The sequence below is a fragment of the Abrus precatorius genome, unplaced genomic scaffold (genome assembly GCF_003935025.1).
Source record: "Abrus precatorius isolate BTA unplaced genomic scaffold, Abrus_2018 Scaffold7, whole genome shotgun sequence".
NCBI lineage: Eukaryota > Viridiplantae > Streptophyta > Magnoliopsida > Fabales > Fabaceae > Abrus > Abrus precatorius.
Genome location: NW_020874417.1, coordinates 19,952,832 through 20,097,010, shown reverse-complemented (window position 1 = coordinate 20,097,010; position 144,179 = coordinate 19,952,832). Strand labels below are relative to the sequence as shown.

Below are 144,179 nucleotides of genomic sequence, written 5' to 3'. Positions count from 1 at the left end.
ACTATGAATATTCATAGTAGTTACTATGAATATTCATAGTTGTCACTCCAGAGCATGCAGAATTGAAGGTGCTGCGCGTAGTTACTATCAAAATTCATAGTAACAACTCCAGAGAGTCCAAAATGTCCCAGTGTTGCGCGTGATTACTATGAATATTCATAGTAATCACTCCAGAGAGGCAAAACCCAACTGATGTTGCGCGTGTTTACTATGAAAGAATGAGAGTAACTACTTTGGAGGGCGCCAGCTTTATTATAAATAGATTTTTACCAAATTAGGGTAGGGAGTTCTTACACTTTTTGTACCTTTTCTCTTTTTTACTAAATTTAGGACACTTGGAGAGCCTAGGGTGGCCTTAGGTGACAGCCAAGGGTCCAACCTAGGGTTTGATTTCCATTTTCTCCTTACTTCTCTTTGATTTTTGTATTGATGTTATTGATTTCTCTTTACTTTCATTTTGCAATTGTGAGACCCATCCTCATGAAGGGTTAATTTTCTTGTAATCTCTAGTGAGTTCATATGAATTCTTGAATTCTTGTTTTTTGAATGTTAATGCAAATCTTTTTCTTCCATGAATTTCTTCCTCCCAAACTCCTGAATTGAATTAATGGTTGAATGAGGGGAGCATTGCGTAATGAACCCTAATTCGTTTTAAGGAAATTCTAAATTTGAATTGCTTAATTCTTGTTTAATTCCAAGATTGCGTAATCAAGGAATGAGAGATTGGAGTTCATTGGATTGCTTAGTTCATATAAAAACATAAGGTCGATTTTCGCTTGTTAAATCAACCTAATTCTGGGAGGAGAGGAAGAGTATTAAATCTTGAGAGGAATAGGGATAGAGTTTATATGAATGAACTAGGGGTTACTACATTTTATCGATTGAACTTTGCAATTTAATTTTTTACTTAAGTTGATTGAACTCGAAATCACAAAACTCCTCTTTTTTACTTGCTTTCTAAATACATTGCACACTACATGTTTGATATTTGGTCACTTGTCCAATGATTCATTGGAGACGACCTAGGCTTGCATCCTAGACTACATAAATGTTTCTGCATATTTTGATGAAGGTTCACGACAAATCTTTTTGCAAATGAGAAAATATTTCATTCATCACGTATTGTGCCAAATTGATGAAGAAAGTAAAAGAAAAATGCAGAAGTAGGAGAAAATTCCTCCTGATACCATGTTAAACCATGAATAATGAGAGAAGAGGTTCTTGGATATTGAACATTTGGAAGAATGAATATGATTTATGTATCAAACTATACAAATCATAAGTATATATACAATGGAAATAACAATTAACTAATCAAATATATTGCTTTCTAAATAACTCTAATATATACACAATGTTTAATAGTAGCCAAACACATAGCATTTTAATATGGCCAAGTAACCCAAAAATGACAATCACTTCTATGAGACCTTAGTGAATCATTGCAAATTAAGGAGTGAAACCAACTGCCTTGTCTCATCACTGATAAATCCATATTTTACTAGTATTTTAGTTCAATTTCCTTGAATGAGTGAAACCAACTACCTTGTCTCAACACATTATTTTACTATGTAAAGATGCTGGTGTTGATTTTGGCAATTTTCAAGAAAGGATAAGAGCAGCTCTTTCCATCATAGTGGCAATGATCAAGGAGATCTATGTCACCACACCAGTCACAACAACTCCTCCAATCCCAACCTAATTAAAGAAGGATTCTTCTATGAGAATCAAAGCTCAGTTGCACAAATTGGTTGAAAGGAAAGACTCCTTAGCTAAAAGGCATAATTCTCTCCATGAAAGCCATAAAGTTAGAGTACTGCATTTGGAAAGCATAATGTTGAACATTGGAAAAAAGATGGGCATGACTACAAATCAAATGTATGAAACTCAAGTAGCAAATGCTCAATGCCTCAGAGAAATCACTTTTAATAATCTTCCTCTCTCTAGAAAAAGCTTTAATGCACTAAAGGAAGAAGAAGATGATGAAGATGAGGAGGATTCAGAAGAGGAAACATCAGATTCTTGATGGAGGCCTTCTTTGATTGTGCCTAGTTAGCCTAAATGAACCTCCCTTTATACTTGGATATCCTAATTCACCCCTTTGAGTTTATTAGCCTTTCCTTGAATAACCTTACTATAAGCCATTTTGAAAAAATCATGATACCTTTCTAAACAGAAATAGGCAAATTGAATTTAATAAAGGATGAGTTTAAAACTAAGTTTGGGGTGACATCTAATTTTACATTACTTGAGGACAAGCACATTTCTAAATTTGGGGTAGGAAGAATAGTTTTAAAAAGAATATATATAAAAAGCAAAGTTATGCTAAAATGAAAAAAATGAAAAGATTCAGCAAAGTGTTGCAAAGAAAGAATAAATAATGAAAGAAATAAGGAGAAATTCGTAAGTGAAAAACAGAAAAGAAATTGTTGAATTGTTCTGCATAATTGATGCAGTAATTCTAATATGAAGTAGCTATGTATTTTTTGCATAATTGGAAGTAAAAAGATGATGCAATTCCATTCTAAGTTTTGAACTCATCCACTCAGATTGCATCTTTTCTGTTTGGAACCAAATACATTGTTTCCTTAATTGTTGAACACCTACCTAAACCTCAGCCTCATTATTATTTGTAAAAGTCCTCTTAATGTGTGATTAACTATACATAGGCAGTGGAGATTGATAATATAGGCAAGCATATGGTAAAATGTTGTAAAATTGATGATTTTGAGGGTAAACACTTACTTTAAACACTGTTAAGTGAGAGGGAAACACTTTCTGTGAGCTATGATGATATCTTTCAATTCTTGTTATGCATGAAGCTTTGTTGATTTATTTGACTCAAATAAATAAGATTTTGTAGCAAAAGAATTACTTAAGTGTGACTGTTATAATTATTGAATGGTGACCATAGATAATGCCGAGTCGCTATCAAAACAACTAAGTTTCGCTAAGAATTTTGCAGTATAGAGCTTAGCTTAACCTAAGTCGATTCACATAAACACATCAAGTTAAATTCAATTTTAGTTTTTTTTTTTTAAAAAGAATGAAAGTAAGGTTTTGGGGGTTTGAAAATGGCGAATTAATTAAATTAAATTATGAACAAATTAAACTTGAGTAAAAACAAATTAAGAAACATCAATCCACAAAATACTAAATGCATGTAACTTTGATTATCACAGTATCTAAATATTTTAATCCGAGTTTGAACGTTTACCCAATTTAATTATTTAATTCAATCAAATAAAAAATTGAACTAGATCACGAATTAAATCAAATTATCATTTAACCTAACCTGAATTAATTATCAAATTAGAATATCAATCAAATCCTAATTTGAATTCTAACCACAGAAAATTTAATCACAGACGCAATACACAAATCTAAGATTAGAGAGAAAAAGAATAAACCCAGAGCAATTTGGCTCAGAACTCAAACTGAATTTATAGCATTTGGATTCCACAGATTGAAAGGGAAGTTTAGCCGTCCATTGAAGCACTTAACCCATGCAAGAATGAGAGAATTCGAGAGAAAGTAAAAACAAGGATTCTTATGTCGATCAAATCTCCAAAACTTAAAGTGTCTAATCGCACACCCTAATTTAGAACCTTATTAGTCTATTTATAGGTTTTGATTAAAGAAAATTAAGTGAACAAAATTTGGGCCTCAATAATATCTAAAAGCCCAAATATAATTATTAAATAATAAGGGTTCAAATGCAATCCCACAACGATATACAACAAATCTGCCTCAACTTAAAACAATCATAAAAATTGAACACAACTCCAATTCCAATGATCCATATATGCATTTTGAAGTCCTGGATGGGTAGAATCCAAAGCAACTAGAATCAACCAAAAATCGTAGACAAAGTTATGGCCAAAAGAGTAATTATAGGTCAAAATAACTGAGAATACAAAATTAAAACATTTATTTGTAACAAGCCCAATTTATTCAAATAACTAGAAAATGATAAAAACTCTAAAAATAAAGCATATTAAAATTGTTTATAAATCAAAATTGTAATGACCTCTTTTTATAAGGAACCGAGAACATTATTTCTATACCACTTACTTATTTGAGATAAATAAATAATGAAGAATATAAGTATAAAATTCACTTTTCATTCAAAATAAACAGAATTTCTTATGACATAATATTACATTTAATTCATAATACTCAAAATACACAGAAGTCTTACTACATCACTCCCTCTATATGAGGTCTCAAAATATAAGGAAAAAGGACTTTAATGCAAAATTACTCGACTTCAACTTCTAACATTTCTTCACTGGCTCTTCAGCCTATGAAGTAGATGCAACACCTGCTACATCTTCTCACATACCATCATATGAGCATCGCAGTACACATGCACACAACATAGCAAGAAATGCAAGGGTGAACTTACAAAAATAAAATAAAATCACACATATATATATATATATAGAGAGAGAGAGCAAAATATTACTCACAACAATAGCCCCATGCATTTCCAACCCATCTAATGCATAACATGAAAATGGTTTCCAATTGGTTTCATAGCCTAAGTAATTCAAAAGGAACCAAGTTAGTCTGAGAGAGACCCATTCTATTATCTGGATTCAGACAACACAACACAACATGCTCTATCATTGCATGTCTACCCACCTAAACGTGTAACTCGACTTTATAATGATGCAAGACATTTATCTCAGCATGATGTAGCACGGCTAAAATCATTTCAACAGCTCAGCTAAGACAAGTTTATAATCAATCAGCCAAATCTCAGTGTTATTAAATCAGTTATCAGCAATTACAGCATAGAAAAACAACTTTTAAGTATTAAATCCTTTATATCTCAGCTTTTATCAAAGAGATGTAACAAAACTAACTCAAACCTTTCTTTAATAGCATATCAAACCGCTCAAAACATAGTTCATAGGCTAAAGTAAGCTTCCCTTACCTTAGAACGATGATTCACACTAGATCTACCGAATATTACTTGTTTTAATGCAAGATTCATCAAAGATTCGGCTATAAAATAGAGTCTCTCCTAAGAACACCATGAACTTCTATGAGAAAGACAAAGAGAAAAGAAAAGAACAGTGAAAATAACTTTAAACTTAGAGAAACTTACTTCAAATCCCTTAGAATGGATGTAGAATCACAGATCTGGAGAGAAATCTAAGTTTAGGAGGGTTTAGTATAAGAGAAAATGGTGGTATATGACCTTGGAACCTTTGAGAAGTGTGAAGAAGTGGAAAATTTGTGCAAGGACCCCTATTTATAGAAAAAAAAAATTTTGGCACTGTTCATGCTAGAGTTATTGTTCACACCCCTTACTGTTCATGCTAGAGTTACTGTTCACGCGTTTTATACTGTTCACTGCCACTGTTTATTTAAAAAAAAAATAATAATTTCAAACTCCATCTAAATCTATTTTAATACTAAATAATCCTTCAATTAACATTTAACAAGTACAAAATATTATAGATTATTCAATAATAAATTACAGGCCTGACAAAAATAAAACTATAAATGTAAACCAAAAATATGTTATATCAAATGGATGAATGATTTGTTGGAAAGATAATCAGAATACAATGAGATGGAATGAAAATAGAAAACTCTAGAAAATATAAAAATTAGTTTTGTTAAAAGCTTTTTCAAGTTTGATTTCAATAAATGGATAAATCTAGCCCTTTCATATGTTTTGGTTTGCTTGAGGACAAGAAAAAATTCAAGTATGGGGTGGTGATAAATTCATATTTTACTAGTATTTTAGTTTAATTTCTAAGATATTTTTTTTATGGAAAAGCTGAATGAGAAAGTTGAAAATCCCATAAAAATGCTAAAATGTTAAATTTCTTTTAAATAGTCTAGTTAGTTTAGATTTTATGCGTTTCTTGTAAAAATAACTAATTAGAATAATTTTTGTAGGAAATTTAAGCTGAGAGTCATAAGGCTAACGATTCAAGAAGAGAAAATAGGAGAAAGTGGCAAATTTGGACATAAAGAGTGAAGAATCCAAGGTTGGATGTTGGACGTAAGAATGATGGACGTGTTCACTATTTCTATATAAAGTGAACACTACAAAGCCTTTATCCAAAGTAAGAATGAAAGTGTTCACTATTTATGTATAAAGCAAACACTACAGAGCCTTTATCTATAGGCAAGCTTACGCGTGAACAATTTCTGCACATAGAGTAACTACGTGCGAGCCTATTTGAGGGAATGAAGCTACGTGTGACTTCAATCTGCACCAAGAGTAACCACACGCATCCAAATAGGCCATGCATTATGACTATTTCTAAAAATAGTGAACACTATAGAGAAGCGTGACATGAGTAAAGTTTGTGCGTGATCCTTTATGCATGTATAGTGAACACACAAGCCAATCTTGGAAAAACACTTTTGTTTGACCACTTTCTTCAGATAAAGTGATTACTTCAACCTTGAAAGTGCACAAGAAGCCTTCTCCATGATTACTTTTTGTAGAAATAGTAACCATGATAAAAAGGAAAAAAAAAACTATAAATATGAATTTAGCTTAGATCTAAGGAATCTTTTGTCATTTTTTCTATTATTTTTCCATTTTTACTTCTTAGGAGTGTGTGTGTGAGAGAGAGAGAGAGAGAGAGAAACTGGGGGTGACATCCAAGCTTCAATTCTTGAGGAATTAGATTGGGGATTGGATTTGAAAATGAATTTATGTTATTCTTCTTTTTCTTTCTTTCCTTCACTTTTAATATTGTTCTAAACTCTTTTTTTAGGGATTTATGATCCAAATTTGAGATTTTGATTTGATTTGGATCTGAACCATAAGTTTTTGGTTGGATTGAGCAATTAATTCTGCTGTTAATGCATTTGTTGAATGAACAATTAAATTAATTGAACTTAGAGAACTTTTATCAATAGAAATTGAACTAGTTTCTCATATCTGAGTTAATTGCCAAGGTTAGTGATATCTTACAAATAAGTACTTATAATCTTGTAATCCTATGATTCCTAATTCTTAATGCAATGTTTAATTGAATTACACTTAAGGAATTAGGGTGATTAAGTTAAACATTAGGATCATTGAGTCAAGAGATTGACCTTTGGTTAAAACTAAGTGAAATTGATTATCAACCAACCAGAACACTTAAGAGTTTAGAACTTGATTGAATTGTCATTGAGAATTTGGTGAAGTAATTCCCTAACTATATTCTGTTGATTTCATTCCAATATAAAATTTATGGCTTTGTTCCAGTTAAGGCCTAAATTTAGGCCACTTAATTTACTCTAATCAGAACCTATAAATAGGCTAATGAGGTTATAAATTAATGGTTAGTTAGTGTTGAGCAATTTCATTTTTGAATTTTCAGATTTAGCTCTAAAACTTCTTTTAGAATCCTTGTTTTTCTCCTTTTCTCAAACTCTCATCTCCTTCTCATCCACGCAATGTTTAGTGCTTCAATGGAGGGCTAAATCTCTCATTCAATCCATGGAATCCAGATGATGTAAAATCAATTTAAGTTTTGTACCAATTGCTCCAAGTTTGTTCTCCTCTACTTTAATCTCAGACTTGCAATTCATGATCATGATTAACTTTTCTGTGAGTTAGAATTCAAATTAAGATTTGATTGATATTTTCATTTGATAATTAATTATTAATTAGATTGGATGATAATCTCATTTAATTCATAATCTGGTTCAATTACATTATTTGATTGAATTAATAATTATATTAAATAATTGTTTAAACTCATATTAAAATCTTAAGATACTGCTCAACCTCTACATCACTTGGCATCTCTTTATTTTTCTGACTGTCTGGTAGCTCCTTCCTACTCCTTAATATGATGACACTCATATTATTAGGGTTAATCTCTAGTTCAGGAGACAGTTGTCTAGACCCTTGAGACTTGAACTGGTTCACAGTGGTGGGTAATTGACCAATTTATGTCTATAAAACTTAGATGGAAGAATTCACATTTTGTTGGAACTGCAAATTGCTCTTGCCCATTTGTTTGACCAAATCCTCCGATAAAGAATCATAATTCTGCTATTGCTACCTTAATAAAGGTGGTTTGTAGCTATTACTTGCTTGGTCAGTTGGTTATTGTTGTTGCTCAGGGGTGCTATATCATACTTGGATTATAATTGAACGCAAGGTTATGAGATTAGTACTTGAATCTATATTGCTGTTGTTGTCTCTGAGCCTACTAAAAATTTGAAGTTTTGTATTGCTCTTGTCTTCCACTAAAAATATCCTTAAACAGAAGCTTGTTGGTTGCTATCTTGTAGCAAAGGACAATAGTCTGAGATGTGCTCTATGGAGGAACAAATTTGACAGTTTTTGCCATTCCACTTTGTGGAGCAGCTTGTTGTGCAATAGCTAGCTACCTCATAAATGTAGTGAGCTCCTTAATTATGCTCTCAATTATGCTAGAATCACCTGCCATTTGGTTGGGCTGATGCACATTGTGCAATTTTCTCACTAGTGTGATGGCTCTTCTATTAAATTGCTGAGAGTTCTTTGTCATGTTATCAATCAGTGTTCTAGCTGTAATTTGTCTCTTGTCTATAAGAGCTTCACTGCTTCCTGCATCAAGCATACTCCTCTTCATTATAGTAAGGTCTTCAAAGAAATATTGGATGAGCAACTAGTCACTAATCTGGTAGTGTGGACAGGTTGCACATAACTTGAATCTCTCTCAACACTCATATAGACTCTATTAATTGAATTGCCTTATGCCTTTAATCTCCTTTCTGATCGTTACTGCTCTGGATGTAGGGAAGAATTTTTAAGGGAAAATCTTCTTAAGGTCTATCTAGCAGGTGAATGATCCTGGCTGTAAGTAGTAAAGTCAGTCCTTTGCTGCACCATCCAAGGAGAATGGAAACACCTTCAACTTGATGTGATCTTCAAGTACTCCTTGAGGTCTTATTGTTGAGCAGACTATATGGAACTCTTTTAGATGGTTATGAGGATCCTCACCTACACTTTCATTAAACTTTGGCAACAAATGAATTAGACCATATTTTAACTCAAAGGGAGCATTTATATCAGGATACTGGATGCCTAAAGGTTGGAATATAACATCTGATGCAGCTAATTCCTTAAGAGTTCTTCCATGCACAACAATATTATCACTATCACTAGCATTATGCGCACTACATTCCAATATATTTAATCTATTCCAAGCTTTCATGCACAACAATATTATCACTATCACTAGCACTATGCGCACTACATTCCAATCTATTTAATATATTCCAAGTTCTTTCTATTTCAAGATCAAATGCATGCAATTGGCCAAGATTAGTTATAATCATGCAATGAAGGGCAAAATAGCCAAATTTAACACAAATATTCTATATATGAAAAATATGATCATAAATTGGAAAAGCACATCAAATGAATTTTTAAAAAATCAAACCACCATGGTTCATCTAATGACTATTTCTTATTTTTGAAAAAATTTTTACAATTTTTAAAACTATTGAAAATTTAAAAAAATTGAAAAAGTGGTCTAAACAATGGAGTTTTGCAATTTTTTGACTTGCTAACAAAATTTAGGAACAAATGGAGTTAGTTTAAAATTTTTTACCAAAATACCCTCAAGTAGTAGTAGGGAGGATTTTGAGAATGGACAAATTGCAGAATTCTTCACTCAAGAGGCTCCAAAAGGCTTCCAAAGTGGCGTGCCCTTTCTTGCCGTAACCAAGAATAGGAAACTCCAAATTTGCACCTCCGAACTCGCGAATCCTAATTCCACTTCTCCTTAAATCTATGCAACAAATCTGTAGCAAAACCTATTAATCTAAATATTTTTTTTTCTAAACACACAAAATCGCATGACAGAAAATTGAAAAATCACAAAATAAAGAACCACACAAAACACAAAACAAATGAAAAAACAACAATTATGTAGAATTAACAAATACTTAAAACACAATTAATGACTCTTAAAACGAATTCAAAACTAACAACATGTCCCCAGTAACGATGCCAATTTGATAGACAAATATTGAGTCGCTACCAAAATAACTAAGTTCCTTTAAAAATTTTGAAGTATAAAACTCAACCTAGGTTGATTCACACAGTCACATATTCAATTAATTTCAATTCTAGGTTCTTAAGTAATGTGAGTAATAACTTAAGGGTTTGTGAATTTTGAATTAATTAAATTAAAATTAATACGTAATTGACTTGATGAAAAATAAATTATGAATTATCAATCCACAAATTCACAAATGCATGTAATTCTAATTATCACAATATCTCTAAGTCTTAATCCAAATTTGAATAATTACCTAATTCAATCAAATAACCTAATTGAACAAGAATATGAATTAAATTAAATTATTATTTAACCTAACCCGAATTTAATTATCAAATTAAAATATCAATTGAATTGCAAATCTAAGAAGAGGAGAACAAACTCAAAGTAATTGTGTACAAAACTCAAACTGAATTTATATCATCTGGATTTTACGGATTAAGGAGGAGGTTCATCCTTCCATTTAAGCACTTACTTAAGCGTGAATGAGAAGATGAGAGAAATCAAGAAAAGAAAAAATAAGGATTATGATAAAGAGCCAAATCTAAATATTCAAAATATAAAATTGCACACCTAATTCACAGCCTCATTAGTCTATTTATAAGTTTTGCTTAAGTTAAAATAAATGGCCAAAATTTGGGTCTTAATTGTATCTGAAAGCCCAAATACAAATATTTAATAACAAAGGTCCAAATGTAATTTCGTATACAAAATTTAGCACACCTGCATCAAATTGAAAAACTCAGAGAAAATTAAAAAAAATTCTGAATCTTACAATCCATATATGCATTTTCAAGTTCTGGATGTATAGAATCAAATGCAAGTAGAATAAGCCAAAAATGATATCTGTAGAAAAAGTTATGGTCAAAAGAGTAGTCAGATGTCAGAATAGCCAAAAATACAAAATTAAAGCATTTATGTATAAAAAGCCCAATTTATTTGAATTACTAGGAAATGGTAAAAACTCTAAAAATAAAGCCTATGAAAAGTGTTTAGGAATAAAAAAACTATAAATATGAACATAAAATATGTGACACCTCCCCTTCCGCTTTTTAGTCTTATTGTAACACCACGAATTTAGTAATAATATTTTGAGTGTTAAATATAAGTATGGATAATGTTAATTGGGAGTGTGCATTAATTTGTGTGGTGATGTCGATGTGTGTATGTATAGATATGTATATAAATATATGCAAGTGTTAAATGGGATTGGCTGGAGTTGATTGGAAAATATAGGGTGAGGGTGAACTGCAGAGGCGTTCTCGCTGTAGCGAGAAGGCAACAGAAAATGGTGCATTCTGTGTTGCAATCTCGCTATAGCGAGATTCTGTGGAAACCAGGGTGTAGAATCATCTGAGATTTTTGTTGTAGCGAGAAGAGGTCTCGCTGTAGCGAGAAAGTCGTGACACGTTGGGTATTTAAGGGGTTTAGAGTTAAGGAAAATGCATTCCCACTCTCCCTTTTGTTCTCTTGCTCGACTCTCTCAATCCCTAGCCTTTTTCACCGATTGAATTGCCTTCGAAATAGTTTGTGCCCTAGATTGAAGGTTGAAATCATGTTTGGAACGTTTGGAGGTAAGTATTGTGAGTTAGGGTTTTTGGTTTTCACTCTTTCTTCATTCTTCTTGATTTTTCATGGATTATTCCATGTACTTAGGGCAAAAATCTATGTAGGGAGCATTTCTACCATTGATTTAATGGTGGGTCTTCATTCCAAGGTAAGGGGAAGTTGATCCTAAACCTTAACTTCTCTTGGATACTTTGAATTGAAAAAACCTTACTCATTTTCATAACTATCTGAATGAAACCTGTAGTAAAGGCTCTAAACAAAACTATCCTGGGGAAATATTACGATTTTACTGAGTAAATATTGTTTAAGAGTAGTTAAGATTGTTATTTGATGTTTTTGGAATAATGGACAAATTATTAATAAAGGATTATGCTAAACCTTAGGATAGACGACTTTATTATCATTGAGAAAATGTGTATGTTGAATTGTACGATTAGGCTGAGCTCGGAGGTGTCTGACCTCCAGCACATTGTATTGACCTGTGTGACCTGTGGACTTGTTTGAGGATTTCTATTTTAAATGTACGTTGTTGATGATTAAGGTATGTGGAAATTGGTTGAATTGGATTGTTAATGAAAAAGTGTATGTTATTCTTAAATGAAGATATAGTTTGATGTATGAAATAAAATGATGTGATATGATGGGGAATTGTGAGAAAAGTGATTGTAATACGAGAGTTAGAAAGGTTAATGGATGTGATTATAATACAAGCATTGTGGCACATCTAAAAGGTGTATTTATAATACATGTGTTATAATACACCAAGTTATGTGGTCAAGACTCACGTGTTATGACACGTTTGCATGCAAAAAAGGTGTGGAAAATAATTAGAAATATTGGTGGTGAGTTTAGATAGCTACAAAGATACACTAGAGGTATAGAGTTCAGAGAAGATTTGAAAAATCTTGGGAAATGAGGGTGGTGAATGCTTAGTATGAATGAGTGCACGATGAATTGCTAAAAGTGAAAGCATTCACAAGCCACACACTTATTTCCTGACGAGACTCTTGACTATACCTTTACTAAAAGGGGCCGGGGGAGCACATGTGTATCTGTGTTGCGGCAGCTAACCAGTGGCTATCTAAGCTATGAAGTCCTCAAGGGATCCCAAGGACATTAAATAGGAAAGTGAAATTGATGTGAAAGTGTGATGTATGTGAAGTAGTATAGAAATTGTATGATTATAATATATGCATTGTAACATATCAGTTGATGTTATTATGATATATGTGTTGTAATACACCGACGGGTGTGATTAGGACACATGTATTGTGACATATTGATTAACGTGCTATAATACATGTACTATAACGTACAGATTAGTAGAAAGATGCATGTTATAAAGGTTTGCAAATTTGATTGATTGTTTGTCTTACGTGCACTCCCTTGTGATAGTGAATTGCATGATTTGAATATCATTGTCAATTTAACCCATGTTAGGAAATATTTTCAGTATCATATATGTACATAAACATATAGTTATTTTGCCTATGTTAAACAAGAGATTTAGTAGGGTGGAAAATACTCACCCTTACTAATATTTTCAGGTAATGAAAGTGAAAAGATAAAGATGTTTGGTCCATCCTAGAATCATAATCCAAGGGTATTGGAAGAAAAACTACTCTGTAGGGACTGAGATAATATGAAAAAATTGTATTACTTTATTTAATTGTATTTTGTGTTGACCAAATTTTTGTAAATGATTTTAACGGCTGATTTTAGAATTTGTAATATTTGGGCCAATTTCATTGTAACGAATGTTTTGAAAATGTCTTTAGTAGAAATTCTAAATTTATATGTATTCAATATGAACCAAATAAATTGCTAGGTGTAAATTTAAGTTATATTTATTACCTTAAAGTTTCAAAATTATTCTCTTGGAAGTTTTAACTCCTTTTGAAATTTTATGAAACTTTCGTAAGAAGAAAATGTAAATTTTGTCTTTATTCTATTATTAAATCCATGAATAGGAACAAAATTATTTTCCATTCACTACAAAAATTTATTTATTTGAAAGAAGAAAATGAGGATGTTACACTTATCACTTTCCTATTTCTCTATCCTTTTGCTTAAATCTTAGGGAACGTGTGCAAAACTCATCTCCTGCTATTGAACCTCCTTGGAATTTACTCCTAGGTTTTAAAGGATGCCTCCCCCTTTTTTTTTTTTTTGTGATAGAGGTCGTTGGGTCCACCTTTGATTTTGGTCTTGCAACATGGCCATTTCTCTCCCCTTTTGCTTAGCTTAAGGAACATATGTAAAACTTATTTCCTGCTACTAAACCTCCTTGGAAGTGACTCCTAGATCTCAAAGGAAAGCTCCATTTTTCTTTTTATATGCTTGGTGTCTTTTGGCCCAATTTCTAGTTTTGGTCTTGCCATTTTCCCATTTCTCTACCCTTTTACTTAGCATTTAAGGAATGTGTGCAAAATTCATCTACCACTACCAAACCTCTTTGAAATTGACTCTTGGGTCTCAAAGGAAGGCTCCTCTTCCATTTTTTTCTCTACTAGGGGTTGTTAGGTTGACCTCCAGTTTTGGTCTTGCCACTTTCTCATTTCCTCCCATTTTGCTTAGTACTAAAGAATATAAGCAAAATTCATCTCCCGTTGCTAAACATTCTTAGAATTGACTCTTGGGTCTCAAAGGAAGGCTCCCCTTCCCTTTTTACTCTGCTAGGGGTCATTGGGTCGACCTTTGGTTTTGGTCTTGCCACTTTCTCATTTTTTCCCTCTTTACTTAACGCTTAAGGAACGTGTGTAAAACTCATTTCTCATGTCTAAATCTCCTTAGAATTTACTCATGGGTCTCAAAGGAAGGTTCTCTTTCCATTTTTTCTCCACCAAGAGCCGTTGGGTCGACCTTTGATTTTAGTCTTGCAACTTTCTCATTTCTCCCCTCCTCTCGTTTTGCTTAGCGCTTAAGGATTGTGTGCAAAACTTATCTTCCATCGTCGAACTCCTTAAAAGTGACTATTTCTTAAGAATATGCAGATAAAGGTGAGATTGTTTTATCTAAGCATCAACTTTGTTGAGCATATAAATCATGAGTATGGTTATTGCTTTATTTTGTATGGCTATAAAGCCAACTTGTTGCTTTGAAGTAATAATACATTCCTACAACATATTAATTTTAGTGTAATACTTTTTGTGTTCAACAATTAATATTAGAGCCAAGCATAGAATCTAAATAAGTGTGAGAGAAACAATTGTGAATGTGTGAAAAGAAACCACATATTTCTTTCAAAGAGAGTGTGACAAAGAATGGAAAAATGTAGTAATAGCAAATATATGTTGTCACGACCCCAAGGGCAAGGTCATAACATAATCCACTAAATCTCCGCAATACACAGTAATCACTCTTAATTGGATGCTCATGAACAATCATCAAAAGAACTCAACATGCATTAGTTGAAAAATAATCCTTAAACCATGTAAGTATTACAAAAATATGACTTAGTTGTCATTACAAATATTGATTACAGCAAAAGATTAATACATGAGAAAATCCTAATGTATCCTAATGCCTAATCCTCCGCTCCTCCATCAGCTACTCCGGTCAGCCTGGGAAGCCGAAGCCTCACCTGCCTGATCTGCTCACGTACCAAGTACGGTTATCGCAGCACAACATCACAACAACAACAATTGCAAGGGTGAGCTTACAAAAAGAAATAGCTTATCAATTAAAATAATAGCGACAAATCAACAAGAAACAGCAATTACAGCCCATGCAGCCCAGCCCAACTCATGCTCATGCAGAAATGAGAAACAATGTCCATCTGGCCTTTAACAGCACATTCAGCAGGTCCAGAGGAACTGTGCCGGTCCGGGAGCGACCCATTCCGGTATCTGGATCCAGATAGTACAGCTCAGCTTTCTAAAGCCACATGACTACCCACCTAGCATGTGACACAGCGCCTATCATGACAGCCCTATTCAGCTCTAGAATGATGTAACAATTAGCATATTAATAATTTCAGCAATAATCATATAACAGCTCAGCTATTTTCAGCAAATTCTCAGCAAGTACAGCACTATTAACTCAGCAAATAGCCCAGCAAATTACTACACGTCATATTTAGCACATTGGGTCATCCTTCCTAAGGTTTTTCACAGCATACAGCCACAATACTCTATCATTCGGCTATCAAATTACTCCTTCTAGGGTTCAACAGCAATCAATCACATCAACACAACAATTTCATTCCAAAAACACAGTTCTAACTTTCTCTCAACACCTCTCATCACTCCCAAATCATCAAAATGACCTAGGGCAAGCTCCCCTTACCTCAATCCGGTGTTTTTCGAGGTGTTCCTGGTTATTCAAGCTTAGAATCTGCAAGAACTTCCCTTCAAACACAGCCAAGCTCAGAAAATTGAATGAGGATTGGAGAAATTCGAGAAATCCCAAAAAGGAAACCATAGAACTTACCCAAAATGGCTCCAATCACTCCCATCGGCCTAGAATTGCGCAAGAGGTTGGGGTTTTCTAGTGATTTGGGGCGAAAATCAACCAAAAAGGTGAAGTGAAGAAGAGAGGGGTCGAGGGTTTCAGAAAAATACCCTCGCGCAGCTCTCCAAGAATCCTTAAATACAGTATGAAACGCGACGCTCTCGCTACAGCCACAAATTTTCGCTGCGGCGACGCGCCCTCTCACCACAACGAAAAACTCAGAAGAAACTGCACTCTGGTTTCTGCAGAATCTCGCTACAATGAGACCCTCTTGCTACAGCGAGACTGCACCCAGAAATGCAGCCCAGACTGTCGCTCTCTCACTACAGCGAGAAGGCGACAGTTGCATGCCTTTCTCCCTGGGACCTCTCGCTACAGCGAGAATCCCCTCGCTGCAGTATATACATCCACATCAGCTCAACACATAGCACATTCAATTATAACTCAACAATCAATGCAATAAGACAAGGTAAATACATTCAAGTCATATCATTTCCAACACATTCAAACCAAGGCATTACATATGCAGCCTATCATCTCCAAATTTGATGGCTACTATTACCATTGGGCAAAATCAATGGAAAAACTTTCTTCGTTCCAAAGAGTATTTGAATCTTGTTGAGAATGAGATCTTGATAGTAGTAGATTGACTAGTGTCTACAAAGGCAAAACTTAAACTGATGGAGGAACAAAAGTTCAAGAAAAAAAATTATCTTTATCAAGCTATTGATCATAAAATTATAGACACAATCCTTAATGATGACATGTCCAAAAACTTTTGGGTCAATGAAGTAGAAATTTCAAGGTTCTATTAGGGTCAAGAAAGCGCAATTGTAGGCCTACAAAAAGATTTTGAAGTTCTAAGGATGAAGGAATGGGAGATGGTTAATTCTTATTTTACTTATACTTTAGCTATTGCTAAAAGTATGAAGGCTAATGGTGAAAGTATGTGTGAGAATGTCATCACTACAAAAATCTTGAGGTCTATGATTTCTATGTTTAATTATGTTATGTGTTGATTGAGGTATCTAACAATTTAGAAATCATGACAATTGATGAGTTATAGAGCAGTCTTCTTGTTCGTAAGCAAAGAATAATATTGACACAGAGAAGAAAAACAAGTGTTGAAGATTACTAATGAGGATAAAGGAGGAAAAGGAAGAGGGATATAGTTTTTTAGAGGTTCTCGAAGCTGAATAAGAGGAAGCATTTCTTAAATGAAGCTGAATTTGAGTGTTTTAAGTGTCACAAGTTAGGACATTATCAATATGAATGTCTTGATTGGCAAAAAAAAATAAAAATGTAAAGTATGCTGAGGTAGAGGTTGAAGTGGAAAAATAAGATGACCTCTTATTAATGACCTATGCTGATCTTAAACAAGATAAAAAGGAAGATGAATGGTTTCTTGACTCACTATGTAACAACCATACGAGTAGAAACAAGGAGTGATTTTTAGAGATAGATGAGAGCTTTAGGCATAAGTTTGGTAATGCCACTAGAATGGTTGTGATGGGTAAAACAATATTTTGGTTGAATATTAGAGTTACACAAATAATTTCAAATGTTTACTATAATCCTAAACTCAAGAACAACCTATTGAGCATATGCAACTTCAAGAAAAAAGGCGTAGCTATTTTGATTTAGAATGGGAAGTGTAAAGTTTATCATCCCAAAAAAGAAAGCTGATTATAGAGACAAAAATTAGTGAAAACATAATATTTTTCTTGGTAACTACTTTGGTACTTAAAATGATTATCATCTGAGAAGAAAACTGATTATATAGACAAAAATGAGTGAAAACATAATGTTTTCTTGGTAACTACTTTGGTACCAAAAATGATTCTCATCTTTGGCACTATTGATTTGGTCATTTAAGCTATAATGGCTTGAGGACACTTTTCTCTAAGAAGATAGTGAAAAGGTTACCCTCTAGCACAACTGCAAAGGATTTATATGCATATTGCTTAGTTGTAAAGCAACATCAAAGTTCTATGCCAAAAAAAAAATTATAGAAAGCATAAAACAAGCTTCAATTTAAACACACAAATATATATATGGACCTATCAAACTAGCTTCAAACAATAAAAAGAGGTATATTTAAGTTTTATTGATGATTTTTTTCATTCAACTTAGATTTACTTCTTAAATGAAAATCCAGAAGCATTTTCTATGTTTAAAAGTTTCAAAGTCTATGTTGAAAAGAAGTTCGTGCATGTATTACTTGCTTGTGGACAAATGAGTTTGGAGAATTTTGCAGAACTCAAGACATAGGTAGACATTTGACTGCAACTTACACTTCTTAGGAAAATGAAGTCATTGAGAAGAAAAACCAAATGATAATGAATATAATGTCTTATGATTAGTTGAAGTTCTATTTCTTAGGAATATGCAAATAAATGTTAGGCCATTTTATCTAATCACTCATGTTGTTAAGCATGTAAATTTTGAATGTAGTTATTGTGTTCAACAAAATATTCATTAATAGTATCCACTAAGGGTTATACACATTCTCCGTGAAGGCAATTGATACACTAAATTTCTAGTAGATTTCAGTGTTACTTGTAACACCTTAATTTTTATTGCATGTATTTCTTATAATAGAAAAGTTTGGTGTAGCATTTCTCGCTCAAGCGAGATAATTCTAATTCAAGCAAAGTTAAGGCGGTAGAATGGGGAACTTTTTTATGTTACGCTCAGGCAAACCTGTCGTGCTCAGGCGAGATTATAAGCAAATGTGTAGAAAATTTTGTCTGATTATCTCGCTCAAGCGAGAATGGTCTAGCTTAAGCGAGAAAAGTCATCGCTCAAGCGAGAACCTAGAAGTAAAAAAAGGTATTTAAGTAACTTTCATGTTTTTAAGACTTAGATTGCATGGCAAGTTATAACAACCTCATTTTTTAGATAGTGTTTAGTTATGGATTATTAATTGAGGATAGATAATGTTGGAGGGTGTTAAAAGGATTTTAAGTGTTTAAGAAGAGTTTCGACGCAGGGGAATCTTGCTCAAGTGATACATGCCTTGCTTAGGCGAGATTGAACGCCCAGGACGATCCCTTTCTGAAGCAATCTCGCTCAAGCGAGATCAACCTCGTTCAAGCGAGAATAGACCAAGTCGCCTCAACCGTCACCTCACTCAGGCTAAATGGAGCTCACTCAAGCAAGAAAGGCCTCAGTCAATTGAGAATATCAGTAAATGTGTAAGGAAACCATTGTCTGCACAGCTCGTCCAGGCGAGATGTGTCTTGCCCAGGCGAGGTACTCCTTGCTTATGCAAGAATTTCTCGCTCAAGCGAGAGCGTGCGAACTAAGGGTTATCTAAGAAATTTCTGGAGTAGGATATTTCATTTCTTTTAAACCTCATTTTGTTTTCTCGATTTTCTCTGAATTCCTACTCCCTTTTCTCAGAAAAATCTCCTCTAAACTCTGATTATTAGCCGAATCCAAGATTGGACACTTAATCTAAGCAACTCTAAGTAAGTTTTCTTGAGTTTAAATTTAGATTTTCCATTCAATTCTGTGCAAGTTCTATTTTTAAAGGTTATCTCGTGTTGTTTAGGGAGAACTTTCGTTTTAAATGATCCTCTTCATCAAACTCCCTCTAGATCTTCATATCATGGTAAGGAGGGTTCTATCCCATCATTAAGATGTAGCAAATATCCGAATTTTTGAAACCTTGATAATGTTCCTTATTGTTGTGAATAAATATATATATATATATTAGAATAAAGTTTAGGGGTTATGATAATTTAATGATGTATATTTCTCTGACTTTAGGTGATTTTAGGCTTATGTGTATTTAATAACTGTGGAATGATATATAAAACAATTGGTTGTAATACCCGAATTGGGCTGAGTCCAGAGGTATTCGGCCTCTAGCAAATTGTTTGACTAATGACTTTACTACACGTATGCATGGCATGTTAGTATAATTATTGATCTTGTTCTGGAAGTAAGTATGTTGAGAACGAGTTAAAAGAAAGAATATTACGTATGAAGAATATGTGTACTATGTGTTATTCTGAAATGTTGAATAGAATTGAATCTGAAAGTATTAAGCTTTGGTGAGACAACATAATTATGAGATCTGTGTTTATAATAGTAAGCTATAGCCAATTCATTAATGTGATTATAATACAGGCATTGTAATACATCGATGGGTGTACTCACAATATATGTATCATAATACATTGAATTATATGGTTATAATACATGTATTGTAACATGCTGATCTTGAATGGTGTATGGACCTAATGAGAAAGGAATTAGGGTGAATATCCGCAGCGATACACTAGAAGTATGGAATATGGAGCCAATTATGGAAGTCTAGGAGAAATGTAGGGTGGTGGATGACATTTGCTTGAGTGTACACATTTATGAATTTGAATACATTATTTGGCCACACACTTGTTTCCTAACTAACACTCCTTACTATACTTTTGTTAAGGGGTCATATAAATGTGTACGTTGTATCCATATGCATGGATTAACCGCAGCTATTCACATATTGTATAAGACCTCATGAAATGCTCGAGGCAACTATGAAATGTGATCACATAGTATGAGAAATTGTTGAACTAATAATGAAGTGAATTGAATATGTTATTAATATGTATAAGAGTGATGATGTGATTGCCTCGTAATTAATGACATGGTGTTTTATTTGAGTTCAATATAAGTGTTATCATAGAAATTGATGTATTCATCCTTGATACAAAGATGTAAATAAGTTTACATATGTATTAAAATATATTTGTTGTTTATGTTTTAATGATGAGGAAGGAACTTATCCTTACAAAATATTTCAGGTAACAGGAATGACGATTAGGGTCAAACTCTCAGCATTTGGGCATAGATCAGAACTGCTCTTTAAGAAGAAAAAAAATTTGCTTATTTTGGTCATATAATGATGTATTCTAAATCAAATATGTATTTGGGTTAATAGTCTGTAACAAAGTATACTTTTAAATACAACGTAAATTTAAATAATTTAGTTACTATTATGAAAGGGCAGTTAAATTTTGATTATTTCATTGTTTAAATTCATTGCGAATATATTCGATCATGAAAAGTTTCAATTTCAAAATATTTATACTACTTATTTTAATAAAAAATTAATTTATTCCGTTGGTTTGCAACAAATTATTATTTATTTTTAGAATTTAAAAAGCAGGGTGTTACACAAGTCACCAATTCTCATCTCACTCTCTATTCTCTCACTCCTTTCCATAGCTAAAATACTTTGAGAACTCCAAATTTATCCCAAATTCGAGCTTGGATATTTTTTCCACATGATTTTCAGTAAGTTTATTGAGACTTTTCTTCCAATCTCATTTCTATTTCATCATTTTCTTCCTTCTCAAAAGTTACTCCACTTCATGATACTTAGGAAGAACTTGGTCCTATGGGCAATATTTTCCACAAAACTTTTTACGAATCATTTACTTGAGATAAAGAGAATTCTATCCTATCAATAAAGCTATACCTTTATGATAAGTGTGAATATATATATATATATATATATATATTGATGAATCCATATTTTTACTGATATTTTAGCATAATTCTAAGTCATTTGATAAGGAAAATATATGAAGAAAGTAGAAAAACTTAGAAAAAGAGAATGATTTGAAGTTTTCTTTCAATTTGTAGTTATCTTAGCAATTGTGGAATTTTTGCTTAGGAATTAAGTTTTTAATCTTGTTTTTGAAGGAATAATTCGAGCAAGGTTCATGTAAATGGAGGCTTGATGATAAGGAAGAGGAAAGTAGCAAGTCTGGACTCCAAAACACAAGAACAAGGAAATGCAAACTAGGCGTGATCACTATTGTCAGTGAAAGTGATCACTCCAGAGTTCAAAGAAGAAGTGAAGCCTGGGCGTTACCACTTTTGCCAAGAAAAGTGAGAGTTCCAGTGAAGCCTCAGACTCAGCATGTTGGGCGTTATCACTTTTATCAATAAAAGTGAGCGTTCCAAAGAGGCAAAATATTAGGAAAGCTCTGCGTAACCACTATTGTCATCGAAAGCGATCATTCCAGAGAGCCTTCAACTTGGTGAGTTGTGGGTAGTCACTTTTATTCATAAGAGTGATCACGCGCAACTACTTGAGGTCTGCGGTGACACTTTTATCAGTAAGAGTGATAGTTCTAGAGAGCTCTCACATCAGCAAAGTTGCGCATAGCCACTTTTTCTCATAAAAGTGTTAACGCGCAACCAACTAACCTTCTGCGTAACTACTATTTTTGATAAAAGTGATAACGCGCAAATCTGGGAATTTCTATAAATACCAGATGCGTCCATATTTTCAAGGAGATCAGTTTTATTTTCCGTTTCTCTGTTAGATTGTCGTTGAGAGAGATTGAGAGAGAAGATTGGGGTCAAGTCTTGAAGCTTCCACAAAGAGGAATCAGATTAGAGCTTCTGGCCATGGCTTTTTAGAGTTTTTCTTCTTCTTCTTCTTCTTTCTCTTTCTCTTCTCGCATGTTTGAGTAGTTTTCTTGTAGTTAGGGGTTTATAGAACTCGAATTGATGTATTGATTTGACTCTTGCTTCTGAATTTTGAGTTCTTGGATTAATTGAATTGTGAATTCTGCTTTTCTTGCAATCTATGAATGGAAATTTGTATGATTCATCAAAGAGGAACAATTACCAATGGAAGTTGGATTTGATTCTCCGATCTGAGTTAGCAATTAGAATTTGGGGATTTCTTAGGGATAAGGAGACCTAATTCTGCAATCTTAAGGTTCTAAGTCTTAATGCAACTTAAAATTGAACTTCACCTAAGGGATTAGGGTGGTTTAGTTGCTTGTTAGGGTCAATGAGTTAAGGGATTAACCTTTGGCTATTGATATGCGAAACTGATTGTCAATTAACCAAGTTCTTGAATTTTCAGAAGCATAATTGAATTAATATTGACATTCTTGTGAAGTAAATTCCTAACTACCTTTCAATCCATTTCTAATCTCACATTGCATTCATTGATCTATTTTTCTGCACATTCTTCTTTACTTTTAATTGCTTTGGTTTATTGCTTTTGTATGTTACAACTCTTCTCCCAAATTCGTATGGCTCAAATGGTTATAATTTTATGAATTGATACATGAAATCTAAATTCTCTGTGGAGACGATATCCTGTTCTTAAAAATTACTCATTACTTGCTGCAATACTAGTGCACTTGCTAGTGTTTAGATTGCAAACAACAAGTTTTTGGTGCCGTTGCCGGGGAATTTTTGTATTTCAATATCATTAGTAGCAGAAGAGTAGCTAGATTGAACATTTATTTTTGCTGTTGTTCTGCTTTCAAGTTTTTCTGCATAATTTCTCTGCATCTTGTGTGGATTTTTGCATAAGTTCTGGTGTCTTTCGCATAAAGTTTTTGCATTCTTTTGCATTTTCTGCATAATCTCGTTTTTCATGTTTCTGCATAATTGTAAACTTCATTCTGCATAATTTCTATGTTTTCTGCATTCATGAATTTCTGATTCTGATAGAATTAACACTGTATTTTCTGCATAATTTTGTTTTTCATTCTTCTGCATAATTTTAATTTTTGTTCTGCATAAATTTCTGTGTTTTCTACATATTCTATTTTGTAGCTTTTCTGTTTTCTTTTGTATTTTTCTGCATAATCTTGTTTTTTATTTTTCTGCATAATTTTCTATATTTGTTGCATGTTATGTTTTGTAATTTTCTGCATAATTTCATATTTCATTTTTCCTAGTTACAAATTTGATTAGACTTTTGTTTTCTTTCTTTTTGTATGCAAGGAAAAACCAGAAAAATAAGTTGCTCTATTGTTTGATGGCAACCAGCATGTATCAGAATTTTTATCAAAGCCAAGTTGCAAGAACATAAGCTTATGAACCAGATACTCTTAATGCTTTGATTAATAATTTTCAAGCTAGAGTTGCCCAAACTAACCCCTTGGTGTGTGATTTTTACAGTGAAAATGATTTGAATGAAACATATGATGTGGCTGCACCAGAATTTCAAGAAGAAATCAATTTTGGAGGATAGAATCTTTTTTTTCTAATATAAATAGAATTTTATAGAATATATATATAACAAATATAAATATTTATATATATATATATATATATATATATATAAAGAATCAAAATGAATATTAAAAAAAATAATAAGAATTTTGTTGTTCAAATTTATTTAACTTTAAATTAATATGGAAGAAAATAGGAGAAATCTTTTATATCTTTCGAGATCTACCCTACAATATGGGGCCAAAAAGCCAAAATAAATGATTTTAGTCCTTATAAGTTATAAAAAAAATGAATTCCCCCTTTCACGCTCATGTCACGGCGAGATACTGCAGAAGAAAAAACCGCAAAATCCGATCCAATTTATCGTAATCGATTAGTTAACATGTTGGTTAACCGTATTCTGAAACACGAAAAAAATTCATTGGCTTATCAAATTATCTATCGAGCTATGAAAAAGATTATTCCTCATGAATATCAATATCAAACTAACATGAGTCAGGCATATTATGATTGGAATCAACAAATGTCAGCTGCAACAACACCTTTCTCAAGTCCTCATTCTTCACAACCTTATTTTCAAATATCATATTCTCAACCTCAAGGAGGACTGCAGCCTTCACAGACTTTTCCAAAAAGAATGAATGAACTTGAAGAAACTTTGCTCCAATTCATGAAATTTACTCAGTCAAGTTTTAAGAATCAAGATACATCCATGAAGAAGATGGAGAAGCACATAGGACAAATTTCAGAGCAATTGTTAAATAGGAATGATAAAAAATTACCTAACAATACCATTGTAAATCCAATAGAGCAAAGCCAAGTTGTCTGTACAAGGAGTGAAGTGGAAGTTTCAAGTCCTAAAGCTGCTGAGAAAGAGGAGGCATTAGATAAATCTGAAGAAAAAAAGATTCAAGATAAGCAACAAGAGGATTGCAAGGAAGAGCAGTTAACAATTTTAAAGAAAGAAGAACCAAAGGATAGCAGCAAGACACAACAGAAAAGAACCAAAAACCTGTTTTTTGAAGATGCAACTAAGCCAATAGATGAAGCTAACCACAAAAAGCTTTGATTTCTTCAAGGAGTGCAAAATTTAAAGCAAGAAAAACAGAAGGATGATTCTGTTATAAGAGAAGTCCATGCTGCAGTGGCATATCGAACTGATAAAGAGGAGGGAAAGAAGCTTATTGAATTTATTAAGCTGCTGGAAGTTCCTCCACTGTTATTTCATCTAGGTTCTGAATTAAATGAAGAGCTGCAAGTTGGTGAGAAAAAGGGGAAACGGTTCAAGATAGACCAAGAGCCATTATCATCAAAATCATCTCTTAGAATCAAAGATCAATCGGCGTCAAGCTAGTGACATTAAAAGAGCGCTTGTGAGAAGCAACTCACATTTCTAACCCATTTTAAGCGTTCTGTAATATTTTTAGAATTCTACATATTAATGTTTTGCAATTTTCTATTTTTCTGAAACATTCTGCAAAAATACTGTTAAGTCTATTTTCTAAGGTGCATTTGGATACTTAAATTGAGATTCAATGTTTAGAGTGTGTATTGAAAGGATTAGAGTGTGAGAAGTGAGTTAATTGAGGGTTTAGAAACAATTGACTAATGAAAGGAGTCACTTTATTGCAGGAAAGAAGCTACACAGAGAAGGCATTTTGAGGATCTCTGCTGGAACAATCACTTTTACTGATAAAAGTGATCACGAAGAGACAGATGGGAAAATTAGCTCTCTGGATCGCTTCCTTTTATTGGCAAAAGTGACTACGCACAGGTAAGTAAACTTCCAATATTTCTGCGTTAATCCTTTTATTGAAAAAAGTTGTCACTATACTGCGCGTTATCACTTTGCCCAGCAATAGTGATAACGCGCCCCTTACTCTGAAAAATACACTCTCTAGAACATTCACTCTTATGAATAATAGTGATAACGCTGGGACTTTTAATAACATAAAGGTCACTTTTACTCTCAAAAGTAGCCACATGCTCAAGCGTGCCTATAAATACTGCTAAGGGTGAATACGCACATACGCTTTTAAACCTAAAATTCCTTCCCTCTCTGAGAGCTCTCTAACCCTCAATCTCTGCATTGCGCTTTAGAAGATTTTTCTTCCCTGTTCCATATTTGAGCATCATTTCTACATCTCCAACCAAGGTACATTTCCTTTATTTCTGAAATCTGTGATTGGGGTTTTGTATGTGTTTAAATATTTTGGGGAAACTGTTGAAAAAGGATAACCAAGAATGTTTTGAGCCATTTAAATCAATCTGGGGAATAGAAAATACTGAGATTAGGTTTTGCTGTAATTTGAGTTTCCTGAGAAGATTTAATTCTGCATTGCACTTTTCACATTAACAAACTTCTGCAGAAATTGACTTGACCTAAAAAGACTTTAATAACAATGTTTTGATTGAAAGATATTGAATTTGAAAGTCTGAAATTATCTATTGTGCTGTGTCCTGCATGTATTATTTTGGAAAATGTCGAGATTAGTGTTGGTAAACTATTTTGATATTATTTGCTTCAAGAATGGAATGGACAATACTCTGAATTGGTCTTTCCCTGTCAACTATGACATTTCTGCTAGGATAATTGAAATTGCATTGCACGCTATATGTACCACATTTCTGCAGCAATTTAGTTGACTTAAATAGAATTGTGTGAATTGGTTGAGTAGAAATTTCTGAATACGACTATTTGAAATTACCTGCTATTATGGAATCACTTCTACATTATTCTGAAAATTACAATAAGTGAGTTGCAGCAATATTTTTGAAAAATTGGGTGAGACCTGGATGATTCCTCTGCATTAACCTGATATGTTTTGAGAGTGCCTACTCTGAACTTATATATGAGGATTTAACATGCTTTGACTGTGAATGCTTAAGTTTGTGTAATTGTATGTCGGTAGTTATATGTTGATTTATCTTGACAATAGACTGCATGTTATATTGTTAGAAGAATTAAATTCTGTTTGATTGAATTTTCTTCAGTACAGAAATCTATACTATCACAGTTGGATATTACAATATTAAAATGTCCAATTGCTTCTTCATTTACAAAAACTGAAAAATGGCCAGAACCTCTATGAATACACCAGTTGGCTCCTCCAGGAAGAACCAGGCTGGATCTGCTAGCAACACTCCAAGAAGAAGATCTAGCAGAAACATCCAAGCTGGATCAACCAAAAATACTCCAATAACAAAGAAGGCCAAAAAAGATGGTGCTTCAGCCTCCTCACCCACTGAAACATATGACCCAAGGTTTAGGAGCTTAGCTCATGAAATTTTTTTTCAGAGCCAATATCCTGAGAAGGAAAATTGTCCCAGATAGAGCCTTTCAGATAGTTGGGGATAATTATCTAGAATTCACAGAAGAAATTTAAAAGAGGAGCTGGGAATTCTTCTGTTTAGTAGCTGGCCAAGGATGGAGGGAAATAACCCAGGAATTCTATGCAAATACCCACCTCTTGGGAGCTAAAAAATGCATTGTTACCAAATAGCTGCTGCCATTTACCAAAGTGTGGAGCACTTTCATTCTGAACTCCTTTATGCTAGTCAAACACAGTTCAACATTGGCTGTGAAAAGGGCAAAACTTCTTTTTGCCATTATCAATGACATGTACATTGATGTGGGAGAGGTCCTCAGTGAATGTATCCTAAATATTTTGAAAACAAAGAGAGATTCACTAGCTTTTCCTTTATTAATAACTTTACTTTGTGAGGATGCAGGGATAGAGTTTTGAGACTATTAAGAGAGGATCAGATTTGTTCCCCCTATCTCTTTATCCATGGTGAAAGAGATCTATACCACCACCTCTTGCACCTCAGCAGCCCCCATCTTCTCTCAATTCAAGAAAGACAAGCCAATGAAGATGAAGGACACATTATCATTGATGGTTGAAAAGAAGAACCAGCTGGCTAAGAGGCAGACTGAACTTCATAACAATGTTAAAGCTGGAATCATGTTGCCAGAGTGTGTTTTGCTGAACCTTAGTCATAAAATGGGAATGACCAAGGATGAGATGTACCATACACCAGATTTGGCAGAAAATACTCAGTACTTACGCTCTTCAGTTTTCAAAGACCTGCCAATTTACAAAACTCATTTCCCACAACTAGTTGAAGTGGAGGAGGAGGCAGAAGAAGAAGAGGAAGATGAAGAATTAGAAGAAGACGACACCTCAGATGAAGATGAAGTAGATGAATAGCTTAGAACTTTTAAATTTCTGTCATTTAGAATTTGTGTAGATAGTTGTAGTTAAATATAAGACCTTTGGGGATGTAATTACAATTTGGTACATTTTGGTTTAATTTTCACGTTTCTGTTTTGAATATCTGCTAGTTTTCCAATTAATTGCCTTTTTACTTACTAATTGATAAATTTTTGGTGTTTTGTGCAGAAGTTGTCACTTTCACACAACACTCACACACAATGGATGATGACACTTGCACAAGCTGCCATGAAAGGGAGGTTTTATTCTCTACCTCTTGTTCATGTGTTAGCTTCACATTACACTGAAATTATTTATGGAAAACACCAAAATATTAGAATAAGATATTAAACTGCTGGTTGTGAATCAAATGAAGCTAATTGATAATTTTGTTAATTCAGTTTGAAATTGTTCTTTTTAAGTTGTTTTTTCCATTCTCAAAATGAAATTACACTTGTATTTTCAAAATGAGGCAATCTTGCCACTAGGTGCATATAATTCTGAAAAGTGAAATGTGAGTTTATTGATTAACATGTCACTTACAAATCCCTAGTGAGACTTGAGCTACATTCTTCTTTTCATATGTGATTGATCATATTTTGTTGCATTCTCTAGAACTTGCCTTATTCTTGGTTGAATATGCAATTTACAGTTTGTACATATATGATGGAGGTCATGTTTGATTATACCTAGTCAGCCTAAATGCGTTCCTTTATGATTGAATGTCTTAGTTCACCCTTTTGAACTTAATATCCCTTTTCTTGAAATTACCTCATTATAAGCCTTGCTGAAAAACCAATTTTTACCATTCAATTAATCAGAGGCATAATGAGTTTAATCAAGAATGAGTTTTAAAACTAAGTTTAGGGTGGCATCCAGATTTTAATTGCTTCAGGACAAGCAATGTTCTAAGTTTGGGGTGGGAAATAGCATGCTATCTAAGTTTGAGTTCAACAAGCCAGAAAGAAAGTACAAAAGTGCTGCAGCAAAATGAAAAATTTATGAAGCAAGGCTGTGAAAAGAACAAAAATATGAGTTCAAAAGAAAAGAAGTGCAGCAAAGTGCTGTAGAAAAAGAAAAAGAATATCAACGAAAAGAAGATAGTGATTGAAAGCAAGAAAAGAGATGAAAATTCTGCTACAAGAAAAATTTTGTTTGTTGCATAAGTGAGAGAATTAAGGAGGAATAATGCAGATCCAGGCTAGTTTTAAAACAAATCACTCAAAATGTCTCTGATCTTTTGAAATTGCATGTATTGTTTTCCATTTTCTTTAATACCTACCTTAACCTTAGCCTTAGCCTTGTTATAACCTAAAAAAGTCCTCTAGATGTGTGATTACATGTATTAGGCAGATGAGATTGAGAATATGGGCAAGCATATGGTAGAGTGCAGTGAAATTGATGATTTAGAGTGAAAACAGCACCCAAACACTGTTGAGTGATGAGAGAAACACTTCTAAGTGAGCTGTGATCATGTTGATTAATTGTACTCACATGAATTTTGATGAAATATATGAACTTAAGTAGCAATTCTTACTCAATGATGATTATGCAGTAGGAATATCATGATGAGTATTTGGATGAATAACTTGATTGAAAATTTTGCAGAAAACACAGAATTGGAAATTGGAAAATCTGAGAAAAACAGTTTGTTAATTGAATTTGAAAATGAAGGAACTTACCCTTGGTTTAGTTTGATTTGCTTGAGGACAAGCAAAAATTTATATATATATATATATACTCCTTACTTCTATGAGTATTTATATGCTTCTACCTTAGAGATCTAAGCTTTAAAATATATTTTTTGAATTGATAAATTGGATGATTTATGTTTTATTAATCATTGAATGAATGGCTTATGAGTGATTAAAAATATGTGATTTGAGCTAAGTCTAGAGGTATCCGACCTTTGGCGTGACTTGTTTAATATATGATAAAGAATAAATGATGAAAAATATATTATCAGCAAATATGATGATGAAAGAAATTATTCTAGATAGTTATAGAGATACACTAAGAGTATGGAATGAAACCAATTTTGAAAATTTAGGGGAAATACAAGGTGGTGAATGTTATTTGTGGTTACGTGTTATATATGAGAGTAAAAAGCATCATAGGCTACACACTTATTTCCTGATTAATACTCTAGACTGTACTTTTGTTAAGGAGCCCGATATTGCATGCATTGTATCTGTGTGCATGGACTAATATGTGACTATTCACCTACATGTGTAAGATCTTATAGAATACAAGAGGTAATGATTGACTGTGATCATAGTACATGAGAAAGTGCATATATAAGAGTATTTTACATTGATTTACATATTAATTGTGCAATTTAGTATAAAAAGGCCACAATTAGGTTTTTGGTGCATTTTGAGCCCAAATTGTTTGAAAAATAGAGCTTCGCTATAATTAGCATGCCTAGACCCTAGTAACAAGCACGGCCATACAAGGCCATAAGTACAATTGTACTTACTTGCAGCAAGCCCAGCTATGAGGAGATTTTAGGGTTTTCAAACCCTATTAAAAGGAACCTCAGAGCAGCGATTAGGATATACTGTTATCATCTTGTTTACATATTGTTTTGACTTTGTTTTCACCTCATCCCTTCCAAGCCTCCAAGTCATCTATTTCATCACATTCTTTGTGGAGCTTGGAGCTTTGAGTAATCGTACTTGAAGACCGAGAACTCATCTCATCCCCAATCCTTGGTGACATTCTAGTTTTCTATTTCCTTTTTTGACAATGAATTTATTTATGATTGTTTTAGTTCTTTTCTTTATCATGAGTAACTAAGCCTATAGCTAAGGCTATGTGAATTCTTGTTCATGAATTTATAGGGTTTTGATGTTTGAATCTAAGTTTAATTTTTGTCCATGATTAGTGTTTATCCTCTTGTGCATAATTGTATGTTGTGAATTGATCACTCATAACATAACCATAATTAATTATATTGTTAAGTGACCGTACCTCGATTAGTTAATGGATCTCCAGGATAAAACGAGACAAATGATTAGATGGAACAAACTAATCTTTTTCTTCCAATCGTTATTAAATTAATAAGTTCATAGGTATTTTATGCTTTTTTAAATTGATATCTTACATAACCATTGTGGATGTTAATTTAGAGAAAATAATATAAATATTGTATAAATGATTGGTAATCACAAGGAAATCAAATTTAGAGTTAAACAAAAGAATACATAAAGAATTGAATGAGTAAACTCATATTGTCTAGGTTTCTCTCCTATAAGTTCAACTAAGAAGTGTGTTACACTATTTGCTCTTAATTTCATTGTTAATTGATTTAATTTTTAATCCTTACTTTTATTTTTGCATCCTTTAAGTTTAAACAATTGAATTAAAGAATTCTTAGTAATTGAAATCAATTTTTATGGGATGATATTTTAAAACTTATTTTAGAACATTTTATTACTTTTTAACATGTATACTTGCCTCCGAACAATTACCCTACTAGTGGTAGGATCCACTATACCCTTAGTTTGTACATATATAGAGGAACAGTTAAAACACCAATTGTAATAAATTATGTGTATACTTTTCATGACCATGACCATATGGGAAGACTAATCAACTTTACCCGAGAGCAAATGAGATTATTATGATGAAGACCTTACACTGAAAAAAATAAAGGATTGGTTTGATGAAAAATGATCTAGACTAGGATCATATTCTTAAGATTTTGGTGTGGAAATAATCTATTCATTAGGGCTTGATGTATTTTGACTTTGTAATTATTTAACTTAAGTTCTAATGTATTTTGGGTTTGACTTTTAAATACTAAACTCATATAAATATGTACTACTAAATATGTAAATCAATTATTATTGTTCAAATTTCATATTTTAGTTACGTTACAATGGAAAACGTTTAAGATCCATCGTTTGAGTATTATTAACTTTTATGGATTAAATGACGAAAAATGAAAGTTTTGAAATTTTATTATGTTTTCTCGTAGCCACTCCAGCTTGTTTCTCTTAATGTTTTCCCACCAAATATATTCGCGCTGTTGTTAGCGGATAGATGTGGTGTTTATTTGTTCAAGCCTTAGTTTTTTCCATCTTTCCTGTAAAGAAAAATTAACATTTTATTATTACGTAATAACTATTATATAAAAACTAATATAAAAAAATTAGAAACAATACTTTTAAAAATATAAAACACATTCAAGATTAGTAGAAAAATGACATTAATTATAATTATTTAAATCATTTGAATTAAAATGAAAAAATAAATCTTAAAGAATGTATCTTATTTCGTTTCATCAAGTACCTTTTGCTTTAACTTAATTTGAAAGTTAGAAAAAGAAATCATCTCATTAATTTCAATATTTTATCATTTCATTTGACTTTTTAAAAATGAAATATAGTTTTTATTCTAACGATTTTGTCATAAAATATTCAAATAATATAAAAAATTTATTTGAATAATAATTATTAAAAAATTTATCATGGATATTTATTAATTATAATAATAGTTATCTTTATGATAATCAAGAGACTTTTTTTATAATAATTTTAAATTTTCATTAAAATATTTTACAATTTTTATAAATCTTATAAAGACGTGAGTTGTTACTAACTATATTTATAATAAATAAAAATATTTTATATACTTGCATATTATTATTATTATTATTAGTGTAAAGGATAAATTTAGAAGAAAAATGATTTACGTTGTGTTTGGTAGAGCAAACAAAATAATGGAAAAAGGAGAAAAAAAAAGTTTAAACATTTCGTTACAGAAGTTTTTTTTCCTTCTTCTTTCATTTTACTTTTACTTTAGCCAAACAAATTAAAAATACATTTTCACTTCTTTTTATTTCCTTTAATCAAATATTCTTTCTTATTTCATTTAACCTTTTCACTTTTTTCCTTTATATTCAAACAGAACAATAAAAATATTTATGTAGAGAGATTTTTAATAATATAAATTTAATAATATTTTTGTGTGTGGTACGATTTTACTTCTCTTGGACAATTTTATTGATAATTTTTCGTTTATTTTGTTTGTTAAGTAAAACTTTTGCTCACCAATTTAATTATGTTGGAAAAGATTGTAATGTTAAAAACATAAAAACATATTCAAATCTGTATATTTGGTTAGTGGAATAATATTATATATAGCTCACTTCATTAATCTTTTTAAAATTCTAACATTTCATGTTGTAATACTGGTTTCCACGTGTTCTTAAATACTCATCCCAATCCAATAATAATATTATTCAACTGAAATTAGTTGTCATTTGAAACCTTTACGGGTGTCAGCACTACAAACCTCAAATTAGAATTTGTGGGATAAAAAAACATTCATTTGCAAAGAAATTTGTTTAAATTTTAAATTTCCCTCCCAAGTAAAATGAAAAAAATTAGGTTCTGCATATTTTTGTCTTATTCTGACGATTTTGATTTAATTCAGAAAAAGCGATGCCAGAATCGAGCGCGATTCATGGCGGAACTGGTGCACTCGTAGGTCCTACTCCTTCATGTGACAAAACAACTTACCCTTCATTTCACTTCCATACCATACCATGTGTCTTAGGTGGTCTCATCCATACAATACAAATAATAAAACATTTGCCATATTAACGATCCACAGCTGTAGCTGTGAAGATTTTTCAAAAATGTTCTTTAGCGCCGAGGGAAGTGGACCCACTCCATTCCCTATACTTTGACTTGTACCAAAGTTGTCTTGTTTATTTCTATTAATAACGTCATTTTCAATCTCACTTGTCTCTTAGGACCCCAAAAAATAAAAGGACGAAAGCGGCACATGCCAGCACAGCATCATCAGCGTCAAAATTTTAACTAATTACTGTTCCTTTGGAGTAGTGTACGGTGGTGAATATCTTCCAATAAATATCCCAATCGCATTCCCATTTCCCAGTCCCATAGTTTTTATTATAAGCAGAGAAAAAGGTTTGATTAGAAAGGGGAAAAAAGAGTGTTATGGCATCGACCTTTCGTTGGGTCATGTGGGAGTTGTCAAACCGATCGTGGGCGATGCGGTGGCCGGAGACATTGGCGTCGTACATAACGCCGAGGTGGTCCCCAGGCAGGTTGATAAGGTGGTCGGGGTTGATGGGCCTCTCCATAGTGGACGAGTTGGTGTGGGGAGTGGTGACGGCGTTCGAGTCCGTGGCTCTTGTCTCCATGCTCTGCTTCTTCTTCTTGTTCTGTGGCTGTACCATCGGATTCATCCAAATTCAAGTGTGTGCCTTGTCACACTGATGCGCGTGGATCTTCCTTCCAACTTTTTCCTTTGCTTCTTTATCGCTTAGAAGTCCAACTTCGCCCTCGATGTATTTACTTTATTTTTATTTTTATTTTGTGATGGTAATTTTGCCTAATGTTGTCGGAAAAGTAGAAAAGGGAAAGAGTTAAAAATGTTGGTGCTATTGTAGGCTGAGTTTTTTCAAAGTTTTAGAGTATGATTGATTTCTCAAAAGAGTTTCTTAATCTCTAGCTTTCTGGATTCTTCGATGTTATACTACGATGCATTTGGCGTGGCCTCTGAATTGAGCATGTTTAAGCTTTCTTTGTAGAGGGAAAATAAAGGAGTAAAGAAAAAGGTGTTTGAACTTTTTCCAATCCTCAAAAATCCGATTTCAGTTCTCAACTTTTCTGTGGGTAACGGTAGGAAAATTAATTTACCACTCATGTGAAATATAATTGTTATTATTTATATGTGATTTAATAAATTAAAGTTAATAGATCTTTTGGTTTTTATGTAAAGAAAAGTTAATTATGAGAAGTTATTTAGAAGTTAATGTCCACTTTTTAAAAAGTTTTTATTTTTACCACTTTCATAATAATGTGACCATTTTCTTATAAATGGTTACGACTTTTCAATTTAACCTGAAAGATTGATAATATATATATATATATATATATATATATATATATATATATATATAAAAGTTTAGTCTTTGTGAATTAATGATTTCAATTTTTATTATCATTACTAAAGTGAAATTGAAAAAGAATTAGGAAAGAGATAGATTGAGATTTAGTGAAAAAGTTTTCTCAAGCAAAATGCTAATAGATTTAAGTATTTGTTTATATTATTTTATTTATTTATGAGAATCATAGATTTCAAGATCCTTTATTAGTTTTCTATTATGTATCAAAAGTTTGAAAATTGAAATTTACATGTGGTATCAAAGATGGGTTGTGAAATTTGAGATTCTCTATGAATGATTATTACTTTTCTTAACTAGCTTAAATATTAAATTGACTGATAGAATCATATTAAAATGATGATTGAATAACATGGAGATTTAAGTATGTATATACTTAATCTATTAAATATGATCGTTTAAAGAGCCTTTATTTGTTTGTGGTTGAGGTATTCTTTGGAATTAAAAGTATGAAAGATTTGTTAATCACCAAAAGTGGTCAAATCTTTATGTTTATTTAATTCCAAATCATATGATAATATTTCAATTACATATTATTTTGATGCTAAAAATATGATAATTTATGGGTAAATTGAAGTTCATTGTTATAAGGCATTAATTGATCGTCCAAAGGTTGATTAGTTGTCTTATAATCATGAACATAATTGTTGACAGTTTATATGTGTTGTTAGTTTTATTTATATATCCAAAGATAGTAAATTTTTCTAATTAATGCGTATGTTTCTGCTAAATAAAGTTATATTTCGTTAGCATCATTATGTTTATTATTGTATGTTGATGTATCGCCGAAAAGAGAACATCAATGTATTGAATGTTTAATTAATTTATTATCTAAATCTGTATTCATGGTGCCTTGTCACACAATGGTATTGCTAGGCAATTTTTCATCATTTCTATATAACAATTGTTCTGAAATTTGTCCTATGTGCTTCTCCATCTTTTTCATAGATTCATCTTGATTCTTAAAACTTGACTTAGTAAATTCCATGAATTGGAGCAAAGTTTCTTTAAGTTCATTCATTCTTTTTGGAAAAGTCTGTGAAGGCTGCAGTCCTCCTTGAGGTTGAGAATATGATATTTGAAAATAAGGTTGTGAAGATTGAGGACTAGAAAATGGTGTTGTTGTAGCAAGCGTTTCTTGATTCCAATCATAATATGGCTGACTCATGTTAGCTTGATGTTGATATATATGATGAAAGGTAGATTCAGGTCTTTAAAAATTTTCTCCATTATTGATTTCTTCTTGAAAGTCTGGTACATCCACATCATAGGTTTCATTCACATAGTTTTGATTGTAAAAATTACAAACCAAGGGGTTAGTTCAGACAACTCTAGCTCGAAAATTAGTAATTAAAGCTTCAAAAGCATCTGCTTCATAAGCTCATGTTCTTGCAACTTGGCTTTGATGGAAATTCTTATACATGCTGGTTGTTGTCAAACAATAGAGCAACTTATTTTTCTAGTTTTTCCTTGCATAAAAAAAAAAGAAAGAAAACAAAAGTCAAATCAAATTTGTACTAGGAAAAATGAAATATGAAATTATGCAGAAGGTTACAAAACATAACATGCAACAATATAGAAAATTATGCAGAATGAAATTTACAATTATGCAGAAAAATGAAAAACAAGATTATGAAGAAAAATGTAAAAGAATACAGAAAAACTACAAAACAGAATATGTAGAAAACACAAAAATTTATGCAGAACAAAAATTAAAATTATGTAGAAGAATGAAAAACAAAATTATGTAGAAAATGCAAAAGAATACAAAAAATTTATGCAGAAAAATTAGACAATATGCAAAAAAATTTGGAAGTAAAACAATAAAAAGGAATGCTCAATCTAGTTATTTTCTTATTACTAATGATATTGAAAACAAATATTCTCCAGCAACGGCGCTAAAAACTTGTCACACTTCTAAGGAGAAGTTGATTTAACTAGCAAGTGTACTAGTGTTGATATAGTAAGTTATAAAAAATGATAGAACTGTGTTAGAGTCTCAAGTATCGATCTTAGGGAATAAAAGTATTCAATTACCACTTCACAAAGCCACAATTAGTTGAGCTTAACAAATTTTAAAGAGTGTTTGGAATTAAAATTGACAAATATTGAAATCAAAAGAAAAATAGAACAATGAACAAGCAAATGTGAGAAAATAGAGGTAGAGACCATAGCTAGGGAGTTGCTTCACCAAAACTCCAATGTTGAATCAATAAAGTTCTGAACTAACAAGTAATTGGAAAGAATGACAATCAGTTTCATATTATATTATTCAGAGGTTAATTCCTTAACTCAGTGAACCTAACATTCAATTAAATCACTCTAATTCCTTAGATCTGGTTCAATTCAATGTTGCTTTAAGTGTGAGAAACCAGAGGATTGCAAGATCAAGTTCTCTTATCCCTAAGAAAGCTATAATCTTGGTGATTGGTTCAGATCTGAAGAACAAATTCAATTTCTATTGACATGAGTTCCTCTGAAATTAGTTAATCAAATTTGCATTCAATTACTACGTAGAACGCAGAATCAACCACTCAATCCATTCCAAAACTTGAAATCTAGATCCAGAATCAATTCAACATGTTCATTTTGGATCTACAATCCCTAATTATGAAGAAATTACACAGACATTGCAGCAGAGAAAGAAAAAGAAAGAGAAGAAGAGGAAGAACGCAGAAGAAGCATCTTCAACCGATCTTCAATCTGATTCCTCTAGGTTGAAGCTTGGTGTTCGTCCCCAATCTCTCTCTCAGACTCTCTCCACACCCAGGAACTAAGTGAAAATGAAAAATGAACAAAAGATCCAAAAATATGAGCATTTATGCAATTTATAATTTTTCCCGACTCTGGGTGTTGTCACTTTGCTTCATAAGAGTGGCCACGCAGAGGCTCAAGTAGTTTCTGGAAGACTAGAACATTCACTTTCGTTGATAAGAGTAGCAACGCAGGAGGTCAAGGAGTACGCAAGATCACTTTCGAGAGCAAGAGTGACCACGCATAACTTGCCTTGATACACTCTTCTCTAGAACATCCACTTTTGCCAGCAAGAGTAATCACGTAGAACCTTGCTGAGATTGAAGTCCTCTGGAACGCTCACTTTCGCCAGCAATAGTGATAATGCCAGTGTGTTCTTCTGAGAGACTCTCTGGAACACTCACTTTCGCTAGTAAGAGTGACCATGCCCAGACTATATTTCTCATTTATGCTCTGGAACGATCACTTTCACTAACAAAAGTGATCACGCCCAGCTTTCATTCCATTAATCTTGTTCTTTGAGTCCAAAATTGCCACTTTTCCTCAATCCTTCCATTGAGCTTCCATCTTCATGCACTTAGCTCAGATTTTCCTACAAAAACATGATAAAATTCTTAAATTCTACACAGAAAATTCACAAATTCTAAAACAACTATGTATTTAAAGAAAATCTGCAATCACTATATTTGTATGAGTTTTTCTACTTTTCCTAACATATTTTCCTTATTAAATGTGTTAAAACTATAGTAAAATACTAGTAAAAATATGGATTCATCAAGTACTTACCCTTACATTTATTTTTCAGGTGACCAAGACGATCAACACCGAGCTCAATGAAAGGTGGATGAAACTACTATAGGACATAGGAATTTATTTTGAAAATTTATGTATTAATTGAGTCTTGTAGCAATTACTGATTCAAGTTATAATTCACCCTTCTTTTGAAATACTTTGTTGAACTATGCTTCAAAAATCATTGAATGAAAATTTTATTATTCTCGTTTTTACGAAATTCATTTATTTTAAAAATTAAATTCAAGGTATTACAAATGGAATGTGCATGAATTGCACAGTATGTTAGTTAGGAGGAAACAAGACTAAAGAATCAGGGAATTCATTCCATTAACCTTGTAAGCCAAGGAGCTAGTAAGATCTATAAGCCAAAAGCTAAGAAATTTAAGAAGAGAGGACCTACTAAAGCTAAACAGGTCACTGATGATGAAAAAAAAGGAAGAAAGAAAGATAAATATCACTTTTGTGGTAATGAGGGACATTATGAGAAAGATTGTCTGAAATGCAAGACATGGTTTGAAAAGAAAGGTACATTTAACCTTTTCGTATGTTCTGAACTAAATTTTGCTAAAGTTCCTTCTAATACTTGGTGGCTTAATTCTGGTGCTACAACTTATATTTCCAATATGATGCAAGGATTCCTTATGATCTAAACCATAAATCCAAATGAGAACTTTCTATTCATGGGAAACCGAATGAAGATCCCAATTGAAGGCATAGGGATTATCATCTTATATTAGATACCGGACGTCATTTAGATCTAATACAAACTCTTTATGTATCTTCAATTTCTCATAACTTAATTTTGGTTTCAAAACTTGATGTTAATAGGTTTGCTTTTACGTTTGGACATAGTTGTTTCAGTTTATTTAAACATAATTCCGTTATTAGTTCTGAAATTCTTATGGATGGTTTATATAAATTGAAACTTGATATTGATTTCTCTAAATCTCTATTTTCTGTTTACCATAATATTGGAAATAAATGTAGCATAATAAATGAAAATTCTGCTTACTTGTGGCATAAATGTTTAGGACATATATCCAAAGAAAGAATAGAAAGATTAGTAAAGGATGAAATTCTTTCGAATTTAGATTTTACTGATTTGAATGTATGTGTGGATTGTATTAAAGGAAAACAAACAAAACACACAAAGAAAAGAGCCACAAGAAGCACACAGCTTCTTGAAATTATACACACCAATATTTGTGGACCTTTTGATATTAATTCCTTCAATAATGAAAAGTACTTTATCACCTTCATTGATGATTTTTCACGTTATGGTTATATCTATTTGTTGCATGATAAGTCTCAAGCTGTAAATGCTTTAGAGATTTATATTGAAGAAGTAGAAAGACAATTAGATAGAAAGGTGAAAATTATTAGGTCTGATCAAGGTGGTGAGTTTTATGGAATATATGATGAAAATGGACAACATCCAGGTCTATTTGCTAAATTTCTTGAGAAATGTGGTATTTGTGCTCAATACACAATGCCAGGTACGCCACAACAAAATGGTGTAGCAGAAAGGCGTAATAGAACATTAATGGATATGGTTAGGAGTATGTTAAGCAATTCGTCTTTACCCAAGTCATTGTGGACGCATGCTTTAAAAATTGCTATGTATTGAATAGGGTTCCTAGTAAGGTGGTTCCAAAGACACCTTTTGAACTGTGGACAGGTAGGAAATCTAGTTTAAGACATCTTCATATTTGGGGATGTCAGGCAGAAGTAAGAGTTTATAATCCACAAGAAAAGAAATTGGATACAAGAACAATCAGTGGGTATTTCATTGGTTATCCAAAAAAATCTAAAGGGTATAGATTTATTGTCCTACCTATAGTACTAGAATTGTTTAAACTAGGAATGCTCTGTTTATTGAAGATGGTGAGACCAGTGGGAGTAAAGCTTCACAAAATGTGGAGATTAAAGAAGTTAGAGTACAAGTTCCTATAACTCATACTTCTATTATTGTTCCTAATATTGTTGAATCGCATAACAATCAAGAATAACAAATTAATGATCCTGAGGTTAACAATGAACCTACAGTAGAATAACCACAAGAAATAGTATTAAGAAGATCTCAAAGCGAAAGAAGGCCTGCTATTTCGAATGATTATGTGGTATATCTATAAGAATCAGAAAATGATTTAGGAATTGGTAATGATCCAGTTTCATTTTTAGAAGCCATTAATTATGATAATTCTGATAAATGGTTAAATGCTATGAAAGATGAGCTTAAATCTATGGAACATTATGATGTATGGGATCTTGTCGAGTTGTTAGAAAGGTGTAAGAGAGTTGGTTGTAAGTGGGTTTGTAAGACCAAACGTGACCTTCAAGGTAATATTGAACGTTATCAGGCCTGACTTGTTACCAAAGGATTTACTCAAAAAGATGGCATTGACTATAAAGAGACCTTTCACTGGTCTCTAAGAAAGACTCTCAAAATTATTATAGCATTGGTGGCTCATTATGATTTAGAGTTGCCTCAAATGGATGTGAAAACTGTCTTTCTAAATGAAAATTTATATGAAAAAGTTTATATGGACCAACCAATGGGGTTCATAGAAGAAGGAAAGGAACACATGGTGTGTAAACTTAACAAATCAATGTACGGACTTAAGCAAGCTTCCCGACAATAGTATTTTAAGTTTAATGATACTATTACTTTCTTTGAATTTAAGGAAAACACTGTTGATTGGTGTATATATATCTAAAGGTTAGTGGGAGTAAGTTTGTCTTTTTAATCCTGTATGTTGACAATATCTTGCTTGCAACTAATGATTTTGGTCTTTTAAGTGAGACGAAAAAGTTTCTCTCTGATAATTTTGATATGAAAGATATGAGTGAGGAAACTTATGTGATTGGGATAGAAATATTCCGTAATAGATCATAAGGATTATTGGGTTTGTCTCAGAAAGCATATACCAATAAAGTATTAAAGAGATTTAGAGTCGAAAATGCTCAATATCTCCAATTCCAATTTAGAAAGGAGATAAGTTCAGCCGTATGCAATGTCCAAAGAATGATTTAGAACGAAAACAAATGGAAATGATCCCATATGCATGTGTTGTTAGGAGTTTAATGTATGCTCAAACATGTACGAAGCCAGATATCAGCTTTGCAGTTGGTATGTTGGGGAGATACCAGAGTAATCCAGGATTAGATCATTGAAAAGCTGCAAAGAAAGTCTTAAGATATTTGCAAGGAATGAAAGATTTCATGCTTATGTATAAAAAATCTAATCATCTTGAGGTGATAGGATATTCAGATTCAGATTTTGCCGGCTGTATGGATACAAGAAAGTCTACGTTTAGTTATCTATATTTTTTAGCTGGAGGAGCGATATCATGGAAGAGTGTGAAGCAATCAATTATTGCTACATCCACTATGGAAGTTGAATTTGTGGCATGCTTTGAGACCATACTTTGTCGACAATATTGCAAAGCCGCTGAAAATTTATTATGATAATTCTGCTGCTGTCTTCTTTTTTTAAAAATGATAAGTATTTGAAAGGTGCCAAACATATGGAGTTAAAATACTTTGTTGTTAAAGAAGAAGTTTAGAAACGTAGTGTCAATAGAATATATCTGCAAGAATCACATGATTACTAATCCCTTAATGAAAGGGTTATCCCCTAAAGTATTTATGAATCATGTTAAGAGTATGGGTATTATGTCAATTGATGAATGTTGAATCATACTGTTATGACATTATTATTTTGAATGTTTGACACTTTGAGCTCATTATTATTTAAGTTTCTGAATTTTCTGTTTTCTATATGTGTGCGTGCAAATAATGATATAGAAAATAGATTTTGTCTTTGATATAAATAGCATGTTTGAACCCATTATGTTAATCCCATTATGAATTTCTTATTATGAAGTCATATTAAAGAGAAAGACTAACATAGTGGTACATGGAAGGAAATATATTAATTAAAAAAATATATGACAGCCATGACTCTTGATGGTTCCGTATCATTAATTATGAATAATGATAGAACCAATGTATGGAAGGCCTATTAATGCACATTATGATTGGTATTATTAAATCATTAAGTAACACATGAGTCAAGTGGGAGAATGTTAGAAAAATTAATTTGTGACTCATGTGAAATATAATTGTTATTATTTGTATGTGATTTAATAAATTAAAGTTAATGGGCCCTTTGGTTTTTATTTAAAGAAAAGTTAATTATGAGAAATTATTTAGAAGTTAATGCCCACTTTCTAAAAGGTCTCCACTTTCACCACTTTCATAGGAATGTGACCATTTTCTCATAACGGTTATGACTTTTCAATTTAACCAACTTGATGGAAGATTGGTAATATATATACAGGGGGTTTTATCTCTGCCAATTGACGATTCAATTTCTATTACCATCACTAAAGTAAAATTGAGAAAGAATTAGGAAAGAGATAGATTGAGATCGATGGAAAAGTTTCCTCAAGCAAAACTCTAATGGATTCAGGTATTTGCTTCCAATATTTTATTTATTTATGAGAATCATGGATTTCAAGATGAAATTTACAGGTAATACTAAGTTTGACGTGAGCAATAGATTTTGGGAAGCTGGAATTCCACCTGACTCTGTTTTATTTTTTTAACCTAGTTTTTTAAAGAAATTATTATGTACTAAAATTAATTATTAAAAAGGATGAAATAGTGTCTTATCATAAATATTTACTATAATTATCACTTGTATCAATAATATGCGTATAGGGAGTATGTTGCCGATATATGTGTTGGAAACGTAAGAGACGCTGATACGATAAACTTCTACCATATTTGTGTTTCTTAAGAAAAATAAATTAAAGTAAAATAATGATTTTTTTAGTTTTAATTAAAATCAACAAACTAAGTTATTTAAAAGGAAACAAAATTAAATTATTAGAGAAAGAGAAAAAAAATTATTGTATTTTTCATATATATATATATATATATATCTTATTTACTTCATTACATATGTAAGATTACTTTAATGAGAAATGTTAATAAGAATATGTTGTTAATTAAAAATTTTATATAAAACAATATCTTGATTAGAGTATTTTTGTGCAACACATTATTTTACCAATCATTCCTTACCAGCAACTAAATCTAACATTATTTGTGAAAGATGAAACATAAGATGTTTATGCAAATTATAAATCAGTATAAATTTGTTCTTATAAAACCTAGTACAAAGTCTAAAGATAATTACGATAAACATTGCAATTGGACTATTTACAACTTTTGAGTCCAAACCATATAGAAATGGGCCTAATCATGACACTAGGCGCGGTCTATCAAGGCACAACACATGCATTTGCTGGAATGACGTCATTTAAGTTTGCTAGCACAATCCCATCCCATTCCCAAGTCTGTGTCATTTTGACAAAATGTTGGCGGAAAACATGGGAACCGTAGGACACAGATCCCTCTACGAGTAAGTGTCCATCTTTATCCGGCACTTCAATCTAAATCGTTGATTTCATCATATTTTAAAAGTTTATACAAATAAAGTAAAATAAATACAAGTCATTACATAAATCAAACTAATCAAAATCAAAAAGTTGAACCCCTGATAGTGTACCTTGATTTCGAAGACAAGAAAACTTTCGAACTAGTAACTAAGGAAAAATTAAGATGTAATTCATTCTGCTTTATTTCTCTAATTCTAAGTATTTATACATGCTAACAGAAGATAAATGAAAAGGGTAATAGAAAAAGATAACAAAAAAGATAAATAAGAAATAAAAGATAAAGCAAGTGTAATGTGCTGATAATAGAATATCATAAATATAATATTTTAGATATATAGGTTTCTTTTGGGTCTAGGTATTTGGGTTGGCACATTGATTTGTTCAGAGTTCAAATTGTTTCTAGTTTGTGTGGGATTGGATGTTTGGTTTTTTTTTTGTTAAATAAATTTAGATTTATTTAAATGAATTTCAAGATGACAACAAACAAATTTATAAAATTCACTTATGTGAGTTAAATTCGCTTAAGCAACTTTTGCATAATCACTCCAGGAAATTTAACCTCTTTAAAAAAAAACATCTTCTTTTGTTGTTGCTTTTATCTCTATGATTCTTATCATAACTTTTGAGGTAATCTTATTATTGCGTATGTGTGTGCTTCTAATGGTTGTAGTCATACATCCATCTTGACTCATAAAAGTTGTTTGGGAGGTTGGAGAAACGAGTAGGAGAACATTGGAAGAAATCAATCGTGAAATACCCTGATATTAAAGTTGTGTTTATTGATTGGAAAAATGGGTGAGGTCTGTTCTATGCTCCATGCACATCAACGATGAAGATTTTCAATAAATTCTTGAACCCAAAAGTGATAGGTGGTGCTATAGGTGTAGCAGATCTTGACAAAAGCACAAGACTTTATGGAAAAAACACTTACGTGTAGTGATGAAATTTGGATTCTGTGAGTGGTTGGACAAATGGGTAAAATATTAGAGTAAACCATGAAATAACAATGGAGTTGTGTTTATTGAGTGTTGTGTTCTACAACTCAAAGTTTGAGACATATAAGGAACTTTGGAGTAGTACCATGATTGAATGCTGAGATTGAGAAGAAAAGGATGACTCGCTTAAGTGAATTAAAATAGTTTAACCAAAGGACTGGACGTCTAGTTTGCGAGAGAATCCAAATCCCATAGCAGCCGACCTTTAAAATGTTATAGCATATAGTGGGATAATTGTTATTTAAAAATTTGTAATATGTATATACAATATGTTATGTACACAAAATTTTAGTATAAATGCTTAAGATATTTTAAAAATTAGTCACATAATCATCATTTCAAGGATGATTATTAAAAGTGCAAAACATTACAACATGAGTGTTATTAAAAAAATGTTTTCATAGGATAAAGTTAAAGTTTAAAAGTTATTCATCCCTACCCCTAATCTAATCAGATTATGTCTCTAATAGAAAATTCTCCTCTTCATTGTCAATCTTTGCATTGCTACTTCTGTAGATGTGTTCTTCCTCTTCGTCTTCAATTTATCCCTCTACTTCCATTTCTTGTTCTTCATCTTGCATAATAATATCCTTTCGCTTTCTAGAGCTAGAGGTAGTAGCTTTCTTCTTCAATATTATTTATTATCTGGTGTAAGCAACGAACTCATCATCCTGATAAATCTTGTTTGTTTTTTAGTTAGTTTTCTAGGTTCTTTTTAATAGAAAAGTGTAGTTTAGTTTGGAAGATAAAAACCTCATAAAAAAATATAATTATTCAATAAATTTAATTTTTATTTTTAGTAACTCAAATTATTTGGATTTAATAAATTTCTTATGTAAATTTTGTCGTTAAATTAGTTTTGCAGGAGATTCTAAGAAAAAACACTTGAGTTAGAAGCATTAACACGTCAATGAGGTTGAATGTAGCCACTTTCAATGCAGAAAGTAAACATTTCAAAGGCCTAGAAGTCAATTAAGGCTGAGCGTAATCACTTTTAGCAATAAAAGTAAGCATTTCTGAGACTTTGGGAGTGAAATATGACGAGCATAGTCACCTTTATTTGTTAAAGTGAGCATTGCAGAGGACTTTTGAGAAAGTATATGATGCATGTAAGCACTATTTGTGTTGAAAGAGAGTGTTGCAAAACTTGAATTGTAGAGACACCCTGTGCGTAAGCACTATTTTTGCTGAAAGTGAAGGTTCTAGAGTTGAAAATGAAGAGAAGACTCTGTGCTTGAACACTTTTGCTACCAAAAGTAAAAGTTCCAGAAGCTATTATGAAGAGAAGAGCCTATACGTTAACACTTTCAACACCAAAAGTGATTATGCCAAAAGCACAAGAAACTTATAAATAGTTTGAAACTCATATTCTTTTCCACACTCTTAGAGAGTTAGAGAGAGATTTTGGGGCGAATTTCATGGGTCAATTCTAGAGAAATTAGGTTTGGAACTTGGATTCATGGAATTCTTCCTTACCTTCTTTTCTACTCTTTCTTTTTCTTATTTTTTTAGAATCATGTTCTTAATTTGTTTTGTTAGGGCGATGAATCCTATTTTGAAATTGTGAATTTATTGTGGATTTGAGTTCTTCTAAGTTCTAGGTTCTTGATTGTATTGAACATTCATTTCTTTCTTTAATGTAATTCTTGAATTAGTTATTCAATTGAATTGAACTTAGAGATTTTACATCAACGAAAGTTTAGTAAATATCTCATATTTGAATTGAATGTCAATATTTATGATTTCATAGGAATAAGCATTCATTATCTTGTGGTCTATTGATTTCTCATTCTTAATGCAATATTTGATTGATTTATGCATAAGAAATTAGGATAATTGATTAGATATTAGGATCATTGAGTCAAGGAATTGAACTTTGATTAACCTAGTAAAATTAATCATTAATTAATTAAGGAACTTAGGAATTCAAATCATATTTAGTTTTGCAATTGACAAATAGGTAAAATTAACCCTAACCTCGTTTAATTAGTAGTCTCATTTCTCAAACCTTCATTTATTTGCTATTTTATTCTATTTTACTACATTTTATGTTCTTGTTCTCAATATTCAAACCTCTACAAATTTTGATTAGCCGAAATAGCTTTTAATCTTGCGAATTAGTAATTGATTGTTTCAATCCCGAGAACGATACTTGGAACTCACAATTATGTATTTGTTAGATTTTTAGTTAGTTTTTTAGGATTTTTTTAATAAAAAAGTGTAGTTTGGAAGATTAAAATCTCATAAAAAATTATAACTTTTCAAATAGTTCAATTTTGTTTTTAGTTAACTCAATTTGTTTGGATTTAATAGAGTTCTTATACAAATTCTGTTGTTGAATAGTTTTGCAAGAAATTATAAAGAAGAACACATGAATTAGAAGCTTAAAGAGGTCGAATGGATTGAGTGTAACCATTTTCAGGGTAAAAAGTAAGCATTCTAAAGACCTGAGGAAGTGAAGTATGTGAGCGTAAGCACTTTCAACACAAAATTGAGCATTTTGAAGGCTTTTAAGAGGGTATATACTAGCACTTTTTGTGCTAAAAGTGAATGTTACAAAGCTTAAAAGGGAGGAATAACCTATGTGTAAACGCCTTTAGGGCCAAAAGTGTTCACTCCAGAAGCTTTAGATAGGGAATCATGTTGCACGTTAACACTTTCACTATTGAAAGTGTTCACTCCAAAAGCTATCACTTGCAGAACACCTTGTGCATAAACCACCTTCAAGACCAAGATTGAACACTTTAGAGGCATAGAACATAATTGTCCTTGGGTGTAAACACTTTTAACATTAAAAGTGTTCACTTCATAAACTGTTAGCCTACGTAAACACTTTTAGTGTCAAAAGTGGTTATGCTAGAAATGCGGGAAAGTTATAAATAGCCTTAAACTCAAATTTTTGAGGAGCTTCTCTCATTTTCTTTTCTTTTTCACACTCTTAGAGAGTGGGTGTCACAACCTTTTTTTTGGAAAAGATCCATGACATACTAATACAATTTACCCATGTGTAAAATTTCTACATTTTTAGAAAGATCCAAGACTTATTCCACAAAAATCACCAAAAAGTAAAAGGGAACTTCGAGGCATCATTATATACATATATATATATATATATATATACACACACACACACATACATAATTGTTCTTTAATAAAATTTACACAGGAGTTACTCGTTGTGGAGTTCAAAACACAACTTATAATTAAAATTACATTTCTTAGAAAATTGTAGCTAAATATCCTAGATTCACACTAAAACCTAGACTTCACAAAAACAAAGCTACAGATATTAAAATCTTCAGTTCAGACCAATCCCCAGCCAGACCATCCAACAAAGAAAGTGGACACTTCACCTGTCACTTTTACTCATGTACCACAGGACGGTCATTCCAGCACACATGTCAACATAAATAGAATGCAAGGGTGAGCTTATACAACAAACAATCATAATCATAAAATAATAGAAATTTAATTTATGTATATATAACTAAATGCATCAAAATGCTTATTTCATGTTAAGCAAAACAATATAGTCCTTAAACTCATTTTATGCTCAGCAAAACAACACAGCAATAGCCAATTAATGCAGCATGTTCGGTCCATTCCTAGACCATCCAATACATTAGTATATTTTCTGGTTTTGAAGCGACCCATTCTGGTATCTGGATCCAGATAAAGCACAACTTAGCTCCTATCATTGCATGTCTAACTATCTAAACATGTAACTTGTCTCTTATCATTACACATCTAACTATCTAAACATATAATTTAGCTCTTATCATTATGTGTCTAACCACCTAAACACGTAACTTGGTTCTAAAATGATGCAAATACATGTAAGGTAACACAACAATATGTTAGGCATTTCAACACATCATTTCATAACACTTATGAACTAGTCTTAGCAATGTAGCCATATATATTTTCACAACAAAATCAAGTAGCTTGTAGTATTAATTAAGTATTTTGGCACATATTAAACATTTTTAGCACATATGTCACATCTTCTTAGCATATTATGTTCAACCACAATATTCCAAACAATCATCTCAAGCACAGATCATTTCCTACCATTTAGAGAATAACAGAGGTTCCACTCAAGCAAATATACTTTGGCTTTTACCCTAAGCTCTGTTCATATGTTAATCATTCTTAACTGAAGTAAGATTATGAACAATATCATAATACCCAAGTGGGTAATAAAGACTTTCTAAGGTAAGATCCCCATACCTGTAATGGGTTTCAAAGATCGTACTTCTCGTGAGTCCCGCAAAGATGGATTCAACGTTTGAATATGGAATATGACTAGAAAGATTTAGATCTACTTATAATGACATGGTAGAAAACTCTTGAGAAAGAGAAAACAAGGTTCAAGAAGTAAAGACAGAGAACTGAGCTTCAGAAACTCACCTAGATCTTAATGAGATAGAGTCTTAGCAAGATTGAGTCTCGAGAGCTACCCATTTTTCCTGCAACTCCTTGCCTAAGCTAGCTGCTCTTGCTTGATCAAGATCCCTTCCCACCTGGGCGAGAGGACATTAGAGAAGGTCTTGTCTTATCTTGCTTGAGCAAGATTGATCTCGTTGGAGCGAGGTACACCTCGCTTGAGCGAGAAATCCTGCACCCAAAAGTCTCTATTTTCCCAAGAATAAGGCAAAATAATGAAGGTTTTACAACAAGAAGGACTTTGTTATACTCTAACATCGAAACACATATTTAAGACACTTAATATTCCATCAAAACCCTCGCTACTAGTCTTATTCAACAAACAATCAAACAACACTACAACACACAACTTTCATCCAGTAACTGCATAGCTCACCCATTTACATTCCACCATATAAAATTTCATATAGTCCAAGTATATGCAACATGACTTAATAGGAATAATAAATTTATAAATATGCTAGCCTAACAATGAGAGAGAAAGAGAGGATTAAGAGTGAATTTTAAGGCTCAATTCTAGAGGAATCAAGCCAAGGGCTTAGATTTATGAAGATTTTTTATACCTTTTCTTCTACTCTTTCTTTCTCTCATTTTTTTACATTCCTTTTCTGATTTCTTTTTGTTAGAGATTGATGGATCATATTTTGAAATTGTAAATTGATTATGAATTTAAGTTCTAGGTTCTTGATTATTAATTCTTTCTTTAGTGCAATTCTTGGATTAGCTATTCAATTGAATTAAACCTAGAAATCTTACATCAATGGAAGTTGAATGAACATCTCAAAGCTAGATTGAATGTCAATTTAAGTGATATCTTTTGAATAAGCATTCATTATCTTGTGATCTCTTAATTTCTCATGTTTAATGTAATGTTTGATTGATTCACACCATAGGATTTAGGGTAATTGATTAGATATTAGGATCAATGAGTCAAGAAACTAAACTTTAATTAACCTAGTGAAATTGATCATCATCAATCAAGGAACTTAGGAATTCGTATTGAAATTAGTTTTGTAGTTGATGAATATGTGAAATCAACTCTAACTTCATTTGATTAGTAACTTTCTTTGTGAAATCCTTCACTCTGTTTACTATTACCTTCTATTTTACTGCACTTTTATTTTCTTGTCTCAAACATTCAAACCTTAGCTTAAATAGTTTTTAATCTTATAAATTGGTACTTGATTGTTTCAATCCCTATAAACAGTACTCAAAACTCACAATTCTGTATTTTATTACTTGCTACAAGTACTTAGTACACTTGTAGATGGATTTCTATGCAACAAACACATTTCTAATAGCTTTAGCAACAACTCCCTACGTTAAATTATCATTGTAGCGACCCTTCTAGTACTAATTCTCTGATACCAACTTTTATAATATGGTAACTCAGAAAATACCAAAATTTGGTATAACTTTTTTATATATATACAAATATAGGTAAAGGTTCCCTTTCTGAGAGAGAGTTAACATGCATATGGTTTCCACATTTCATCATTCGATAGATAATTATCATTCCACATCTCAGTCTTAGTAACATAGTAGAATAAGATTAGTCACAGTTTCATAATCTAAAAATAGTTCAATGCATTAAAATATTAGTTGATTAGTCTAGTGAATAGTCATAGTACTTAATCATAATTCAGGATAGGTTGACATTATCCAAATATGATAACATAATATAATAAGACCAAGCTTCCAAAGAGCAATTCTCCTAATACTTAAACAAATAAAAAGAATATCAGTCATAAGGAGAGTAATTCTCAATAGGATCAGACTCCTTAGAAGAAGTAGGGGAAGCAGAACTAGAAGCAGCAGCAGTAATAGAGTCTCCACCATTCTTCTCTATCCATCTAGCAATGCAAGAAGGTGAATGAGTAGTAGCAGAGGGTAGTAAGGTAGATGGGTAAGCAGGGTGCATAGAAGGAAAAGGCATAGGAGTGGGAACTGGCTAAGAAATAGGAGTACGAGGATCAATTGACTTAGGCGTCAAGGTAGCAGACAAAGCAAGGTAGGGTAAATGAGTGTCATTAGGAGGAACAAAAATACTATCTTTAAAGGGGTATCAGCAACAAACTGGTGATCCATGAACCTCCACTCTCTTATCCATGAATCACGCAAGCTAATCCGTGGAAGATACTCTGCTGAGCCATGGAGTCGAATACCCGCATGTCCTCGTCAGAAGGAAGGATTTGCACCTTCACTTGGTTCATGTCCATCTATATGGATAAAAGAAAAAGCGATACAATACAACACAATTCAAAGGGGTGAGTTCTCCATACACAAACAACAATCAATTTGTCATACCCCAAGAAAGGCGGCATCACAAACACAAATAATTCCAACAATCATCATTAATCATCATCAAATACTTAGTAATATAGTAGAGCAATAAGCAATATTCATATTCATTATCAATTTTATAATCAATCAATCATTCCTAGGGGTAATGCATATGATGCATGAATGAAAGTTTCAACCTCACCCCAATATCGTCTCTCATGTTTCAATAATATGCAATGATGTATGGGGATCCCATCACTCTATGATTGGCGACTTGTCCAGCTTTTAGATTGGCACAGTATAATAGAATAGAAATAACATTTAGCTTTAGTAGAACACCACTGGTGTTTGGCTTAAGATGGGTCTCTTTGGGAATGGACCTCAACGGCCATAGAGTGTGTGGTCCTTGTCAGGTTTGGCTAAGGTTTGCAGTGGCTCACAACCCGGCCACAGGGGCGCATCATTGTTGCAACTTAGGTCGATTGTTCCCCTTTTTGCCACCCCCAATAGGTCTACTCGAGACCAAACCTACAACACCTCCAAGTTGTGCCACGGTAATGCCTTTAAGTCGTTCAAAGAAATAGTATGATGCATGAAATAGTTTTTTTTTTCTTCCAGTTTTCTTTGATAGTTTTCTCATTTCATGTAGCCACTTTGAGGCTAAGGCACAGTAGAATAGAAGCCATAACAGGGCTTAATAGCATGGATAGATTTCATGAGTTTCATGTAGCAGCATAGATAGATTCCATGAGTTTCATTTAGTAGTATGGATAGGTTCCATGAGTTTCATTTAGTAGCATGGATAGATTTCATGAGTTTCATGTTGTAGCATGGAATCTTTCCATGAGTTTCATGTTGTAGCATGGATAGATTCCATGAGTTTCATTGTTTGATATTCAAAGACGTTTTAGTGTAGCATTTAGTAGTCTAGATCATAGTTTAGTCAAATCATTCAATTCATCATTCCTTCAAGTAGTCCATCTTTTCATTATTCTTATCCTTCTTCTCGGTTCACTCTATTCCTTTTGTATTACAAGTCTAATTCTTTTACTGTAGTCCCACCTCATTACTCAAACCATATAATTCTACTATCTAAAGTTCATCCTAATCACGCTATTCCTTTGTTTTTTTAACCTTTGGCTCCTTCTAAACCATTAAGTAATCGAATTGGATCCCAAATTTACTTAATTGTCTCCTCTTGGTTTTTCACTCTCCATTAAGAGATTTCAATCATACTTAGACTTCTTCTAAACCATCAAATAATTGAATTAATTCACAAGCACACAAGGTTATTACCTCTCAATTTTTCACTCTCCATTAGAGAATTTCAATCAAACTTAGACTTCTTCTAAACCATAAATTAATTCACAAGTACACAAGGTTCCTTCCTCTCGGTTTTTCTCTCTTTTCTTCATAGAACATATGCTGATTTTTTTTTATTACCTCATACTAAATTATTCACAATATAGCTAGATCAAAGAATTTTCATCAAGTCCATTCATAGTCATAGTCCATTTTCATTCAAATAGGCCTAAGGGTGCTAGATCATCAAGTTCATAGAGTTTTAGAATCAAATTAGCTGCACATTAGTATAGATCATCAAACTTTTCATAGTAGAATGTGAATAATGCATGTGATTCTAGCTAGATAGTAGTTTCATGGCACATCCATAGCAAACAGCAAGTAACGTAGATTTTTCAGCCATGCATCACATTATGTTTCCTCATAGTTTTCTAGTAGCAAAAATCAAGAATGAATAATGTTCTAGTTCACATCATTCACACTTTTCCAGCACTTTACCCACAAGTAAATTCAAAATTTCCACAACACCATAGCATAGTAAAATCAAGGCATGCACTTATTTTCATACAAGGTCAATCATCCAAGTTGGCAAGCAACAAACAACCATTCAAACAAGCATAGTCCAGCATGGATTCAATCAATCAACCAAGGATAAAACTCTTTCACTTTCATTTAGCTTCCTGTCACAAAACAAGACATGCAAGATGAAATTCGGATTTGTAATGGCCTTAAAATAGTTAAAAACCGAGATACTCCAAGCAAAATTAGTACACCTCTTTATGTAATTCCTTCTCATAGTTTACACAAACCTTTTCCAAGTGATTCAAGGCATCAAAATATGAAAACATTAGCCTTTTTACGTAAAGATCAAATATGTCCAGCACTATAGTTCATTTTTCACTACAATCCATAACATGTAAGATAGAAAAACCAACATGCAAGTACATTGCTTCATCATCCAAGTGCAGAATTTTATTTCAAGAAGAGTTCAAGCTTAGAAAGAGTAAAACCAAAGCACACATGAGGGTTTTTAGCACTCAAACACTTAGCTTTCATCATCCAAGGGGATGGATTCAAATCAAAAGGAAACAAACTTGAGGGATAGAAAATCCGAGACATGCAAGGTAAAAACTTAACATGTAAACACATTATTTTATCATTCAAGAGCAGAATTTTTTATTGGAAATGAAGATCAATGTTAGAAGAGGGAAAACTGAAACATACAAGGTTTGAAATTAACATGCAAAGAAAGAAACTTGACATGCAAGCTCACGGTTTCATAGTTACAAAGGTAGATTATCAATTAAACACAAAAATCAGTTGTACAAAGGCTAATCCATGATATGCACAAGGAAAAATCAACATGCAAGAATCAAAAACTCAAGCTTTCCAAGAGATCATTCCATTCAAAGCAAAATCGAGCATTAAGGAGCAAGAAAAGTGAAGTACAAAAGGAAAAATTGACATGCAAAGGATAACTTCACCTTATCAAGAGTTATTGAAAAGAAAAACACAAACTTTTCAAAGGTTTTCACAAAGTATTGCCAAGGGAAAGCAAATAAGAGACAAGTAAGTGAGAACTCCCCCTTGCCTTGGATGAAGACGTGAAAATGAAGAAGGAAAGGGCTGGAACACTTTGATCTCCAAGGAAACTTGGCTGAACTGAGAAAACATCACCAAGAAGGCTTGAGTTCTTCCTCAAAAGCACACCTTTGCAACACGAAACTTGAAGGAGAGATGGAGGAATATGTTGGTGAAGAAAGGGTGAAGGGTTTACAAGGTTTAGATGAAAGGATGATGGAGTTTTAAGGCTGGAACCTCTCAGTTTCTTTGAGAGAAGTTGAGAGAATGAGAAATTTTGAGAGAATGGAAGGTTTAGAGGTTTTCAAAGTGTTTAGAAAGCAAATGAGAGAGAGGGGTCTTGGTTCTTAGGAGTAAAAGTGAAGAAATGTCCTAAGAGTTTCAATTTATATGAGGACCAAGTGCCAAATGCCAAAGTAATTAGCCTTTCATGGTTTTTCGCTTTTTGGACAATCTTTGAAAGTTCCAAAAATTACACACGGTCCAAATGAGATGAAAAGGAAGTGAAAAAGGTAAAAGTCTTACCAAGAAAGGTTAATCACAGTTTTCAAATTGGAATAGTAACTTTGGAAAGACTTGCAAGAAATTGCACGCATGTTTTTGGTAAGCAAAATGAAGGAATTGGATAGATTTGTGGATTGCATGCACACGATTTTGGAGATACAAGTTCCAAGATTTGCACAAAAATCCAAAAAGTAGATTTTGTGGCATACTTGCATGGCTTATGGTCGATTGGCAATAATTCTGACAAGACTAGGTGACATGGTGCAAACTTATAGAAATGCAATCGATTGGAGTAATCATGGTGTTGGCTATTTTGAAGACAAGAAAAGAATGTCTGATTAATGATAATGCTTGCAAATCGGAAGACAAGAATTTCTTGCATGAAAATCTAGTGGCCAATACTAGATTTGGAAATATTTAAAGTAATGATTATTAAATTTTGTGTAATGATTACGGTTGCTAAGTAATGATTACAAAATCTTTTGAAAAGACTAGGAAATCTCTTACAATGATTACAAAAATTTTTTGAAGGGATTATAAAATTTTTTGAAATGATTACAAAATCTTTTGCAATAATTATAAAATCTTTTGAAATAAATATAAAATCTTTTGAAATGATTATAGAATATTTTGCAATGATTATAAAATTTATGTAATGATTACAAAATCTTTTTACAATGATTATAAAATCTTTTGAAGTGATTATAAAATCTCACGTTTTTTGAGACAGATAATTATGATTTTTTAATAATTTAAATAAGACAAAATTTGGCTTTTTTAACAAGATTCTCAAGGGTATTTTGGGCAATCATAGCTAAAAATAATCAGAGAAATTTTGGATGATATCGAAGTCAAGTGAACTGCATGTAGTTACTCTAAAATGCAGAACTTAAAGGTCTAAGTTGATACTTTTCTTAGAGAATAAAATAGAGAATTCAGCATCTAGCTAATTATTCCGACATTAGCAAACTATAAATGGCAAACAAATGAGATCTAAGAGTCACTAGCTAAGTTGACAAAATTTGAAGCGTTACAATCATCATCAAAGATCAACTCAACTTCTCAACTTTAGCAAGTTTTGTATTTTCTCCACCCATTTCTCCAATCAACCACTCATTGCAATCATTGTAACACCCTCAATTTTATTGCCTTTTGTTCTTGGAAAAATGGAATTTTGGTATATGGATTCTCGCTCAAGAGACAAAGTTTTCTAAATTAAACATTTTGGGGCGTTCTCGCTCAAGCGAAAGAGGATAATATCACCCCAACTATCCTCTCACTCAAGTGAGGAATTGCAAGAAAATGGACAATTCTTTGAACCCATTCTCACTCAGGTGAGAACCCCTCTTGCTTAGGCAAGAATATTTAAAAAATTGGGTAAAACTATTGTTTGATTTTCTTGTCCAGATAAGAGTCGACCTCGTGTAACATCCTAAATCTTTTAAACTTTAAAAGTTGCTTATTTCATTTATACAACTCAGGATCCTGTATAAATATTTTATATATGAAAAATATTGTCAGTATAAATAGATAAAATACCTATTTGTAATTAATATCGTTTACAAGATTTAACAATACATAAATTATTAAATAAATAACAGTAAGCATAAATTATAATTACTCGAAATAAATTTTTACAACATTGGTACAAAACCTGCAGTAATACATGTTTCCTATAATAATTTACAAACTGTTTGGTAAAACAAGTAGGACTCAAAATAATATGTACATGACCAAAATTAATACATCTCAAAGACAATTTAAGTCGCAGAGCAACCCCAAAATAAAGATCGCCTGGATTAGTTGTAACTTCAGTACTAGTAACTCTTTCAAAAGTCCATCTAGATGGTCTTCTGAGATGTTCATAATCGTGATAAGTAAACATATATGTGATGGTTGTCAGGGTCCTAACATTACCACTATACATATAAATACACAGGATCTGATGTATTCTATTCCTAAGAAAATCAAATGGAATACTACAAAAGAAATCCATTTCTAATGTAACAAGAGTTCTAGGTTCAGTTTCTACCAAAACAACAAATTTAAAGTAACGCAGTCGTTAATATTCATTAAATACATAATTTAACCTATAATGTACTGAACTATCTACTAGTCTAACTCTTTCCTGAGGTTCTGTCATCCTGATCTACTGAAAATATTAGTAAGGATGAGATTTTATTTTATCATTTAAACACAATATTAATTTAAAGACCAACATTATAGCACGATCACAATCATAGAACACAAGACAAGGAATCATAAAATCATGAATCTCAAAGCAATATATATCACATATACATATATTACATCACAACTTATTACATTATTCTCTTTCGAATACACACTCCCAGTGCACTGTGATAACAGATATACAATGCCTCTAACAGTTCTTGAGGTCTTACACCACTAGGTAAATAGTCGCCGGTTAGCACATGCATATGGATACAATAACAGACTCCTTTGTAACACCTTAATTTTTAAAATTCTGAATAAATATGTTTTTGCAAAGTTCAAAGTAGTAAAAATTTTCCATTCAGATGGTTGTTGAAGCACAATTTCATAAAATGTTTCAAATAAGAAATTAGAGTACAATTTACATCATTACTTGCTACATGACTTAAATATACATCAGATTTTCAGAATAAATTTCTAAGTCCTATAGCAGTTTCATCCTTCCTTCCTTCAAGGGCCCTGGTGCTGATCGTCTTAGTTACCTGAAAAATAAACGTAAGAATGAGTCATTTACACTAGTATAAACACACAGACAAGCATTAGACTCACATGACTCATTATACATAAATTCTAATCATATTAGGAGCATACGTCAATGACCATCATGCATCCAAATTCTCAATCACAATAGGTGCACTCACTGCACCAATTACAAATCCACACATTTACACAAACACACGTGCGCTGACTGCACGTAACCACACTCACTGTGGCACTGTGATCACAGATTCCTGATGCCTTCGACCTCAGGGACTTACTCAGTTATACTATGGATGGTCGCCCGAATAGCTCCCACTCCACGGATACAACATGTGCGGTATTAAGCCCCCTAGGCAAAGGTGTAGTCAGAGGCAGAGTCAGGAGGAGAGTGTGTGGCCTGTGGTGCACCCACGCTCACTGTTGGTGTCACCACCACCCTCTCTTCCCCAAGATATTACTATCGCCCCCCATCATTCACACCCCCAGTGTATCTCTGAACCATTCATAGTTTCCACATCCAATCACGTCGCAATCACATCTAAACATACCATCACACTCATTTTCAACCATTCAAGTTATTCAATCATTCACCCATAGCATGCCAACACAAATGTACAATCACATTTTACTCAACATTAATCACATTCTCATTTCTATCACATGCAACATGGGTTTCTCATACAATGCCTACCACATTCAACTTATCACACAATTCACACAATGTGCCAGAGGTTGAATACCTCCAGACTCAGCCCAACTAGTACAATCCATCAAGATACATAACCTCACCTCCTATTTCTATCACATTACCATATTCATTCAAATAAAATTATTCTGAACAAAGGTAGTTAACTAGAGTAAAGTCCTCCATTTACCTCAAAACGAAGGCCTGAAACGAAACGTTGATAGAATCGCCTCCCCATACGGATTTCGTCCCTAAAGCACACAGAAATCCCAAGGAAACTTAGGGGGAACTTCATAAAATGAAGGAAAGGGATGAAAATCGAAAACCCTAACCATAGAACTTACCTCCAATGACTCCAATCGTATTTCCAACCTTCAATCAAGCTCTCAAACATCCTTAGAGGGCTTTTAATCGGTAGGAATGTGTTTGGGTAGAGAGAATCATGAAGGAGAGAGAGGGAAATCGTGAAAAATAACCCTCTCCTCTCCTCGAACCCTAACCCTTCAAATACCCTTCGTGACACTCTCGCTGCAGTGACGCCCTCTGTCGCTACAGTGAAAAACTCAGACAAATCTGTACTCTGATTTTTGCATAATCTCGCTACAGTAAGACCCTTTCGCTACAGCGAGATTGCACCCAGAAATGCGCTCTAAACTATCGCTCTATCGCTACAGCGAGACGTCTCTCGCTATAGTGAGAAGGCGACAGTTGCATGCCTTCCTCCCAGGGACCTCTCGCTACAGCGAGAATACCCTGCAGCAAGACTTAATCTATTTCTTTCAATCCAAATTCCAATCACACACATGTATACATAAATTTACATATATCTGTATTCACACACACATTCCCATCAAACTAAGGCACATCCGTACATTCATATCACCATCAAGTCAATTAATACACCAAAACGTGGCAAAACACGCATCCATCTATATTTACATACCATTAAATCATATTACAAAATTCGGGGCGTTACATCCTTAGCAAAGGTATAGTTAGGAGTCTAGTCAGGAAACGAGTGTGAGGCCATATGGCGCATTCGCTCTCAGAAAGAATGTGTACATATGCGCAAATGTTACTCACCACCCTACATTTCCCCCAGATTTCCTATTGTCTCCGGACTATATACCCCTAGTGTATCTCTGTAACTATTCACACTAGATCCATTCAGCTTTTTACACTTATCTCATACTTTTCTTCATACTAAACTTGTTATTCAAGTAAGAGATTGTGCTTAGTAAAGCACTTATGGACTAAGTTCCAAACAATAGACTACTCGAACATATCATTAACACTCAAAATTAGCCAAACATATTTTCATAACAATTCAATGTCAATCAATCATAAGAATCATACAAGAACTTATACATAAAGTACTCTCATGATTACAAAATAGTTATTATGCTTAGAATCACAAAATAGAGCCCTCCTTACCTTGAAATGAAGTTTTAGAAGAAGGTTTGTGAAGGGTTTTGGTGAAAGGACCAAGATCTTCATAGATATCACAAAAGAGAACATTTTGGGGAGGGAGAAACTTAGAAAACAAAGCTCCAAGAACTTACTTTGAGTTTATTGATGTAGTTCCCAAACTTGGATTCGAAAGAAAGTTGAGGTTTTAAGGAGATTTTCTGAGAAGGGAGGGTTAGAGGTCGAGAGAACGGAGGAAGAGCTCGAAACTTGGATTGTAATCCAAGTTTTCTAACTTGGAAACCCTTAAATACTCCTTGACTCGCAACATTCTCGCTACAGCGAGTCCTTCTCTCGCTACAGCAAAAAAAAAGAAAACGACATCTCGCTGTAGCTAGAATGCATCAGAATGCTTGATTTCTGGACGCTCTTTTTCACCACAGCGAGATATCCTGCAGCTTATATTATTTAAACTCTCTAAAATTCAAATAACTTCATAAATACACCCAACATTCAATGCTATAATAATAATATAAAAACAAGGATGTTACACCTCGCTCAAGCAAGAACGCGTTAGTTTGGAGAGGTATTTAAGGAATTTCCATTTTAGAAACTTTCATTTTAGAACCAAATAACTTTCCCTCTCATTTCTCTCTATTCTCTTACCTTCCTTTCTTAGAGAAAACTCTTCCAAACTTTGAACCTTTTCTAGATCTGTGCTTAAACATCTATTTCATTTAAATCCTAAATAAGTTTCTCAGAACTTAACTCTCTAACTTCACTCCTTTTCCTCTATTTTCTCTTTTTCAAAAGATTTGTACTTTGTAATACTTAAGGAGACCTTGGTCTTTCGGACAAAATCTTCAATCGGAAGAATTGTATCTCTCCTTTAAACCTTAAGCAGAACTTGATCTTAGAGACCTATTTCTAAGTAAAGGGAGTTGTTCTCAAACCTAGCTCTTATTTATATGTTTTGGCTAAAAATCTCAATTTTTCTCATTAAAAATTCATAAACCATAATGTTTCTTAAAACCTCGATGTTAAGAATGGTATTTTGAGCATAAAAACTAATGATTTATTTCAGAAAATATATAGATAAGACTTTTATATCAAAATTTATGAACAAAACAAGTTTTTAAGAAATTTTTATGATTTGATTATTATTACGTAGTGAATGGAATGTTATTATGAATAATATATGTTGGAAAATACTAAACTTTAGGATAAATGATTTTTATTAAAACTAAGAGAGTGTGATCTCTAGTAATGTATCCATGGTTATTTTTAATATATGTTAAAATGCACGACTGATTTGAGTCTGAAAGTATCCGATCTTCGGCACATTGTATTGATTTGTATGATATGAAATTGGTGGATAAATTATTTGTGTTAGAATGATATGATACATTGAGTATGGATCTTTGTTTGGAAATTGATGCATGTTAAAATTAATGAAAACTGTTTGATTTCCCTCAAATGATAAAATGTTTTATTAGTGAAATTAATGAATAAAGGGCCAGTATAAATGGATATGAATGAGAAATTTAAGTTATTTTGCTATCAAAGTGTCAAGAGAAATGCTGAGAAAGTGAATGTTATGAGAAATGTTGAGACTATGTATAGATAGTTACAGAGATACATTAGAGGTATAGAGTCTGGAGATGATTTGAGAAATATTAGGGAAATAAAGGTGGTGAATATTATTCGTAAGTGGCTGCATATGATTTGCTGAAAGTGAAAGCATCACAGGCCACACACTCATTTCCTAACTAGACTCTTGACTATACCTTTACTGAAAGGGGCCGAGAGAAGTATCAGTGTTGTTCAGGCTAACCGACGACTATCTATACTTATAGAAGACCTCAAGGGATTTCAGGGACAATGACTGTGAAATTGTGAGATATGTGATTGTAATAGGTTAGTCATAAAAAATTGGTTGGTGTGATTATAATATAGGTATTGTAATACATTAATGAGTGTAATTATAATGCATGTATTGTAATGCATTAATTAATATGGTTATAACACATGTATTATGACATACTACTCGATGAAACAATATATGAAATGATATGAGCCTAGTGTATGATTGAAAGTATTGATTCTATGGTTATTATCATGTTTGAACTGTTGTAGAATTTGTTAATGCAATATATGACTTAGCATTGTCTTAGTGCATATTGCATTTACATGATATTTTTGTCTTACATGATTTATTTATAAAATAAAGGATTTGGCAGGACAAGAATACTCGCCTTATGAATTATTTTCCAAAAAATGAAATTGAAGAGTAAATGAAGGTTGAATCAATCTAGAATTATACTCTTAGTGAGATTGTAAGGAAGAGTTATTTTGATATTATTTTGATTAATTCAAGGACTGTAATAGTTTTGTTTAAGTTCTATTTTTAATTGACAATAATTTGTAGATATTATTTTATGTCAAGTTATTTTGAATTTGTGAATTTAGTTAAATTTTGTTGTAATAAGTAATGCAAAGTGTTTGTAATATTGGTAGTTAGTTAATTTAATTATAGTTTACATTCTATTTTAGATAGAAAATTACTTTGCCGACCAACAGAGTTATTTATTGTTTAAATCTAAATGTATGCAATATAAAATTTTGTTTCCACTCTAAATTTTACGAATATAAAGATTTGAAAATTATTTCTTTTGAAATTTTAAACACCTTTGAGTTTTCATAAATAAAATAAAGAAATGTAAGTTTTTTTTTTTCACTTAAAGTCTTTAAGCTATAAATATTAAATAAATTTATTTTATTTTTCTTCCTTCGTTATAAATTATTGTACATATTTGAGATATAAAATAAGGATATTAAAATAGCTCTTGAGGCAGGAAAATTTTTTTCCAAGAACATTCTCTTCATATCTTGCCAACAAGTTATAAAACTAAGGTGCAGGTAGTATAGCCATTCTTTAGCAAACCCATCTAGTGAAACAGGAAAGGCCGTTAGCTTGATGTGATCTTCCTTTACTCCATATGGCTTCATGGTTGAGCACACCACATGGAACTCCTTCAAGTGCTAATGATGGTCTTCTCCAGCTATGTAATACCCTAAATTTTGTAATATCGTTTGATTATTAATATAAATGTGTGGGTTGCTATTTGAGTATGTATTTGATGTATATGATGACGTGGATATATGTGTGTGGATGTTTGAGTTGTATGATGTTGATGTGTATTGAATGATGGTGTGAATACATATATGTGAATGATGTTTAAGATATGGATTGATTGAGGAAAATAGGCTAAGTGTATGATGCAGAGGCATTCTGGCTGCAGTGAGAGTGTCCTGGGAGAGGGGTGTGATTCTGTTGCGTTCTCGTTGTAGCGAGAAGGCAACAGAGAGGGGTGCATTTTGGGTTGCAGTCTCAATGTAGTGAGAGGGCCTCTCTGTAGCGAGATTTTGCAAAAACCAGAATGCAATTTCCCCTGAGATTTTTTTGTAGCGAGAGTGTCGCAATCAGAGGGGTATTTGAGGGGTTTAGAGTTTGGGAAAAATTATTTTCCCACTTCTCCCTTCGAACTCTCTCTATTCTCTTGATTTTTAAGTCATTCTCACTAATTAAATTGCTTCCAAAGCCTTTTGGGAGCTAGATTGAAGGTGGTAATCATGTTTGGGGCTTTTGGAGGTGAGTTTCAATGGCTAGGGTTTCGATTTTTGTCCCTCTTCTCTATTTCCTTGGTTCTCCCTGAGTTTTCATGGAATTTTTCCATGTATTTAGAACAAAATCCGTATGAGAAATGTTTTCATTGTTGAATTGCGTTGTAGGTCTTCGATTTGAGGTAAAAGGGGGCTCTACCCTATCTCATTGTGCTTGAAAATTATTTATTTGGTTGTGTGTTATAATGCGGCTAGGATGGAATGTAGAAGATATGTGTTTTGATGAGAATGGGTTGATTGTGATTGGATCTTGATGGAAATGTGGTGTGCAATATGATGTGATTGATATTTGAGAAATGTTTATGATGGATAGTGGATGTGTATATGATGAAATGAATGATTGTAGGAAGAATTAGATGAAAACAGTGTGATTGAATATCGTGTGGTGGAATATGTGTGTATGTGCCTTCGATTGAAAGTGAATGATATGAGATGAATGAAATGTGTGTGTGGAAGACATAATGAATTGTCAATGTGATTGTGAATATGTTGGAAAGCTATGAATGGTTCAACGATACACTGAGTGTGTGGAAGATATAGGCGGTAGAAATACCTTGGGAAAGAAAGGGTGGTGGTGACACCAATAGTGAGTGTGGGTGCACCACAGGCTACATACTCTCCTCCTAACTCGGCCTCTGACTAACACATTTGCTCTAGGGGCTCAATATTGGATATGTTGTATTCGTTGAGCGAGAGTTATCTGGCGACCACCCATTATGTGAAACTAAGTAAGTCCCTGAGGTTGAGGACATTAGGAAATTGTGATCACAGTGCCACAGTGAGCGTGGCTAGCATGCAGTGAGCGCATGTGGGTGTTGTTTGTTAATTGTTGATGGTGCATTGAGTGCATCTTTATATGAGTTGAAATGAAATGCTGAAATGTGTTATGTTGTAGTTGTTTGATGTGTGAATTTGAGTTATATCGGAAGTGTGTAGAAGCATGTCAAGTGAGTCTCTATGCTTGTATGTGTGTTGATAGTGTAGAGTACTCACCCTTACATTTATTTTTCAGGTGACTAAGACGATCAGCACCGGGCTCAGTGAAGGAATGGATGGAATTGCTATAGGACTTAGAATATTATTTTGGAAATATAATGTATTTGAATTAGTCTTGTAGCAGTCATTTGATATAAATTTGTAAACTTTTCCTTTATTTCCATTTTGAATTACTTCAATGAAACTATGTGTTGGGAATTGTTTAAATGAAAATTTTTATTACCCCTAAATTTTGCAAAAAAGTATTTATTTGGAAAAAATTAAATTAAGGCATTACAAGCTAGGCCATGAAACTTGAGTAACATGTGGATTAATGAAAGACTGTTGTAATCGATCAAAATAATGAGAAAGTAAATGTAGTAATTAGGTTAAGCTAACCTAGGTTGTGTTCCTAGGGATCATTGGATAATTGAATGAATATTAAACACCTTCTATGCATTATGTTTAGAAACAGGGTGAGTTTTCAGATTGATTTAGTAAAAATAGAATTAAAAATTAAATTGGATTAAATTCAATGTAAATGAATGATCAATTCATTGATTAACAATCTAGTCTAGAGTTCTTTATTGGATTCAAGTTATGTTTTTCAATTATCAAAACTTAGCCTTAATATGATCTCTGTAGAATAAGCATTCTGAATTCAATGTTAAACCTAAATCAAGCAATTACACCATTCTTAATGAAGGATTAGCATCTCAAGCATAGAATCTTATGAAATTTCTCTTAATTCAATTCAAACCTTGCAAGAATAGCACTTAACAAAATTTGAATTATATGTAATGTAGAATCTCAAGCAAAATTCAATCAGAGGTTCAATTAAGCAATTAATCATCAATCAATCAAAATCATGTATAGAATTAAGGGAAGAAGAGAATTAGATTGAAGAATTGAAACGTTTCTAGAACAATACCTCAGATCCCTATGATTAGAATGTCAATTCAGTGAATTAATCCAAAAGTTTTAACCTTCCATTATAATAAAACTCAGAAATGCAGAGAAAAGTATCATCAACATTCAAAGAAATGTGGAAGAAATGAGAATTAAAAAGTAGAAATCCTATATATGAACCTTCAAAATCGCTCCCAAAGTTCTCTTTCTATCCCTCTAAAAGTCTAGAAAGGAAAAAATGAGAAAGATTCATAAATTTTGAGCTTGGGATCTATTTATAGTTTTTCCTGCTTTTCTGTCGTGATCACTTTTTGTGAGAAAAGTAACCTCGCACAAGGCTTTTTGCAATGCCAAGGTTCGAAACAATCACTTTTTATAAAAAAAAACAAAAAAAGTGGCCATGCGCAGATGTATTTTTCCATAAGGCTTGCGTGTGATCACTATTTGCACAGAAAGGAGTCATATGCTACATAGTTCCTTCATAACAAGTTTGCACGTGGTTACTTTTGGTGAGGAAAATAGCTACGTACGAGCTTCTCTTCGAAAACTCCTATGGAACGTTCACTTTTGGCAAGAAAAGTGGCAACACACATAGCTTTTCTCTTGAAACCTTTCAGTGTTGCTCCTTTTAGCGTGGAAAGTGATAATGCGCAGCTGAGCTCCTCTAATTAGGCTCTGGAGTGATCACTTTTTATGAAAAAAGTGATCACGCCCATCATGGTTTCACTTTAATGCCTTTGCACTATCACTTTTTGCACCAAAAGTGATCACTTTTTATAACTTTAAATGCTCATAGCTTCCAAACCTGAAATCTAAAATCACAAGTGATACATCAAATTAAAGTTCTAGGAATCAACTATCTATAAAAGAAAGAATCTCCTCAAAAGTTTGACCTTAGAAAAAGATTACAAAATTAATGAACAAAGGTCAAGATAGTTAAAGTAATGAAATTAAAGAGTTTTTTTAATAAAGTTCAACTAATGTAGCTTGGATTAAAATAGCCAAAATTAATCAATTAAGCATAATTAAAAGCCTATTAGCTTAATGAAAAGCTCAAAACATAAGCTCAAAATATTGCTCATCAATTAACCCAAACTTTAGCTCAAAGTCTACATTCAACCCAAAGTATTTTTTATTAATAAGAGAATTTTCATGATTTAATAATAATATAAATTTTTTATACAATTAATATATTTAAATTAAACTTGATTTATATTCATTTTGTTACAAAGAGTTATATTTAAAAAAAATAGAAATATTATTTTTATTCAAAAACCTTCTTTCAACACACACATATATAATCTATCAAAAACGAATAAACAAAAACACATTTTTAATGTTTTTAAATAAATAAATAAAAAAATATGCAAGGCAAAGGGAGCCAAGTGCACTAGTTAGCGTTACCCTGCACCCGCAGCGATAATAACGGCTTAACCGGGATTGAGGCGGCGAGCATAAACCCTTAATCCATAAACCGTAAACCATGTCGGACACGAAAGACACAGAGCAATACGGTGTCCTCCTCTATTACAAGTATGCACACATTCCGAACCTCGACGACCTCCTCACCTTTTACCACTCCAACTGCTCCTCCCTCTGCCTCCTCGGTCGTGTTCGCCTTTCTCCCGACGGCGTCAATGTCACCGTAAGTATTTCTATTTTACCATTCCAATTTCATTTCTCTTTCATTTCATTTTCATTGTACTAGGTTGGCGGCTTCTTATCCTCTTTGGAGAGCCACATTGAAGCTCTCAAGGCCCATAATACCTTGTTTCACGACACCGATTTCAAGCTCGCAACCTGTCATCACCCGTTAAACGACAAAGTTGCTGAAGAGTGTGGATTCACTTCTCTCTCGATTCGGATCGTCAAGGTCTGCTTCTTTATCCTATGTTTTGTTGTCTAATTTTATTGTTGTTGTTGATCTTAACTCATTCTGTTGTTTTAACAGGAACTTGTTACTCTCAGTTCTCATCCCCTACTGAAGTCTCCAGAGATCTCGAATGCTGGAAGGCATCTCTCTGCGGATGAGTTCCATTCTTCCCTTCTGAATGCTAGTGAGTTGATATTTTTTTATAGCGTTGATGATGTATGTATTTTTCATTTGTTATCTTGGTTCAAATTCACTTGTTCTCTTTACCGTGTTAGCGTGTTTATTCCTCCCATTTATCTTCACTATCTAGAGCTTTTGATTGTATTTGCAGAATTGGTGTTGAAACCTGAATCTTCTTTTGTATAATATTGTTGTATTGTAGACAAGGAGAGTCCGGAAAATGGCTTTGTTTTACTTGATGCAAGGAATCTGTATGAAACAAGAATTGGGAAATTTCATGCACCGAATGTTGAAACTTTGGATCCTCAAGTTAGGCAGTATAGTGATTTCTCTTCATGGATAGATGACAATGGTGATCGGTTGAAAGGAAAAAATATCCTCATGTAAGTTTTCCTTTTGAAACATTTTTGTTAAACAGCTGATTAGTGATTTGGGGATAGTATTTTCCATCCCATTGTCATTTATGTACTCAAGTAACATAATCACTTGTGGTTCGGTAATTTCACTTGCTGGTTACAGGTATTGTACTGGCGGAATCAGGTGTGAAATGGCATCAGCATATATTAAGTCAAAGGGTGCTGGGTTTGAGAATGTGTTTCAGGTAAACTCCTGAATTTCTCTTCTCCAGTCTCCATGCACATCCCCCTTTTGAGAACAGAAAGGAATTTTGATTATGTCATGAATTTCTTTTATGTTCACAAGCTATTCATGTTATGAAACCATAGAAAACAGCCCATTGATACTCAGTCACAACACAAGGACCTTGGTATTGGTCTGAATGAATTATGATGACTGTGGAGTGTGGAAATTTTGTGGTATAGTACACTTGATGGAATTTATAATATAACATGGTCAAGACTGAAGAATGCCACACTGCTGGTGACCAATATTTCTTGTAATTTTGTATTCATTTCAGTTATTTGGTGGCATCCAACGGTATTTGGAGCAATTTCCAGATGGTGGTTTTTTCAAAGGAAAGAATTTTGTTTTTGATCACCGGTATGCCTTTTTTAATCCTCACATTGCTTTTAGGCATGAATTTGTATGAATATCTTGTAATCCTGTTGTGATTGGAATATTGATATTACACCAAATTGTTTCATTGCCATTATTTGTTAATAGGAGCTATAGTGGTATATTTTTTGCTTTTGGAATCGATAGACAATGTTTGCTTTTGAATTGAACACATAGTTGACCTAATAAGGTTTGATTGTATCTGTGAACTGGGTCATTCCACTTGGCCCTTTATTGTAAATACTAAATATTATTCAAATAACTGAACCTTTGAACTAAACACTTGTTCCCTAACTATATATAAATCATATTTTCTTGCTGACCCTCTATTTTAATTCTATCAATGTTTTTATTATGAGTGACTTGGTGATTACACCACAGTTCATTTCTCATTTATTTTAAATTTTCATGATTTAGATGTTTTATTATTACCTTGTAAGCTTAATATCCAAATTACTTCTTATGCTCTTAAATCTTAATTTAGAGAACCTAGAAAGACCATTGTGATTTCATTGCTTTCACTATTTAAGTTTCGTTCACATAACTTGCTGCTCATGCTGACGATTTCAATTTGATATTCTTGGCTTTATTTTGCGCTTGGGGGGTGGGGGAGGATTCACTTGCTCTTGTCTTCTTGTAATAACACTTCTGGCTCTTAATGCAATGGTGGCTTAGCCGTCTATATTCATTATTGAAATTGTCCAAGAGTGGGTCAGTAATCTTGAAAGCTGGCCAAAAACAATTCCTTATTTCACTCCTGTGGCTGTAGGATATCAGTTGGAAGTTCAGATCCTAATATTATTGGTACCTGCCTTATTTGTCGCTGTTCATTTGATGATTACTCTTCACGCTGCCGATGTACTTACTGCAGAATGCTTGTTTTGGTTTGTTGTAATTGCCAGGTATGATATGATAATGTGTACCATATCTGTGCCAATATTTCGTTTGCGTATCTCTGAATTTTAACATTCCGAAGGAGTTTGAAAGGGAAATTTTTTTAATAAAGAGAATGGAATCATTATCTCCTGAGATTGTGCTTCTGTTTTGGAAGACTAAACTAAGAACTGTTTAGGGGTGTTATAATGACAGTTTTTACAGTGCCCGCCAATATAAGAGCTTGGTTCTGATTATTTTTGTTTTTTAAAATTGTGCTTAACTTGAGTGTTGCTTTTGAGCTGGTTTAGTTGTAACTGGTTCAGTGGTTCTAGATAATATTAATAATGGCTCGCTTTTGACAAGTATTGAAGTTTGCTATTTGGAAAAATTTGGATTTTTCTCAAATGATGTTCATGAATGTGTAAGCTGTCTACTATTACTATGATCATTAGGCCTTAAAATTCGGCTTCAAGCATGCTTGCATTTGAATACCGTTTATCCTGAAGCTGTGGTTACTAAACCTTGGGTTACCTACATTTATAATTAGTAATGTAGAAAATTTATCCTTTCTCTTCCATCTTTAATTTACTGACTCTATTCTGTTTCTATTTGTCTTCTCTTCTTGCTTCTGATATTATTGTGGTCCACCAGAATGAATCTGCACAATATGTTTGTGAGCTATGCGAAAAGCAGGGCAAGGCTGTTAGGTCAAAGCAGTTAATTGAAGATGGTGAATCAAAAACGTCATTGCCAGGGGTTGAGTTGCAGAACTTTTCTTCAGATACTATGTTCTTGCCTCAAGTGCCTAGGGGAGATGGTAAGGTCTGTGATCCATATCGCTCCAACATACCTTGCTTTCATGTGCTATTTTGTCAAATTTTAAGTTAAACTGATGATTAATCTTACAATTGTCATGTTGCACTGAAAATTTTGCTAGTCTTCTAAAATTTGAAGCGTTTGCAATTTGAAAAGCGATCAGTAATTTACTTGAAGTGTACAATTCCTAACATCTTATTGCATAATGTTTCAGATGTAAGGACCTCAAGAAAACTGAGAATCTTATGCTTGCATGGGTTTCGGCAGAATGCATCCAGTTTTAAGGGAAGAACAGCGTCATTAGCCAAAAAGCTCAAGAAAATTACTGAATTTGTTTTTATTGATGCACCTCATGAATTGCCATTCATTTACCAAACCCCTGTGTCGGCTCTCAATGTGAATTGTGCACCATCATCATCATCATTGCTACCTAGTCCTCCTCCACCTTTGGAGAATTGCAGGAAGAAGTTTGCATGGTTTGTGGCATCCAACTCTGATGGAAGTAGCGGTCCTGATTGGAAGGTAGCAGATGGCCCATTTGATCCGCTTCAATACCTGGAGCAAACTTTTGGCTACGATATTTCAATTTCACACTTGAAGAATGTGTTTTCCCAAGAAGGACCCTTTGATGGAATCTTGGGCTTTTCACAAGGTGCCGCAATGGCTGCCTTAGTCTCTGCACAAGAAGAAAAGCTGAAAGGTGAAATGAACTTCAAATTTGTTGTCTTGTGCTCAGGCTTTGGTCTCCGTGCGGAAGAGATGGAACGTGGCACTATCAAATGCCCTTCTCTTCATATTTTCGGTGATGAACATGGTAAAGACAGACAGATAGCCAACCAAGCTAGCAAGGAACTTGCTTCTCTATATGACAGCGATTGTTCTGTGATCATTGAACATGATTGTGGTCATATAATTCCTACTCGGTCCCCTTACATAGATGAGATCAGGGATTTCCTTGGGCGTTTTCTGTAGTAGAGTAAAAAAAAATGCTCGAGTTTTTAATACTAAAATTTACATAGTTGCTTCTATGTACCACCTTTCTAAAATAATTGTATAATGCTCTATGTTCATGCAATTGCCTCATCAAATGATTCAAATCTAGCGAAGGCCACATCTCTTTCTTATATTTAGCAAGTGTGCACTGAACACATAAGGTCGTGCCCAGCCTGTAATTGATAGGAAGAGGGTGTGCACTGTCAATTTTATCTAATTAAACATTGTATGTTACTTAACGTAATTCTTACTTTTATAGTAGTTTTAATTTTTAATTAAAATTAAAATTGTAGTACATGATGGCAATTTTTTTGTGATTTTAAACTTTCTTTTAAATAGCCTCAGATATAGAAGGTTACAAAAAGAGGGTTAAAGATACAAAAGGTAATTCTAACAATATTTGAAAAAGATACATCAATTACTACATTTTTTGGAAAAAGTAATTTAAGCTGCAGGTAAGCTGGACAAAAATGAGAAGCAAGGATGGAAGTAGATCAAATTATTTATTGGTTTATAGCTTATATCAGGTATAGGATAATAATTTTTTTATCAAACAAGTTAGACTAATAGTAAATTTAAAATTTATTAAATAAAAAGGATTGTGTTTTAGATTATTTAAAAGCCTTTTAAATTTAGTAGATTGACATATTTTTAAAAACATTATTATTAAATTTTTAATATAAATATTTTAAAATTATTTTTTTCAAATATTTTAATTTAATTATTTATATATAAATTTAGACTTGTTAATATATTTAAAGATATATTTTTGAGTTATTTTAATATTTTATTGTAAAATACATTTTTAATATACTTTCTAATGAAATTTTTAACTAAAATATATTAAAATTATAAAAGTACAAGAAAATATATTAAATTAAGAGATAATAATTTTTACAATTAATAAATTTTAACTAATAATTAAAAATATATTAAAAAAATGTTAACATTTCTCATTCTAGTATAGCACAAGCTGTTTTCACCCCAACCCCCAAGGCCAAAACAGAAAAAGTGATTGCAGAAACTTGTGAGACTCTCTCACGCTTAAACCCCTTCGAAGTTTAAACCTCTGGCGTGGCTTGTTGGACACAAAGAAGCTCCAACCAAGATGCAGGGTGTTGTAAAAAAAATGACCAAGATCATTTCACGCAGACAAGTATGTCTTTCCTTCATCGCTTTCAGCTACCTCGCATCTCGTTTTCTTCGAAACAATTTGCTGCTGCCACTGTGGCATCCGATTCAAACACGGAAATTTAGTTTTGTTTCTTCAAATCCAATCAATCACTTCATAACAACTTTGAACTCTTGCTTTTCTGCTTGTCAGTTCGATTGTTCTCTCTCTGTAGTTTACTGTTTCACAGCAATAAAATAAAATAAAATTAGCACTCATATTCGATTTTTTTATACTTATTTGTTTGGCTAAATCTAGGGAATAGTCAAATAATTGTAATTCATTTGTGTTACTCTGAATACTCGGCATTTGCATGTTTTGCTCGCAGATTCTAGGTTTTCGTTCCTATTGCGCTGACAGGGTTGGTGTTGATATTGGACAACCAACCTCTGCATCTCATCCGCAGGTGCTATTTCACAACATGCCTCTCGCTCCTCCCCGACATTTCCATTATATTTAAAAGAAGTTTAGTTACTTTCTGATTTTGCACCTAGGAAGGACAGATATGACGTGAGATAAATACAACATGCACGGGCACATGGATTTAACAAAATGTAGAAAATAGAAGACATGATTTGACTATGGTACAGCATATAAAATTAGCACAAAAGCACAAAACTCTAATCAATGTTTTAAAACTTAGCAGTACTGAATAAAATGCTATTATTTTTCTGACTATTACAGTATTTCCATTTGTGTTTAAATATGAATTGAAAAAAAAAAGGTAAAAAAACTTGTTAAGTGTAGCTAGGACTAGGAGTATTCAAAGTATCCATTAAGTGTTTGACACAGGTACGATAACTATTCTAAAGCGTCTGGGCTTCCTGGCTTGGGACTATATGCAAAGCTAGACTACTTGTTTCTATAGACTAATTAGCATTTTTTTTATGTTACATCTTTTTAGCTACTAAAAGATGGGGAGCTCACACCAGGCATATCTACTGAGGAATACATCCTAAGAAGAAAAAAATTATTGGAACTTCTCCCAGAGAAGAGTCTGGCCATCATTGCTGCTGCCCCAGTAAAGATGATGACGGATGTTGTGCCTTATACATTTCGACAAGATGCTGATTACTTGTATCTCACTGGCTGCCAACAGCCTGGTGGTGTGGCTGTTTTAGGACATGACTGTGGTTTATGCATGTTCATGCCAGAAGCTAAGCCTTATGTATGTTTTATATAGTATCTTCCTAAAATTAGAACTCTATTGTTTCTACTGGAACAGATTCTGCAATATTTATCTATTAACTTTTATTATTCATAAATTATGTAAATTGTTTGCTTATGTGTTAAAAAATTCTTCTATTTGTTTGTTAAATAAATATCCGATCCTTCATCTGATTATTGATAAAAAATCTATGTAATATTTCAATTGTTTTTTAATGATAGATTTAACCATCCAAGAATTTGGTCATTGTGTGTATGATTTTTCTCATGACTTCTTCAGAGTTATAGGATTAATAAGTTACAAATCTTGACGCTGATATAATTTTATAACCATAAATTTGTCTAGGATGTGATTTGGCAAGGGCAAATTGCAGGAGTTGATGCAGCGTTAGATGCATTCAAGGCTGACAAGGCATATCCAATGAGAAAATTGCATGAGGTGAATTGATGCTATCAAGTATTAAAAGCTTTTGCTTCTATAGAAATTATCTAGTCAACTATTCTTTCCTCTACACCTTGAATATTTCCCTCATTAAACCTACTGGGATACTGGCTACTGGCTGCCAATGTTGCCACTGCTTTGTAGCCTAAGATATGCATTTTCATCTCCTCGGTCAAATAATTACTTTGTTTTTATATGATGTTTTAATTTAACATTTTGATTTATTGATTCAGATCCTTCCAGATATGATAAGGGGTTCATCAAAATTGTTCCACAATGCTCAGACTGCAACTCCAGCATATGTGGAATTGGAAGCCTTCAAAAAGTTAGCTTACTGTAACAGTGTAAAAGATCTATCGGTTTATACCCATCAGTTGCGATGGATAAAGTCACCTGCAGAGCTCAAGCTGATGAAGGAATCTGCATCAATTGCTTGTCAGGTATTTTCAACTCTAAAACATGCATAACTGTTTGATGACTAAAAATGCAGTACTCCTCATGAGGCTGTTATATGCACACTTGGGAATTCTACCATTAGTTGGGTTTAGATGCAAATGGTAACCACTGGATAAGTTGAACACTTGAACATTTTCTGGTCTTGAATAGGCTCTTTTGTTGACAATGCTGCATTCAAAGACAAACCCTTTTGAAGGTATGCTAGCAGCAAAGGTGGAATATGAATGCAAAGTGAGAGGTGCCCAGCAAATGGGGTGAGCCTTTTATGGAATGATTTGACCTCTTTAACATTTTTTTCATGGGCAACTACTTCATGTATTGCTATTGATAATTTAAACATAGTAATAGAGAATTTCACTAATAGAAAGCAAATTCAAGTTTAAACATCATTTGTGTCCATAATTAATAATATAATATTTCTTTTCTTTTTCTCTTTATCAGATTCAATCCTGTGGTGGGTGGTGGGCCTAATGGAAGCATTATACATTATTCTAGGAATGATCAGAAAGTAAATTCATTTACTTATTGCTATCTCCTAGTATGTTGAATTTCATGTTTCTAAACTTTGTCATATGTTTGGAAGATAAAACATGGAGATCTTGTTTTGATGGATGTTGGGTGTGAGTTACATGGTTATGTTAGTGATCTTACTCGTACCTGGCCACCTTGTGGTAGCTTTTCTTCTGCCCAGGTTAGCATTATTTAAAGCCTTTAAGCAATTCTTTTCTTGAAGTAAAGTTATGTTTATATTCTTGATTTTTCTTGTCTCTTGATATTCAATTTATAAATCAAAAATAGTAATCTGAAAGAAGCAGATTGCATAGTCCAAATTTTCTATTGCAGACCTCATTCCATCATGGGGTGAATCATATGGATTCTCATTTATGCACATTTTTCTCTTCTCAAACATAATGCACTTCTTCTGTATCAATTTCTGTAAAGTGAGATGATAACTTCACTTTTGGTTCTTGTAATATGAATTTTTTTGTCTTGCTATGATAGGCTGAGGCTTTTCAACATTATACTTCATTTTGACATGAAATCTTATTTTTCCTTTCTAGAGGGTAGGGTGTCATGAGATTTCCATCTCAGAAAATAATTGGAAGTGTATGAGTATCTTGAAGTTGATTGGTAGTTTTGGTAATTGAATTTGTTCAGGACTACACTCCCAAGACTTGAGGGAAAAGGCATTACATCAGGTCAATGGCCTCTTGGTAAATACTAAAGAGTCAATTTCTCACTTAAAGAAGTTAGATGAAGCTTACCTCTAGTTGTGATTGAGGTTACAAACATGCTAACCACCTAGCTATATAAGGTGTACTGCAGAAAGAAAAGCAAAGGAAGCAGGGAATTAGAGGCACATGGCTATGACAGAAATATGAGTGGGGATTATTTTTGAGGAGTGCATTGTAATTTGTAATGACTTGCAGACATAGCAGGTGGGTACAGACCAAATTCTGTAAGTGAGATGGAATAATGAGAGAGGAAACAAGGAGGGATAAAGAAAGTGAGAATTGAGAAGGGAGGAAGCATGTGTCCAAGAGTCTTCACTGCCTCTGTCATTTTCCCTTTGAACCCCTTCTATTTTGTGTTTATCTTCAGTATTTGGTACAAACCCTTATTTGATACTGATATCACCAGCAGAAGAAGCAACTAAATGAGGTTTCTTCTATTAAACCTGTTCTAGTTCCAAGTTCCTGTTGACATACTTGTTTGAAATTTCAATAAACAACCAGAAGGCTTGCTCAATTATATGGAGCTTTGTGACAAAATCCTGAAGATGAGTATGACTCATTAATCAGTCATTATAGCCAAAATGAAGATTTCTGTAAATACAAATATGGTGAATTGTTGATATATGCTCTAAACAATTGGTTCATGCATGGGCGTTCAATTTGGGGTAGATTCTCTCTCTCCTCCTGGCCCTTTTCATTAGGGAATCAAATGTGCCTAATGCTTGAACCTGCCCACCAGAGGGGATTGAAACAATGTGATTTGAATAGGATTTTTCTCTGCTTTTGCTATTCTATGACATAAATGTTTGAAACTTCATTTTATCTCCTTATTCATACCCAGTGAAATCTGAGATGAAGTTAAATTGCTCAATCCAATGTTGCTTTGTTTTATTTGTCTCGTGACTTTTTCATTAAAATGTCATGGTTTCTTGTATATTTCAGAAAGAGCTTTATGCGCTTATACTGGAAACAAATAAGCATTGTGTGGAACTCTGTAAGCCTGGTGTCAGTATAAGGCAAATACACAACTATTCGGTATTTCCTTTTTCTTAATTCTTTTATGATTTGCTGGTGATGTAATAGAGTAATTGTCATTCATGGCCTTCATATAGTAGCTTAAGCTTATAGGAGAGCTGGTGATTGTCATGGTATTAGAGACTTAGAGTCTCTATGACATGATCTAGACTTTAATCCTTGCCTCCCTCATGCTTCTAAATGAAAGTTGAATTTCATCTAGTAGCTTAAGCGTATAGGAGACTTGGTGAGTGATACAATTGATAGTCATTATGATCTGAATCTGCATATGTTTTCTATTATGCTTTTTTTTTTTTTTTTTTTTCACTTCATGATGGGATTTAGAGGAATAAGCAGTACTTCAGTAATTTATCAAAATTATGACATTATTTGGGAAATGTTTAACAGAGCATAGAATCTTATGGTTATTAAGTAAAAACAAACCAGCTAATAGCGATTTACCTCAACATATATTTGGTAATAATATAGCATTATTAGTATGTGCAACTGCATATTTTAGAACTTTTGGATTGAACAAAATATTGCTTGTGATTGTTTCTATTCCAGTATAAGCAAACAGATACTAAATTATGGTTGACCTCAAAGTGGATGTTGACTGTTGTTTTATGTGGGACTAAAGCCTAGATTTCTCTTAGTATCCATTTTTTTATGGAGAAACATTTGTGAATCTTAGCTTTGTCATATGACTAATTTTATTCTTGATCAGTTGGGGAGGTACATAAGGGAGGGAGAGCAGAGTGGATTCAAATATCTCTGGTTTCTGTTTAGGTTTGTAGAAAATGTCTAGGTTTGAAGGTATCTATCACTTGACAGTAAATTCTGTCTCAAGATTTTAAATGGAATTGAATCTGTAAATACAAACCTTCGTTTTTCATTATTGTTCCCCTGGAAAACACTTTCAATATTTACTTTGCCCTGTGCACTAACACTGTCATGATCACTAACACCCAATAGAGTGTTTTAATGCCGTGAATATCTCCTTGATAGACTCTTCTATGTTTGTTGAGTGTCATCTTGCTTTTTCTTTTCTTTTAAATACTATATTATTGTTTACTCAACTAGCTGCTTGTAGCTTCTTCAGTTATAAAATAGTGAAACATGTTAAATGGTCTGGTTGCATAGGTTGAAATGCTGAAGAAAGGACTCAAAGAGGTAGGAATCTTGAGAGATGTTGGAAGCAATTCCTACAACAAGCTGAACCCAACCTCTATAGGTAGCTTTGTGGGCAAATCTTGTCACTGACAGAGCATGCAACATCTGGCCTTGAGAAAAATTATTATTTTAGAGATTCATAATTTAGTTTGAGGTTTAAAAACAACAAATTATAATGGTAGCTAACAGAGACTGGACATCTAATCATGTTTTAACGATCCAGGTCACTATCTAGGAATGGACATCCATGACTGTTCAATGGTCAGCTTTGACTGTCCTCTGAAGCCAGGTGTTGTAAGTTGTTTCCTTGACAAGCAGCAGTTTCATTTTTCAATTTCTATAAATTTGAGATAATTTCTACCACTGGAAGATAATTGCTTGTCACTTTCAGATGTGTGTAGTGAAGATTATTGTTTATTCCCATAAAATTACAATGCAGTTGTTTTTGTTAATAAAGATGAGAATATGGACAAGTTGATATAATAGGAAGTTTTAAATTTTCAATATTTATGAAACAACAAATTATTAGACAATGTAGTTTCTGCAAACTATTTTTTTTTATGTTAATTCCCCACTTTATTTTGCAGATGTTTAAAGAAATTCCATCCTCAATACTAGTGATTATAAATAATAGTCTGCAATTCTTGCATTCTCATAACCCAAACCAACCCTAGAGGTAACAAAAAAGTAAATAAAAATATCACTTATGGAAAGAAGATAATGTGTGTTCTAAAAGGAAGTAACATAATGGAGAGAATGAATTCATTCTGCAGTTCTAGTTCTACCCACTCTGTTAATAAACAATTTAGTGCCTGTTAGGAAGGTACTTCAATCTGTTTAATACCATCATTAATTGATTTCAAAATCAACCATATGATACTGAAGTGTCTCTTTAAATGAATATTGTTGAATGTACCCAATTACTGTTTTCTAAACATAGTTTGCACCTAAGGTATCTATTATTGGTGTCTATTCAAGTTTAAAAGGCATATTCATTTTATAAAGTACTGGTTCTGCACTTCCTTCACTTTCTGTTTTATTTTAAAGTTAATGTAGTGATTTCTAAAATTCACCTTTTGTTCCAAATTTTGAAAATTTACATGCTGGGGCACTTTGCTGGTGATTATCACCACATATTTTATGTAATGAAAATTCAAGGTAATTTCTGGCATAATTCTGAGTACGTTTATTTTTTGCTGGGCGAGGAATTAGGTGGTGGATATACCTAGTTTTAGACAATCTCATTGAAGTTTGGTTGACTGCTTGTGTCGACTTGTCCAGTATGCTTTATAGATGCACATGGACATTCATAATGTGTAGTTGACAGCCTTTTCCCTTTTAATGTGTGCAGGTAATAACTATCGAACCGGGAGTGTACATCCCATCATCTTTTAATGGTCCAGAAAGGTACTTATTGAGGCTGATTAAAGAACTTGTTTTAACAAGTTGATTATTACAAATTGAAAATTTCCATTGGTTGCTCCTGTTGTGCAATTTTACCCTGGTTTACCAGCTATTTCTACAAAACATGCCAATTCATTGGACTTCCCTTCCATTGAATAGCTTCAAGAATTTTGCCTTTCTTTTTTCCTTCCAAAATTTTGGTGCATTTACTAGTATGCTAAAGCTTGAGTTGGGTAATCCTGATTGCTTCTAACTTCCAAGGATATTTAGCACTGTTTTCCCAGCATGCTCGTTTTCTTTTGGAATTTCTCTGGTCTTTTTTGATTCCATCAAATGCGAGTGACAATAATGAGAATGAGTGGAGAGTTTGTTTGATAGGAATTTGCAATGAGACTTGTTGCATAGGGAGTTTTTATTCAATCAAAAGAGAGAATACATTTGCATAGGGACTTTCTGCACTTCCATCGTAGCCCCATCGCTAAGGTAGTTTTGTCATATAAAATACATTTTATCTACTCATTTGATTTGGCTGACCAAGTATGACTGCTCATATTTTATCTATCTAATGAAATGACTATTCCATCCATTCCCATTTGCATTGCTTTTACAACCAGTCCATTGAACCCACTGGGACCTGAAGTTCTACATATGTGTAGCTCTTCAATTATTTAATCCATCAAGAAATGCGTGTCCATTCCATTGTTACTTCAGATCTTGAACTTCTTATTTGGGAATTAAGAATCATACTTGTTAAATTAATCTGTTTCAGTTGCAATATCAATTGTACATTGCTAACATAACATGAATTTTATTTCTTTCTCATCTGTATTCTAGTAGTCATTCACTGTCTGTAACTCCCATTACGGCATTTAATTAATCTCAATATTTGTTTAACATATATTCCATGTGAGCGTTTTTAAGTTCAGTCTTCAATCTTTGCATTAAATGTTTCTGTTACATGTATGATACAATCAATTGTGGAAGATGTCCAATGCAGGTATCGAGGTATTGGCATAAGGATTGAGGATGAGGTTCTCATCACAGAAACAGGTTATGAGGTAATTTCTTTAAAAGTACTGTAATTGAAACTAGCATATTAATTTGTGCAGCTAGAGAAGGTGCAGACTGCGCTTCTTCTGAGCGGTAGAATAACATGTGTATTACCATTGTAATAGAGTTTTTTTAAAAGGAGAACAACAAAATGAAGTCTCTGATAAACGGAACCACGAAAAACTAAATTACAATTCGAGCATATACTTTATCCTTAAAAAATCAACTAACCACTTGCGCATATAAAACTGTTGCTAGCTGTCAAAATTAGATAATTCTTTACTCAGCATCAGCTAAACTTTTTGGTTTCATCTAGATTTTGACGGTTGAAACAGTTGTTGTCAAAGCCAGCCAAACTTTTAATGTCATAATGCATGGTTGAGTGATACACATCTTTAGTACCCTTGTTTTTTCAGGATACCAGTGGCCTTGATGAGTAGTCAAGTATTTTATCTGTTGTTGGTTCTCACAGTAAGCCTTCGAAATCCATAAAGTATGAGATTTTCTTTGGCTAACAAAGAAACATTTAATGATAACTTACAGAAACCAATAAATACTTGCCCTCTAATTAGGAAATTGGTAGCCTAGAAAATAATCAAGGTACCAGAGTAAACCCCATCAGTGGTCGTGTCATTAATAGGAGTTAAATCCTTAGAATATTTATCAATATATGTGTATGCGTAGCGAGAGAGATTTTAGATGAAGTTTTTATGTGTTTGTGGTGATGTCCGTTAATAAAACCATAAAATATATTATAATACACGCAATGATGTTATTGGATATCGTTAACTAATATTATGCAAAAACAGGTCTTAACAGCATCAATTCCAAAAGAAGTGAAGCAAATTGAATCATTACTAAACCACTGCCTCGGAATTGGAGTGGATAGCCAAAATAACATGAGAGCCACATCAAGTTGATATTCCCCATTCGCATTCAAGAACCACCACGACATTGAATCCTTGAGATGTGATGGCATGGGCCTAATTCTAGGAGCGGTTACGTTTTTTATTTATTTATTTCAAATCTTTTAATTTTCGTTTCCTGGATATTAATTTTTAACCTCTTTGACGTCGAAATAAACAAAAGAAAAGAAAGGGGCGGGGGGGTGTCTGCCATTGATTAGGCTTGGATTGGTCCTTGATTTTAAGTGCTATTGATCATTTCCTGTCTGGTATCTCATTGTTGTAACTTGTAAATGATAGATCATATCATCAAATGGTGAGTACAGATAAACCTTTCACAGCAGTTGGAATGTAATTTTTTACCCAAATTTTATGACAAATATATTAATAATCTTTACAAACCCTATATTAGAAGATTTGATTTACTAAGCATAATAATTGCTTTTTTGTTATTTATCTATTTCTAGAGCAGAAATTGCATAGTTTATAAATCAATCATTTTATTAAAATTAATTGCTATTGTTCTTAATTCACTCTTTCTCAGTGATTTTATTTTGACTCTTTAAGACTTTTTTAATAATATAAATATTTTATATGAACAAAAGTGTATTAGTTAAAGAATAGTATTTAATATTGACTTGAATTTTTATATGGACAAATAAGCAGGATTTTTTCTGTTTGAGAACATAAATAAGAATATAAATGATATATAAAATAATCAGTTAGGTGCTAGCTCTACAATTTAAAATAAGATATATAATATGATGTCTCAGACTACTAATCAACTAAAGGATTGGTTCATTTTGAAGAAACATGAAGTGGCTTCATATAAACTAGAGAGATAAACTCTTTAGAAAGGCGGGAATGCGTGTTTTTGCCTTAGGTTGTTTCAAATCATTAAAAATGATTTTATTTGATTTGTAAATTATTTTTATGTTTAGACCTCATTACAAAAATAAAATATGAATTAATATGAAAAATCAATCCTTATGTTTGGGATTCATTAAAAAAATATTTGATTTCGATTTACATGTAATATATAAATTACATGTAGAGTGAAGGACAAAATAGTCCATTAACTCAAATCAAATTACTAAAAATATTACTACTTTTACAAAAAAAAATTTATTTAAACCATTGACCTTAACGTGATTTTAACATCAAATAAATTCTTACATTTTAACATTTCGAATAAATTTGATTTATAAATTAAATATTGTTCTTGTTTGCATTTGAAGGACACTAAAAAATAATAATAAATAAAATTTTAGGGTTTAGAATTTAAGTAAAGGGATACAATAAAATAATACTCCTTCCAATCCAAAATAATAGCCACTTCAGCAACTTTTATTTTCTTTAAATTGTTTGTAATTTTATAATTTTAATGATACATTATAACTTTTTTTTCCAATTTTACCTTTTATATAATTATTATGAAAGTTTTGAAAAGTGTAATAATTTTATTTTCTTAACAACCACTTACTCTTTTCTTTCACCGTCCATTTATTATTTCAGTAATTTTTAAAAAGTTGTTTTAGTAGGTATTTTAATATTTTAAGGACTTAAATTCTCTTCAGTTTGTCTAAGAATAAGACATTTAGTCCAAATTTTGCTTAAGCAAAAATTAGAAAAACGATAAAATATTTTTATGTAAAATTAGCTTAAGCAAATTTTGCGTCTTACTTCTCTAATATTTTATTCTCCCTCTTCTTCATGCTTAATGCTTCTTTTGGAACATTCATATTCAACTCTCTTCATCCTCCTCTCATATCCAACTCCTCTTTTTCTTCCTCAACTCTCTCTTCATCCCCTTGTTCCATTGGAATAGATGTTCGTCACTGTCGAACTACATAAAATATAATTATTATATGTGCAAAATATTTGAAATTTTTTCACATAATAAAAATGGATTCAATCAGAATATTTAGCAGACATTTTATGTCTTTTACTATTAGCTCACAAATTCTAAAATATTATTTGGGACCAATCCCATTTACAAGTTGAAAAACATAAAAAAGAACATTCTTCTCAGCAAATAAGGCAGATATGGAGAAAAGAGAGAAATGTGGGTGTGAGGATAAAAAGAAGAGAAAAGTTGAGTATAGGATGAAAGTGTGGTGGGAGTGAGAGAAGAAAGAGTTGATAGAGGAAAAGAAAAGTTAGATATGAGAGGAGAATAAAAAGAGTTATTAAGCATGAAGGAAAAGAGGAAAAACAAAAGATTAGAAGAGGAAGATGCGAAATTCGATAAAAATCTTTTTTAAGCTAAGAAAGAGAAAAACAGAAAATTAAAAGGATTTTTTTTTGCACTAAGATAAAATAATGAGTAAGAAAAAAAATAAAATTTATATTTACCTGGTGAATGATGTTTACTAAAATTTAAACCAATTTAATTTGTTTTCACGCAAAAAAAAAGCTTTTGACATAATTTGTTTGCACTATCGTTTATTGAATGAATAAAACAATGGTTAGTATTGATAGTGTGCAAAATAACTCCATTTTAGGATATCAAAGTAATCATCGTCTAAAACAATTTTGTATAATAATAAAGAAAAATAGATTACTTTTTCATTTTGAAATAATTACTTTCTTTATAAATATTTAAATACTTGGCAATAACTATAAGTGGGATAGCATTAATGAATATCCTTAAAATATTGACTAATAAAAAAATAATATTTTATGTAAAATATATTAAATACTTATCAATAAACATCTTTTAAAATAATTAATTAAATATTTTCTTATTAACTTCAGTACTTATAACTGACTTTAAACATATAATAACAATACTTTTTATTAAACTAAAATGCAAGGTATGCTTTTTAAATTATTGCAGTTCTAATGTAATAAATATTCAATGTTTTTAACTTTAATCATAAAGATGAGTTTAAAATTTAATAAACAGTAATTTTTATTAAAAATATAACGTTTACTATACTTTTTTATATTCTTAAAATAATAAATATTTTTTATAAATAAATGATTACCACTTTTAGTAGCTTATTTTTTATTTTAAGGACTGATATTAATATTTTTTAATTCAACTTTAAATATTGATGTTAATAAAATTATTAATTAAAAATTTATTATAAAAAAAGAGTAAAGGGAATTAAAAAAATATATGTTTTTATTAAAAATATTAAATATACTCACTTCTATGATTTGTTTTTAATATAAGATAATATAAATTTGAAAAAAATTATTTATTAAAATTTTAACTAATATATGTAGAATACCTGAAAAAAATTAGAGCAAATTAAATATGATGTGAGGTGTGTTGGAGAAAGGCGAGGCAGATGATGGCTTCTAATCCGATCATTTTCATAAAAAATAAATACGTCACCTTCCCAACTGTATTACTAGCATTTGCATTCCCCTTCGCATCTGTTCCAACCAAACACAAGATGTGTTTATTTTGCATTTAATTTTCAACCGTATCATAAAGGCAAGATGCGTTTCATGAAATTTCGACTATAAAAGGTGAAAGAAAATGAACGATAAATATTCAAGGAAGGACATATAGTCAACAATAAGGTGCTATTTCATCCATATTAGTTAAAAAGTTAAAAAATAATTTTTTTTATTAAAGGTTATGTTGTGACATATCAAGAATTATAATGAAGATATTAATATTTTTTAAATAAATGTAATTATTTTAAAGACACTATTTAATATTGTCTTATTTATTTTTAAATTAAAATGGTATTTGTCAAGTCTCTCTGATAAGTTGTCACATTTATTGTCACTCTGTCAACTTTTATGACTCTTGGTTATATTTTCTTGATATTATTGAATATTTTACTATACCTTTCTCACATTACTTGATCCATGAAGTATGAATAACGTGGCATCTTAACTTGTTAACGATCAAGTTATTAATTTATTTCAGTAGTCATTGGTGAAGAAATAAATAATATCGTTCACTGTAATTAAATGAATCGTTTGAAAAATTAGGCATGCTGTAAAGTGACCCGAAAATTCTTATTAATTAAATTACTAAAGATGATAAATCAATAATCTAAGTGGCACTTCTTAATATTGAAAACCACCACATTTATCTGATACCGTCACCGTGTGTTTATAATAACTTAGTAAAAAGCCTGTAAGTACGTAGATACGGGGCACCAAAACACGAGCTACAAGATCAACAACGCCAATGCTATTTTAACACTCAAAATAGATGTCTACACTTAGACATCGGATACATTTGTATGTTAAAATAATTAAAATAGACACTCATTTGCGGTATTAAAACCGAATTGTTGTTTTGTATAATAACGATAATCCTCTTAAAATAGAAAATTTTGATATAGCTAAAAATGAGCAAGAGAAAAATACCTGCCTCAAAAGCAATTTAATAAAAAATACTTTTCATTTATATATTCTTTACAATTTTTTAATGTGTGTCCAGTAACACAATAATAATTTATGTGTGGTAAAATTTTATTAAAACTCAATCACATAATTTAATGTGTTTTTAATATTAAATATTATAATTTTTTTAAAAATTATTAACTATTAATTTTTTATTATTTACTCTTGAAGAGACTTTAGAAAACTAATATATACTCCTTAATACAATCGTAATTGTTGACGACGGTGGCATTTAAGGTACACGTTTTCCCTACCTTATACCTTAATAGTGTGCAACTACACAACGTAGTAATAGAAATAAATGGCAGCATGGCACATTATGATTGTGAAAGACTGTGGCATTTGTTGAAGTTTATGAGAAAAAGAAGGGCAATGTGATAGAATTAGAACTATATCAACCCACCTATCTTCCTTGACCCCTCACTTATCCGCAACATATCAGAAAAAGAAACACAACAAAGAAAACATGTCTCTAGTCACAGCTGAGATCAAAGCCAAATCAGAGGTGTACCATGGAGATGAACTCTGCCAAGAAAAGACCAAGTTTTTGCTGAAGGAAGTAGGGCTACCCAATGGCCTTTTGCCCTTGAAAGACATAGAAGAATGTGGGTATGAAAAGGAAAGTGGGTTCGTGTGGCTTAAGCAGAAAAAGGCCATAAACCACAAGTTTGAGAAGATTGGGAAGTTAGTGTCTTATGCTCCTGAAATCACTGCCTATGTTGAGGTTGGTAAGATAAAGAAGCTCACTGGTGTGAAGGCCAAGGAGATATTGGTTTGGATCACACTGAATGAGATCTTTGTTGATGATCCACCAACTGGCAAAATCACGTTCAAAAACCCTTCAGGGCTTTTCAGGACATTCCCAGTCTCAGCTTTTGAGATTGAGGAGCCAGTTAAGGATGTCAAGGAAGAAAACAAGCAAGTCACACCAGTCCCCAGTGTTGTTGCGGTCAGAGAGGTTTGATTCCGACTAGGTTGCTCGTTTGGAGTATTCTTATAATAATAACTATGTTTTATAGCGTATTTAAATCTTGCATTAAGTCGTTACCAAAAAACAAATCTTGCATTAAGTTGTCATCGTTTCCTTTTCTTGCTCCATAGCTAGGCTTGTAGTATCAGCTTCATGGATTTAGCACCTCCTTGCACTATAATAGAAAAAAAAAAAAAAAAAAAGAGCAAAATTTATATTAAACCTTGTTCTCTCAAATTTCTAATATAATTTCACAATTTCTTAATAATTTAAAATGGACCCATCACTTTCCGTTAGAGGTTCAGTATCTTGTAGTGCAGGTATAAGTACGTAGCTCTGATAATCATGCTAACAAATTTTTTTAACGTGTGGTTAAGGCATATATTAAAAAATACTAAGTAGACGTATTATATGTATTATTTTTGTTATAATTTTAGAATAATAAATATTTTAATTTTTAATACGAGAATTTTATTTTAAACGTTTTAACGTGTCACTTTAAATGTACGTTAAAATATTATAAAAATAATAATAATTGTGCCCAGCTAAAAATATAATGAAAATAATATGATATTCAAAATTGCAACCGGTTTACCAAAGATCGATGAAGCCAATCTCTGGGCTGTTTTGGGCCTTTTCTTTATTTTAAACATTCTACTTAAAAATGTGAGGTGATGAGCGAGTTGATCTTGAATATTATGTTTTCATTGAAAAATTAAAATATAGTTTTAATAAGTTAATCATTTGATTAAATATTGTTTTTTTATTCTTCTGTTTCTTATGCTCTTTCCTGCCTTCTCCGTTAAATTTTCTCCCTAACGAGATATGCGACGGGAGAATGAAATGTATAGACAACAGAGAAGTCCATTGATATGTGTACCATTGAGCATTTAGCAAAAACAAAAAATTGATACCTCCTTATATTTCAACATGATCCCGATAAAAATGAAACAAATAGTTCATTTTAATATATGAAAAAGGCAACACTTCAAAAGCAGATTTAAAAAAAGTTTCATAAAAACGAGGATCGATCAGTAATCTATAGACATGTTAAAACAATCCTTTAGTTTACTTTATTACTGTTTATTTTGGCCACAGATATTAATAAACTTTCAAATATTTATTGGATACTTATGATGTTTAATAAAGTTCAAATGTTTATTGACAACCAAATGTCAAAACAAATAAAATGATAATACAAAAAAAAATTAAAAAATAAAAGAAGTAATGAGCGATCTGTAGCTTAATAGGTATTCTAGGTCTCCTTTTGAGATGTTTTAATTTGCAACATAAAGAGAAGTATTCTAGGTCCCTAACAACACCCGTTCTATTCTAGTTGTCGTGAAAAGAAAAGGTCACGAATGAAAGCAACAGATCGAACATTTTTTTTATAGCAATCGCATGCTTTTCACCACGTCAAACTGAGAGAAATAGAAATACAGTAAGAAGTCACAAAATAAGCCCAAATGGTATTCGAGAATTATGAGAACTACCCATAAGCACGAGTTGCAATTCCGAGAGTGTGTAACAAAAGCATCTCAAGATTTTTCTGACCTGTAGCGGGTATACTAATTCAAATGTCAATGTCAGTGCCTAATAACTACATAATCCGGATCTAAAATGGCCATTAGCATATCAGGCTTAAATGAGCTCTAAGTTTTGAATCGTGCAAACTAGGAAGTCCTAAAATGTACGGAGATTTACTTCTCATTATTGCAGTTAGTAAGAACCCAGACGAGAGTGACTGAACTGGTAGAGGGATTTTTCTTATATCCCTAGCGATCTTCAGTTATCACAACATCAACGCCTGAAAAAGTTTAATCCAAAGGCATTTCAAGGTTAGGATCTTCTTGATGAAAAATATTTTTGCATGCTCAAGAGTCAAGACTAAAAGGTTTAGTAATTTGAAATGCTAGGGTACATCAATTGCTCACCTTCCTTAGCTTGAATAAGTGAATTTTAACCAAATACAGACCATCCGTCGTTGACAGCAGAGGTAATGACTATCATGCCAAGAAATAGCTCTTCTAAACTGAGTTTGTTTGTGAAGTATGTAAGGGTATCTACTCTTAAATTTTAACGAGATAAGATTTTGATGTATTTTAAACTAAAGATAAATCATAAAAACCTTTGTCCATCATGTCAACATAAAATTGAGCAAGTTATTGATGGGATACTATAATTTGATTGACATTTATGTATGACCTAACACTGCTAGTGGGCAATCCACTGGTGTGCTGCCAAACCAAACTTCTATTTTGAGTTTTTGACAGATTCGTAACTTTCAAATATTATGCATTGCTGGCAAGACAAAGATATTTAGTTATTTACCAATCGACTGTCAATTTTTTGCTTCACTCGACTCTTTATTTAGTTATTCATCCCTTATTTTTTTACATGCACATCCCTAAACCCATTATTATCTCAGCCAACAACATCATTGTCGGAGGGGGATGCAAAACTAAAGCCAACAGTAATATAGATGCAGAACATACTTGGAGCAAGTCTGGATATTGACGCAAAAAAACTTGAAAGTCTGTAATTTTGGACCACAAAAGCAAGTAGCCGAATATGAAATGAATATTCAACCTACTGTGTTTATTTGGGGTACATTCCAACCTACTATGTTTAATCACTGCTTAATTATCCCAATCACGTCATTAAATGCAAACTTGTTTCCTGAGAAGCTATCAACATCAAAATATCTACAAGGTGCCTCAGTCTCTTAATGTGATTCCTAAGAGGTCCTAATTTTTCAAAACACAATTCAACCCCCTCCCTTTCCCCTCCTTCCAGCAGGGAAGGAAACCCAACACACTCCCAAAGATTTAAAAGAGGACCATAAGCTGTTATGAGAAGCAAACGCTAATTTTAAGAGGAAGTTCCAATGTGCATACTTGAACACTAAAAAAACATTGCAGTGATGATAGTCATACCTTGGAAGGCATGACCCATTTGCCATCAATCCAGTCTTGATGCATCCTCAAGTGGGAGTGCTGAAACTCTAGTTCTTCATTAGTGGTCCTGAAATACACTATATACCTCCAATCATCAAGAACTTTAGAAATCACACCGATCCACCAACCATCATTGTACAAAGCATCAACCTCATCAAGAAGACTGAATTGATCAATAACACAAGTGTCTGGCGGATGAGGCCTTATGTGCAGAACATCAACCTCCTCTTTCAAAAGCTGGGAATCATCATCAGCCAGTAGATTCTGGTACTCAACAATGAACTTCACATTTCCCATTACCTCAACAATAGTGGCAGCAAACCAAGCTCCACTGAACCCGTCTTCGTCACTGCTAACCTCAACTAGTTTTCCTACGCTAAACACATCCTCCTTCACAGTTTCAACAGACTTCACATTTGGCAGCGTCAACTGCATTTCCTTCAAATCATTATCCTATAATTAACAACATCATCAAATTAACATACAGTTTTCCTAACGTAAATCTATATATAGTAAGTTTTTATTGAAATTCCCGCGATATCACAAGATCCAATGTATTACTTACATTAAATGCAAAAATTTTCAATAAAAAATTTATTATTTATTGATTTCTTATTAAGTTTCCTTATACACATGGGCGTAAAATATCCAACAACAACAACCAAGCCTTATCACACATTAGAAAATCCAATTAACATATATGCAATTAAGCCCTAGAGTTCTCCCTAATGCAGAAAATGACAACAAAATTAGGATCATATTGGATTGATGTATGCCTGTTTTTGTGATTGTTGAATTGGTGGGACCCAATTGAAATTGAGCCACTCGCGATGGAGCCTCAGTCGCTCCTTTGGAAACACCAATTGCTCTCTAGAGGCTCTGAAATACACTGCGAACCTTTCATTTCCCAATTCTTGAGTGATGTGGCCCTCCCACCAGCCATCGTTGTGGAACGCGTCCACCTCCTGGCCGAACTTGAATTCCCGGCCGGTCTCCGACGGGGGAAGTGGCCGGAGGTGGCGGAGATTGAGAACTTCTCTCAGGCGCTTCGAGCTTTGCTCGTCTTCCATCAGGTTGTCGTACTCGACAAGGAAGCGGTCGGACGCGAGGCGACGGATGACGATGCCAGAAAACCAAGAGCCGCGGAAGCCGTCGTCGTCGGAGCTGACTTCCACGGCAGTGCCCGGTTTGAAGAAGGCTGAAGCGGAGGAGGGAGAGGTGGGCGACCCGGATTTGGGCTTGCGCTTGGGCTTGTGTTTAGACTTGGGCTTGGTTGCCATAGCTTCCCTTCCCGTTTTAGGGTTTTAGGGTGGGGGGGGAATTGTGATCAAAGAAATTCAAAACGCATTGGGAGAGTGTGTCATTTATAAGAGCGTTTGGCGGGAATGTGAACGGACTTGTCCCTATTTCATCGCGCACTACTCACACATCATTAATTTCTGTTTTCAAATCACTTCAGTACAAGACAACAAACAAACACGAAAATCATATCAGCAAATTACTATTGTTTCAGTTCAGTTAACAAGTCTCTGGAAATGTTTATATATAATCAAACATTAAAAATTAATAAAAAAATAAAAATTATTATAAATTATAATATTTCATATTATTAATGTATTTGATCTTATAGTTATAATAAAAATTTATATAATGTGTTTTTGAGCACATATAAAAACTTTATTTTAGAATAAATATTTTTTATTTATAACTATACTTTTAATTAAATTTATTAATATAAATTTTTTTAGGTTTTCTTTTTTGCAAGTGCATTATTATTGAAAATAAAATAAAAAAAGAAAGAAATTTTAATATTTTAATTGAAGAGAAAGTAAGAACAAAAATTCAAATTTTATCTTTAAAGTTAACCTTTTTATTTTTTTATTATTATTTTTCTTCTAAACAAAAAAAGAATATACCATAATTCAAATATTTTTTTCTCTCATATAAACTACAAATAAGAAAATAAAAACTATCATAAAAAAGAGCACCATCTAAAAGCTTGTTTGTTTAAAGAAAAAAACACTAAGTTTATACACATTTTATATGCTAAAGACTATGTTTAGTACCAAATTATCTCAAAGGAAAAAAAATTAATATAAACTAATTTTGTTGAGAAACAGAGATACAAACAGCTCTTAAATCACACATAAGCATCAAACACCCAAGTCTAACCTAAAACATATTATAAATACAAAAATTATTTTGGTTGAGATCATGGTAACAAATAAGGATATGATAGCAAAAACAAATCAATCGTTGTATTAAACATTTATGCTATTGAATTTCTAAGCAATATTTCAACAAGCAAGATAAAACCATTTAATGGTGTACTTGACATATAAAAATTATAGATTGGACATAAAAAAATAAACAAACAAAACATGAAGAAATTCAAAATTAACTAAAAAGAACAAGTAACAAATTCAACACTAGAGGGGCAAAGTAGGCAAGAATAGTAAGTAAAGAGTAGATCATACATGTTAACGAGTCCCATGATTTACTTAGTTTATTTGTATTTAGGCTTGTCAACATAAGAAGCCCATTAGAGTTATATTTATGTTGGTTTATAAACATTAGACATAGATAAGCTATTGTAAACACACTTTTAATTACTTTTAAATGCAATTTGAGATTAAACACTCTTGTGAGAGTGTGTGATAAATTTGTATTTCAACATGTTTTTATAGCATATATATTGATGAATGATCATTATTTTACTTGAGTTTTACATTAATTTTTATTATTGCTGTGCAGATTAATATAAGAATGTCACAACTAGGTTTTTATTGCATCTTGGACCTAAATTGGTTGAAAAATAAGGCTTTATTACAGTTAGCATGCCTAGACCCCACCAGCCAGCATGAGAGTGCTTCGACCATATGCATGGCCATGTTTATGGCCTTGTACGACCATGTTCATCTGCGGGAAGTCCAACTTGAAAATTTTTTAAGGTTTTCAAACCTTATTAAAAGAGACATTGGGGGCAGTGACTTAGAGACTGTTTTACACTTTACACATCGCATCCCTTCTACACTTTTCACACATCTCTTTCACATTCTCAACCTCAATATTGGCCAATTGTGGTGACTATTGGAGTTTTGGGAGTGCGTCTGATCAAGAGCTCTCATCATCTCTTCTTCATTGGAAACTCCTATAATTTGCGCTTACTTTTCAAGTTTTATTGATTTGTTTAGTGTTTTTTTTATTTCCTTTTATATTATGTCTAGTAAAATCTATAGCTAGGGCTCTGGTGAACTCTTTGCAGGACTTTATGAGATTTTTTTTATTAATAATAATTTCACATTTTCTTTCTTAATTGGTGTTTACCCTATTGGGTTATATTTGTGTGTTTAGAATTGACAATTCTTAAATATATCATAATTAATTATATCGTAAGCAACTGTACCACATATAGTCAGTGGATTTGTAATATAAAACAAGACGAAGGAAAGTAGGCAGTAGCAAGACTACTAAATGAAATGTAGAATGTAAAGTACAGAAATATAAAGCTGTAAAATTAAAACATAAGAAACTAGAACGGCGGTAGAACCGACACAGATCTAGTGGAGGGAGAAGGGAACAAAGCTGGACGATGGTAGTCCGAACTAAACCAGCTAAGAGGGAGAAGAGAGGAAAATGATCTTAAAACAGCAAAATTTTATTGAAAGATCTCAAGAGATAGGCTTACAATGATGGTATCACTCAAAGCTTCTCTCTCTAGAACTTCTCTCTATGTTGCTAAATGAAAGGGTACCTCACAACATGGTTGATGCCTCCTTATAAAGAAAAAAATTAAGATACTATTTGTATAGTTCTGGTATATAACTGGAACTGTTTCTACAGAATAGGTCATAATTCTTGTATGTCTATTCCGAAACAATCATCTTCATTTTGATAAAAATCGTCATCTTTGTTAGGATTTAACTCTTGTTTAAAAGATTCAGCTTCATCTTGATTTAAAAGAAGAAGAACTTCTTTTAAGTTTTTCTTCATTTTATCTTTGGAATCACATCCTAATAAGAAGACGGCAATTTTTGCTTTCTGATTCAAAAATTGAAATGTTGCTGGATCAGCAAGCTTCAAGAGTTTTGGATTGTTTCCAAAAAAACTCATTAACTCCTTGTGGTCCAGCATATTCTGCATTGAATTGGTTCCATCATTTCACAAAAGCATGCCTGTGAATCATGGGAAGGATGTCATCATCTTCTGTCTTGCTATACCTGTACTACCATGAGAATACCCAGGCCATAGCAAATGCAGAAAAATACTTAAGATCTACACCGATTCTGTTGGGAGCATATATATTTTTGAAGATTTCAAACCCTTCTTTTACTGGAGAGGGAAGAATTGCTTCTAATGGTCCAAAGAAGTCCCACCATTGAAGGAACCAGTTAGGGAAATTGTAATTTTGATTTTTCTTGAAATAAATCAACCAAGAGTGTCGATTGAGTTTATTCTGGAACCAGAAAGTTCTTGTTCAGGCATCTATGTAGTCCCAGTAATTGTATCCTACTGGATCAAAAGGTTGGGAGAATTTTTTGAATGAATTTGGATCTTTTCCAAAACTCTTTGGCGACAGAATTTTTAAAATCTATATTGTAGAATGAGTAATTATTGAAGGATCTTTTTGGTCCTTGTAATGTTTAATAGAGACCGAATCTGAATCTATTAAAATGAATTCATAAAATTGTCTGGTCTTATTCAAGGCATATGGTCTAAAATGAAAACCAGGAGAGAAGGCTTTGGTGATGGCTTTATATGGATTTTTGTCCCAAAATTCGGGTTCCATTTGGATGACAGAGGAGAATTTTCCTTTTGCCATGTAATGGCTGGCATTTGAGGTTTTACCCTTTTGAAGACTAATAGCTTTATCTGTTTTATCAGGGAGACTTATTGTCTTTTGTGATTGATTGAAGGACTGGATAATGGTGTTTAGGTTTGCTAAATCAATTTTCATGTCTTCATTTGAGGCAATGTCATCCTAAGATTTCTTTGGTAGGCTGTTTAGGCTACCTTGTTGTATGGCTAGAAGTATATTAACAGGGAAAGCATAGTCTATTTTGGTTTGTTTAACACTCTTCGTTTGTGATTGGGAAGAATCAGCCTTGTTGGATGAGTCTTTTTTAGGAATCACAAATTGCTGAGTAGATGACTCTACAATCTAGATGGCTTTCTAGGTGGATGACCTAGTCGGAGTGGATGACTCCGAAGAATTGGAACCAGAGTCTGTTGTGACAGACTTTGATTTTGTTTTGTTAAGAGTCAGGGCGAGCCTAACTCTTCCTCCTCTGGACGAACCTCCCCTAGAAGGGGTCGTTGCCTTTCTAGGCATTCTACTTATCCTGTAAATATTCACGAGTAAGGTAGTCAGAAAGGGAATTGGAAGTGCCTTTGAGATATTCTATATCAAAATCAAAAACACTTAAAATTGTTTGCCATCTTGCAAAAATTTGTTTTGAGGCAAGATTTTTAACATCTTTTTGTAAAATTTCTTTGGCAGACTTGCAGTCTACCCTAATGAGAAATTTTTGGTTTAGTAAATCAGATTGAAATTTTGATACGCATAAAACAATTGCTAAAACTTCTTTTTTAACAGTTGAGTAATTCTGTTGTGCAAAATTCCAATGTTTTGAAGTGTATGCAATGATATGCTCATGAGACCCAACTCTCTGTTTGAGGATGCCATCATAACTTATGTCAAAGACATCAGTTTCAACAATTTTGAAAGCTTGAGGAATGGAAAGATAGAGACAATTTATTTTTCTTACTCTATTCTTGATATCTTTGACGACATTGGTATGAACATCAGTCCAAGAAAGAGGATTCTTTTTAAGCCTATCATGTAAAGGCTTGATAATATTATTGAGGTGTGGAATAAATTCACCTACATAATTAAGACATCCCAAAAATCTTTGTAACTGGGTTTTATCTAGGATTCTATCAGGAAATTTATCAACAAAGTTAATGGACCTGCTGATAGGAATGATAGTTCCTTGATAAATATTGTGACCAAGGAATCTAATATTAGTTTGAAAGAGATTAATTTTAGACTTGGAAACCGCAAGTCCGTTATGTTTGATGACATTGATAAAAACATTTATGTGTTTGAAATGTTGATCAATAAAATGGGAGAAAATCAAGACATCATCTATATAGACAATGACGAATTTAGAATAAGGATTGAAAATGTCATTCATGATTTTCTGAAACTCAAAAGGAGCATTTTTCAGACCAAAGGGCATAACATTCCATTCGTAATGCCCAAAGGGGACAGTGAAGGCAGTCTTGTACCTATCATTTTCACAAATTTGGATTTGCCAAAATCTAGATTTCATATCGAATTTTGAAAAGATCTTAGCAGAGTTTAATCTATTAAGAAGGTCTTTCTTGTTGGGAATAAGATGCCTAATCCATTGGAGAACTTGGTTAAGGGGTTTGTAGTTGATAACTAGTCTGGGAGTACCCCTTTCTATTTCTGTGGGTTTATTAACATAAAAGGCAGAACATGACCAAGGACTCTTACTTTTTCTGATAAGGTTTTTGTCTAAGAGATCTTTGATCTCTTTCTGACAATATTGAAGGAGTTCTCCATTCATTTGGATAGGCCTAGCCTTGGTGGGTATTTGGCTATCCTTAAAACCTGACTCATAAGGAAGACTAACAATGTGCTTCTTCCTATTCCAGAATGCGCTAGGCAAGTCATAACATATGGAAGATTGGATGTTATTTAAAAGAGATTGGATTTTCTTCTGAAGTGAAGGTTTTTGTAATTGTTTTTCAATGTTGGCAAAAGATACTTCCTCTTTCAGAAAATTAATTTGATTGATTTTATTTTGAATAGAATTGATATTTTTAGTAAATGGTTTATTAGAAAATTTGAAAGTTATTTGCTTCCCTAAATGATAAGTAGAAATACTATCTTTCAAAATTTGTAGCGGGAAGAGGGCTTTTATAAAAAGTGTTCCCAAAATAACTTTATTTTTTAGGTTTTTTACAAGGAGAAAGTTTGTTTCAATCTTAAGCCCTTGATTTTCAATCACAGCTTTAGCAAGTTTATAATTAATTTTGAGCTTCAATCTACTAGCAGTGCTAAGTTTTTCAGAAGTTTTCTCAAAATACTTTGTAGGAATTAAGCCTTCTAAAATACAATTTGAATCGGCTCTAGTATCAAAAAGGGCTAAAGTATCAAGAACAAAATCATCAATAATGATTATGATATTAATGTAAAATTTTTGAATTTTGACCTTATTGATCAAACACATAAAGGTTTCTTCCAATTATTAGAATTGACCTTTACAAAATCATTATTTTCAGGAAGTTCTTCTTTTTCAATATCAGATTCATCATCTAATTGGGAAAGAATAACTTGATGAATTTATTGTTGTTCTTTAATCTCTCTAATCTCTTTCTTGAGATTGTTAATCTCAATCTGGAGATCCTAAATAGTAGTTAGTTTGATATTAGAATTCTTTTCTAATCTTTTGAAGATATTTCTTATATCAAATTTATTTGAAGTAAAGTATTCTTTGGGTCTAGGTTTAGATTCTAAAACCTCTTTGAATTTGTTTAAAAATTCTTTTCTTTCTTGAAAATCAGCAATAGAGCTAATTGCTTCAATAAGAAGATCTTGTTTTTTTGTCAAAACATTGATTTCTGGAGTATCATCACTGTCAGAAGAAGAGATTTGATCATCGTTTTGGATTTGGTTGACATCCTCACCAGACTCTTTGATGGAATCTTCATCAGACGATTCTATCAGGAGATTGTTGATTTGGTCTTCTATAGAAGGCTCTAGGTTGAGGTTGCTAATTTTCTTTTTCAGCCTACAGTATTTACTAATATGGCCGGGCTTACCACAGTTGTAACATGTTACTCCTGTTCTGGGTTTCTTAGGAATATTGGTGGGGATAACATTTTCTCCTTATTTCTTGGAGGGAGGTTTCCTATTGTATTTTCGTTTGTAAGGTTTCTTATAAGTTTCAATAGCCTCTTTCTTGGGAGCCTGTTTCTTCTTTTTGGTGGAGCAAGATGGAAGACCAAATTGCTCGTAGAAAGACCCTAATTCTTTCTTACTCAAGGCTTTTTCTTTGGCAAGATGCTTCTGGAGTTTATCCTTTTGACAAACTTTGATGGCATTATGAATAATGATGGCAATAAGTTGACCATAACCATAACTGTCATAATTTATTTCTCCAGTAGGAGAATGACTTCAGAGTTTGCTTCTAATAAGATCTCCGAAAGCTTTAGGAAGCCCATCAAGATATTTTTCTTTCCAATAGGCTTAATTACAATCTTCCCTGGTTAAAACTCTGGACATGAAGGTATCCTTATACCATTTAAATTGTCCTAAAGATTCACACCTGAGGTTTGAAAGGAGTTCACCGGATCTTTCTCTCCAAAGAGAAGGATCTCCAAGAAAATGTTGGGATATAGTATATAACAACGTAAATACTGCATCAGGGAGATGCTCATTGTCACTGACAATGGTTTTTCCCTTGTCATCAATTTTAACTGCAGAGAGGATGTTTTCTCTATCAGTTTCAGTGAGATAATTATCCCACCATCCTTTGAGTTGACCAGTAAAACCTGTAATTAGAATATAAACAATGGTGTCTTCAGGCATATTTTGATTAATAAAATAGCCCATAGCAACAACCGACATGTTTTGGAGTTTGGCAATGATATTATATTTAGACAATCCATAAATATTCCAAATATAAATATCATTGGGATTAAAACTTTGAATAAAATCTTGTTTTTTTTTCTAAAATAAGATTAGGAGCAGTAGCTTTATTATAATAAAGTTTGGAAGAATTTTTTCAATTGTTGATAGGATTGATAGCTAAGATAGAATCTGTTTCAGTATAATGTTCTGAATCAGTTTTGGAAATGGCATTGACAGTCTTAGGTAAGAGATCTAGTTCTACGTTTGGCACTAGATTCTTCAAAATTTTGAGGAGTGTCGAGGACGGTAGTGAGAAGACTAGTAATTTTACTAAGTAACTCATTTTGGTTGTCCTCATTCACTCTGATTTTTTCTTTTTGCCTGAGTTCTAAGATTTTCTGCTTAGCTTTGGCACTAATCTTGAACGGTTTGAACAAGAGTTTTTCTAATTGAGGTTGAGAGGATGAAGAAGCCATTTATTCAACTTTAGGTTTGATAGGATTAACAGAGATTTTTTCTCCTAGAACCTGAAGATATTTATTGGTGTAATTAGTCTGTTCCATGAGGCCTTGGATATCATTAGGAGTAATAGACTCGTCAGGGTTCTTGGTTTTGAAAGGAGTAGCAGTAACATGGTGACCGCTTTTGTCTTTCAGGTTTGGAAGCTGATATTGAGTTGTGGGTGGCAGCTCACTTTGAACAATTTGTCTATCTTAAATCTGCCAAGATATAACATTAGCAGAGAAAGTACTAATAACGTCCTCTTGCCAAGGGTAATCTAGATTATTATGAATGGTATAAGCATGATACCAGTCAAAGAATGAGATTTTCTGTTTGACTTTTTCAAGAAATTGATAGAATTCCTATTGGATATTGGACCTGATTTTTCCCCTATAATGTTGAAAGAGCCACTCTCAATGAGGTTTTCATTCCTCAGAGTAGAAATCTTTCCTAAGGGTTTCCTTATCTATAATGAATTTATGAGATAACATCATAAGACTCATTAAGGGAAGAGTAGGTTGGAGATTGGATACTCTGGTTTTCTTCTTCTTTTTCAGAAGTTTGGTAAACATTTCTAGGAATCCTAGAGGAAGTATCTAGACCTTATAGGTTTATAGATGGATCGTGATTAACAGATTTGGGTATTTCAGACCTAGAGGCTTGAGACCTGTAAGAGAATGATCTCCTAGTAGAAGCAAAACTAGACCGACTGCTATAAGCATTGACTCTGGAAGAGAAGGAATTTCTCCTATCAAAGGTTATTTCAACTTTTCCAGAATTGTCCTGAGAAATATTTTTGATTTGAGGGGCAGGCCTAGGGACGCAAGGCGAAGCCTTATCGAAGACCCACTTTTCAGGAAGGGAAACTTCATCTCACTTGATTATTCTAGGAAGAGAGATGTTAGCCTTTGTCATATCAGTGATAAACAAAGTAGTCTCACCCCTTTGGGGTTTTAAAAGGACTCTAGAAGCACAAGAGTTCATGGCTTTGTACTGAATCCTATAGATCAAAGCTGCGGGAATAGATCCCTCTTTCATGTTTAAACCATGAAAGCATATATTGAGGAACAGAGAGTCGAGAATATGTTTATCTAAAAGACTCACTATTTTGTTTGGAAAACAATTGAAATAAATTGGGCCTTGGCCAAGACTGGTTTCAACAGTCCCTATAAGAGAGTCGTTGAAGTCATTATGGCGAGCATCTCTAAGACACATGAGGATAGCAGCATCTATACCTATGTCTATGAGAGCCTTAATGGCAACTTGAACACATCCTATGTGGATGTACTTGTATTTGCGTTTATGTTCATAGACAGAAGATTTAGATAGGAGATGAAATTCTTCTCTTAAATCTTTTCCTAGAAGAATATTGTTCTCAATAGTCTTAATAATGTAATCAAAACTGTTTTTCTTGGAATGTTCTTCAGGAACATATAATGTGTCCTGAGGGATTTCTGGAATGGTCCAGTCATCCATGGATTGATTTATCTCTTTGAAGCGAACTTCTTCGTCAAAGAGATTGTGTTTGGGGGTAATTTCAGGAGTCTGTTTCTCCTGATCATTAAAAAGATTGTTTTTGGTTGGAGAGGAGGAGGAGGAGGAACTAGAACCAGACTTGAAGGAAATGCGGGAGAAGGAACGTAGGAGACGTGACATCATAAAAATACTTCTGACACATCACCCTCATTTGGTTCCGTAACAATACATTTGTTAATTATTTCAACTCTTTCAACTAGATCTGGTTATTTGTGGACTTTTTTTTTTTTTTTTATTTACAAATCCTGAAATTCTTTTACCATAGCCACTAGCTTCTTATGTTCTTGGCTTCTTTTGAATACAGCATCGTCAAATTAGCCTTACTGCCCTTTAACCACACGGGACTTACTACTACAGTTCTATTCAAAAGAACTAAGAATTGTTGTACTTCCAGTAAAGGTCTTTCATAAAATTAAAGAACTTATTGATGAGCATGCTCATGCCTCTAAGGAAGCACAGTTGTGCTACAACAAGCACAACTAGTCAAATTTAACATCTATGCCCATGAATCCCTATGAGCAAGGTCGTTCTTCAAGTGTAGAATCTGAAAAAAAAGAAGAAAGAAGAACCTCATATGCAATCAAAGGCCTATGAGCCTAGAATACCTTTCCCACAAAGGTTGCAGGGTAACCCCTCATATAACAAGGAGTTTGAGAAGTTCTTAGATTTATTGGGAAATGTGTACATCAAAATGCCTTTCATTAGTGTTATCTCTAAAATGTCCAAATATGCTAAGTTTTTCAAGGAGATTTTGACTAACAAGAGGAAGTTGAGTGATAAGTCTATAATTAGGTCCTCTTTTACAGCCTATATAATGATATTTGACCTTTATTTTATTTGACTTTTACACTGATTTATTTGTATATTGTGCAGTTTAGCATAAAAAGGCCACAACTAGGTTTAAGACGTGTTTTGGGCCCAAATTAGTTGCAAAATAGAGGTTCGCAGTAGTCAACAGGCTTAGACCCTATCATCAAGTACGAGAATGCTTTGAACACATGTATGATCGTGCAGGGAGGCCAATTATAAAGAGCTTTTAAGATTTTCAAACTTTATAGAAGAGCAACCTCAAACATAGTTTGACATATTGTCTTTTGTACTTTGATACACCTTTCATCTCGTCTCTCTTGCACGAGATCTTTGACATACTCTTAGTGAGACTTGGAGTTTTGAGCTACTATACTTGAAGATCGAGAACTCATCTTATTCTAGTTTTTTTTATGATTATTTTACTTTTTCTCTTTAGCATGAGTAACTAAGTCCATAACTAGGGCTATGAGAATACTTTTTCATGAATTTATGAGATTTTGATGTTTGAATCTAAATTTAGTTTCTGTTCGTGATTAGTTTTTATCCTATTGTGCATAATTGTATAATCCTAATTAATTATATTATCAAGCAACCGTACCTCGATTAGTTAATAGATCTATAGGATAAAATGAGACAAATAATTATGTGGACCAAACCAATCTTTCTCTTTCAATCATTATTAAATTAACAAGTTTATAGGTGTTTTATGCTTTCTTGAATTAATATCTTGCATGACTATTGGGATGCTAGTTTAGAGAAAAGAATAATAATATTTCATAACCATTGAGTATTAATAGTAATTGTATGAATTAATATCCTCGTGCATACTTGTTCACGGTCCATTAGAGATGTATTTGGACCTAGAGTTAGCTTGCCTATATATATAGGTTAACTCCCTTGTAAAATTCAGATTGAAATTCATTTGTATGATTTTCTCACTTTTGTGAGTTTGAGTTCTCTAAGAAGTCTCTCTAGAATTCTCTAGGATTCACTTCTCTTATCATGTAACTCCTCCATATGGTGAGGCAAAGAGGCTTATCTCTAATCCTTTAGAATGGTGTCATTCATTCCTAATTCATTTATTCTTTCTTTCCACTTGAATTTTCTCTCCTTTGGTTCCTTCAAAATCTGAGATCTACTTCTTCTTCCTTAGTAAATTTGGCTCAATTTTCTTGGATTGCACAAGTAAGGAAGTATTGTTCATCCTCTTGAAGATCCGTTTCATAGGACTTTCTTGAAGAATGCTTAAAGAAACTCATCAATTTGAGGGGATAAAATTGCATATAACTACAACCCTTATGTTAGTTTTACCTAACTTTCAAAAGGAGTTTATGATTAAGAGTGATGCTTCCGAACAAGGTATTGATGCTATTCTTACTTAAGGTGGCAAGCCAATTGCGTATTTTAGCAAGCCTTTAGGAGAAAGAAATTTGTCCAAGTTAGCCTATGAAAAAGAATTAATAGTTGTGGCTTTATCTATTCAACATTGGAGGTTTTATTTGTTAGGGGCAAAAATTCATAGTAAGGACGGATCAAAAAAGTTTGAGACAACTACTCCTACAAAGGGTAACTACAGTGGATCAACATAATTGGGTTATGAAGTTGTTGGGTTATCAGTTTGATATTAAGTATAAGTCAGGTCTGGAAAATAGAGGAGCAAATGCTATCTCATGCAAATATAGTGAAACAGGATTACACTAAGTAGCTCATATCCTAACTGGGATGGAGTTCAGGCAATAGTGGAAGAGGTGCATAAGGATGCAAAGCTGATGCCCATTATATCAAATTTGAAACAAGACATGGAGACCAAACTAGGCTTTGACTATAGAAGGTGAATTATATCCTAAGTTAGCTACATGTTAATATAGACCATTTAAAGTGTGCTGGAACAAGTTAGAGCAGTACCTTATAGGTTGTAGTTGCTTGAAGCAACCAAGATACATCATATTTTTCATGTATCTTTATTTTTAAGAAAGTTTTGAGAAATTATAATATGTAAGATGAACTTTCTTTAGAGTTAGCTTGTCATGATGGAATAAGTTTGGAACCTGAAGCTATGCTAACAAAGAAGCTAATCAAAGAGGGAAAGAACATTTTTAGTCAAGTGCTTATCTAAGGCCAAAGTTTTGAAAGATGCCACATAAGAAGAGAAATTTAACATAAAGAAGTCAGTTTTCTCATTTGAGCCTTAAGGACAAGGCTCCTATTGAAGAAGTGAAGCCTTCAACATGACTCAAACTGTTTTTAGTTGTCTTCTTCAAGTCCAGAGAAGCTTTTGACGTCAACTAGATATTTTCTACTCATCTTCTACATTTTCGACGAACTTGCACATTTTCCAATAAATGAAAATTCTCTTTTTTTTTAAATTATTTTTCTTCTCTATTTTGATTCTCCTACTCTGTTTTGTTTCAAATTCCAATTCTTAAAATAGAAGCAATGGTTGCTCCTACCAATCAGTCACAAGGAGCTACATTTGTTTCAATTTCTTCTTATGCATTATTGAAGCCATTTCAATGTTTTGTGCTAAAATAACTTCAAAGTAATGATTGAAGCTATTGAAAACTATGGTTCCACACCTAAAGCTTCCTAGCTATCATGAGTGTAGAGTTTCTCTTCTTAAAATGAAGCTAGAGTATACAAAAGAAATGTTGAAAAGTCCTGAAGAAAAAAGAGAAAAGTATGGATGTTCAATTATGTAAGATGAGCGGACGGATAAAAAAAAATAAAACATTAATCAATTTCTTAGTAAATTGTCTAACTGGTTCTATGTTTATGAAAAGCATTGATGCATCTGCCTATATGAAAACTAGAAAAAAAGTTATTTAAAATCTTGAATAATTTTGTTGAGGATATTAGAGAAAAAAAATTGTGCAAGTAGTCACTGACAAATATAAGTAATTGTGTTAGTTAGTAAAAATTATTTTCAACTCTCACATAATATCATGTTAATAGTTTGTATTCCTATTTTATCAGTTTCTAATTTTAGTCTATGCAATTTAATTTTAGATAAGTTGTTGCAAGCTAAAAGATCACATTTGTTTTGGACTCCATGTACTGCACACGTTATTGATTTGATGTTAGAAAACATTGAAAAATAGTGAGAGTTAAGAGAAGAATACAAAGAAGAGTTAGTCTTGTAGGCTTTATTTATAATTATTCATTGACTTTGAACATTATGAAGATGTTTACAAATAAAGCTGAATTGAGATGTAAAGTGACAAGATTTGTCACAATATTTCTCACGTTACAAAGGTTGCATAATAATAATAATAATTATTAGTATTATTTAGAAAAATATTCAATTTTCATGAGTGGTTAAAGTTCAAAACGACTAGAAAAGCTAACGGAAAAAAAAAGTAATAGAGGTTGTGTTTATACATTCTTTTTGGAAGGATGTTGTTTTCACTTGTAAGGCTATAGGGCTACTTGTGCAAGTTTTGAGGTTTGTTGATAATGAAAAAAAGCCTACAATGGGTTACGTAAATGTCAAATAACTTTAATTTAAAGTGCTTGATCTAATAATATTTAATGTGTGAAATTAATATATTTTTTTTATGGTAAAATAGATCCATTCTAAAAAGAGAAGCAAACTTGAGCATCAAAGGTTGCAAGACTTCTCATTAAATATAACTAAGTTATTAGTGAACGTTTTGAGTGTTCTGATGTGGTGGATCGTATTCTCTTAAGGGATGTTGATGATAATAATGATTGGTTACTAGAAGGAACGACTAGAGATGATGAAAATGTTGTAAATGAATTAGTATTTGATGATGATAACTTGACTTGGGGAGTTGTTGCGAATGCAATTGGGTCTACTGAACCTATAACATACAATGGGCAACAAACTAGATCAAAACTCGAGACAACTACAATGACTTATTCCTCTAAATTTAAGAGAAAAGGGAAGGAAATTATACAAGAGAAAAAAGAATGTAATATTGAAGAATCTGAAGAAGATGATGAAGACCTCTACAAAAGTAGCAATGAAAGTAAAATGAAAGAAGACATGGTAGATCTTGAAAACGAAAATGACAATAATTATTAAAATATTTGTATTTGAATTGAATATTTAGTATTATTAAACTTCTAAGCATTAAAGACTTGAATTTATTTGATTCTTGTATTTTGTTGTTACTTGTTGATATTTGACATGTGTTATATTTTTAAACTTTCACTTTTGATTATTAATATTGCATATGTCTTCAATTTGGGTCTTAATTTTATATTTTTAAACATATATGTGTAGCTTAACTTATATTAAGTATATTTAAAATGCTTAAAATTGTGGTCATCCTGCAATACCGCTCCAGTAATTTTGAGGGCAGCCGCTCCGCACCGTTACTTGAAATTGACTACTATGGTCAAGGGGTGTTAATCTCTCTAAAGGAGTTTGCTTTATGGCAATAGGAACCGTCCTACTATATTTCTATTTCATTTTGAGGAATAACACTTATATTCTCTCATTTTTCCTGATTGTTCTTCTTCTATATTTTGGGTCCTTAACATTATGTGTCTAAACTATGCAACAGAACATATATTTATAATACATGAATTAAATAATAAAATAAAAAATTACCTAATTACTCTAATTATAACGATATTAACTTTTCTATTTACAACATTACTATAATTATATATTATCATTTGATTCTAAATATACAAATTTACTCACTAAACTATCGATTATATGTACCTTTCAGAATGGATAGATAATGTTATGATGCAAATTACTTTGCAGTAGGATTCAATTGCAAGACATGAAACTTTGTTCCACATTAGAAGAATGGAATTTTGGTGTGAGATATAAGAGGCTCTTAGTCCAACTTTTTGTGATGTGATTCTTCCAAGGTTCTTATTACATTCCTTGTTTTTCTCCCATTTTTTATTTCATTGTAGAGCTCAAGACCTTGGCTAGTTGGCAGTGTAATAAGAAACACAACAACCATTTTCTGTTTGCTATTATTGGGTTCCAACCTAAACTGAAAATCTCTTTGCAAGAAAAATGTTGAATTTCCCCACACACGGATTATTTCCTGTTTTCCATCACCAAGTTGATTTTGTTTGCAAAAGGTACCAAGTCAAAAAATCTGCTAGCAGCATTCACCACTAACAATATGGTCTTTTTAGCTTCGATTCAAGTTATCAAGTTTCATCTTCTAGGTATGTACAATGCATTGCATTCCAAATCCGGCACATATCCAACATCTTTAATTTGCATAATTAACAATTTCAGAACTTCACACACCTGCACATTTGACAAAACAAATCTATCTCCAACAACAAAACTGTAAACCTGGTCTTTCAATTCAATCCAGCTCCTTCCTGCCTCCTTTTTATTTTTAATACTTCTCATCAGCTTCCTCAAGCTAGCAAAATCAGTCCAGTTACCTTCAGCCGCATAAATATTTGACAGCACTGCGTAAGTTCCAGCCCTATTTGGCATCATATCCAAAACCCTCAAAGCTGCTAATTTGGCCATACTTGGTTGTTTATGTGCTTTACAAGCTCCAAGAAGGGCTACCCATATAGACTCATCTGGCTTAAATGGCATATCCTCTATTAGCTGATAAGCTTCCTCCACTCTTCCAGCACGACCAAGCAAATCCACCACACATCCATAGATGCCTCTATCTGGTGCTACATTATAATAGCTGGTCATTATTCTAAAATATCTCAGCCCTTCTTCCACTAGTCCAGCATGGCTGCAAGCATGCAGAAGTGCCATAAACACTATCGTATCTGGCTTAATACCTGATCTGACCATTGCATCAAACAACTCAACAGCCTCTTTTCCATGTCCATGAGCTCCATATCCAATCATCATTGAAGTCCAGGAGACCAAATCTGGGCATGGCATTTCACTAAATATTTTATGTGAATCAGCTACATTTCCACACTTGGCATACATATCAATAAGAGCATTGGATACTTCCAAGTTGTTATCGAGGCCTCTACAAACAATTACACCATGAAGCTGTTGCCCACGAAACAGAACTGCTATGTTAGCACATGCAGCTAAGACACTAGTAAATGTGAAACAACTTGGACTAAAACCTTCTGACACCATTCGGGAAAATATGCAGAGAGACTCCCTAGAATCCAGTGTTTCAAATCCAGCAATCAAGGTATTCCATGTAATCATATCTTTCTCACTCATTTCAGAGAATAACTGCTTTGCTTCAGATGCACAACGACACCTGCAATACATGTCCAGTATGGAATTCATGACAGGAAGCTGGGACTCAAATCCATGATTAATCACTGCAGCATGTACCTGCTTGCCCAAAATACTCGAACCAATCATGGCACAAGCTCTAACAGCAATTGAGAAGCTGAAGGAACTCAGCTCTCCTTCCTCCTGTTTGTGACCAATAAATTATATTGCATTAATTTAGACCACCTAATCACTCAAAAAATTAAGTAAAAATAGACATGGACTTGGAACAAGAAAAAAGGGATAAAACAAAGGGTGACCAGAAACATTTGACGGAAAACTCGAAGACCACCATAGGCATCTCCTCTATGAGTGTACCCAGTGATCAAAGTAGTCCAGGAGACAGCATTCTTGGTTACAATATTGTCAAAAACTATTCTTGCATGGTCCATGGTATCACAGCAAGTGGCATACATATCCATGAGTGCATTATCAACATATATGGATGATCCTTGATTACCAGTCTTAATGGCCATCCCATGAGCTAATCTGCCACATGATAGAGCTTTCAAACCCTTGCATGCCTTCAAAACAGCGGATATAGTGAAAGCATTGGACTGCACCCCATCTCTGAGCATTTGAGAAAACGCAGTCCATGCACGGTTATGGTGGTTGCATGAGTTGTAGCCAATGATGATGGCCGTCCAAGATTCCTCGTTTCTGTGGGACATTTGGTCGAACAAATTGTGTGCCTCTTTGATGGAGCCCTTATGGAAGTAAGGCTTTAAATTGAAAAGATCACAGGGTGATGCAGTCAAATCCTTCGGGAAAAACGGTGCGTTCAATGGGATGGGTCGAAAATCAGTGGGGGACAATAATTTCCTAGCAACCGCCATCATCCTTGTTTCAAATGCTCATACAACCAATGCTTTTATTTAAGCTGCTATGAAACGTGTTGTTTCGGGCTTTGTGTTGAAAAAAATGCTACTCTCTTGCAATAATTGATACGTCGGTTAGTAAACTTGAGTTTAAGCAATTATTGATAATATTTATTTTTAATGTTTAAACTTAAACATAAAAGTCAAAATTAAAAAAAAATTATTTAAGTTTAAATTTATCTTATTTAAAAAATATTAAAATAATTACTTGATAAATTAATTTCTTTAGTGTAAAATGTTTAAAAAATTCAAATAAAAAGTTACAATAATTTTATTGTACATGTTACATATATTCTATTATAGTATTAATTATCTAATGAATAGTTATAATTTATATTCTAAAATTATTTTATTATTTTAAAATAATTAAATCATGTGTTTTAAATTAAGTAGTTAGTTTAATATAAAAAAAACACACTAAAGAGTTATTTAGAAAAAAAAGTTTTAAAGAGAAGAGCATAAATTTATATTTAAAATTAAAATAAATTAACATATTAACCAAAATTTAATATATTAATAATGTATTTATTATCATAAATAATATGTAATTTTTTATTTAAAATTAAAAAATATGCTCGCTCCCTTCATCCCCAAAAACCTCCTCCGGTTAATTATTAAAACTTACTGTGCAACGCATCAGTTCGAGAGCTTTGCTTTTCACCTGTTGGCTATAAGAGTTGTCAACAAACAAATATTACCTTGTCTGCTTTTACTGGTTGCTGTAAAGGCATATTAGTGTTACAGTTACTGTTCTCTACAAAAATATCATATAAGACAACCTTGACTAAATGATTAAAATGTCCTTTAATCTCAACATCAGTGATGAGAACGTAAATTCGAAGGAGGTAAAATAATTTAGGTACACTCACAAAGACACCCGTTATAATAAAATGTGACAAGGAGCAATTGTATGATGAGATAAATTAATGTGAATATTTGTTGGTATACACTTAAGTGAAAATCCTTAGGTATGAACTAGGTTGGCTAGTGCTAAAGGGCTAAACAATTTGTAAGAGGTCATACTTTTAAATCTCTACACCCTCATTGTAAAAAATATTTTAAAATAAAACTAGAGAATCGCCTTCCCAATACAAAGGAAAGCATGCTTAACTATAATTACAATAGGGAACAATATGTTAATTTTCCAATTTAGCTTTTACTGTAACCTATGAAACGCATAACATACAGTATAGCCTGGACTAATGAATGTACAGTAGGTAGTAGTATTCTGCTTCCAAATAATGCGTAGGCTCCCTCATCACACAAGAATCTGAGACCTGGCAGCAATACGGGAACACTTTCTCCTGCCACTTTTGCCAAGTCCACATACACATATCTCAAGAAGCTCATAATCCTCCTCCCAGAATAACATTGATGCCATTTCAGGATTCTTCAAAAGCATCTTGGATGTAAGGAACCCAGCTATAGTCCATGTTTGATGCATCCGGGCTTGTTTTCCAATGAATTTTCCATTACGTGTGTCGTAGTATTCAGGCCAAGAATCAACTGGTAGTCGATTCTCTGCCAAAGTAACTGCTTTCTGGGCAAGTTCAATTCTCCCCATTTTGATGCATGCCAGAGTGAACTGAAGGTCATGTATAAGGAAATACATCAGAAATTAAGGCTACACTTCATGACTTGACAATTGATATGCAAGGTCTCACAAACAGCATTAGCAAATTATACCCAACCAACAGAGCTTTCCTTAAAAGTTAAACACTTTTATTGCCATCAGGAAAAATTTACCTGCCACAGAAGGGTTGGCCAAGATCCACCATTGTGATATGACCAAGGGCTGCAAAAGTAAAAAAGCATGTTTCAGTTATGATGCATGCTATCGAAGCAATTCTGACTTCGAAGACAATTTCCACAGTATAAATTCATCAAATTCTCTGTACCTTTATAAAAAGAGAAAGAAAATCAAATTGCTCAAAGATATGTGGAACAACAGAAGGGAAGATTACAGAAAGAACTTACGTATTCTTTGGGTCACTGCCAGTAATTATGCGCCATTCCTCATTATCTAATGCAGGATAACATATCTTAAGAGGCATATGACCCACGAGATCATCCCATTTTGCTTCCATCAGATTTAAGATAGCCTGGTTCTGTCTTGGGGTGCCCAACGATGAAACAATAGACCAAAGATTTCCAAGAGTGAAAAACCTGAAATCCATGTGAGCTGGCTGCAGATTTCCAATCAGATACCCACCTTCTTCTGGAATCCAATCCATTAGCCACAAAGGAATTTGTTCTGGATAGATGTTGAATTTGTTGATGGCATCCATGGAGTACTCTTCTGTTTTATACCTGTATATTTCATTCATCTTTTTCATATCCACCCAGTAGTATTCTCTAATATGGAATGACAGTGCACTGAGTCTGTTGTTAATGGCTCTAATCAGATTATTGGTTCCATCACTTACTGCAAGCATCTCACGTGAGCAACGAAGAGCTGAGTAAAACAATGCCTGTAAGGAAAAGCTCACCACAGATAAATGGAGGGATAATAAGTGAAACAATAGAGGCAGAATTCAGAAACCACATTACCGGAATTCAGAGTTTTATCTCATGTTTAGCAAAGATACATCAATGTCACTTGTAGCATATAATGAAAATAACATATATCAAATTAAAGCAGAAGCAAATGAATATAAAATAGGGCAATTGCAACTGAGTGAGTAATATAGAGCAGATCAAACAAAACAGCATAACTTCCAAATCCATATTTATTTCCTAATATAAATTACAGAAGAATGAAAAACATAGCATAGTTACACTCACTTGGATCTCAAGGGGGTGACCATGAATGCCCATCCGCCTGTCTATCATGCAAGACCCATCGGTGACTAGCAGAGAAGGAAACATATCAAAACCATCAGTTAAACACAATTTAAGGATCATTTTTAAGCCTGTTTGAACATCCACCCTTTCTTGCAAGCTGTAGTCACCAGTGAGCTTCCCATAAGCCCGCAACAGGATGATCCACCACAATCCTATCAAAGAAACGAAATATAAACAATGATTTTGTTATGTTACATGAATAATATTTTTGTGAACGCCAGTGGTTTGAAACTCATAAGCAATATTCAATAACTTTATTCTTCTATAGGCATATTATTAGAAACTTCCAAATAGTTAAATACTAACCTGAATCTACAGGTGCAACACGACCAATAGCAGATTCCCCAAAATCTGGATCTAAAACTTCTTCATGATTATCTCCATCAAGAGCCACAGTTCTAACTTTGAAACTTGCAGGCATCAAGCCCTGACCTGGACTGTAACAGTCCACTGTTTTCTCCCAACTCTTTTACAATTTTTAATAAGGAAAAGAAAGAGGTAGTATATTAGCACCCAATATACAACAAAGTTTTAATTTTGAAAACGCTTATTGATTTTTGTAATAATACATAGATACACTTTCTTTGGGGATCAACCAAAGTACAGACAGAATAGTGAATTACGATTTAATCATCCTAATGAATACACTACACTTCCTTTTGGCCAGCCATTTATATGATAGAATCATTATGTTTAAATGAGTGTTATATTAAAAGACTAAATTACCTGCAACTGCAAGGTGTGAAGAAGAAAATTCTTGACAATCTCACTTTCTCCTCTGAGCAAGAAAGCAAGAGCTGAAGGGACAAAATCCCTAATAAAGACCTGATCATAATTCAAAGGTAACTTGTCACCAGGATCATTTGCAGCCACTGTCCCCACAGGGTTACCACAATAAGTAACCACAGCACCCTGCAACAATTTCCATGCTTCTTTTTCCACATCTGTGTCTACCCCTTTAGTCTTCCCCAGAGTCACATTCTCTGTGCTTGTGCTAACATCTTCATTTCCAACAACATTCTCATCACCCTTATGAACACTTTCCCCCACCAAAGGCTTCAAATTAATGCCACCCTGTATGTAAATCCTCTCAAAATTATTGTCACTGACACGGGTCTCGACGGTAGTTGAGAAATTTTGAACCTTGAAGGCAAAGGTGGAGACATCCCTGTTGGTTGCGCTAGAATTCAAAAAGGGTAAGAGGAAAACTTTGTGAGGACTACGCTGTATGCAATGAATCGGATTGGTGTGGTGGTGATTGAAACGAGGTTTCAATCCCAAAAACGATGAATTGATTGAAGAAGTGAGAATCCTACGAGCGGGTTTCATTGCGCGGTTGCGAATAAGGGCAATTGTGTTCATGACGAAAGATACGGTGTTGCGATGAGGGAATGATAACAGAATCGAAATATGCGGAAATTGTCAGTATATTATTTCATACACTAAAATTCTCAAAAGCTTTTGTAAGAATAAGAATGTTTCGGTTTTGGTTGAAAACGGTTCTTTGCCTCAAATGTTGGAAAAGAAAAAAAGCACTGCGCGGTGGCTATGTCACGTGGATTGAAAGCGGTGCTGCTGCCGGCGGGGATCACAAAAATTCTTCCACCCATTTCTCAAAACTCAACCTGAAGGAAAATGTTATGCATTGGTTCTGCAGAAGTCATTTATCGTTGCGTGCGCAAAAGTTCATTAATTTTCGTAGAAAGACTCCATTATTTTATTCAATTAGTAATTATTTTTTATCTAAATGATATAAAAGAAAAAATTTATTAAAATATTAGAATATATGTAATTCAAATAATAAAAAATACAAATAATTTAAATTTAGAGATAAAAGAGGAAATTTTAAAACTTTCTTTATGATTTAACTGGTTACAAAGTATCAGTTTATCCTATTATTTTTATATTGTCGATCACAAAAGTAGACACAGTATTTGTGTAGTAACCACAGCGTATGTACAATCATGTAGAGACGTAATTTACTATTATTAACATGCTAAGAATTGGTTATCGCTTGCCTGAAATAGCTAAATAGCTTACTATCCCCGATTCAGTGACAAAGTGTAACATAGAATATCCAAAATTATGGATAAACGACACTAGCATCTACGAATTACTAGTTTGTTCGAGTGATGTATATTTAGTTTTCTTCAAGTAAAGATTTTAATTGTAAGTTTTGTACTTTAAAAAATGTTAAAATTGGTCTTGTTATGTTTTGAATATTCTGAATTCAAATAATTTTTTTTAAAAAAATTATGGCGTAAAAAAAATATAATATGATATAATGCATGTAAACCATGGAGATATAGCAAAAACTATCACTGTTATTGTTAGTATTTTTTTTAACTTCAATTTTTAAAATTGAGTTTAAACATCTATAAATAAAAAAATTATTAAAAAAATAATTATTATATTAAAGTTATAAAAATATAATAAATGATTTTTTAATAATTTTTTAATAATTTTTTTTATTATTAATTATTTATTTTTAGTTTTAAAAATTGAAGTTAACAAAATCTTTATTGTTATACTAAGTTCTATCTTTAAAAATTGACTGTTGAACAATTAATTGTCAAATGGATTTTGTGTAAAATGAATTTGATTAAATTGGATATATTTGGGATTACAAAAATTTAATAAACATAATTACATACACGACACGTGCGTCACGCGTGAAAATTGGATATGGAATTCATCGTCGACGAACATCAAGGAAGTTTTCCACCACATTTTCGTGTCTAAACATTGCACTGCCACAACTACATGTTTAGTTCACCATTAGTGTTCAACCAAGTGGCCTAAAGCGGCCCCAAAATAGTACTTTTGTGGCTTGGTATTATCTTCTTGTTTCCAATCTTTTTGTTTTTTATTTAACGGATGTGATTCTTTTCAAATTTTGTCTATCACAATGCTAAATTATTATTATCATCCGTGTCTGAGAATATATTGGATAAGTTACTTAAATATTTACTTACTTTTTTTATTATATGATATAATTTTGATTGTAAAATTATTGAAAAAATCAAAATATAATATTTCAATATATTATATTAAAATTATCAAAATATATTTAAAATATAATAATTAAAATATAATAATTAAAATCATTTTTGTAAATTAATCGTTTCAATTATTCTATAATCATGTTGTCATGTTAAAAGAAAGCTGTTCAATTACGGACAATTATGAGTTTGAAGTACATTTTTGAAATTAAATTTTTATATTTAAAAATAAAGTGGCAAGAATCGAATATAAAATTACTTAATTGCAAAAGTTCTAACATCACAACAAAATTTAATAAGATAAAAAAATTCAAATAAAACTTTGATCACAAAAATTATTACCGTATACTAATAGAACATATCAAAATTAATTTATTAAATTTAAATAAAAAAATTAACCTTGAATAATTTATATTTTATATTTATTAGAAAATAAACTCAAATAATAAATGTCTACCTATATTATTAGGAAATTAAACGAATCTAGATTGTTTTTAGTTTTAACAAGACCTGAAAATTCAGTAAGCGAAAATAGACTCACTTAAGCGAAAATACAGAAAATGACAATTTTTTATATAAAAATAGCTTAAGCGAATTTTTGTAGATTCGCTTAAACAAATTATTTTGGCTTAAGCAAAATTTGTGCATTCGAGGAGATGGAGATTGTGTGTAAGAAAAAGAAAGAACTAAGGATGGATGGAAATAAGGAGAGCAAATGGTATAAGATGATGGTAGAGCTGGAGGGTGGAGAGTTGGCTATGAAGGAAAGAGGAAGAGATAGATATGGTGAGAGTGGGAAGAGGAAGAAAGAAGTTAGGCATGGGGTGAAAGGAAGAGGGAGTTGGGAGAGAAAGAGAAAAGTTGGATGTGAGAGAATGATAAAAGTTGAATATGGGGACTAAAAAAAGTTGAACATAGATGTTAAATATGGAGTGTTAGGCCTGAGGAAAAAGGAAAAGAGAAGATTGGGAAAAAAGATGCAAAATTTGCTTAAGCCAACATAATTCACTTAAGCTATTTTTAAATAAATAAAAAATTCTAGTTTTCTACATTTTCGCTTAAGCAGATTCATTTTTGCTTAAGTGAAAATAAAACTAGATGTCCGGCCAAAATTGGAGACAATCCAAATCCAAATTAAACTTCTATTTAAAAGTCAAACATTAAGAATTGAATTATATTTTTCTTTATCATAAAAGTTCTAATATCATGTAAAAGACTATTTATCTAAAATGTACAAAAAATTATTAAAATGAATTAAATAAATAACATGAATAAATAGATTAGATAATATTATATGACAAGAGGTTATTAAATTGTATATTATGTCAATTTGATAGCCTTAAATGTCACAGAGATAGTATTTAAGATATTATTTTTTTTATATTTATACGACGAATATTATTCACATCACAATCAAGGTTGTGCATTAGATTTTTTATTTTTTATGCACAAAATATTTGGAAGGAACTTTTTCATTTTTAAATAAAAATCTATCCCTTAAATAAATCACACACTTAGAAATTGTAAATTGTATTAGAGATTTTATTCCAAATACATATAAGTATACAAGTCAATTGTCAAAACTCTTCAAAAAGAATACCTCACCATGAAGAGATGAGCAAATCAAGGTAGTTCAATAACTCAAAATGGTTGCGCAAAATTCTCCTCCTCTTAAAATTCCTTATTTTAGAAAAATAATTCTACAATTAGGCATATTATGGCCATGCAAGTAAACAATTTAAAGATGCTTAGAAATATTACCAGACAACCTTTAAAAGCATTTGCTATATAATATAGAATAAAAAAATTTGATTTCTATTTAAGAAGTCATAATTTTGAAGTTCAAATGAATTATTTTTCTTTTTTAAAAAAGTTGAATTTCAAAAATAAAATGCCTTCAGATTCCTAAATTCTTCAGTTAAAGACATGATTTGTCATATATGACTTTAATGTGAAGCACATTAAAGGGGATCAAAATTTGATTCCTCGCATGCTCTTTAGGCTAAAGAAATCTATCTAGATTATTTCTGACTTTCATTATTTTCCTTTCATTTTCATGGCACCACTTTTGAGAGACTTTTCTTCTACAGAGAAGGTTTTTCCATTTGAAATTAATCATTATTTTAATTCAATATAACTCAAAGAATTTGCTAGAAATGATATTTTTTACTATTTACACTAAATAACAAAATTAATCCCTAAAAAAAAGCATAGGATTATAACTATTTCATTATGGACCATCTTTTTGCCAAGGTCATAAATTTGACTCCAATGTCAACATTTGACATTAGTGAAACTACACTATGGTATATCTAGTGCATTATCCTTCATTATGTACCATTAGAAATTAGAGTTCAACATGTATTAGAATTCTTGCTTATACCTAAAAAACATGAATTTCTTTATTAGACCTTGTTAGAATCATTTTCCCCCCTCTTAATTAGTGAAAAAATATTAAGAAAATAGAATAATAACACAAATAAAATTGCGAAAAATAATCAATTCTATTGTTAAAGGATTATTACAAAACTCTCAAACATCACTTGTTGGAAAAATGGAATAACACAAATAAAATTAGTAAAAAATAATCAATTCCACTATTAAGAGATTAATACAAAACTCTTCTATATATCACACTACCCTTCTACATAACACATACAACTCATAAACAACTCTCTCACTCTTATTGTGTTTTTTTGTTGTAGTTGCTATTGTTTGTTTGTTTTAGAAACTCCAACTCTACATATTTATACTAGTTAATTAAGGAATTAAATTGTAGTTGCTATTGTTATATTTTTTTGGAAACTCCAAGGCTACATATTTGTACTAGTTAATTAAGGAATTAAAAATTACACACAACACACACATATACATTGAATTTTTACTCAAATCCAAAGTACTTTAGCCATCACAATATATCATTAACTTATTTTGTATATGTATTCTGATGTAGATTTTCTATTATCATGATCTCTAGCCATGTTAGTATATGTATAACCTTCCAAGATTGGATCAACTCTCCATAACACAAACATGTCTTAGATGTGCCTTTAAGATACTTTAGAATCCATTTAACTGCCTCATAATGATCCTTTTTAGGATTTGATAGGTATCGACTTACTACTCCAACAGGATGAGTTATAATAGGTTTCATGCACACTATTGCATACATCAAGCTTCCAACTACTAAGGAGTAAAGAACTACTATCATTTTATTCATTTCGTGTTTAGAAGAGGGACATGACTTTTTGCTTAGCTTGAAGTGATTAGCCAATGAATGACTTATTGTCTTGACATTCTCCATATTGAACCTCTAGATAACTCATTTAACATATTTATCTTAGGATAACCACAACTTTCATACTTTCCTATCTTTGTAAATATGCATACTCATAATCTGTTGTGCTGGTCCAAAGTCTTTCATATCAAAGGACTTAAAAAGTTTCCCCTTCAAATGTTTTATTTTTGTTACATCTTTACCAACTATCAACATGTCATCCATATACAATAGCAATACAACAAAGTCTCCTCCAAGAATATTTTGGAAGTAGACACACTGGTCTGTAATTGTTCTCTTGTAACCTTGACTCATCATAAAATAATCAAATTTCTTATAGCACTATTTTGTAGCTTGCTTAAGGCCGTAATAACTCTTCTTCAATCTACACACAAGGCTCTCTTTTCTTGGAACCTCAAGTCATTATGAAGAAATATAGTCTTCCAATCCATTTGTTCAAGCTCTAAGTCTAGACTAGTAGTCAATCCAAGAATGACATGTACCAATGTCATCTTTACCAGAGACGAGAAGATTTCACCAAAATCAATTTCTTTATTTTGGAAGAATCCTTTATCCACCAATCACGCCTTATGCTTCATGATCTTTCTTGATCTTGAATACTCATTTATTCCTTAACGCCTTCTTTCTTTCAGGAATCTCAACTAAGACATATATCTTATTCTTCTAAAAAATACATCTTATCCTGCATAGCCATTAGCAATTTCTCCTTATCTAGATGAGATAATACTTTTTTGAATCCTTCTAGCTCCTCTTCTTTGGTGAGAAGAATATACTGTGGTTATGAATACCTTTTTTATGAAGTCTTGTCTCTATCTAACCTCTGTAATTGAGGTTCATTCAGTTTTAGTGACACTTCATTTTCTAGTCCTTCTTCTTTTGCTTGTCAAAGCTTCTCTGCATACTTATGTAGAGCTTTCAGCATGTCCTCATGCGCCTATACAATCTCTATGATAATAGGTGTTGAATCTGAAGTAATATCCTTAATAGTTAGACCTTTAGTCATCGTTGACCGCTAGATCTGGAACAATATCTTTAATAATTAAACCTTTAGTCAGGCTTTTCTAAGTCTTCATATGTTTAGTTCTCTTGAAATATCACATCTCTACTTCTTAACACTTTCATTCCCTTTGGGTCCCATAACCTGTATAAAAAAAGCAACGAAGATACATGGCATGATTTTTGAATCAAGCTTTTGCTTCGTTCTTTAGATACTTTCAAATGTGAGTATAAGGGTTTTTTTTTCCCCCCAAAACATACCTTTTCTAGAATTTCAAAGTTCAAAGGAAGTGAAGTTGATCTATTTAATAAGTAACTAGAAGTGCAAACAACCTTTCTCGATAATGACTTGGGCAACTTCACCATACTGAGCATGCTTCTAACTCTCTCTATGCTGAATGTCACATTTCTTGCAATAAGCATTAAACTCCCTGAAAGTATACTATCTTCCATTCTCTGAACGAAGACATTTTAACTTTTTTCATGTCTCACGTTTTATCATAGCATGAAACTACTTGAAAATTTTCAGTACTTGATCCTTAGTCATTAAAAAATACACTCAAACCTTCTTAGAATCATCATCAATAAAATTTAGAAAATAAATGTTACCACTTAATGATTCCACCTCCAAAGGATCACATACATTAAAGTGAACCAGACTTAACAACTCTAATCTTCGTACTAATGAAGAGTTGAAACAAATTATTCATTATTTGTCGTACAAACAATGATTACAAGGATGACTCGTTGTATCCTTAATAGTGATAAACTTCTTCTTTATCAAGTTAACAAACCCTTCTTACTCATATTACCAAATCTTTGATGCCACAAATACTGAGACTCTTACTCCACTACATTTATGCATTCTAAGTTGATCTTTACTCGATTTCTATATAAGTTACCACAACGGTTTCCATGAGCAACAATCATAACTCCTTTCAACATTTTTCATGTGCTATTGTGGAAGCAGTTTTTGAAACCCATCAAAGGTTTGTATTGAAAGTGGATTCAATCAAAAATTTGACATATGTCGAACATCCTTCAGAGTAATTATGCACCCTACATTGTTACTATTTGAACATCGCAAATACCTACAATCTTAACAACATTAGTGTTCCCCATCTTCATAGTGTCAAAACCATTGGCTTTATATGTTGTGAAGATGTCTCTTTGAGGAGTGGCATGACAAGAAATTACAATATCAATTGTCTATTCAACTACTCCACTCAACTCTACAAAGTATAGCTCTTGTTGAATATATGCAACTGTAACATCCTCATTTCAAAATGGTATTAGTAATGGATTATTAATTGATGCTACATGATGTTAGAAAGTGTTAAGGAGGATTTTAAGTGTTTATTAGAGTTTTGGTGCAGGAGAATCTCGCTCAAGCGAGATATGCCTCAAGTGAGATTGTACGCCCAGGATTATCCCTTTCTGGAGCATTCTCGCTCAAGCGAGACTAGATTAGATTGTCCCAACTACCACCTCGCTCAGGTGAGTTGGAGCCATCAAAGCGAGGAATCACAGGAAAATCTGGAACTCTTTGGACACCCAGCTCGCTCAAGCGAGAAAGGCCTCGCTCAAGCGAGAATATCAGAAAATGCATAAGGAGCCACTGTCTGCATAGCTTGCCTAGGCAAAAACATGCAAGGTCAGGGTTATTTAAGGAATCTTAAATGTAAAATTTTCATTTCTTTCAATCTCTGTCTCGACTTCTCTCGTTCTCTCTGAGTTCTCACTCCTTTTTCTTCTAAAAATCCCCTCCAAACTGCAATTGTTAGCTGTATCCAAGTTTGGGTATTCGATCTAAACAACTCTAAGTAAGTTTTCTTGAGATTATATCTCGATTTACCTATCGTTATTGTCCAAATTCTATTTTTAAAGGTTATCTCGTGTTGTATAGGAAGAACCTCCGTTCTAAGCGATTCTCTTCATCAAACCCCTTTTTGATCTTCATATAAGGAGAGTTTAGTTCTATCATTATAGCATAGAAATATTTATACTTTGAAACCCTATTAGTGTTTGGTTCTATTGTGAACATAGATGAAAATTTTAAATATTATGATAGGTGGATGAAGTATATTTCTCTGACCTTAGGAGGTTCAATTGATGATAACTGATTAATTTGAGATATTATGAAATATAATTGATTGTATTATTTGATTTGGGTTGAGTCCAGAGGTATCCGATCTCTGGCAAAATTGTTTAGTTGGTAGAGGAATTATATGTGCAAATCGTATGATGGTATAATTGTTGAATTTGATTGGAAGTCGAATATATGTGAAAATGAGTTAAATGATGAATAATCAACATAAAAAGTATATTTACTGTTGTGAAAATATTTGAATGGATTTGAATTTAAGAAATATGGAATTTTGATGAGATCGTGAAATTATGAGATGTGTGTTCACAATGCAAGAATTGTAGCTAATAAATTGATGTGATTGTGATACATGTATTGTGACACATCAACAGGTGTGTTCACAATATATGTCTCGTAACACATTGAATTAGATGGTTATAATACGTGTATTGTAACATGCTGATCTATGAATAATATATGAAGTGATGAGAAAGGAATTAGTGTGAATAGTCACAGCGATACACTGAGAGTATAGAATAGGAAGTCGACTATGGAAGTTTGGGGAAAACGTAGGTGATGGATGACATTCGCTAAACGTGCACGACTTATAAAGTTGTGAATGCATCATATGGCCACACATGTGTTTCCTTACTAACACTCCTGACTGTACTTTTGCTAAGGGGCCCTATAAGTGTATACGTTGTATCCGTATACATGGGTTAACTGGCAGCTATTCACCTATTGTGTAAGACCTCATGAAATGCTGGAGGCAACTATGGAATGTGATCACATTGTATAAGAAATTGTTGAGTTGAAACTGAAAGGAATTAAACATGTTATTGATATGTATAAGAGTGATGAGATAATTGGATCATAATTAATGATGTGGAGTTTTATTCAAGTTGATATAAGCATTATCATAGAATGTGATGCACTTGAACTATAAGTGATGACCGGGTATTTTATTAAATCTTATGTGAATATGATATGGAAGTTTATCGAGATTAATGTATTTATTTTGCATATGGATTGAAGAATACATTTTCTAATACACAAATTATACTTGTTGTTATGTTTTAATGATAAGAAAGGAACTCATCCTTACAAAATGTTTTAGGTAACAAGAATGACAATTAGGAACAAACTTTCAATGTTTGGGCATGGATTGAAACTGCTCTTAAAAAATGTTGTTCATGATGATTTTGTAATTAAGAATTTTACATTGTATACATATATATATTTTGGTTAATAGTTGTAAAGAGTATGTTTTCATATATAAGTATATAATTTAAATTCAGTATCTATACACTTTGTATTATTTTAATTTGGTAATATTATCCAATTACAGTTAGATTCTGATTCATTTACTGCTTAATATGTTTGAAAGAGAAAACTTTAGATTTCTCACATTTGAGAATACCCGATTTGGACAAGAACCAATTTATTCTTTTGATTTGAAGTTGGAAAAGATTTAAATTATTAGTTTTAATTAAGAAATCAACAAAATAAGTTGATTTGTTATAAATTATTATTTATTTTTCAGAATTTAAAAAGTAGGATGTTACAACAACCACCTCTTCAATGATTATAACTTGTGTCTTTCCACCCTTCTTTGCTTGGGAGCTCTCTGAGCATAATAACTATATATAGAAAATCATAATATTAGGCATGTGAAATGGTCAAAGCTCTCCTTTTTTCATTCATTGCATGTGCATAGCTAGACATATTCAACATAAAACAATTGGATGATATTGTGAAGAATGCTCAAAGCAAGACTAGCACTCAAAAAGAATGGCAAAAATCAAAGTTATTTTTAAAATCCATAAGCCTTATTTCTTAAATTCAAGTTTCTCATGGACAAAAAACCAAACTTATTTGTGGAGCTCTTTTGAAGAATTTGACCAGCATATGAAGACCCAGTTGGCTAAACATATTGCGAGTGTTTATAATTATTCATATGTTACAAACAAGTCTTCACAAACTTGTGATCATGATCATCAAAGTTCTTCAACCTCTCCAAATACTATGATCAGTCTCATTGGACTATTTCATGAGTTTGTTGGTCCTCACATGTTTAATAGTCGAAAAGGTCCCACGAGGCATTTGAATAACCCCAAATATTGGGCAATGATAGACACTAACTCAGATAGTTTAAAAGATCCAAATCTCTATTCTAGTCATGAAACCATTATCAAATCCTTCTTATTTGATTAATGGCAAAAAAAAAGAGTCTTGGGATAACTTTATACTGTGTCTTGTCTACCTTAGAATTACTTTGTCATAATGCTTTTCTTTTTGAACGTTTGTAATAATTTTAGCGTTTATCTTGTGTGTTTTGTCTTTTTGTACCTTCACCTATCTATAAATGGAGAAGTACATTGTGTTTGAAGGTAGATTGAAATCAATAAAATTTTATGTTTGTATAACCATGAGTTTCTTCTAAGCTTTTTCTTTCTGAAAATTTTACACATGATGTTTATACACTAGTCATTGACTTGAAAATAGTATAGTTTACACTTGCCTCTTCCAAAGGATCCTATGCATCAAAAAACTTTTTATTAAAGATCTAAGTATGATAAGGATAGTATTCACTATGAATATGAGAAAATGCATGTGGTATGTGTTAGAATATAATGTCATAGTCGTTACTGATTTGTAAGAAATTAACAGTTACATATTCTAGAAAATTAGGATGATTGATTCCTAATTATTAGGTAGATATTAATTGTATTTAATTATATAAATTAGTATAAATTTATACTATGTAAGCTGCATTAGACACATAATACATTCAACAAATATACTTTTCTATATGCTATCAATAGTATAAATTTTTCTATCTGTAGTAGTTTTTTCTTTTTTTTTGAGTGAACAGTACCCTGCAGCCACTGTGCCCTTTTCCTCCGTCACCAAGCGTCCCTTTCCTTTGGTGAGCATTGCAACCAAAACCACCTTCCCCCGACGACCACTAAGCTCCGTTCGCCACTCCAATCCGCCACTGCATACGCGGCTTTTTTCTAGTGCATGTGTTTCACGTGCCCATATCAAACTGTGGTTTTTCCACTTTCCGACATGACTCACTTGCTGGCTCACCCTCACACCTTGGCACCCCTTTTTAGCCCTATTTCATATTTATTTCTCATGGCTTCTGACAGTTCACACTTGAATACCGCCTCTGCAGTGACTTTTACCATTGTTTCGCTGATTTCATATGAAAAATTGACTGGAACGAGCAACTACAACTCTTGGGCTGCTACTGTCCAGCTGTGGTTTCAGGGTCAAGGTTGTGATGACCACATAACCAAATAGGCCAATGATATTCCAAGTAATGATCAAGCCTGATAGAAGCAAATTGATGCCTCATTGTGTAGCATTCTCTGATTCTATATTGTTGTCAAATTGCAGCCTTAATACCAAGTTTTTACTACCTGTTATGATGTCTAGAACAAAGCTAAGAAAGTATACTCCAATGATGTTTATTGCTTTACAATGTTGTCTCTAACCTTATTTATGTGAAGCTGGAAAATCATGATATACAGACCTATCTTAGTAAGCTCTATCGCTTAATTGTTGATTTTGATGCACTCATGCCTTTCACTAATGATGCAGACAAACATGTTGAACAAAGTGGAAAGTTTTTTATGGTTCTTGCACTTGCTAGACTTCCTCCTAAGTTTGACTTTGTCCACAATCAAATATTATCGAACATTGTTGTTCCATCTTATGACACCGTTAGTAAACAATTACTTCGCCTCTTAATTCCTCATATGCTTTGGGCATTCGCTTATATCTTCGACCACTTCATCTGCCTTTTACTCGCACTCTTCCTACCAGGGTGCACGAAGTGGAATTAGTGGTGGCTATCGTAGTCAACGGTCTCGTTGCATTTTTTTTGTCAACAGTATGGCTATACTAAGGCAGAATGTCGTACAAAGGCATAAAAACAACCCACGACAACTAATATTGCTCAGGTCATTTCTCCATGAGCATCTGATGAGGTTTCAATTTCAACTGATGCCTACAATGAATTTCTCCAATATAAGGCAGCCATGTACCCAACCTATCGGCATCATTGCTCAATCTGGTAATCCTATAGCTTTTGTTTCTCAGTCCTCTTCCCTAGGACCTTGGATTCTTAACTCCAGTACCTCTTATCATATGTCTAGTAACAAGTCCCTTTTCTCTCATATATCTTATTTGGACTCTTTACCCTCTGTTACCATGGCAAATGACTCTCAAATAAAAGTTCATGACATTGGTCAAACACGACCCTCTTTTAATCTTAACCTAGATTTGATGCTTGTCCTTTTAATTTAATCTTCATAAGCAAGCTCACTCGTACCCAAAATTACTTTGCTTTTTTTGCTAATAATTTTATTCTTGTTCAGGATTGGCATACCGAACAAATGATTAGAGCAAGACATGAATATCAAGGATTATACTATCTGGCACAATTGGTTGCTTGTCTCTAGCTCTTGAGCATCAACGCTTAGGTCATCCTAGTATTACCAAAATGTGTCTAATGGTTCCAAGTTTTTCTCATAGTTCGTCTTTTCAATGTGAGTCTTGTCAGTTAGGAAAACACACTCGTCATACCTATGGTCTTCGAGTTAATAAAAGTGCTTTGTCACCTTTTTCCTTGGTTCATTCAGATATTTGGAGTCCTAGTCGTGTTAGTTTAACTTTGGATTTTTATTACTTCGTTACTTTCATTGACAATTTTTCCCGATGTACTTGGTTATTCTTTATGAAAATTTGTTAAAATTGTTTTTTCTATATTCCAAGATTTCTCGACTGAAATTCAAAATTAATTTGGCACATCTATTAAAATTTTATGCACTGACAATGCTCATAAATATATGTCTTCCAAGTTTCAATCTTTTCTAAGTTCATAGGGTATTGTTCATCAAACATCTTGCTCTCACATATCACAACAAAATAATGTTGCTGAATGAAAGAATCGGCACTTGGTTGACAATACCAATACTCTTCTTCTTCACCACAATGTTCCTCTTCGCTTTTGGCGAGATGCCATTCTCACAGCATGTTATCTAATCAACTGCATGCCTTCTTCTATCCTTAATAATCAGGTTCATCACTCTCTCTTATATCCACCACAAGATCTTTACTTCATCCCTCTTTGTGTCTTTGGTTCCACATGCTTTGTCCATGACCTTACTCCAGGTAAAGATAAACTTTTTGCTAAATCTCTCAAGTGTATTTTCCTTGGTTACTCATGCCTTCAGAAGGGCTATCATTGTTTTTGTCCTCAACTTCAACAATATATTGTTTCTACCAATGTTACCTTTTTCGAGACTACTCCCGTCTCCACTTCTACTGTATTAGATGCCAATTTTGCAACAGACTCTTTATAAGTCTCATGTATTCTACCTGTTCTGACTCAAGTAATTGCTTCTCCTCTACCTCCATTGCTTCAATACTACGGACAACCTCAAAATCCAGTTGTGACTCACTCCACTAATCCTCAAGCATCATCTCCTGCTCTAGGACGAAGGTTATACAAAGGCAATGCTACAATCACTTGTTATTTTGATGCGGATTAGGTAGGATCACCATCAGATAGAAGATCCACTTTTGGGTACTGTGTTCTTATCGAAGGAAATTTGATCTCATAGAGAAGCAAGAAGCTAAACATAGTTGCCAGATCTAGTGCAGAAGTAGAATATCATGCTATGGCAGCAGCCACTTGTGAGCTTACATGGTTTAGGCAACTACTACTACAACTAAAAATAGAGGACATACATGAAACAAAACTTATATGTGACAATCAAGCTACATTTCACATTGCATCAAACCCGGTCTTCTATGAAAGAACCAAACACATAGAGATTGATTGTCACTTTGTAAGAGAAAATGTGCTCTCTAGAAAAATTACTACTGATTTTGTCAATTCTAGCGATCAGCTGGCTGACATATTCACCAAGTCCTTTGGAGGCTCTTGGATTGAGTACATTTGTAACAAGTTTGATACATATGACATATATGCTCCAGCTTGAGGGGGAGTGTTAGAATGTAATTAGTCATTAACCTTTACAGATTTATAGGAAATTAACAGTTACATATTCTAAAAAATTAGGATGATTGATTCCTAATTATTAGGTAGAAATTAATTGTATTTAATTCTATAAATAAGTATAAATTTATACTGTGTGGGCTGCATTAGACTTACAACACATTCAACAAATATACTTTTCTATAGTATGCTTATAAAGTATTAGAAAATTGGTATCTAAAATATTATCTTTGTGATATGTAAGGGTTTTAACAATAAATACACAAAAAGATCCCTACTGGTGGCTACCTTGGCCACTGAAACAAAACTACAGAGAATTTGATGGTTCTCCCTTTGATAATGGACCGAAGAAACTTCAAATAACCATGCGCTTCAGTCAGATAACCAGAACAAAATCCACCAAAGAATAACTCATGACCAGAAGAAAACATTGTCGACTTACTTTGCATAAGAAACCAACCAATGTTGTCACAGGCAATAAAATTTCAAATCCACACTATAGTGTGATTCAACTATAGATTCAAAATTATGATCTAACTTCAAATTCACCTGCTCTAGTAAGAGCTCGAATGCCTTTGTAAAATGGGTATGGTACAGTCTTCAAATCCAGTCTATCTATTTGCAGACCAGAGAGGGCAACACCCATAATCCTAAAATCCACTTGAAATGTAGGGAAGACATGAAGGCGGTCCAATCCAGTTTCAATCACAAATGTTCCAGACATAGAAGGGGCTTTATCTTTTGGGATCCGACCAATGGACCAGATGCATGTCTTGTCACAACATATAAAGCAGGATTCAAATTATATTGTACCAAAATTGGAGCATAGTAGTTTATCTCTAATGATTTTAACTACTTCCATAGTGAAGAATATAATGTCTATAACACTGCTACTCAGTAGAAGCATAATAATTGTGCAAATTAGGTACCTTTTTAGCAAGGATGTTTACTGTTCCATGATTTGAAGTCAGATCAGCTGATAAGATGTAAGGAGGAAGCTGAAACTGAACAGTAACAGAGTCAATTGTCTTTTCAGGATCATTCTTTATTCCAACTAATACACTAACACGGCATGTCCCACCATCTGAAGTTAACTGCGGTTTTACATATATTGGGGTGCTCTTCAACTTTCTAACTCTGAAAAATGAAATGCTCAAATTGAGAGAATAGAAAGTGGGAATACAAATTTAATGTGAACATAGAATTCAACATTCACAATTACATCTGTAAACAAAATGACTTCTTACATACAGATTTTTTATTAATTATATCTCAAAGCCAAAAGAAACTAACCTTCCAGCATGCTAGTTTCAAATCCTGATTCAGACAAGAAAAAGCTGATGTACCTGTAGCTCATAAGCTTAAATTGTCCATCAGGAGGCACAAATGAAAGAATTTGATGGGACTCCCAAGGCCGAAAACGAACACACGGATGAAATCTCACATCATCTAGGATGGAAGGATTTGCAAATGAAACAGTAAGATCAGGAAGACCTGAGATACGGGAATTTACTTGAACTTCACCATAGATCTCACATTTCACCAAAACCCCATCCCTGTATGAATAAGATTTTCTTAGCAGTGACTAAAAATAAAAGAAAGAAATTATCCACAAGATTCAAACTACTAAAGAGGAAGCTCAACGTGATCTTTAATAAATTTCTATCAATGCAGTTCCAGAAGTTCAAGCTTCCATTGGTCAGTAACATTCATTCACTAAGCTCGCCAAAGAAGATTTCTAGTTCACCAAAATATTCTAGTTAATAAGACCATAGTTACGAAAAGAAGAAACACCAGTAAAATTCTCACTGTTAATTTTAAGAAGTGACATGTGAGAATTAGCATATCGACCTGTTTATAATTGCGTCCATTTCTTCAACAAGGTCGACATAAACTTCATTGTTGGAGTACTTTGGCTCTGCTGTTCTCCAGGGAACACAAGATGCCATAGCCCCTGGAAGCATATCACTCACATTCGAACTGCTGCCAGTCACAACACTCAAGGCTTTGCTGACAAGATTTGGTGGAGCAATAATCTCTTGCAGAATATTTGGTTCTGTAGTTAGGGGGAAGCCGTTATCTGTCATCTCATCCAGCAGCTACAAGAACAAAATAAACTGAGTGGTTTGCATCTAACCAACAAAAAGCAACGGGAAAAACAATATTAATATAGATAAAGAATTTCCCAGGGAAATACAAGAACAAATCACAATTTATTTTCATAAACAAACAATGATAAATCAGCCATTGGAGTGTCAATCAACTAAACCTGAATAGTTAACAGACCTGAAAATAAATAAGATAACCTACCCAAAGGTATTTATGGCACTGAATGAAGATATCAATTCCTATGTAGATAAGAGCTAACTGAAAGCATATTTATGTACTTAGCAGCCAGTTCCATTATAGACATTTTTGGCAGAAGGGTTACAGAATGAACGCCATACAGCCAGCATGTGAACAGCATAAATGCATAACAATGTGATACACCTCATTTCATAAAGAAAGTCTAGCAATGTAAGACTGACTTGAGATAAATACCTCATATACAATGACAAAGTTGTCTTTAATTATGTCTTCGTTCAAGCCACCAAAATAATCATCGAGGACATCAGCTACCCTACAAAGGAACTAAAGTCGAATAATTTAAAAAATTAAGAAAGTTAACTCAGTACCGTTCATGTGGCTTCACATAATGAGTTGCAAAAGAAATACCTCAATGGCCATCAAGGGTGGGATTTCAACTTGAGTGCACGCCAAAAAAGTGATTCCCTCACGAAAAACTTGGAAAATATAATGCGTAGGAGAAGCAATTACCGGTTGTTGCTAAAAGAACCGGAATTCTTATAAAATAGTTAGATCAAGGTCACGAATAACCTCAATAAAATTAAAAGTACGTACAGGGGGACCTTGCTAAAAATTGAAGATAAAATATGAAGAATCGTAAACAAATAGAAAAGGAAAAGCTTGAACTGACATGGAAAATACCTTGAAGGAGTCACCTTGAGAAATGGCTTGTTCCCAGAACCATGTACATATGGAACGATCCACGCGGTGCCCAGAGAGCTGTTTCTCTAGCATCACCTCTCTATGAAGTATGAAATCAAAGTTTTAGAGTCAACAACTCAATGATCGATTTCCATTCATTCAAATTGCAGTCAACAAGTGGAGCAGTAGTTTTGAAGAATATAAAAAGGTGCAAATGAAGCTTAATTTCCTCCAAGATAAAGAATTAACAGTAAGTGTTTATGATTGACTTATCGTACCCGGAATCCGACACAAGAAAGATGCACTGCAACATCCCTCTCTTTCTCTCAGGTGAAGCCAAGGCCAGCGGAGAAAAGATGTGCGGAGGACAGTTTGTATTTGCGGTGAAAGGAGTATTGGCAGGAAACAAGAAACATTGCGTCATCTTTCATGTTGAAATGGATAGGTACAACTAGAACGTGCTGGCCAACTTGGCTGTTATTTGCGAGCCTAGTTAACTACTTTTTACTGTTTAAATTCCTTTTTATAATGCTAAAATTCGGAATAAGTACAAATGTTCTACCAGTGGTTTTTTTATCAGCTTTTTTATTTAAATAATATATATTTAAAATTATTTTATAAAATATGATTTTTTTAATATTTTTTTATCATATGAACATTAATATCATATTTATATGAATAATTATTATTATTATTTTAATAAACTATTGTTTTACTGTGTTTAATAGAGAGAAACGTATATTGATAAATAAATAAACCTATATCAGCCAACACAAGAGCGTCTAATGTTTGATGGTAACGATTGAATCGGGTACACGTATCTTCATAAGAGGAATATTAAACTATACAGAATAATATTATTATTATTGATGAAAGTGCGTCAATATTATTGTCTAGCATGTATTGATAGTGCTAAGAGGCTGACATGTGTCACGAGATAATATTTTATCTGTTAGTCAATGAATGTAGATACCTTTTATTCAAATTATACTAGTTACATGTACTATAGTAAAAATGTTGTAAAATGACATAATGTAATACTCTTGGAATAGCATACAGGTTGGTAAAAATTATAATTTTGTATTTTTTTAATTTTAATATTTAATTATTATCAGTTTAAAAATTTGTAAAAATTCAGATATTAGGGTAGTATTTGATTTAAATAATTTTTAATTGTTAATTAAAATAAAAATTATTATAAGGCAAATAATGTAGAGATAATGTAAATAATTTTTTCATGCATATAATAATTTTTTTTATAAAATTGATAAAATTTTTGTAGATATTATTTAAAAATTATAAATTTATTGCTTTATTAAATAAAATTTGGAAATTAATTAGAAAAAATGTAAATAATTTAATAAAGTATTTTACGGGTAGTATTTTTTTTTATAATTTCTGATATTTTTGTAGTTGTTAATTAAATAATAAATTATTAAAGTGTTATTAAAAATAAAATTAAAAAGAAAAATTCTAGAAATTATGTAAATAATACAATCAAGCATACAAGACTAGTAATTTAATATATTATTTGACAAATATTTTTAGTCGTTATTTAAATATTAAATAGTTATTTTGTATTTAAAAAGAAATTTGAAAAGTAAAAAAAAATGTAGAAATGATTTATATAATTGCATGAAGCATATAAGGTTATTAATTAAAATTTCTGGAATTTTGTATTTGTATTTAAAATATGAAATTAATAGTGTTACAAAAAAATATCTATAAAGTTTACAAATGTAAAAATGACATTTTTTTTACTTTGTCTTTAAAAATTTAAAATATAGTAATTAAAAATAAATTGTAAATTTAGAATTAATTTAAAAAATTAAAACTGTTAAATATTTACTCATAAATAATTTAAATAAAATATAATTAAAAATTATTTTATTTTTAAATAAAATGCACATTATAAAATATTAAATACTTAATAGAATAAGAAATCATACTAAATAATTAAATTTGTAATGCTTTGTTATTTTAGATTGTGATTTGTAATAAAAATGCACTTACTTAACAATTATTTACATATACAAATCAAAATCTAAACATAACAGAGCATTACAAATTTAATTATTTATTATGATTTCTTATATATATATATATATATATATATATATATATATTTGTACATTATATGTTAGTTTGATATGAAAATTTAATGATTTGGGATAAATTTATAACATGCAAATGATTGATTTAATTTATTTGATGAGGACTTAATTTGTTGATGTATTTTGTAATTATTGTATATTAGAATGGTAAAAAAATTTCAAGTAATGAGATTATTATCTTTAAATAAAATATGATTAAAATTGAATGTTGAATAAGTTTTAAGACATTGAAAAAAAAGATTTATGAAAAACTAAAATTGTCTATTATATCTAGATTGAGTTCACGTTTTTTAGTAGATTCAATTGTTAGATAATACGCAATTATGAATATATGTGATGACGAAGATATTGATTGCATGTAAAATATTTTTTTACAATAAAACCAGAGAAGTGGAATTAAAGTATATGCAAATATTGTATCTAGTGAGAGTTTTTCTATTTGATCACAAGGTGTGGACTTAAATTTATCATTTTCACGTGACAATATTTGTGAGGATGATGAACCTCGATTTGGGTCAAGTATAGTCATGTTATTGGTTTGATGATAATTTATATTTAATTTCACTGTAATTATGTTTACTTAACAACAAATTTTATGGTGACGCAAAAAGTGAATACTGTAACATCCTAATTCTCAGTACCCGTGGTCTGCTGAATTTTGACAAAACTTTTGTCAAAATTTAAAATAAAATAAAAAATTAAATTATTAGGAATTATTTAATGTAACTTTAGAGTTTTATATTCATTAGATAATTTGTGATTTTCTAGAATTTTTCTGAAATTTTTAGGAAATACTTAAAATTAGCTTATTTTGCAGGAATCTTAGCAAAAATAAATAAATTTTCAAACTGAATTTAATTCTATAGCAAACAAAGCCGTAAAATTTTAAAAATTTTACGAGAGCCTAATAATATTAGAAAGATATTGGAAAGTAAATTTTTACAATGAAATTTGATAAATTTTAAAATTTTATTTTTCAGTACATCAATACACAGACAATAAACGAACCGATCCGAGAGCAATTTGAGTGAATTAAAATTTTAGTGATTATCCCAGTATTATTCTAAATATTCTACTATTTTTTTTTTAAATTTTCTCTACCTGTTAAACTGAAAAAAGAAATATACATTTACAAAAGTGAAATTTTTAAGTTAAAAAAAAAGATAAAGTAATTAAATTTTTACTTTTAAAAAGTGATTGAAAGAGAGATATATCTTCTACAAGCTTCCCGTGAGTTTTTTTTTATTTCTCTCTCAAATACACTACTCACCTTCAAGCTTGATTTTAAGAGCCAAAATTTGATCTTTTTGAAAAGTTTCAAGAGGTAAACTTGTTACCCTTATCCTCCTCTACACTTGTATGGTTTTATTTTTTCAAAATGGTGTTATTTAATTTTTCCTTCTTACCTGGATGAGCTTGAATAGGAATGGGAAGGGTGTTATCTTGCTTTTATTGTTGTGGTTTTACATCTAGGATACTAGAATCATGCTTGAAATGGAAGATTAGAAGTGGTTGAGCTAAAAACCTAAGAATCCAAATTCTCAGGTCACTGTTCACTAAATTCTGGGATTTGTATGGACTTAATTAGGAGTTTATGTCTTCATGAAAGTTGTAGCCCTTTTAATACTTGAAATTTAGCCACTGATTTCACCTCAAACGGATATTTGTAACTCAAGTTATGTCCATTTTACTAACAGGTGTTCTAGCTGTCACCTTAGGAGGTTGCCTTGTTCTAACAGTCACGGATTTTGATTTACTGGGACTTATTAGTGTAAAATTAGGACTCGACTCCTTCATAAAAGTTGTAGGAAATTATATGCGTGAAATTTAGAAATTGGTTTCATGTCAATATCTTATGTGTAGCGAGAGATATGGCCATATTACTAAGGTATGTTCAGAGTGTTAGTGTAGTTGATCCCTGTCAGAAACAGCCACTGTAACCTGAAAACTGGCACTATTCTATAGGGTATTTGAACTTAATTCCTTCATAAAATTTGTAGATAAATAAACCCTTGAAATTTAGAAACTGGTCTCATGTTAAAATATTAAGTATATCTTGAGTTATGGCAAAAACACTGAACCTTGTGCAATCTGCTCGAAAATTTCCCTTTCATGATTTTGATCAACTTTATTGCACAATATATTTCGAATTAGACTTTGACCTCTACATCAATATTGTAGATAATTATGTTATTAAAATTTGGGCTTTGACCTCATGCCAAAACAGTCTATATAACTCTAGAAAATTCCAAAGTACTGAACCTTGTTCATGCTTGCCATTAAGATTCTTCCTACTCTAAGTGTGTACTAACTAGGATGATTTTTTTAAGTTAAGTGTGGGGTAAATGTGAGCTTAACATATTAAAAAAAAATTGGATTAATAAAATAAAGTGAGTTTAAATTCTCACGAGATTAAATCAGAGAACTATAAGGTTCTAACTAGCGTTTCATTACGTGTATAGATTTCATCGGAAATCAACTTCAAGCGTTAGAGAGAACAAACGTGGACGTAACAGGTAAGGGGTGGGCTATGTAGTAAGGATTACATCATAAACTTATTTAACCTTATTTGTTGAAATTATCTAAATTTTGTTATGATTAATGATTGTGATTTCTTTATATGCTTAATTTTGATAATGGTTTGTTTATGTGTTTGTGATGGAAATATATGTTTGATACTTCATTAAGACATAAATTGTGTTATATGATATGAGTCATCTTTGAGTGGGCATTTATGTGCATGGTTTTTTTTTTATAGGAAAGTTTAATGAAAACAAATTGAAATGATTGAATGATGGATTAAGAACTCTTATAATAATAATTAAAAAAAAAAACCACTTAGGAACTCATACATTATTCATCCAAAAATGGTATTTTGTGCAAAATGGGGAATCAGAGACTATGGACTCTGGGAATACGATGGGGAGGCCCTGAGGGAGGACTTGGGGATAGGAAGGGTAGTGGTTGGAAGCCCTAAAAGGCCCAGGCTTGCTACCTGTTGTCGGGGATCCCACTGTACAAACTCTCCTGTACCTGACTGTGCTCTTGCCGTATATCATGGTCAGTGAGCTACTAGGTTCATATTTGAGTGTAGATCTCAACAATTCCGTGGTTGGATTTCCATACCTAGTAGTATCAACTCCTGGCTACCCCAGCACTAATTTAAGAAACGATTCGGGCCCGCATGCATGGACATTTTAGAAAAACAAACTAAGATCATGCACTATCATCATCATTCATTGGAATGCGATTGATCTGTGAATGTTTATGATGTTTAATTTTAATGTGATGTATGAACTATTGCTCACCCTATCGTTGTTTCTATTTTCTTTATTTTTTTCTCTGTACCTGTGGTATTCATTGGACTTGATCGGTTACCACCTGTAGCAGAGAGAGATGGCCCAGATTCCACACCAAATGAATATGACGATCAGGCTCATTAGCCTAGAGCTACAGCGATGGCAGCACGATTGGGATAGACACACCCATACTTTTGCGGGCATCCTTACTATATTTTTGAGGAGAGCGGCAGGACTCGGAGGTGGTGTCCCTATTACCATAAGGACTAGACTAACCCTTGACTTAGATAATAATAATCATTTTCAGCCCATACCACCACCAATTCCCCCTCCAGCTGAGGAGGAGGAAATGGATATTGATATTCCAGAGGATTATGATCCTTTGATCATCGATGAGTCTGAAGATATGGATTCAGAGTAGTACTGATGCTACTTTGTTTTTTTTTGTATAGTGGCGAAGGTTAGTCATAGGTAGTATTTTGCTGTACATAGGTCTTTATGATATCGGGTAGAAGTCACTCTTTTTGATTAGTTATGCTGCTCTGTAGGAAGTCATCTCCAGTGTTGCTTTTATTATTTTGAAGAACGGTAACTGATGTTTCATATGAATGTAATTATGTTGATAGGTGAAATGGTAATTGAGTTCCTCAATTAACAGTGTTGTGTAGTGCAGAGAATTTACTAACCATTTTACCCTTTGTATTACTATAAAAAGGATATCTAAATATTTATGAAAGTTTACCTTAAGTACTTTATAAAGTGACAAAATTCTGAAATGTGTTATTATGTATGAAGGGAACATTATTAGTATATATATATATATATATATATATAAATCAAATCACTAATTCCCTAATTGGGAGTTTGTAAATCAACAGATGTTACAAATACGAGGATGAGGATGTTGATGACAATGAAAATGAATAGAAAATTTCAACAGATAGTTTTTCTGATACTAATTTGGAGGGTGATGTTAATTCGATCTTGAATATAACTAACATGCACAAGAAGGAGTTATTATATACATTGGAATAAACTTTTATTTTTCACTAAGAAAATAAAATACCTCAATTGTGTGGTTGTAGTGCAGGCATGGTTGAAACTACCTTTTGGAATTCAAGTCTACATTATACTTATCTTTATTGGGAACATGCTAATCAAGAAATGGAAAATTTAGATGTTCATATTGATTAAACGTGGAATGAGGGTGATGGATTATATGTTAGGCAAGTGTTTGAGTCTAAAGAATATGTTAAAATGACTATTAAACATTTTGCAATGAATTAGAGCTACATTGGGCAAAAATTTTAACAAGTGAAAAATCACAAGATGTGGTGAAACACATATGTATTAATCCAATGATGTCTCTAGATCACAAAATACTGGATTCAAACTTCATTTGAACTTATGTTCTCAATAAGTTTCACTAACTAATTTATTCGGTTTGAAGATCATATATTTTATTTAAGAACGTTATAAATAATGATTCCATTATTTGTAGGTATGGTAAAAGAACAACCATCGATACCAATTACATCAATTCAAAAAAGAATAAGTGGTCAATTTGGTTATCAAGTTTCTAACAAGAAAGCATGAAAGGTGAAACAAAAAGCCATTGTAAAGGTTTTTATGACTAAGATGAATCTATGCTACATTGTCAAGATGGTTGAAGTACATGCAATTACATGCTTTTGAGTCAGTTTATAAAATTGAAACCAATGAGTATGTGAGGAGTCACCAAGTCAATAACAAATATAAAGTCTTTCATTGGTTATTTTAGTCATTTAGATTATGCATAAATGCATAAGTGTATAGTAAGTACTGACAACCTTTACTGATTGCTACCACTCAAGATAGAAATAATTGTGTGTTTCCAATTGTGTTTACAATTATGGAAAGGGAAACTTTATCAGCATGAGAATGGTTCTTGACTCTTAGTGTCTTCATGTCACAGAAAAGGCAGGTACCTCTTTGACATCTGATAGACATCAAAGTATCAAAGGTACAATTTCTAATCCACATATTGGGTAGCAACCTCCTAATGCATATGTGTATTGCATTCGTCACATAGCAAGCAATTTTAATCAACAATTCAAAACTCTAAATTTGAAGAAAAAGCTAAAAAAATTATGTATGATTGTTGTTATTTTATTTACGTCTATTTATTTATTATTTATGGTTCAAAGAATCTTTTTCAATAATACTATTATCTGATTCTTTTAATAGGATATACAACATGCAAGCAAAGATTTGAAGAAAAACTTCAACAATTTCATAATGAGTAAGACGATATATGGAGCTGGAATGACTGAATCTGCAAAGAAAAATGGACTTTGGCTTATGACCACGAAGGAAGACATTATGGGCATATGACTACCAATTTATCTTAGGTTGTTAACAAAATTTTAAAAGGTGCAAGAAACTTGCCAATAACAGCTCTGGTCAAATGTACATATACACATGTAGTTGAGTATTTTGTGAAGCATGATGAAGAAGCAACGACAAAGCTTAACAATAGTAATATATTTTATCATAAATTAATGCAACAAATTAAAAAAAAATCAATAGAAAGCATCTTCACATCAAGTTCGACATATGACATACAAAGAATAAGGTTTAAAGTAGAAGAGACATTTAATCTTGTGACGCAACGAGGTGGCAATAAGTGGACTCTCAACCACACCAACAATGTAGTTTGTGTAAACAAATTAGTCACAATTAACACCATTGTCCAAGGAAAAATTAATGTAACTAAGAATAATGTGTAATAATTGTTTACTATCTATGTTGTTTAGTATTAATTATTTACTCATATGGTGTTTAGTATAAGCATTTGAACTACTTTATGTATTATCAAGTTTAGTACCTATGTTGTTTAGAATTACATGTTGTTTACTACCTATATTGTTATGTATGAGTATTTGATTGTGTTAAGTATTAAGTTGTTGTAATAGCATGTGACTGTGTATTTTGTTTTATAATGATGATGACATTAATGTGTATATGTGTGGTAATACTACGAACAAGTCAATTTATAAATAAACTAATAATACTACAAAGCTAAGTCATAATACATAATCAAAATAATAAAAAAAAAACTATAATGCTAGTATCATTATTGTCGTCCCTACTGATCATAGTCTTTATATGGAGTGAGTGATAAATCTATATTTTGGCATATTTTTATAGCCTATATATTTATGTGTGGCTATTACTTTAATTGATTTTATACTAATTTATATATTAATTGTGCAGGTAAGTATAAGAAACCCACATTTAGGTTTTGGATGTGTTTTAGGCTTAAATTGGTTGAAAAATAGAGTTTTGCAACAGTAAGTATGCCTAGACCCTAGCAGCCAACACGAAGGTGCTTTGATTTACATGCATGGTCGTGCTTATGGCCTTACACAGCTGTACACGGCAATACTCACCTGCGAGTAACCCAAATATGAAAAAATTTTAGAGTTTTCAAACCCTATTAAAAGAGACCTTAGGGGCAGCATCTCAGCATCCTGTTTTTAGTCTTGCTTTATCTCATCCCTTCCATTCCTTTTACACATCTCTTTCATATCCTCAATCTTGTTATTGGTCAGTCACTGATAACTATTAGAGCTTTAGGAGCGCATTGGATCAAAAGTTCTCCTCATCTCTTCTTGTTTTAATTTACTTTTCAAGTTTCATGGATTTGTTTAGTATTTTTTTTGCTTTCTTTTATATTATGTCTAGTTAATTCCACAGCTAAAGCTATGGTGGATTCTTTGCATGACTTAATAAGATCTTTAGGTTAATAATAATTTTATGTTTCCTTTCTTAACTAGTGTTTATCCTATTGCGCTATATTTATATATTTGAAATTGACAATTCTTAAACATATCATAATTAATTAAGTCATAGGTAACCATACCAAATATAGTTAATGGATCTATAGGGTAAAACGAAATAAAGAATTAAGTAGATCAAGCTTAGTTCTCTTCTTTCAATCGTTATTAAATTAATAATTCATAGACTTTTTATGTTTTCTCTTTCTTTTACCTTACATGATCATTGAGGGTAATAGCTTAGAGAAAAGATTGTTAACATTGCATGACCATTGGGTGTTAATTGATTTATTATGAGTGATTGGCAATCATAGGAAAGCTAAAATTAGAATTAATCTAAAAGAGAACATTAAGAATTATAAAGGTGAAACCATATGCCCTAGGTTCTTCTTGATTAGTTTATTGTCAGAGGTTGTGTTATTTTTAATTCTATTTTAATTACTTTCATATTTGAATTTTTGTTTTATTTAATTTCATATCCTTTAAGTTCAAACAATTAAATTAAAAAATTCTTAGTAATTGAAAACAATCCTTGTGGAATGATATTTCAAAAACTTATTTTGGAATCCTTTACTACTTTTTTATGGGTACACTTGCCCGCGAATAGTGAGAAAGCAATGTTGAGGTCGATCTCTAGCCTCTCAATGAGGATTATGTCACACATCATGCTGACCAGCATCTATAACTGCTCCGAACTTGGGCATTTAAATCAATCCCACGATCCCCTAATGGGACTGCAAAAAGCTCTCTCACTGTCTCAAACACTGGACCTAGTGCAGATGATATGAACAATGATGGATCATATAGAGAGTGGTCATAAAATGATGGAAGTCGAGAATATAGTCTTGTCCACTATTGAACAGAGACCCACCAAGTGTGGTAGTTTATGATGAGTAAAAGTATGAACTTTGTGTAGACCGAAAGGGATAAATGACACTTATGGAGGGACATAATACACACCATCTTGTCTAACTAGAAGAAAGGGTATAGACCACGTTTCATCTTGCACCTGTGTCTTACATCATTGCAAACCTCTCCCTTCTTTACATCCTTCAGGCTGTCCAAGATCAATATGTGGCTCTTGTGTGCGTCCACTCTAAACAGGTTGGTCAACTTATAATTCAAAACATTTATCATATACTACATCCTCATATTAGAGGTATGTGTAGAAATACATACCAAGAAGTGAAAATACAATTGCATCTATTAGCATCTAACGTCTAGTATAAGTGATATACCACCACATGTACTCTGAATTGGAACTTAATAATCCAATATGGGCCTTATTGCTGAAAACTCAATCTAGGCACCTCTCCCATAACACTAAGACATGTCTGAACTTATCATTTCAATTCTCTCCAATCTTTCCTCTAAGTGTGATGTCACATAATGCATCAGGTTGGTATGGATCATGAAGAATGTGTTGCGCCATTTAAAACTAACGCATGACATAGTTTGGATGGTGCCACTCATGAATTTGAATGCAAATAAAGGGCACCATTGACCTCTAAATGTTCATCATAAATGGGGGAGCAATGTAGAAAGTAAACTATAAGGCTATCATTCGATCTGAAAATTGAATAACATAATTCATTTAAGTACCAATGACATCATAGTATTTATAAACAATTTACAATTAAAAATAAGGAATACCTTGTCATGTTTAAGACGATCAAGTTTACATTTATAATATGCGATATCCTTCTTGTCTAGTCACCCCATTTACTAGCCACTTGAACAATAACAAAATTTACAAATTTTATTTAATAACATTAAATAAAATGTAATACATATTAATAAAAAACCAAAGTTATAGTATGCATACCTAGCACCATAAGAAAGATCATGTCGTAAATGTGGAGGATTAGGAGGAGCCAAACATGGGAACCTATCCCACGTCCACATAACCAGCAATTAAGTCAAACCTCCAATGACAACTATGTCAGTGTTTGTCACCATGCATAACTCTCTCTACAACAAATTAAGGACTGCTCCTCCTCAGCTATATTGCCTTGTGATGGTGAAATTTCAAGTAATAGCAAGTATCAAACTATGACTCTATTGCTAGAGTGATCTGCTAGGATAAACTCTTCAATAAGTCTCATAATATATGCTTTAGCAAACATGTTCAGTTGAAACTCGTTCAGATTATACATAGTAACATGAGTGAAATATTGGTCTAACCAACTAAGTTTCAAGTTGCTCCTTACAAAAGCCTCTAAAGGTGGTCTAACACCCAGACTATCCTCAACTATCTGGAGCCAATTACCTTAAGTAATTGCAAATACTAGAAGTCCATCAACCTAAAGACCTACTTGGATGGTTATATCTTGAAGCGTTATGGTGCACTCTCCTGGTAGGCATGGAAATAGGCCAAGCTGCCTGATAAGGGCCTGCAGCCTGGCCTAGTTTAAGTCTGGCATGGCCTAGCCTTTTTAATAAACAAATAAGGCTTAGGCTTTTTTAAGGCCTGTTTAAGTAAACAAGTCAGGCCTGAGTTGTTTACAAAACCTGTTAAGCCTGACAGGCCGGCCTGTATATATATATATATATAGTAGACGGTTCTCTGGTATCAAAGCCTAATGGGGAAGTAGGAATATATCTATGGATCAATTATAACTATGTTCGTCTAGATCTGGATCTTTAATTCATGATGTACAGTTTAATATTTTTCTGAAATATCATCACTGGAAGCACAAAAGTTCTTAGTTTCTTTTGAATAGTGCTATAGCAGTAAGTCCCGTGTGTGTGTTAAGGGCAGTAAGGCTGATTCGACGATGCTGTATTCAAAAGAAAAGAAAGAACATAAGAAGCTGGTGGCTACGGTAAAGATAGTTAAAATTTTTAAATTTGTGTTTTAAAAAAAAATTCACAAATAACCAGATCTAAAAGAAAAAGTTATAAAAGATCTAATAGTTTATGTTTTTATGGAACCAAATGAGGGTGATAAACCAGAGGTTTTATTTTATGATGTCTAGATTATTCTACTCATTCTCCCACATTTCCCTCCGTTCTAACTCTAGTTCTTCCTCCTCTTCCTCTCTAACCAAAAATCTTCTTTTTAATGATCAGGAGAAACAGTCTCCTGAAATTATCCCAAAACATAACTTCTTTGACGAAGAAGTTCGCTTTGAAGAGATTAATCAAAGCATGGATGACTGGACTATTCCAGAAATCCCTCAGGATACATTATATATGCCTGAAGAATAAATCAAGAGAAACAGTTTTGATTATATTATCAAGATTGTTGAAAACAATATTCCTTTAGGACAAGAAATAGGAGAAGAATTTCATCTCCTATCAAAACATTCTGTACATGAACATTAGAGAAAATATAAGTTTCTCCATATAGGATATGTCCAGGTAGCAATCAAACCTTTAATAGACATAGGTATAGATGTCGCTGTCTTAATGTGTCTCAGAGATGTTAGACACAATAGATTTGAAGATTCCCTTATAGGTACAGTAGAAACCAATCTCGGTCAAGGACCAGTTTATTTCAACTGTTACCCAAACAAGACAGCGAGTCTTATGGATAGAAATATTCTGGACTCTCTGTTTCTTAATATTGACTTTCATGGGTTAGACATGAAAGAGGGATCTATTCCCGCAACTTTAATCTATAGGATTCAGTATAAGGTCATAAACTCTTGTACTTCTAGAGTCCTTCTTAAACCTCAGAAAGGTGAGACTACTTTGTTGATCATTGATATGACAAAGGCTAATGTCTCCTTACCCAGAATCATCAAATGGGATGAAGTTACCCTCCTAGAGAAGTGGGTTATGGACAAGGCCACACCTTGTGTTCCTAGACCTGTTCCTCAAATTCAAGAAATTTCTCAAGACACTTCTGAGAAAGTTGACATAACCTTCAATAGGAGAAACTCATTCTCTTCTAGAATTGATGTTTATAGCAGACAATCTAATTTTGCATCTGCGAGGAGATCATTCTCCTCCAGATCCCAAACCTTTAGATCTGAGATACCCAGATCTGTTACTCATAATCCTTCTCATATAAACCTACAAGGTTTAGATACCTCTTCTAGTATTCCTAGAACTGTTTACCAAACCTCCGATAAGAAAGATAAAGATCAGAGTATCCAATCTCTAATTTATTCCTTCCTTAACGAGTCTTATAATATTGTCTCATAAGTTTATTATAGATAAAGAAACCCCTAGGAAAGATTTCTATTCTGAGGAATGGAAACCTCAGAGATAGTGGTTTTTCTAGAATTACAAGGGTAGTAATAGATCTAACATCCAAGAGAAATTTTATAAATTTCTCAAAAAAGTTGAGCAGAACATTCCTTTCTTTGATTGATTTCATACTTATACCATTCAAAAAAAATTTAGATTATCCTTGGCAGAAAGATATTATTAGTACCTCCTCTACTACTGTTATTTCCTGACAGATCAAAGATGGACAAATAGTTCAAAGTGATCTTCCTTCTTCAACCCAATTCCAATTGCCTAAATTAAAAGATAATTGTGGCAATCCTGTAATGGCAAATCCATTTAAAACCAAGAATCCTAATGAATCTATCACTTCTAGTGATATTCAGGGCCTCATAGAACAGGCCAACGATACCAATAAGTACCTTCAAGTTTTAGGAGACAAAATCAATAGAGACAAGATCTCTGCTAGCAATCCAAAAGAAGAAGAAACATCTTCTTCTACTCATCTAGAAAAACCTCTTTTCAAACCTTTTAAGATTAGTGTCAAAGTCAAATAGAAAATCTTAGAGCTTAGGCAGAAAGAAAAATCAAAAGCTTTAGAAGACAATAATAACGAGTTGCTTAGTAAAATCACTAGTATGCTTACAACTGTTCCTGATACTCCTCAAACTTTTGAAGAGTCTAGTGCCAGACCAAAAACTAGGTCTCTCTTTAAGACTGTCAATGTCATTTCCAAAGCTAATTCAGAACAGTTTTCTAAAACAAATTCTGTGTTAAATATCGATCCAGTGAATACAAATAGTAAGAACTGGAAATCTTCTTCAAAACTTTATTACACTAGAGTTACTGCTTCTGATCTAGTCTTAGAAGAAGGTCATAATCATAATATCCAAAGCTTCAATTCAAATGATATTTATGTTTGGAACATATATGGTAAGTTAGAGTATAACATTATTTCTACTCTGCAACACATGTCCATTGTCGCCATGGGCTATTATACCAATCATGATTATACTGAAGATACTATTGTCCATATCTTAGTTGCAGGATTTTTCAGTCAACTCAAAGATTGGTGAGATAATTATCTCACTAAGACTGATAGAGAAAAGATCCTCTCTGCAGTCAAGCTTCATGATAAGGAAA

The 144,179-nt window shown here is 32.5% G+C and overlaps 7 protein-coding genes across 10 annotated transcripts; 3 read left to right on the top strand and 4 right to left on the bottom strand.

Annotated features, from left to right (window-relative positions):
- The first annotated feature begins 67,100 nt into the window (after window positions 1-67,100).
- Window positions 67,101-78,164, top strand: LOC113871235 (rhodanese-like domain-containing protein 6). Of its 3 annotated transcripts, XM_027508193.1 has the most exons (10): window positions 67,101-67,349; window positions 67,413-67,577; window positions 67,656-67,761; window positions 67,960-68,140; window positions 68,277-68,358; window positions 68,674-68,756; window positions 69,541-69,673; window positions 70,299-70,464; window positions 70,678-71,163; window positions 78,085-78,164. In XM_027508193.1, exons 1-10 carry the CDS (start codon window positions 67,188-67,190, stop codon window positions 78,087-78,089), a joined length of 1,569 nt encoding a protein of 522 aa, XP_027363994.1. In that variant the 5' UTR covers window positions 67,101-67,187; the 3' UTR covers window positions 78,090-78,164. The 3 variants fall into 3 exon arrangements, with proteins under 3 accessions (XP_027363994.1, XP_027363993.1, XP_027363995.1); XM_027508192.1 differs by lacking the exon at window positions 78,085-78,164 and having other exon boundaries at window positions 70,678-71,531; XM_027508194.1 differs by lacking the exon at window positions 78,085-78,164 and having other exon boundaries at window positions 70,299-70,469; window positions 70,678-70,817.
- LOC113871237 (intermediate cleaving peptidase 55, mitochondrial) lies at window positions 72,443-81,648 on the top strand. The gene is made up of 14 exons (XM_027508196.1): window positions 72,443-72,612; window positions 72,956-73,033; window positions 73,532-73,795; window positions 74,141-74,233; window positions 74,470-74,676; window positions 74,843-74,946; window positions 75,134-75,200; window positions 75,276-75,383; window positions 76,870-76,962; window positions 78,085-78,175; window positions 78,338-78,408; window positions 79,466-79,521; window positions 80,516-80,576; window positions 81,378-81,648. The coding sequence occupies exons 1-14, from the start codon at window positions 72,565-72,567 to the stop codon at window positions 81,486-81,488; spliced, it is 1,452 nt and encodes a 483-aa protein (XP_027363997.1). The 5' UTR covers window positions 72,443-72,564; the 3' UTR covers window positions 81,489-81,648.
- Window positions 81,649-84,731: 3,083 nt separating this feature from the next.
- Window positions 84,732-87,007, top strand: LOC113871241. The gene has a single exon (XM_027508199.1). It carries the CDS (start codon window positions 86,317-86,319, stop codon window positions 86,812-86,814), a length of 498 nt encoding a protein of 165 aa, XP_027364000.1. The 5' UTR covers window positions 84,732-86,316; the 3' UTR covers window positions 86,815-87,007.
- Window positions 87,008-88,435: 1,428 nt separating this feature from the next.
- Window positions 88,436-91,057, bottom strand: LOC113871596 (DUF724 domain-containing protein 3). The gene is made up of 3 exons (XM_027508688.1): window positions 90,554-91,057; window positions 89,757-90,230; window positions 88,436-88,627 (listed from the first exon to the last, which is right to left on the bottom strand). The coding sequence occupies exons 1-3, from the start codon at window positions 91,055-91,057 to the stop codon at window positions 88,613-88,615; spliced, it is 993 nt and encodes a 330-aa protein (XP_027364489.1). The 3' UTR covers window positions 88,436-88,612.
- Window positions 91,058-106,354: 15,297 nt separating this feature from the next.
- LOC113871236 (putative pentatricopeptide repeat-containing protein At1g56570) lies at window positions 106,355-108,380 on the bottom strand. The gene is made up of 2 exons (XM_027508195.1): window positions 107,764-108,380; window positions 106,355-107,647 (listed from the first exon to the last, which is right to left on the bottom strand). The coding sequence occupies exons 1-2, from the start codon at window positions 108,340-108,342 to the stop codon at window positions 106,439-106,441; spliced, it is 1,788 nt and encodes a 595-aa protein (XP_027363996.1). The 5' UTR covers window positions 108,343-108,380; the 3' UTR covers window positions 106,355-106,438.
- An 888-nt stretch (window positions 108,381-109,268) lies between these two features.
- LOC113871234 (alkaline/neutral invertase A, mitochondrial-like) lies at window positions 109,269-112,916 on the bottom strand. 2 transcript variants are annotated; one of them, XM_027508191.1, is made up of 7 exons: window positions 112,254-112,894; window positions 111,952-112,175; window positions 111,532-111,691; window positions 111,166-111,377; window positions 110,359-110,852; window positions 110,128-110,176; window positions 109,269-109,966 (listed from the first exon to the last, which is right to left on the bottom strand). In XM_027508191.1, exons 1-7 carry the CDS (start codon window positions 112,585-112,587, stop codon window positions 109,640-109,642), a joined length of 1,800 nt encoding a protein of 599 aa, XP_027363992.1. In that variant the 5' UTR covers window positions 112,588-112,894; the 3' UTR covers window positions 109,269-109,639. The 2 variants fall into 2 exon arrangements, with proteins under 2 accessions (XP_027363992.1, XP_027363991.1); XM_027508190.1 differs by having other exon boundaries at window positions 111,952-112,916.
- A 10,564-nt stretch (window positions 112,917-123,480) lies between these two features.
- Window positions 123,481-130,078, bottom strand: LOC113871238 (AP-3 complex subunit mu-like). Its single transcript, XM_027508197.1, has 8 exons — window positions 129,908-130,078; window positions 129,630-129,729; window positions 129,357-129,467; window positions 129,183-129,272; window positions 128,493-128,740; window positions 127,988-128,197; window positions 127,571-127,778; window positions 123,481-127,413 (listed from the first exon to the last, which is right to left on the bottom strand). The coding sequence occupies exons 1-8, from the start codon at window positions 130,051-130,053 to the stop codon at window positions 127,168-127,170; spliced, it is 1,359 nt and encodes a 452-aa protein (XP_027363998.1). The 5' UTR covers window positions 130,054-130,078; the 3' UTR covers window positions 123,481-127,167.
- Between the last annotated feature and the right edge of the window lie 14,101 nt (window positions 130,079-144,179).

Bases quoted from the DNA above. Each gene is read 5' to 3' on its own strand.
- LOC113871235 (XM_027508192.1), top strand. From the start codon at position 67,188: ATGTCGGACACGAAAGACACAGAGCAATACGGTGTCCTCCTCTATTAC. The intron at 67,762-67,959 runs GTGAGTTGATAT...GTTGTATTGTAG, and splicing joins TTCTTCCCTTCTGAATGCTA to ACAAGGAGAGTCCGGAAAAT. The intron at 68,757-69,540 runs GTATGCCTTTTT...CTGTGGCTGTAG, and splicing joins AATTTTGTTTTTGATCACCG to GATATCAGTTGGAAGTTCAG.
- LOC113871237 (XM_027508196.1), top strand. From the start codon at position 72,565: ATGCAGGGTGTTGTAAAAAAAATGACCAAGATCATTTCACGCAGACAA. The intron at 74,947-75,133 runs GTGAGCCTTTTA...TCTCTTTATCAG, and splicing joins AGAGGTGCCCAGCAAATGGG to ATTCAATCCTGTGGTGGGTG. The intron at 76,963-78,084 runs GTATTTCCTTTT...CTGGTTGCATAG, and splicing joins GGCAAATACACAACTATTCG to GTTGAAATGCTGAAGAAAGG.
- LOC113871241 (XM_027508199.1), top strand. From the start codon at position 86,317: ATGTCTCTAGTCACAGCTGAGATCAAAGCCAAATCAGAGGTGTACCAT.
- LOC113871596 (XM_027508688.1), bottom strand. From the start codon at position 91,057: ATGGCAACCAAGCCCAAGTCTAAACACAAGCCCAAGCGCAAGCCCAAA. The intron at 90,231-90,553 runs GCATACATCAAT...TGTTAATTATAG, and splicing joins TTCAACAATCACAAAAACAG to GATAATGATTTGAAGGAAAT.
- LOC113871236 (XM_027508195.1), bottom strand. From the start codon at position 108,342: ATGATGGCGGTTGCTAGGAAATTATTGTCCCCCACTGATTTTCGACCC. The intron at 107,648-107,763 runs GTCACCCTTTGT...GGTCACAAACAG, and splicing joins TTTTCCGTCAAATGTTTCTG to GAGGAAGGAGAGCTGAGTTC.
- LOC113871234 (XM_027508190.1), bottom strand. From the start codon at position 112,587: ATGAACACAATTGCCCTTATTCGCAACCGCGCAATGAAACCCGCTCGT. The intron at 111,378-111,531 runs GTTAGTATTTAA...TTTCTTTGATAG, and splicing joins TGTTGCACCTGTAGATTCAG to GATTGTGGTGGATCATCCTG. The intron at 109,967-110,127 runs GTAAATTTTTCC...CATGACCTTCAG, and splicing joins GGCCAACCCTTCTGTGGCAG to TTCACTCTGGCATGCATCAA.
- LOC113871238 (XM_027508197.1), bottom strand. From the start codon at position 130,053: ATGACGCAATGTTTCTTGTTTCCTGCCAATACTCCTTTCACCGCAAAT. The intron at 128,741-129,182 runs GTATTTATCTCA...TTGTTCTTGTAG, and splicing joins ACTTTGTCATTGTATATGAG to CTGCTGGATGAGATGACAGA. The intron at 127,414-127,570 runs GTACCTAATTTG...TGTTGTGACAAG, and splicing joins TAAACATCCTTGCTAAAAAG to ACATGCATCTGGTCCATTGG.